This window comes from Lactuca saligna, chromosome 8 (assembly GCF_052625555.1).
Source record: "Lactuca saligna cultivar CGN05327 chromosome 8, ASM5262555v1, whole genome shotgun sequence".
NCBI lineage: Eukaryota > Viridiplantae > Streptophyta > Magnoliopsida > Asterales > Asteraceae > Lactuca > Lactuca saligna.
In genome coordinates, this window is record NC_136424.1 from 183,048,763 (window position 1) to 183,162,773 (window position 114,011).

The window sequence follows — 114,011 nt, forward strand, 5'->3', positions numbered from 1 at the left end:
TTGTAATGCTTGGTCAGGGTATGAATTAATTCTAAATTTCTTTTAAATATAGAAAGGTGATGAGATTAAACTTTCTTTTAATCTATGAAGATCGATTAGATCTTGAACAAGTATGAAAATAATGACGATATGAACACAATAAAAGAACAGAACAAGATTGAATCAAACGTGTCGAATGATTAAAACAAAATCCTCAGAAGAGCTCGATTAAGAACATCAACTGTAGAGGATTGGAAGGTTACAAGAACGATCAAAGAAACCTTTTGTCGTCTGGAAAAATCATATTTTCAGATCTCTAAAACCTTAACCTAATATGCATGCAAGCATTAGCTTATATACAAAGCATAAAAGACTCACGGTTGGACAGGCCCAAACCGGAATATAAATAAAAGCATAAACAGATGAGCCTAAAAGACGCAATCTTCAAAGCCCAACAATCTCCCCCTTTGCGTCAATTTGGGGCGAGAACTTCACTCTCTTTTCAAAGCAGATGACTTCTTAACCGTTTCAAAAATTTTCGGTATTAAAGCCAGAATATGATGCCTGAAGGAAATATACCAACGAAGCATATCTGTAAAGTTCTTTTTATCTGCTGTTGAGTTATGTTTGCATCGGTGAATGATATTGATGATGTGCTCCAGACACTCTGTAGAGAACAGATGCTTGTCTACCAAAGCAAACAGAAACTTGTGCTTGTCGCCCCTGGTGAACATAACCGTCAGATTGGAAGAATCGATCTGCCCCAACTTCATTTTGTGAACATCTCCAGTCTTGGAAGTGGGCTTGACAGTTGGTTTCTTGTTCATCACTTTTGCTATTTCCTGATCCATAGTGGCGAGCTCATGGACGTAGGAAGCCAACATTCTTTTAAGATGAGAAAGAATTGGTTCATATTCTCTCTGGTTGGAGAGAAGAATGTTGTATAGCAAGATCCAATCGTGTGGGTTCAGACTGGGAAGATCTGCCAGAGAAATAAGATGTTCGGTGTTGGCCGTTCCTCTGTTGATTATGAAATTGACGTTCACAAATCTCCCAGCCTGGGTTGGTTTCAGTACCTTGACTTTAATAATTTTCTGGGCACTCCAAGTCAAGTACTGTGGTTGACCGAATTTCAGATAGAAATCGATGAGCTCTCTGTCAACCTTCGGGTTTGGATGAGGGACATTAGCAGTGACATCAAAGCAGTGAAATGTGAAGGCTTTACACGTAATGGGCATGTCAAACTGCGAGTCTCTAGAATTTTCACACTCAAAAGATGCAATCGGTTCCAACCAGTAAATAGAAGGAAACTCAATCGCTTGAGTGATGAGTGTGTCTCTGTCCCAATCTGGGAACAGAGTCTTTTTAGCTTGAATAGCCTCCTCATCCTCCCGGATTTTCCTTTCTCTGGCCTCTGCCTCACGAGCTATTTTCAAGGTTTCATCAAGCTCTCTGTCCCTTTTCTTGCGTTGAAGAGCTTCAGTAATGGTTTCATCTGATTCTGATTCGCTCTCAACAAGGACTTGTTTACCAGAACCCGAAGCTACATTACCCTTCGGTTCTGTTTTGGACACACCTTCCTCTCCCCCTTGTCTCGGAAGAACAAGCTTCTCCGAGACACCTTTCATTTCACTTAAGATTGTAATTGCAGGAAGGAGTTTTGCCTGGAGATGCTGACGAATAGTGAGGGTTAGGAAGGGATCATGGGAGTCAAGAATGCCTGTTAACATATTTTTAACGTCACCAGCGCAACTTTGAAGAACTGCCTGCTGAGTTTGAAGCAGAGTGATTTCTTGTTGTGCCTAGGCCAGTTAAACCTTCTGTAAGTCAATAGTCGCCTGGTGTTTGATAAGTTCATCCTTCAGGGTGCTCTTGGCTGCCAGAGAGGCAAAACATGACTCCAAAGATTTGAGGAGAGAAGTGGATTCAGTTTTGAGGTCAGCACGCAGAGCCTCAAATTTCCTGGTTTCTCCCTGAAGGGTGGCTGAAAACGAGGCTACTGACGCTTGAAATTTGGAAGCATTAGAGTCAGCATGAGCCTTGAGAGAATCAAGAAAGATCTGAGTTGTATGAACAACCTCAGAAACTTCCTTAGTGGCTTTGGATCACGAGGCCGCTGAATTCTCTACGGCGTCAGTAGAACGATCCAAGGCTTCGGTGTAAGTCTGGATCGCTGACTCGATAAAGGTCTTCAGCACAGCACCCCCATAGACTTTACTGTCAGCCAGCAAACTGTCAAGTTTGGCATGAATTTCTTGAAGCTGCTGACTTGACGCAGGGGTATCTGCATCGGTGTCGGTAGGAATCCGGTAGGGGCTGTAATAGATGGAATCGAAGTCTTCATCATCACCCCCTAAGGTAGCACCGGAGTTGGAAGATGGAGAAGGGGTGGATTGAAGGTTGATGACAGGGGTTTCAACCACAGAAGTAGCCCCCGTATCAGATACGTTGACCGTTACTGGTGGTTGGGTAGTGGTGATGGTGACGGATTCGGTGATAATGGGCTTGGAGATGGAGGATGAAGGTTGAGAAACGGAGAAGGGAATAGTATGTTCGGTTGTGGTTTGGGGAATTGATGTTGGAACAGAACTTGTGACGTTCTGTTCGGGTGATAGGGTTGGGGTTGGAAATTTTGGGGAAGTAGGAGGAGAAGGTGATTTGGTAATTTGGGGAGATTTAGGTGGGGTGGGTGAGTTAGGAATATGAGGAGAGGCTGGTGAGGATGGTTGTTGTGGAGACGAAACGGGTGTAGTTTCGGGTTGAGGAGCAGCGTCTTCTGTTTCGGATGGTGCATTCGGTTCGGACTTAGAAGAGGGAGATCCTTTGGCTCTTTTAGCCATCTTCTTGATCTTTTTCGATCTGGACTGAGAAGGTGCCTCTGCCTCAGATTTGCGTTTGGAGGACCTCTTCTTTTTCTCCTTTTGGGGTGCAGTTTCTTTCTTCTCCGCCTTCTCCTTTTTGCTCACTCTCTTGCCCCGGTTAGCAGGCTGATCCAGAGCCTCAAGAGCAGCACGTTGTTCCTCAGAAAGAACCCTAGGAGGCAAGGGGGTCCTTGAGCTGTAGTCCGCCATGATCTTGCTGTGTGGCGTGACGCACCTATACATGGACTCAGGGATTAGTCCATAGTGCTGAAACTTACTTGGATCTGAGACTATTATTTTCTTGGTGTGGTAAGTGGCAATTGAAGTCGTAAGAACATCCTTCATTACTGGGATGTCGAGAGAAGTAATAGCCCTTCTGGTGATAAGGGTCCAAAACCTGGCGCAAGAAATCTCGGAGTGCCGGGCTGTAGTGTTGAGACTCTGAACTACTTGAGCCCAAATAATAGACCGATAGTCTAGATTAATGCCATTGTAAAGACCGTACAAGATTGTTAGAAATCCTTTGCTTGTGGTGTCGGAACCACCACATCTCTCCGCCAAACCCTTAATCAAAAGGGTAAGCAATCTGTTCCACTGAGATGGAAGACAGGATTTCTTGACTTTGGCAATAGATGTTAGAACATCTGTATACCCCATCTCGTACATCATCGTAAAGATCTGGGCGGTGGTGATGAAGTCCGCTGAGATGACAGAGAAGTCGACGGCAAGCCCTAGAAGAGAGCAAAACCGTGTTTTGGATACGGAAGTCTTCTTGTCGTGAATAGAAAAGAAGATGCGGTCTTTGTGCCTATCGTAGCTGGCCGTGGTGTAGACTTGGGAGAGCAGGGACATTGGGACGGCCTCCACTTGCGTAAGTGCTAATAACAATGGGGAATATTTGAGACATTCCACCACGTATAGCATGTATGAGTCATAGAGGAATGGAGACATCTCTATGATCATGTTCTGATTTGGTTTGATTGTGAGTAGAGAAGAAGATGCAGATTGATCGTGAGCGGAAGAAGAAGTCGCCATTGTTGAGTTTTGGAAGAAGATGAACAGTGGTAACTTTTTCAGAGAAGTAATGCTTTGAGAGGTAACTGCCAAAGAACACGATCACGTCTTATTTATACCGTTCTCAGGAGAGAGAAAATCGTGATGATGAGGAACCCAGAACGTCGCCTGAAAAAGCGCGATTAGAAGTTATGGTGTATCCCAGGAATACGTCAGCACACGTGTGGGTGTGAAACGAATCCTTTGCACGCGCCCAAATCGTTTTCGTACCGTTTGAAATTCCTTGTGCCCTTGTTTGGTTACAACTGAAACTTAGAACCATGTGCCAAACAGCAATTAGAATGTTGGGAAAAAAAAATTCGTGCATAAGAGTGTGAAAGACAAGGAAATAAATCAAATGTGTTTGGAAGTGGGTGTTGTCTAGATAGAAGACAGAAAGCAGAAGATTCCGGGCAAGAATCGCTTCCTTCAGAGCCAAGAGAGACCTGAAGTGTTTGTGTGGTTTCCCGAGAAATACGATCAGTTGTCTTTAGAGAAACAGTGAAAGGCATCTTTTGATGATGGCTAAAGGGTGGCTGAACTCAAACCAAACATTAAGTCTTAACATAAAACTGAGTGTTGGTAGAGTTACCTGTGAGACCGATGTGATCTGTTGAACAGGTAGGTAGGAAGTATTTCGTGATAGGAAGGATATAGACAGAAATCTCAAAAAAAAATTAAAGTAGACCTCTTTGGGAAGAAATGTCTTAGGACGAGACAGTTTCATAAAAGATCACTCATAAAGAAAAGGAGATTTCCAAGTAAAAGCTTGAGTTAATTACTCACCGTCAATTCATTTTAGGTGTTGGATTTTGGGTTTCACTCAGAACGTGGTAAACGAATCTAAGATCATAAACACAGATGTTGTGCAACCATAAGCCTCAGTGGTAAAGACCGAGAGCATCAAGGGTTACTTTGGGGAGCAAATGCAAATGAAGAAGTTGAAGAGATGGTTAAGAGACCGAACGTACCTTCTGCTACTGAAATGGGACAAAGCAGAGCAACTCGTGTTTCAGATGAGTAAAAGAAGGTAGCTCTAGACCGAGTTTGAGAATAGCCTGATTGGGAAGAAACGATAGGAATTGATCGAATCATTAAGGCATGCTCGAGGTCATAGAGGCTTGAGACAACATATAGCAGCATGCTTCTAGGGACGTTTAACTAGTCTGATAGTAATAAAATATACCTGGATGAACATTACATGAGGAGATGCTTGCATACACTCGAGCAAAAAGTACACATACTAGAAGTTTAAAATATTTTTGTAATTTTGAAATTTATTAAGAGATAAATAAATACTGCAAAACACAATATTTTTGTAATTTTGGAATTTTTTTAAAAAAAATAAAATAAAAAAATAAAAACAGAAAGAGAAAATATTTTTGTTAATTTGGACTTTTCTGAAAAAGAAATAAAAACAGATAAATAAGTTTGTACAAACAAAAGAAGCAGAGATAGACCGAACGAACAGAGTATTTCGATGAGGGTTTCATGATCAGGAAGAACCGAGCGGTCTGTTTGAATGAGCGCCTTTATGTTGCAGAGACAGAGAGGGACCGAGCGGTCTGGTTGGTTCGGTTCTTTTATTTTACCAGAGCAGAGAGTGACCGAGCAGTCTGGTTGGTTCGGTTCTTTTATTTTACTAGAGCAGAGAGTGACCGAGCGGTCTGGTTGGTTCGGTTCTTTTATTTTACCAGAGCAGAGAGTGACCGAGCGGTCTGGTTGGTTCGGTTCTTTTATTTTACCAGAGCAGAGAGTGATCGAGCGGTCTGGTTGGTTCGGTTCTTTTATTTTACCAGAGCAGAGAGTGACCGAGCGGTCTGTTAGCTTCGGTTCCGTTAAAGCGCCAGAGCAGAAAGCAACAGAGCGATCTGTTAGCTTCGGTTCCTGAATCTTAACTAGAGACTTGAGGATTTGGGACCGATTCTGCAATCATCATACCTAAGCCTTGCAATATCTGATTGAATGAAGCTTCAGGAAGAGCTTTTGTAAAGACGTCAGCCAGTTGATCAGTGGTTCTTACGAAGTGAACTTCGATGTTTCCATCCTCCACGTGATCTTTGATGAAGTGATACCTCAGTGCTATGTGTTTGGTTTTGGAGTGCTGCACTGGGTTATGACAGATCCTAATTGCACTTTCAGAGTCACAATATAGTGGGATCTTCTTCATATTGAGTCCGTAGTCTCGAAGTTGGCTTTGGATCCAAATCACTTGTGATGTGCAGGATGCAGCTGCAATATATTCCGCTTCGGCAGTAGACAGCGACACGCATGTCTGTTTCTTGGATTGCCAGCTGACTAACTTCCCGTCAAGAAATTGACATCCACCAGTTGTGCTTTTACGGTCGAGTCCACATCCTCCAAGGTCAGCATCAGAATAGGCTTGAACAAAGAAGCCTGAGTTGGATGGATACCACAGACCTAAGGAGGTGGTTCGCTTGAGATATCGTAAGATGTTCTTCACTGCAAGCATGTGAGGTTCACGTGGGTTTGCCTGAAATCGAGCACAATAACACACAGAAAACATGATATCAGGCCTGCTAGCAGTTAGATACATTAACGATCCAATCATTTGACGATAGAGCGTGATATCAACAGCTGGTTTGTCTAGAGATGGGGTAAGCTTAGTGCCAAATGCCATTGGGACTTTAACTTTTGAGTCTCCCATCATACCAAACTTTGCTAGGAGAGTCTTCGTGTAAGCTTCCTGATTAATAAAGATGCCTTCGGGTCCCTGTCTTATGTTTAAACCAAGGAAAAAGTTAATTGGACCCATTGAGCTCATTTCAAACTTAGTCTCCATCAGCTTTCTGAATTCAGCTGTTAAGCTGGGATTCGTGGAGCCAAAGATGATGTCATCGATGTAAATTTGAACTATCATAAGGTGGTTACCTTCCTTTTTACGAAAGAAGGTTGGGTCAACCGAACCTTGTTTGAATTTAGACATCTTTAAAAATTTTGTAAGCGTTTCATACCAGGCTCTCGGAGCTTGTTTAAGACCGTACACAGCTTTATCCAAAATATAGCAATGATTTGGATGCTTTTCGTTCACGAACCCAGGAGGTTGCTCCACGTACACCGTTTCTTCAAGTTCTCCATTGAGAAATGCACATTTGACGTCCATTTGGAAAACCTCAAAGTTCTTGTGGGCAGCATAAGCCAGAAATATTCTAACAGATTCTAGCCGAGCTACTGGACCGAAAGTCTCTTCATAATCTATCCCTTCCTCCTGACAATAACCCTTTACCACCAGACGAGCCTTGTTCCGTATAACATTACCTTCCTTGTCCATTTTGTTCCTAAATACCCATTTGAGACCAACAACCGAAGCATCTGGAGGAGTTGGAATTAGGCGCCAGACTTTGTTCCTTTCAAATTCATTCAGCTCGTCTTGCATTGCTTGAACCCAATCAGAGTGATCGAGAGCAGTGTTAACTGTCTTTGGTTCAACTTTTGATACGAATGAGTTGAACATGCAAAACTCAACCTTTGAAAATAAGGAAGTCTGTTTTGCCTTCAGTTGTGATCGGGTCAGAACCTTTTCAGATACATCCCCAACTACTTGAGAGACGGGATGATCTCTGATCCATTTGATAAGAGGAGGGTAATTTGGATCAAAAGTTGGGTCTAGTTCAGCATTAGTTATTTCGTCTAGCTCAGATTGGCTGTCATAACTGAGTGTCACATCATTATGTTCCACCTCAATTGATGCACTTTGAAAGACCTGAGGTTCATGTGATTCTAGTGGTCCTGAGCTTCCTGGTGTTGAGGCCTCTTCGGTTGAAGTTGTGGGATTTTGCTCCCCCTGGACTTGAGCATTTGGCTCCCCCTCAGCTTGAGCACTTGGCTCCCCTTCGACTTGAGCATTTGGCTCCCCCTCAGCTTGAGCACTTGGCTCCCCCTCGACTTGAGCATTTGGCTCCCCCTCGACTTGGGCATTTGGAAAAGGAGAGTCATTAGAGGTTGATGAATCTTCATGCATCCTTCTTGCAGCTTCTTCGACAATCTGCTTCATGTGATCAACCTTGTTGTCGGCTGCACCTGCTTCAGAGAGTGAAGCATTCTCCGGTTCGTCAAAGAGGTCCATGAATGTCTCGAAAAAGTTAGCGACCGAGACTGTAACTTGGCCATTGAGAGGAAAGATTTCCCCAGTGATATCTTCTTTAGCCTGTAGCTTCTTGACATAGTTGTCGTCAAAGGTCACATAATACGTCTCTTCAATCTTTCTCGAACGCTTGTTCAGGACCCTGTATGCCTTGGATGTGAGCGAGTAACCCAGAAATATTCCCTCGTCGGCCTTGACATCAAACTTGCTGCGGTGTTCTTTAGAATTGAAGATGAAACACCTTGAGCCAAAGACATGGAAAAATTTCACATTTGGCTTCCTGTAGTTCAGTATCTCATATGGAGTGAGCGCGAACCTTTTGTTGAGATATGACCTGTTCTGTGTAAAACAAGCAGCAGAAATAGCGTCAGCCCAAAAATAAAGGGGTAAGGAAGCGAAACTTAGCATAGTACGTGCAGCTTCACACAAGGATCGGTTTCGTCTTTCGACTATTCCATTCTGTTGTGGTGTGTAGGGAGCTGAGAAATTATGACTGATTCCCTTCTCTGCAAGAAACTCTTCAAACTCCATGTTCTTGAATTCGAGACCATTGTCGCTTCTGATGTTGCGAACAATCTTTTTGAGTTGTACTTCAATTTGCTTGATAAACATTTTCAGCTTTTGAGTCGCTTCAGATTTGAGCTTTAGAAAGAACACCCATGTAAATCGTGAAAAGTCATCAACAATAACAAGAATATACTTGCTACCACCGATGCTTTCAATAGATGAAGGACCACATAAATCAATATGAATTAATTCGAGGGGTTCAACAACTTTTGTGTTGATTATAGACGGATGACTTTGACGACTCTGCTTTCCCATTTCGCATGCAGCACACAGATGATCCCTATCAAACTTGAGCAATGGAAGGCCCCTTACATGACCTCCAGTAACAAGACGGTTGATATCTTTAAAATTAAGATGAGATAATCTTCGGTGCCACAACCAGCTTTCGTCGGATTGAGATTTTGACAACAAGCATATAGCTGGGTTTCCTTTGATGGGTTTGATGTTTAAGGGAAACATTTCACCCTTTCGCTCTGACTTGAGAATTACTTTATTTGACTTTTTCTCTATGATTTCAGAACCTTCATCATCGAATGAGACTTTGAGACCTGTACCTCCAACAAGCTGAGATACACTAATGAGGTTGTGTTGGAGTCCTTCCACATAAGCCACCTTCCTTATAGAGAAGTCCCCATTGGTTATCATCCCGTATCCCTTTATAGTGCCGAATGAATTGTTTCCAAACTTGATGTTGCCACCATTTGCAAGAGATTTGTATTCCCTAAGCTCCTCTTTCCTCCCTGTCATGTGACACGAGCAGCCACTATCGATGTACCATTTTTCGTCGAACTGCTCGTCACTAATAACCTGCAAGAATTAGATAGATTTAGGAACCCAAACTTTCTTGGGTCCACGTGAGCTTTGCATGGGAACGGGAACAATAATAGAGATATCAACAAAATAAGTTCGTTTTATAAGAGTTGCTTCATCTTTCCTTTTAATGGTATAAACCTTGATTTTGTTAAGATTAGGTGAGTTAGATTTGGACTCTGGTGTGGATTTATTGACCTTCCGCTTCCACTTTTGCTCAGCAGATGAACGAGATTTTCGAGAATAAGAAGAAGCAGATTTAGAATGAGATTGAGATAAAACAGAGGATGAGGAGGAATTAGAAGAATGAGAAGAGTTAGAGGGAGAGGAAGTCTTGGAAGGAGACTCTAGGTGACCCTTTTGTTTTTGATCATTGGAAGGACCGACCTTAGAGTTTTGTTCTCTTTTGTCTTCAGAACCGAACCTTTGCATTCGGTTGGAGCTGCCTTTGGAACTGAACCTTTGGTTCTGGTTGAAATCCTTGTCAGAACCGAGCCTCTGGTTTCGGTTAATTTCTTCTTGTGAACCGAACCTTGGCTTTCGGTTTTGGTGACTTTCACTCTTTCCTCCTGGATTGTTTTCACATTTCAGATTCTTGTTTTGATGAGTGAAATATGCATTCTGGGAATGCCAGAATTGTTTCCTTTCCGAAAGGTTCTTCCGGTATCTGTTATTTCTTTCCCTCTTCATGTTCCTCATCTGAGAAGGTTGATGATGAACATTTGCTTTCGTATTTGTTGTCTCCCTGGCAAGTACCTTTTTAACTGTAGGAGTTTTACTTTGAGCTGAGGAAGCAGAGAGAACTTTTTCTTTTGCCGAATGATCCTTTTTCTGAGGAATATCTTTTGTACCACTGGTGCTCGGCTCATTGAAGTTGTTCGGTTTATTCAAGGGCTCAGGTATGTATCTTCCTTTGCTCTTCCAGGAAGTTCTTTCAGATAATCCAATGGTTTCGTCTGCATTATCAATTGGAGCTTCCCAGAAGTACTCATCACAGCCATCGGCATTGTCTTCGTTTACAATGGCTGCAAGCTCAGCTGTTTGATGTTCAGTTACTCCTGTCACCTTGTAAACTTGATTTGGAGTGGTCCTGACCTTTTGATACACCACAGCTTTCTCGACTAATTTTGGGGACTTTTGATGGGACAACCGAGCGAACTCTACTGAATTTTCAGAAATTAGATTCTTGTGATTTTCAGGTTCGGTTTTAACAAATTCTGAGCAGTCAACCGTGTCCTCTACAGAAATTTCGCTCATGTTATCGTCCTCGTTAAGCTCAGATGCCTTTTCAACATCAATTTTGTTTTCTGAGCTCACGTTGGCGTTTAAAGAGTCAAATTTTTGCATGGTTTCGGTTCTCAGTTTAAGTTTGTCATTTTCATCCAAAAGATTTTTAAGCATGTCTTTGTGGTCTTTGGATTTAATGAAGGATTCAATTTTGTCCAGTCCATACATGTAGGTGGGATTGATATCACCATACGATATCACACTCTCACAATTATAAGCTTCAGCATCGATTTCATCTTCCTTAAACTCTAGGAAGGGAAAAATCATGCGGTGAATCCTTTGGCCTATTTCACAATCTAAGTGAAGCTAAGTAATATTAGCGTACAAACGTTTAGCAATTAAACAAAAAACATTCCGTTGTTTTAACAATTTCAAATTGTCTCTTTGCAAATAAATGTTTTCATCTTTAACTTTCACTAATTCCGACTCCTTTAACTCTATCCACATTCTCCGCTCCTCACTCTTCGATGCTGCACTGCTCAATTGATCAGTTAGGTTAGAATTTGTTACCCGAGTTTGAGTTAAGCTACTATCTAGATGAGATATTCTTGTATTGACATTTTTTAGTTCTTTCTCATAAGAGGATGATGGTACTTTGCATGAAATAAAAACAGATTGTACCTTCTTTATCAGTTCATCAAGCTCATTGAACTGCTGGCTGAGCGGTTTGGCTGTAAAGCACATGTCCTCCTTCGCTTTCTATCCATCACAGCCTCCATCGGTGTTGTATCCTCTCATTTGAGATACGTCAGAAACCATGAGGCATTTTCCACCACTGCTGTCTTTCTTAGACACGAACGCCTTTCCATGAGTAGGCTGCCTCACTTCCTCGTCTTCTGAGTCGGTGGACCAAACTTCCGTGCTACCGAACTCATCACCTAGAACAGAACCCTGCACAATAAGAGCATTAATAGGCGGGTTAGCAGCAGACTTCTTCTTTCTCAACTCATCCAATCTTTTCTGCAACACAGCTTCCTCGTCGTTCCCATCATCTTTTTCAGTCATTTTCTTGACGACACAGTCCTTAGCATAATGATTTTTCCCACCACAGTAGAAACAGCTCACTCCAGAGTCGCCGTCAACCTTCGGTTCCTTCTTGTGCTCCTCAGCTCTCGGTTCATTAACCACCTTTTCAGAGCTGTAACTCCCCTACCAGTTTCGGTTTTTGTTGCTGGGAAATTTCTTCTTTATGAACCTTTTGGGATTGGATACCATCAAGGCATAATCTTCTGATGTGAGATCATATTCTTCCAGGCTGAGGTCTTCATCCTCCATAACAGCTTTACTTTTTGACAAGAGAGCCAACGAACCGAGACCGGAAACGACATTCTTTTCTTGCACCACGTTTTTCTCTTGAGACTTGAGAATTCCCACCAGTTTCGCCAAAGAGTATGATTTAAAATGCTCATGGGCTTTAACCGTGGAAACGACTGCTCTCCATTCAGATCTCATACCATTCAGGAATGTAACCTTCTGTTCGATGAGCTTCCTTTCGATATCATGTTTGATCATCTTGCTGAGAAGATGATTGAAGCGATCGAACGTCTGGGTCACAGATTCTTCAGCCCCTTGTCTGAATTCTCCAAACGCAGATAGAAGCAGAGTTTGAATAGAATGTTCAAGATCTTCGTCTGTAGAATACAGTTCGCGAAGTCTGTCCCAAACATCCTTCGTCGTCGTGCACGAGCTAACCAATCTGAATGTATCGGACTGAAGGGCGAACCGGATCAATCTTAATGCCTTGATATTGCATTGGAACTTATCCTTTTCATCTTGTGCAATATCTTTCACGTCCTTGAGCAGATCATTGTATTCTTTTTGAGTTTTGATGATTCTGGACGTTGCAGAATGAGAAAACGGTCCGTTGGTGATGGCTTCCCAAATCAAATACCCATTTTCCTCAGATCCAATAACATAGTCTTCGAAATGATGTGCCCATACTTCATAATCGTGGGTGTATAAGATCAGAATCTTTGTCGTCGAACCAATGCTGTTGGAAATATTAATAACGTTTGATTGTGTCGCGTCCATTATGATCGAAAAAACCTGTTCAAAGATCAGACTTGTAATAAAGCAGATTAGGGCAAAGTAATAAATATCGAGATACGTCAATAAAGAGATGATGGCTCAATAAATATTAATGATTGCGGAAAAACCCTAATGGAAATCTTTTTCACAGAAAAGATGTGTATCAATTACACAGCCTCCTGCTCTGATACCAATTGATGAGATTAAACTTTCTTTTAATCTATGAAGATCGATTAGATCTTGAACAAGTATGAAAATAATGACGATATGAACACAATAAAAGAACAGAACAAGATTGAATCAAACGTGTCGAATGATTAAAACAAAATCCTCAGAAGAGCTCGATTAAGAACATCAACTGTAGAGGATTGGAAGGTTACAAGAACGATCAAAGAAACCTTTTGTCGTCTGGAAAAATCGTATTTTCAGATCTCTAAAACCTTAACCTAATATGCATGCAAGCATTAGCTTATATACAAAGCATAAAAGACTCACGGTTGGACAGGCCCAAACCGGAATATAAATAAAAGCATAAACAGATGAGCCCAAAAGACGCAATCTTCAAAGCCCAACAAAAGGAACTCAACGAGTTGGAAGGCTTCAACTCGACAAGTAGGACGCCTTCCAGTCGTGTAGATTGGAGGATCTACTCAACGAGTTGGGGAGCCCCAACTCAATGGGTAGACGCTGGAGATAAAAACCCTAATTTTTGAACATTGCACCATGTATAAAGAACATTAACTCCTAGGGTTGGCCTCCTTACCAACCCCCTTGCCCAGAGAAAACCCTAGAATTGCTTTCCTTCGTGTTCCTTGAGTTTTGTGAGTGTTTGAGTAGTTGTTGGAGATTTGTGAAGGAGGTTTTGAAGAGAGAGGTATCAAGCTTGGAGGAGTGAACTTGGATCCAGAAACTCAACATCAAAGGCTACATCTTGGAGGTATAAGGTCACAACCTTGACATGTAGCATATTAGATCTCGTCTGTTGTAGTTTAGGGATTGGTTTGGGACTTTGGCTTGGATGTCCAAAGGAAAGAGGGTTGCAGAGGCTAAAAGTGTAGACCTGGCCTCTATAATACTTTTAGAGGATTAAGTTGCAAACTTTAATAGCCTCCATGTCCCATTCATGCAATATGCTCATTTTTAATCCTAAACTGGACCTTTGAGTGTGTTTCAAGCATGTATAGGTGTAAAGTTCGAAACTTTATGTGCTTTGTCCACCGTTGGACATCAGATCTATTTTTTGGGATGATGGGATGAGAGTTTAAGGGCTTAATGGGCCAAGACCCTACTCAAAGGAACTAGGGTTGGGTCTAAAAGCTTATTAGATGATATTTGGGGGTAAAGTTGGAAACTTTACCCTTCTAGACATCTTTATGGTTAGGGATCTGAAGTTTGGACCTACTCAGCTACAGTTCGCATTTGAGGTGGGTCTCCTCACCATACCAATGGGTTGAAGGCACCAAGGCCGACCCATTCAGTTAGTTGTGTATGTGATATGTGATGGGTTTTGAGCATTCTAACACTTCCTAAGTGTACATGCAACCCTAATAACCTTGGATCTATGTTTCTCTAATTATCATGCAAAGTTGAATTCCAAGGCTATATTCCTATCTAGCATACATGGGGAACAACTTTTAACTTGAATGAAAGATAGAATAACTTACCTTGTTGTTGCTTATGTTCCTTGAAACCTTGTGAGCCTAGCACCCCAAGTGTGATGCCTCAAATGCTTCACACAACACCAAATGCTCTTGGAAATACTTTTGAGAGAATACACACTTCTTGAAATCGTCCTAGCCCTCTTGTTTCATATGTGTAGCCGATTTTGGTGGAGAATAGGATTCTTATATAGTGTTGACACATCTAGGGTTACACCATGTAAACCCTAATGTTTCATGACTCTTCATTTCCATGACCCATGGGTTTGTAACTCCCATGGAGCATCCATGGAGCATCCTATGGGTGGAACCCAACTTGATAATCCATGGAGCCTCTTAGCCCACTATACAAGATATGGATGATTTACATAATCAACCCATATATTTAATTAGTTATCTTTTGATCACTTAATTAATTCTAAATTAAATCTTGATCAAACTAATCAAATAATATTATTAATATATTAGAACTTATAATATATTAATAATCTCCAAATGTTATTTCTCTCATTTAGTCTATCCAATTGCATGGTGCCATGCAACCCAAATGGACCATGTCGGTTCAGGTCAAGTACATACCAGAAATAGTTATGGACCTAGACACTTTATCCAACAGTCTCCCACATGGATAAGTCTAATAACTATTACTGCAAGTGTGACTTCATGAACCGATCGGCAATCGTAGCTCTTTTCAAGGTTTCTCGGAATTGAGAAGATGATTGTACGCCATTTAAGATAAGTGATCATATAATCCTATGTTCTAGAAATCAGACGGAAAAATACATGGAACAAAGTCTTACTTATTGTCCAACAGTTTGTTTCCTAATTTCCGATTTGTTTGACAAAGAACTTAATTGAACACATCAACTTAGTTCTGACCGGGCCCGATACATAGGTCAAAACAAAATCATCGAGGGGCCCAGATATCAGCTTCTAATCCAAGAAGGAACAGATAAACTTTGACACATATGTTTGTTCTACCACTCATTGAATTATACACAAAAGCACTTTTTATAACATAGAGTTACCGATGCGTTTTCGTACAATCAATGCATAACCAACTTGTAAGTAACAAATCATATCTCTAGGTTTGAAGACTTATATGATATTACCATCTCACGATCACTCGAGATAGAATTCCATGAAGTGATTCCAGTGAGCGTGGGTTGTGTCCAATGATAAGAACTTATAAGCACTCATGATTGTTGTAGCCTCGTCCAACATCGTAGACCTCTGCAACCAATCATGTCAGTCTTGATTCATACCTACTTCCGACATATGACCGAGTGTGGAGGTTTGAATAATATGTTATACCAAACAAAATTATTCTGGAAGTCAAAACATGCAAAAGAAATATAGTAAACGATCGACAAGAGATAGCAACACTTTACTCATAAATAAAACACCTTTTATTCATCATCTAATGTCAATTACACTTTACAAATTTCGAGGTTATCTAACTACTAAATCTAATATCATCCTTCAACCCTATGATCCGAGCATGCTGGAGATGCTTAACCCGAGTCAGTCCCTTCGTGAGGGGATCTGCTGGGTTCTCATCCAATGATACCCTCTTTGCCACGAGGAGTCCTTCTTCTATCGATGTCTAATAAAATGGTATTTTATGTTGATGTGTCTGGATCTCCCGTGATCCCTTGGTTCCTTGGCTAAGGCAACAGCGCTTTCACTATCACAGAAAATTTCCATTGGCTCTTCAATAGCTGGTACAACTCCAAGGTCTCCGATGAAGTTCTTTAGCCATATAGCCTCCTTTGCCGCCTCGCTCGCTGCAATATACTTTGATTCACAAGTTGAATCAGCCACTGTCTCTTGCTTGGAACTCTTCCAAGAAATTGCTCCTCCGTTTAGGGTAAAGACCCATCCCGACTGAGAGCGGAAATTATCCCTATCAGTCTGGAAGCTAGCATCACTATACCCTACAACTCTCCAGTCATCACTCCCACCGAGGGTAAGGACCCAGTCCTTAGTCCTCCGTAGCTACTTGAGGATATTCTTTACCGCAGTCCAGTGTGCCTTGCCAGGGTTCCCCTGATACCTGCTAACCATGCTCAAGGCAAAGGCTACATCAGGTCGAGTACACGTCATAGCATACATGATCGATCCTACAGCCGAAGCATAAGGTATTCGACTTATTTCTGCTATCTCAGCCTCAGTGCTAGGGCTTTGTGTCTTACTCAATATGGCGTTACTCTGGATGGGTAACTCTCCTTTCTTGGAGTCCTGCATGCTGAATCTCTTCAGCGCATTATCCAAGTAAGTACTCTGACTAAGTCCAATTAGTCTTTTACTCCGATCTCTCAAGATCCTTATCCCTAGAATATAGGCAGCTTCACTAAGGTCCTTCATAGCAAAACACTTCCCAAGCCAGGACTTTACTTCCTGCAGGGTTGGGATGTCGTTTCCTATGGGTAGTACGTCATCCACATACAATACCAAAAAGCTAACTATACTCCCACTCGCCTTGACATACACACAATAATCATCTTCACTCCTAGAAAAGCCAAATTCCTTAACCATTTCATCAAAGCAAAGATTCCATCTACGAGGTGCTTGCTTTAATCCATAAATGGATTTCTCAAGCTTACACACTCTATTAGGGTACTCGTTGCTGACAAAACCTTCTGGATAACTCATGTAAACATCTTCAGTCAACATTCCATTAAGGAAAGCGGTTTTGACATCCATTTTCCAAATTTCATAGTCATGAAATGCAGCTATGGCTAACATAACCCTAATAGACTTAATCTTGGCTACTGGGGAAAAGGTCTCATCACAATCCACTCCAGGAATTTGAGAGAAGCCCTTTGCAACCAGTCGAGCCTTATAAGTGTGTACATTACCATCCATGTCGGTCTTCTCTTGAAGATCCATTTGAACCCTACAGTCTTACGACCTGGTACATTCTCAACCAAGTTCCAAACTTGATTGTCATACATGGATTGTATCTCGCTATCCATAGCCTCTTTCCATTTAGCAGACTCAGGGCCTGCTATGGCTTCCTCGTAGCTGTTAGGGTCATCCAGACCTACTAATGTCCCATCACTAATAAGTGTCTCATCTTTTGCAGTAATATGGAAACCATAGTAATGCTCAGGTGCACTCCTAACTCTCATGGAACGCCTCAAACGTACAGATTCGTCAATTGGCTCAACAGGAGTTTCCTCCTCAAGTTGAGGGCTAGTGTTTGAAGTTCCTTCACCACTTGACTCTTGAATTTCTTCAAGATCAATTTGCCTCCCACTGTCTCCTTGGCTTATAAACTCTCTTTCTCGAAAGACTCCTCTTCTTGCTACAAAGACCACATTATCACTAGGTCTGTAGAAGAGGTAACCAAAGGATTGTTGTGGGTAGCCGATGAAAATACACCTCTCGCTTCGAGATTCGAGCTTATCATGAGTTTCGCGTCTCACGAAAGCCTCGCAACCCCAAATCTTGATGTTGTCTAGTTTGGGTACTTTACCAGTCTACATCTCGTGAGGAGTTTTGGCAACTTTCTTTGTAGGGACTAGATTAAGGATATGGGCGGCAGTCTCTAAGGCATACCCCCAGAATGAGATTGGTAGCGAAGATCGACTCATCATGGAACGAACCATGTCTAACAAGGTTCGATTACGCCTCTCATCCACACCATTCAACTGCGATGTCCTGGGAGGTGTCAATTGTGAGACAATCCCACATTCCCTTAGATATTCAAGGAACTCTGAACTAAGATACTCACCACCACGATCGGATCGAAGCATCTTAATGTTCCTGCCCAATTGATTCTCGACTTCATGTTTAAATTCCTTAAACCTTTCGAAATTCTCTGGCTTATGCTTGATTAAGTAGACATATCCATATCTACTGTAATCATCAGTAAAAGTCAAATAATAACGATTAGCATCCCTTGTTGCATGTTTGAATGGTACACACACATCCGTGTGTACAAGGTCCAACAAACCTTCACCCCTCTGATATGAGCCTGTGAAGGGTGACTTTGTCATTTTTTCAAGTAAGCATGATTTGCAACTATCATCTGACTTTAGGTCAAACGAATCCAAGGCTCCATCCTTTTGGAGTTGGCCTATGCGTTTCTTGCTTATATGTCCAAGATGACAATGCCATAATGATGCTTAATCCAAGTTATTATTATTAGGAGAATCAATACACAAAACATTATTTCCTAAGTTATCTACAACAGATACAACTTCATACACACCATCACAAGGTAATGCTTTAAAATAAAGAACATTATTAAAGAAAGCATAATCGAACCAACTTCATTATCAAATGAAAAAGTGAAACCTTGTTTATACAATGCATGAAAGGAAATAATATTTCTTGCCATTTCTGGCGAATAACAACATTTTTTCAAATCTAAATTTAACCCACTACTTAGCGACAAAGTATAAACTCCAATCTTGGTGACAGGTGTAACTTTCCTATTCCCCATGATTAAGTTTATTCTTCCTTGCTCCACATTCTCACTTCTTCTTAGTCACTGCAAGTCACAACAAATGTGAATACCACAACCAGTATCAAGGACCCAAGATTTAGAATGGGGTGAGTTATTAGAAATGATAGTGTAAATACCTGCATGGTTGGGATTAACTTTCTCATCCTTCACAACTTGCTGGTATTTTGGGCAGTTCCACTTCCAATGTGATTTTTCATGGAAATAGAAGCATTCAGCCTCTTTTGGGTCAGAAGAAGGAGTGACGAAACCTTTCTTGGTTCCACTTGAAGAAGAGCCATCAAGGGTCCTAACCTTGGTACCCTTCGAAGAACTCTTTCTCTTCTTCCCTCGACTTTTCCCGATTGCCAAAACCGGAGTGGAGTTTGGAGTGGGAGTGTTAACAACCGACTTCCCCTTAAGACCTGATTCAGCAGTCTTGAGATGTCCCTGAAGTTTGCTGAGTGTGACCTCTTCCTTATTCATGTGATATGTCATGCGGAATTGATCATAGCACGATGGTAAGGAGCACAAAATTATATCTATTGCAAGCTCTTCAAGGAAGTTCACATTAAGCTTCAGCAATCGATCCACATACCTTTGCATTTTCTGCATGTGGCTCGTGACGGAAACCCCGTCCTTCATCATGGTTGTTATCATGGAGCAGATGATTTTATACCTCTCTTGTCGTGCACTTTGATGGTATCTTTCCATCAAATCTTGGTGCATTTCATAAGGGTAGAAATCCTCATAGGACTTTTGGAGTTCCGCTGTCATCGTGGCCATCATGATGCATGCCACTTTCATAGCATCCCTTTCATGTGCCTGAAAGTCAGCGATCTCCTGAGGAGTTGCAGTAGTCTCATCAATCTCCTTAAGCTCCTTGTCAATGACAAATTCTTTGTCCTCGTAGCTGGTAATCATCCTGAGGTTTCTGATCCACTCATTGAATTTGGATCCATCAAAAGTGACTTTCCCAGACAAGTTCATAAGGGTAAAGGAGCCATTTGGATTAGAGCCAGAAGCAGCAATGTTTGAAGACATCTGAAGGAAGAGGACAAGATTAGTTTAGATATTAAGAGAGTCCTTAATAAAACACCCAAATGTAATATTAAGGCTAGGATCCAATCACAATATATTATAACTTAGAAGAGGTATGCCGTAATCCAAGCTATAACATATGTGAAAGGTAGGTGAATGACGATTCACCAATTTCCACCACGAAAACCGAAATATTAAATATTAGGATTTTGATTGGTTCTTAGAAATTCCTAGATTCTTTGAGATTCAATGAACTTTTAAAAGGCATGTTTCAATCTCAAGTGTTCCCTCCAAGCTTTGTGACTGGGATACTGAGGATCACAAAATGAGGTGTGAAGTAACCATGCAAATCACTTGGTACCCTTAAAGTTTATCACTCAATCGATGTGCCGGTAAACCACACACGCTCCACCGATACTATAATAAACCTTAAGTCACCCTTTACCTACCTTGTTAAGTCCAAGTTAGTGTGCCGGTTAACCACACACGCTCCACCAACGACTTAAACAAAGTGTAAAGTGTAATTTCATGGATTAGCACCTTATTCACATTTTTCCTAAAGTAACTAAGATTGGGAATTTAATAAAACATTTAGTTACTTTATAATATTCATCATACTTTTAATGAGAATTTATAAGTCCTTGTCCTACCCGTTCGGCTAACGACCCTCCACCAGTCAAGCAAGCGGTGAGTGAGAGTGGACACCCATTAAGTTGCCATTTTATATGCAACAACCATATACCCACCTTATAGACCTGCTTCATGAATGAGGCGTACTAGCGGTAAGACCACTTTGTTCTTATACATACATACATACATACATATATATATATATATATATATATATATATATATATATATATATATATATATATATATATATATTAAATTATAATAATATAAGTATAAGGGTTGAATTTTAACTTTTAAAATTCTAAGGGTTGGAACTAAAGTTTTAACATGACTTTACTTGTTCCAAAACTTGAGGGCAAGTTTTGTAAACTTTCAAAACTTTTCATTTCTTGTAACTTATGAGTTTAATAGAGTAATAAAAATGAAGACTCTTCATTTTTCTAACTCTTGTGTTCTTTTAATGGTTTTAATTCAAGTGACTTTTGGTTTTCCATAACTTGAGGACAAGTTATGGACTCCATCAAAACACATTATGATCAAGAATTAATCTACCACATAGGTTACAAATAATTCCTATGATCATCTAAACATCATAAGAACAAGAACATGAATATGAACACTTTCATAAATCAAAATTACACTTAAAACTTTGTAATTTTGATAACTAGTTGTTGTAAATGAATTAGCAAAAGCATTACACCATATAAAACAAGTTTTCAAGTACCAAAACAGTTTAGGGTAATGTTTCTAGTCCATTTCTAGCAACTAAAGTCGAAAATCTGCACTCTGTGATTCCTACTCGCCGAGTGCATGAACCTACTCGACGAGTAGGTTGAAGATACAAGTGAACTCGACGAGTTCCCCTATGGACTCGGCGAGTTCATCAGGCAGACAGTAAGTTTTTCGACTTTTTTCAACTTTTTAGCACAAATAACAAACAAACAAGCCTAGGCTCTGATACCACTGATGGGTTTTGAGCATTCTAACACTTCCTAAGTGTACATGCAACCCTAATAACCTTGGATCTATGTTTTTCTAATTATCATGCAAAATTGAATTCCAAGGCTATATTCCTATCTAGCATACATGGGGAACAATTTTTAACTTGAATGAAAGATAGAATAACTTACCTTGTTGTTGCTTATGTTCCTTGAAACCTTGTGAGCCTAGCACCCCAAGTGTGATGCCTCAAATGCTTCACACAACACCAAATGCTCTTGGAAAGACTTTTGAGAGAATGCACACTTCTTGAAATCCGCATAGCCCTCTTGTTTCATATGTGTAGCCGATTTTAGTGGAGAATAGGATTCTTATATAGTTTTGACACATCTAGGGTTACACCATGTAAACCCTAATGTGTCATGACTCTTCATTTCCATGACCCATGAGTTTGTAACTCCCATGAAGCATCCATGGAGCATCCTATGGGTGGAACCCAACTTGATAATCCATGGAGCCTCTTAGCCCACTATAAAAGATATGGATGATTTACATAATCAACCCATATATTTAATTAGTTATCTTTTGATCACTTAATTAATTCTAAATTAAATCTTGATCAAACTAATCAAATAATATTATTAATATATTAGAGCTTATAATATATTAATAATCTCCAAATATCATTTCTCTCATTTAGTCTATCCAATTGCATGATGCCATGCAACCCAAATGGACCATGTCGAGTCAGGTCAAGTACATATTAGAAATAGTTATGGACTTAGACACCTTATCCAACAATATGTGGTATACTAGTTGTTTATGATGGGTTTTATACATAGCAAACAATCCTATGTGTGCATGCAACCCTAATTTGAGGATCTATGTTTTTCACTATTAGACATACAAGCATTGAACACAAAAAGTAGAAACCCTAGGAGGCACATTTAATTTCGAAATTAACATATAATTAGGGTTAGGATACATAACTTGATTGTTATATTGTAATAACAATCAAATCCTTGAAGATCTTAAACTTTGGTAGCAAGCACCAAAAGTGTCGCGCCTCTAATGGCGCACAAACAAACCTACAAACCAAGGATTGCTATGGAGAGAGAGAAGGGAAGTGGAAAATTCGGCTCTGATCCTCTTTTGGAGTGCCATAGAAGAAATCCAACCCTATAGGGGCTTATATAGGCGATAAGGAAGGTTTAGGATAAGGCAAGTGTATCTTAGATAACCACAATCCCTTAACTTCCTCCCTAAGGCTTCCAAGGAACCCTTAGAGCCCAGGGAAACCCTAGGACATTCTAGATTTCGTTCCCCACCTCTAAGGGAGGTTCTAGAATGCTTCAATGATCAAATTTTTAACATTGTCACCTTTAGTCCCTGCAGTTTCAATTAATTCCTTTAATCCTAAAATTAATTCCAAATTAATTTCTGATTAAATATTAATTAAACAATATGATTTCTAATCAATATATTATATCCATAATACATTAATAAATCATTTATCTTGATTTCAAATTAATTTATTAACCAAGTAATAAATTAATAAATCATTCTTCTCTCTCCAACACTTATCCTATTCCATTGCCAGGTTGAAGGCAACCTAAAAGGATATTGCTACTATCAATTCAAGTACATACCAATTATAGTTATGGGCTTAGACACCTAATCCAACAGTCTCCCACTTGGATGAGTCTAATAACTATAGTTTCAAGTATAACTTCAAAAATTGACTAGCAAATTTTAGCTACCAAAAGCCGCTGTAGAACTCTGATCATATCAGTGACGTGTCCTTTAGATAAGGGATCATATATTCCTCTATTCTAGATATCTTATGTTGGGTTTTGAGCAATCTAACACTTCCTAAGTGTGCATGGAACCCTAATAAACCTTGGATCTATGTTTGTCTAAATACATGCAAAATAATAATTTTCCAAGGTTCATAACCTATCTAACATGGCATGGGGTACTTTTAAACATAAAAGAGTTAGATGAGATTACATACCTTTTTGATGAGTTTGATTCTAAAGGAGTTTGAGGGCCAATCACCAATAGTGTGAATGCCTCAAATGGAATCACAAATCACCACAAACTCTTGGAAAACTTTGAGAGAGTGTATACACACTACAATTTTCGGCCACACACAAGCACACACACTAGTAGCTATTTCATGCAACATAAGCATGCTTATATAGTGTACATGATTAGGGTGAAACCCTAATAACCCATGACCTTTCCTTTTCCAAGGATCCATTGGTTAAAAGCTCCATGGATCATCCATGGACTTCCATACAAGCCTAGCCCATTAACAAATGGGTGTTAGCCCACACCATATAAAATCAATAGCCCACAATCTAATTAGTCTTCCTTTTAATCTCTAAATTAATTCATAATTAATTTAAGACTAAGACTAATTAAATAACATGACTTCATATTAATATATTATAACTTATAATATATTAATAATAATATGTGTATAACTCTCATAAAATTATCCATAAATAGTTTGGATGAAATGCAACCCAAATAGACCATGCCGGGTCGGTTCAAGTATATACCAAATAAGTTATGGACTTAGACACCTTATCCAACATCTTATAGACATGAGACATGGATTTTGATCATTCTCTCAGTCTATGTTCTGTTTCCTGATTTCCGATTTACGACGACCATGACTGATTGAACAAATCAAATCAGTCCTGGCTTGGCCAAGCACTTTAGAGTGTCATCACTAAATCATCAAGGGGCCCATAAATATCGCTATTATCCCACTTTGGGTAAAAGGAATGGATAAACTTCGACTCAAATGCTCACTTGACTCACTCATCGAATCACGCACACCAATAAGTTTTATAACACCAAGTTACTAGTGCGTTTACTTATCATCAATGTGCAACCTACCAACAAATAACAACTCACATGTCTCGGTTTCAAGAACATACAATATTATCATCTCACTAATCACCCGTGATAAATCCATGAAGTGATTCAAGTGAGCGTGGGTTTCATCCAATACCTTAAATCTTATTAAAGCACTCATGAACTCTGCAGCAAAATTGCGCTATGCCTAAACACTTCAGACAATCTACAGACAGATTCATGACAGTCTTCCTTCATACCTACTTCCAACGTATAACCGACCGTGGAGGTTCGAATAACCCGGTTATTCTGGAAGTCAAAATATGCAAAGAGAAGCAAAATGATAATACTTAATCCTATATGACCCCAAACTTGTGAGTATAAATAAAACACCTTTATTTAATCACCATATTGATTACTCGTTATTCATTGTTTAATGTTTCAGATAATCAACTTTATACTTGAATTATAACCACACTTGCCCCATGCTCCAAGCATGCACACTTTGGTTTCCTATGGTCCATACTTTATGAAATAGATCAATTGAAAAACTTTTCCAATGAAACTCATTTCACAATCCCCAATCCTCATCATTAGTGTAAGAATACCAAATTCTTGCCACTTTTAGAGTATGATAGATTCTAACATTTTATGCAATGATCCTTTCGTAATATCACAACACAAAGTCACCAAGACTTGGCCAATGAAATTACAAAGTACTCTATCAGAAATTGTTACAAAACAATACTTTAGATGTGATGTCTCTCACTCAAAGTACATTCCTTTGAACATCCTTTTTGCATAATATTTTCTAATCTAGACATAAATTCTTAATTTCCAACTCCCGATTATGGAAACATTTCCATATTTGCCATATGACAACTCATTCTAAATAGAATCTTATCTATAATGTCAATATGGTTCATCCAATACTATACTTCCAACTACTTACAAGCGACCAATCCTTAGCGAACTTTGGATCGTCCTTTGATAGTTGTTTAATTATTTTTGTCAAAACCGGTTCTAGTCCCTTTTCCCTCTTAATGCCCTAGGCATTTGGAAAATTTTAGAACTGTTAAATATTATAGCATATACAATCGATCCTATACCAGAAGCATGTGGGACGCGATGCATAATGTCTCTCATAAAGACATGATACTTTATCAATCTTCTGCAATAATATTTTATGTGTCACGTTCTTACAATTCGAACTATTAAGAGGGATGTCGTAATCATAATCAAAATTTGAGAACACACTATATATCCTTTGACTATATTTATTAAAATTTCTCAATCTAAGCTTTAGATTTTGAAACGAAGTATAATATTCTCTCCTTTAATTATAACAAAACAACTTTTCAACCCTTGCGACTTTGCAAAGTGAATATTTGTTTTCTATAATTAATATTCCTAACTTGCAATACTTTCCATAATAATCATACAAGCATAACGCTTATGCTCCCACTATCATGATGATTATTATCATATAATCATAACAATTATGCTCCAACTAGCTTTGACATGTATTCAGAAAACAGCTGAACTTCCAGAAAACAATGCTTATTGAATTTCAGAAGTTCATATTTCTAATATCAGATGCTTCGATAAGCCTTTATCGATGCTTTTTAAACTTATACACCTTTGCCTTAGATAGCTCATATGTGTGTATAAACAATTCATAACTTATATCAACAAGTCCCAAATGTTAGACTAATTGCCAAATCTCACAATTCGAACTATGGAAAGGGATGTCGTAACCATAATCGAATTTGAGAATACAATTTTCACAATTGCTATCTTCTTAAAATCTCTCTTAGTGAAAGAATTTCCTCACAATCATTTTCATGAAGGAGGGAATCTTATGACACTTAGATTTTATGGTGTATGAGTTCCTATCCATGTGAATTTGCCAAAACCAAAGTTTGCGACAAATCCAATCTCATATGGACTGAATTTTCTTAATCTTGATTTTTTGCCTTATGGTAACACGAGTGCCCACCATGTCTTCCAAATAGTTTAGCAACTTGTCCTTTCATATCAATGTACTTTCCATCGATCAAGGTGCTTTGTCTTTATGCATTCAAATGCGAACTCATAGAACTCACATACATAATTAATTCAATTGGAATGGCACAAAAACAAAATAATGTCAACACGATAGGTTGTAAACCTCAACTCGTGTGCTAGTGATGATCGATAAGGTTTATTCTTGATTTGTTCTTGAAACCTTTTCAAGACCATTAAAACTCCCACTAACCTCTTGACATATACAATTCGCTTGTCAAGAAACTTTCCTAGATAAAAAAAATATTCAAGAGTTAGTGTAGTTCTTATCAAGACAAAACACTTCACATAATTGGTCCTAGTTAGTCTTTGTCTTATCTATGACAGCACAACTTACCACTTTCAAATGTGCAAGAATAAGAATACTTTTTCCAATTCCACATTTGTTGAGTGTTATAAACCTACTAAAGACTTGTCACTCAATTCACAATCTTGGAGTATAACTATAAGACTTGATATTGGAATGAAGTATGATTGACTTCTTGATTTAACCATTTCCACAATTCTTGATTCCTCTTCTTAGACATACAAATGCACTACGACTCACTTAGAGGATCAATTGAGATATGGTTCTTAATCACTAAGACTTATCATAAAACACAATAAAAGGTACTCTCCCTTCTTCTTATAATGGAGAAACTTTTATCTTTCTGCCTACTTGATTCTTCTTTATTCGTTTTGCTATTAATTGAAACTCTTTCAATCAACTTAGAATTATATTTAATTTTATAAGTATAACCATGTTTACTAAACTTTAGTAAATCATGACGAATATCTTTATCACTCTCGTGGTGTACTTGATCAACGCACAACCCTAGTGTACTCGATCTCCTAGTCATTCACTCGACTCTTTGTCAATGAATTAGTCTTGAATTTCCAATTATAAAGTTTCTCATTCATCACACAACCAAGTTGTATGATTCCAAGTTTTTGTCCAATTGAAACTTGGACGATGAGAAACTCTACCTATTTGGTAAATACTTGACATTTCCACAAATAACATAATTAATAATCAAATACGTTATTGCTAATAATAGAAACCTTCAAACATCAATTTTTTCATACATGCCATTGCAAGGATAAATAAATAAGATAAAATCAAAATTTATTTTATTGCGAAAAAAATTGTCCTTACAATGCAATTCAACTGAAAAACTATGTTATTACATATTTCTTAGCAATCTATTCTAACTCCAAGTAGTAGCTCAAGAATCTAATCTTCAAGCAATGCGATAGAAATCCATTTCTTCACGATTAGATTCAGCTCACTTCTTCCCTTAAGCTTCCTCTCTTTTCTTCGATCCTACAAAACATCAAAATGTAATCTTATCAGATCATGTATTAAGAATCTAGAATAAGAACTTAAAAGAGTTAGATAATGGATTTTACCTGAAGTAGAGCCATACGTCTTGACTATCCCATCTCTTAGATCTCTCAGGTAAATAGGGAAGCTTCATCTCTAATTCCCCTTCTTTTTGTAATAAAAGAAAATGGACTCCTTTGGCTTAGCATATGGGACAATCTCAGCCTTTTTTGGACTTCCAATGTTGCCAATGTCCAATGAAGTTTGGGAGTTCAATTGACCAATCAAGTTTTCTTTACCAGTGCGCCAAATCATCGCTGATTCGGCCGCAATTAGCAAATAAGTCAAATCCATGAGGGTCACGTCGTGTTCCATCATATAGTACTCTCTTACGAACTCACTATATGAGTCAGGAAGTGATTGAAGAATCCAGTCTACATCCAACATCTCTGAGAAATCGACACCCAACATCCTCAACCTGTCAATGTGTGACTTCATCTTTAAGATGTGTATACGCACAGGTTGTCCATCTTCATGTTTCATTGCCATTAGGGCTTCATTGAGCTTGAACTTTTCAAGCCTTCGTTCATATGGGTGATGGAGAACAATATGAGGAGGTGGAGGAAGTGAAGCATGACTCTCATTTCCTTGATCGTATTGTGGAACGTCATCTTCATTTGGAAAACTTGTTCCAAGGGATTTGGGAAGACCATTGTTAGATTTAGACATCTACAAAACGGGAGAAAATTCAAGTCAGTTGATAAGAATCCTTGATGTAACACCCAAATGAAACATCAAGGCTAGGATCCAACACAATACTCTACAACCTAGAAGAGGGATGCCATAATCTAGTTGCAGAATATTTGAAGGTATGTAAATGACGATTTACCAATTTCCACCATGAAAAACGAAAAAGATATTTAAGTTTTAAATGTATTGAAAAATCCTAGATCCTTTAAGATTCATTGAACTTTTCAATGGCATGTTTAATCTAGATTATGCCCTTCAAGTTTGCAACTGGGATGCCGAGGATCACAAACAAGGTGTGAATAACCATGTGAATCAACATGGTGCACTCAATGCTACTATCACCTAATCAATGTGCCGCTTAGCCATACACGCTCCATTGATCTATGATAAATATCAAGCCACCCTTCTCTACCAATGTCAAACCCAAATTAGTGTGTCGGTTAACCACACACGCTCCACTAACGTTTGACAAGGGTACGAAGTGTAATTCCATGGATTAGCATACAATTTCACGTTTTGCCTAAAGTAACTAGAATTTAGGAATTTGTAAAAGCATTTAGTTACTTTGTACTTCATTATACTTATAATGGAAGGTTTCGTCCTATCCTACCCATTCGGCTAACGACCCTCCACTAATCAAGAGTGTGATGGGTAAAAGTGGATACCCATTCAATCGTTATTTTATAAGCAATTTCCTTAAACACCCCTTATAGACCAGCTTCGTGAATGAGGCCTATTAACGGTAAGTCTAACTTAATCTTATACATACATATATATATATATATATATATATATATATATATATATATATATAATCATTAGTCTTATAATAGTATAAGGGTGTATTTTAAACATTTCAAAATACTAGGGTTTTAATCATATTTAACTTTTTCGAAAATTAAAACTTTTTAATTTTAAACTCTTAAGTATTAAAATATTGATTTAATAATGATCCAAAATTAAACAATTAATTTAAAATTATTAAATCTTGTAGGATTATCTATTAAATTAAACAATTAATTTAATCTAATCCTATATCTCCTAAGATTAGAAAATTTATGGAATGGGATAATTCATAAGATCTTTAATTATTTATTTAAGGAATCAAAGATAATTACAAGATATGACATTATCCAAATCCCTAAAATTTGGGAATCCTATCTAGGGGACAAGGCAAATTTCGAAATTCTAGGGTTAGACAACCCTAAAATCGAAATCTTAGGGCCAAAGGAAAGGGTTTAGGAAACCCTACCAAAATTTCGAAATCTAGGGTTTAGAAATCCTATTTTTGAAAATCAAGCCTCCAGGGTTTATTAGCCATAAACCCTAATTATCATATTCATACATATGTATCAAATCTAATTGAAAACAACTTCCTAAGGCTCTGATACCACTGATGGGTTTTATAAATAGCAAACAATCCTATGTGTGCATGCAACCCTAATTTGAGGATCTATGTTTTTCACTATTAGACATACAAGCATTGAACACAAAAAGTAGAAACCCTAGGAGGCACATTTAATTTCGAAATTAACATATAATTAGGGTTAGGATACATACCTTGATTGTTATATTGTAATAACAATCAAATCCTTGAAGATCTTAAACTTTGGTAGCAAGCGCCACAAGTGTCGCGCCTCTAATGGCTCACAAACAAACCTAGCAACCAAGGATTACTATGAAGAGAGAAGGGAAATGGAAAATTCGGCTCTAATCCTCTCTTGGAGTGCCTTAGACGAAATCCAACCCTATAGGGGTTTATATAGGTGATTAGGAAGGTTTAGGATAAGGCAGATGTATCTTAGATAACCATAATCCCTTAACTTCCTCCCTAAGGTTTCCAAGGCACCCTTAGAGCCCAAGGAAACCCTGGGACACTCTAGATTTCGTTCCCCACCTCTACGGGAGGTTCTAGAATGCTTCAATGCTCAAATTTTTAACATTGTCACCTATAGTTCCTGCAGTGTCAATTAATTCATTTAATCCTAAAATTAATTTCTGATTAAATATTAATTAAACAATATGATTTCTAATCAATATATTATATCCATAATACATTAATAAATTATTTATCTTGATTTCAAATTAATTTATTAACCAAGTAATAAATTAATAAATCATTCTTCTCTCTCCAACACTTACCATATTCCATTGCCAGGTTGAAGGCAACCCAAAAGGACATTGTTACTATCAATTCAAGTACATACCAATTATAGTTATGGGCTTAGATACCTATTCCAACAGTTTATGTGGTATGTGATATGCTAGTTGTCTTTTTGATAGTTGCATGGAAGACCCCTAGGGAGCCCGTGGCACTTGGATATAACATCATGTGGGGGAGCCCATGACATGGCAGGTAAAGACCATTGGGGGGGGGGGGGGGGAGCCCATGACACTTGGATATCAGACCATGTGGGGGATCCCATATCATTCTAAGTAACACCCTGGGGGAGCCCACGATATCCTGGAGTAAGACCCTGGAGGGAGTCCACGACATCCATATATGTTGTATGCATGGCTTGTAAGGTTGATATGGTTTTATGATTATGTAGATTGTGCGGGGTATGTTATGGGGAACCCACTAATTAGTATTTTAAATGAAAAAAAATTATTTGATAATTTGGGTTGTGTTACATTTCCACCGTTTATTCAATTGATGTCAAATGCGCGATTACCGATTTACTACTATGAAATACAATACTGATTAACTTTCAACTCATCAGTGGTTAGTCGTGTTTCAATTTTGTCCAATAGGAAGAGGTGTGATTTGGATGTGAACAGTCAATTACAAAACAAATCAGTTTTGATTTATCTTGATTCAGTTTTGGTTTTAGAGTATGTTTTCTTTCAAGGAATCCCATAAAGATGACAGGTAATTTCAATTGATGAGGTTAATTCATCTCAAATTTATGAAAATTAGAAAAAAAAAAAAAAAAAAAAAAGATGTTTGTTTGTCTCAACTTAATCAGATTAATCAACGACGTTGCTTGAAAGAAGTAGTTTACTGTTGTTTCATTGGTAAATTCGTGAGTTAGGTGTGGTCAACTTGTGGATTCAAGTTGAACCTCTTGTTAGAATCCTTACATTCTTCCATGCAAAAGTGGTTTTCCATGTATCACATGTTGGAATGGTGACAGTTGGATATGGTCTTTCATATATACAATTATTTTTGTTATTTTTGTTTATAGACTTTGTAATTATCTATGCTAAGTTGGATTTTGTATGATATACGGTATATTTTGCATAAATATTCATCAATTTTATCAAATAGATACATTTTATTCGTTACAAAATAGAAAACAAGATGATAAAATGGTCACTTTCAGCGGTCAACACAAACCGGACAGATGTCCAACGGTTCCAGTCAAATAGTCAAGTCAAATAATCCAAACGCAATCACACTAACTCAGTCAAATATATAATCAAACAACATGATTTCGTGGGATGCATATGTTTTATAAAATTCGTTTTTTTTTTCTCGATTTTTACATTCATAGAAGCGAAACAAAGCCGAACCCAAACCCTAGATTTTGATTTTGTCTATTCTTTTTGATTAATCATTTTTCAAAAACTCTTCTGTGTTTTCTCAATCCTACTCCTAATTAAACATATTTTAATTTATAACAAAATTAGTTTATGGTAAAACAACAAAGGTATAACTACTCATGCATGTTTGCAACTACATATGCATAACATACCATAAATGAAAAGGCATATGGAGGTTATGCATTGTCGAGTTGTACGTGGACCCAATAGTACCAATCAACGGAAAAATTCTCGTGCCTTGAAAAATCTCAAGTCTAACGGTGTACTGAACACACACATTAATAAATTCACCGAAATTCTGCAAGTCACGTGACTCCAAAAATAAAAAAATAATCCAAAAAAAAAAAAAAGTAGACGTTAAGCAAAGGAAAATACCTGTTACCAAGGATATAATAGTATAATCCATAACAGATAAGCTTCACCTACTTGTACATTACTCTTTACAAGTTGTATATAGATATAGATTTAACTTTTCAGCTCTGAAGAAATACGTAGCATACCAGTAGAATCTTTAATTTATTAAACTATTTCACAGACAAAACCCAGATGAAAAATCGATGATCTGAGCTTCTTAGAGAGAGAGAGAGAGAGAGAGAGAGCGGTTGCTGCTAAGAAGGTAAATGCAGAACAAGGCTTCTGTGCGTTTTGTTTTTATGAAATCACGGAGATCGTGGGGGGTTATTTTGTTATTATTTATATTTTTTTCGATTTCTAGATGATATATTTTTGTTTTATTGTTGGAATTTTAAAAGAAAGTTTATCGCAAATCAGATTTTTGAGCTGTTTCCGAGTTGCAGGGTAATTCAAGCATTTAATTATCTGTTTCGATTCAAATCCCTGTTTTCTTGCTTATATTGTTAGTTTATTTATTATTTATCTGGGTTTATCGTGAAGTACAGTTTACTTCGAAGCTTCATCTCTGATTCCTTGATTATTCTCTTCAGTTACTTTGGGAAAAACTTGTCGAATCGCTTTTACATTTCTAGGTTTTGTATAAATTACAGTTTACTTTGAAGAACAGAAGCTTAATCCGCCAAAAAAGATCTCGAACGTGAGTTTTTTTATATGGATTTTTGGTGTAAACTTCACTTCGCGTTAGGGACCCACCATTGCTGAAAATTCCAAGCTTTTACCTGCTTTCTTTATTTGAATTAAAGAAAAAAAAAACCAGTTTACTTAGTTTTCAAGGATTGTAGGGTCCTCTTAAACAAACAGATCTCTGTTGTGTGGACTTCAACAAACGAGATTTTTAGTTTCTTTTCTTTTTTTCTTCTTCTTTCTTTGTTTCAAGCTTGGGAATAAAGATTAAGCAAAGTTCTTAATCACCCAACAAACCCATGATTAGTGTTTTAAAACCCCTTTTTATAGTTTGGATCTATGTGTTATTTGTTTAATAGTTATTAAACAATCCTAAAAAAACTCGCGCTTTTCTGTATGCAGATATAAGTGAAGCGATGACATGTGGGTCAAGTGTTGGTGCTTTCTCCCTTTTGAGCAAAGTAGAAACAACAACTCTGTTTTTAACATCTTAACTGTTATCGCATCATTTAGGGTTTTGAAAAATGAGAGATTTTTCTTGATTTGTGGGGTTTAGAGGGGGGGATTTTTGATAAAAATGGGGGCGATTGGAGGGGAAGAGTTGTTGAATTGGGAGAAAATGGATAATGGAAGAGAGGAGAAGATTCTTGTTTTGGTGAGATTGAGGCCTTTGAATGATAAAGAAATTTCAAGAAATGATGTTTCAGATTGGGAGTGTATCAATGATACAACGATTCTTTTTAGAAATAGTTTGCAGGAAAGATCCATGTTTCCTACTGCATATTCATTTGGTAAGTTGATTCTTTTTTTTTTTTAAAGTTAATTTATTTGTATATACTTTAAAAAGTTTGAAATTTTATAGAGTCTATTTGATATTCTATAAGTTTTTGAATCTAATTGGTTTCCGATCTTGCAAATATTGCAATTTAAAAAGGTTAGTGGATTTATAGTTGTCTTCATAAGTGGATTTTCTTGATTTTTTGGTTCATTTATTTGTATTTACTTTTATATTGTAATCTCTTTTAGGGTTCTTGGTAAGTTTTGAATCTAATTACTTTTTGATCTTGAAATTCAAATTGGTTGGTAGATTCATAATATATCATTCAAGAGTTCCCAAGTTCTGATTTTTTTTTTTTTTTTTTATTAAAAAATTTCCCATCCAAAATTTGATCCTTTTTAGGCTTCTTGGTGGAAGAAAATTGCCATTTGATATGATATAAGTTTTGAATGTAATTTTTTTGTGATCTTGATGATTAATAGTTTCATTGTTGCAAAGCCATATGATATGATATAAATTTTGGATCTACTTTGTTTTTTGATCCTTAAAATGATCCACTTTGTTGATCATTATTCATTGGTTAATCATATAAAGTTAAAGATTTACTTTTGCTTTTTCTAAACAAGTTTATATAAATACAATAACCCAATAACTAGCAACTTTCATCTATTTCATAGTAGAATCCTACTTTCATTTTTTTCTTATTAAGCTATTAAAATATACATTTTAAATATTTTAAAAACTATTGGTTCTTGTTTGGAAACAGACAGAGTATTTAGTGGTGATGCAACAACTAGGCAAGTTTATGATGAAGGAGCTAAAGGGATTGCACTTTCGGTTGTTAGTGGCATCAATTGTAAGTCCAATTATGTTTATTGGTTGAAAAGTCAAAGTCAACGACACTCTTAACTAATGAATGTTTCCATTTTTAGCAAGTATTTTTGCATATGGGCAAACGAGTAGTGGAAAGACATACACAATGATGGGGATAACAGAGTACACTGTGGCTGATATATACGACTATATGCAAAAAGTATTACAACATTCTACTTTGAAAATCTTGCTATTTATAGCAATGTCTTAATGAGAATAAAGTTGTTATATTGGATGTTTTGTTGATATAATGATTTATTTTTTGTTTGTAAAGCATGAAGAAAGGGCATTTGTTTTGAAATTTTCGGCTATAGAGATCTATAATGAAGCCATAAGAGACCTTTTAAGCACAGAAAATATTCCGCTTAGGGTGTTAGATGATCCAGAGGTAATTTCATTTTCATTTTCATGTTTTCATTAACATTTGTAGTTTATTAAAAGGTATAAAAAATATTTGTTTATTTATTTTTATTTATCTCAGAAAGGGACAATCATAGAGAGACTCACAGAAGAAACACTAAGGGATTGGAGTCATCTCAAGCAACTATTATCTATTTGTGAAGGTACCCTCCATTTTAGTTTAACATTATTTATTTGGGGGCAAAATGGTCAATATTTACTAATTAGTCAATGATGTTTTTGTAGCTCAAAGAAAAGTGGGAGAGACATCTCTCAATGAAACAAGTTCAAGATCTCACCAAATCCTTAGATTGGTATATATAAAAAAAAAACATATTTTGTGAACTTTACACACAAAAACACACACATAGTATGTGTGTTTTGTGAACTTTACACATGAGTGATTATTTGTTGTTTGCAGACGATTGAGAGTTCAGCTCGTGAGTTCATAGGGAAGGATAAGTCAACAAAACTAACAGCTAGTGTGGTATGAAAACTATACTTTTCTTTAGATCATAAAACTTATAATATTGTGAAGAGTTTTATATAAATTAAATTATTATTTTCAGAACTTTGTTGATCTTGCTGGAAGTGAAAGGGCAGCTCAGGCATTATCTGTTGGACAAAGGTTGAAAGAAGGTTGCCATATAAATCGTAGCTTATTGACACTATCCACAGTCATAAGGAAACTAAGGTTTGTTTTCTTGATGTTTTTCATGGATTACACGACAAGCATTCCAAATAATTCCAAAAACATGTTACTAAAATGAAAGAAGTTGAGTTCTATAATAGAAAGAAACGAAAATAAAATGACATCTATAATTATTCAAGAATTTTGCAATCTATAATACACAAAAAAGCATTCCAAATAATTATTCAAGAAATAGACTTGTATTTGTTCCTAAAACATGTTATTAAAATAAAAGAAGTTGAGTTCTATAATAGAAAAAAATGAAAGCACGTTGCTATAATAGAAAGAAATGAAAATAAAATGACATCTATAATTATTCAAGAATTTTGCAATGTATAATACACAAAAAGCATTCCAAATAATTATTCAAGAAATAGACTTGTATTTGTTCCTAAAACATGTTATTAAAATAAGAGTAAATTACTGAAATCGTCCTTGTGGTTTGGTCAAAATTGCACGTTTGGTCCCTAACTTTTTTTTTGCACTCGGATCGTCCCTGTGGTTTGATTTTGTTGCGTTTTTCGTCCCTGTGGTTTGATTTTGTTGCATTTTTCGTCCCTTACATACATAAACTTAGGGACCAAACATGCAATTTTTACCAAACAATAGGGACGAAAAACACAACAAAATCAAACCATAGGGATGATCCGAGTGCAAAAAAGAAGTTAGGGACTAAACGTGCAATTTTGACCAAACTACAGGGACAATTTCAGTAATTTACTCTTAAAATAAAAGAAGTTGAGCTCTATAATAGAAAAAAATGAAAGCACGTTGCTATAATAGAAAGAAATGAAAATAAAATGACGTCTATAAATAATTATTCAAGAATTTTGCAATGTATAATACACAAAAAGCATTCAAAATAATTATTCAAGAAACACTTGTATTTGTTCCAAAAACATGAAAATAAAATAGCATAGCATCTATAACAAACAAATAAACGAAAGTACGCTGCCTAAATCCGAATTTTTATTTTTATTTTTAGTAAAGGAAAACACGGGCATGTGAATTATCGGGATTCAAAGCTGACACGAATACTACAACCGTGTTTGGGTGGAAATGCAAGAACTGCAATTATTTGCACTTTAAGCCCTGCTCGTGAGAATGTTGAGCAATCTAAAAGCACTCTTCTATTTGCAAGTTGTGCAAAAGAAGTCACTACAAATGCACAAGTCAATGTTGTAATGTCTGATAAGGCTTTGGTCAAACATTTACAAAAAGAATTAGCTCGATTGGAAAACGAGCTAAGAACACCCGCACCTCCTGATTATACATCACTCTTGAGAAAAAAAGATCAACAAATCGAAAAGGTACCTTTTTATTTTTTTAGAAAAAGGGCAAAATTGTAATTTCACCTTTTATTAATGATTTTGTTTGTATTATAGTTGGAGAAAGAAGTGAGGGATCTTATCAAACAAAGAGATCTTGCCCAATCACGGATCGAGGAGTTGCTGCTAGCTGTTCGAAATGATCAAACTTCAACACAATGGGTAAAATTAATTTCTACTATAAATCCGAATTACATAAATTAAAAAAAAAAAAAAAAAAAAAAAGAGTAAATTACTGAAATCGTCCATGTGGTCTGGTCAAAATTGCACGTTTGGTCCCTAACTTTTTTTTTGCACTCGGATCGTCCCTGTGGTTTGATTTTGTTGCATCCCTTATACATAAAGTTAGGGACCAAACATGCAATTTTTATCAAACCATAGGGACGAAAAACGCAACAAAATCAAACCACAGGGACGATCCGAGTGCAAAAAAAAAGTTAAGGACCAAAAGTGCAATTTTAACCAAACCACAGGGACGATTTCAGTAATTTACTCAAAAAAAATCATTTACAATTTCATTTTCATTTAATAAAAAATTTATTTTCATTTTTTTTTCGTACTAAAACGTCAGTTTCTAATAATCTCGTATCGGAGCTCTTTCAGAATGGAAACACATATGAAAATGAATATTCGGCATCGGAATCTTCAAGTGTTAAATTATCGCGTTCAATTCCGCCGGAAGGAAACCGGAATTCACCATCGCCATCGAACGACGTGTGCAAGGAGGTCCGATGTGTGGAAACAGACGAATCCACCAACAATCAAATACCTTCGGAATCACAATCAACTCCCGTTTCCAATGAAGAAACGGAATCGGAATCAGTCTCGGGTCCCACCACAAGACCCCAATTCCGAAACCGCATCAACATCGGGGCATTGGAGCAAAACTTCCAAGATCTACAAAACACGATAAATTCTCTAGTCACACCACCGGAAGAACCCTACGAAGAACAAGAAGTACAATCACAAATATCAAATTCCACGAGTTTTAGGTTAATGAAAAGCCGGAGTTGTAGAGCGAATCTTATGACGAGTTCTTCACCACCGGAATTTGAGAACACCCCGCCTAATGATTTTGAAAAAGGGTTTCCGGGAAGACCTGAGCGGAAGCTGTGGGAACTGCCGCCACCGGAGTATGGTGGTGCCGCTAGTGGAGGGTTGTTGAGAAGTGACTCACAGTCGTCTCTTGGAAGTACTTTATTGGATGAGGCAATTGCTCGAAAGGGGAAAACATCTGGAGAAGAAGATATTCCGAGTGTAGATACATTTGTTGCAGGATTGAAGAAAATGGCAAAACTTCAGTATGACCAGGTTTGTGCATTGTAGTTTTAATTTTTTTTTTTTTAACACCAATTTGTAATTTGTATGTGGATGATTTAGGTTAATAATGAAGGAGGTGATGATTTGGGGAAGAACATGAAAAGCATAGGATTGGATTCAATTACTGGTTCACCTCCTGCTGATTGGCCTCAACAATTTGCAAGACAACAAAAATCAATACTTGAACTTTGGCAATCATGCAATGTTTCTTTAATTCATAGGACATATTTTTTCTTGCTTTTTAGAGGTGATCCCATGGATTCTATTTACATGGAGGTTGAGGCTAGAAGGCTTTCATTTCTCAAGGAAACTTTTTCAAAGGGAAATCCAGCCATTCAAGATGGACACACTCTAACATCTGCATCAAGGTAAAGAATGATGATGTTTAATTTTTTTTTTTTATTCTTGAGAGAATCACAATTTAAACTTGTTTCTGTGTGATAAAACAGCATCAAGGCTCTAAGAAGAGAGAGATCAATGTTAAGCAGACTGATGAACAAACGGTTTTCTGAAGAAGAAAAGAGGAAACTTTATGAAAAATGGGGTGTGAATCCAAACTCAAAAAGGAGGAGGCTGCAGTTGATCCACACCCTGTGGAGCAACACAGAGGATCCAAACCATGTACAAGATAGTGCTTCAATAGTTGCAAAGTTGATCAGGTTCTCAGAACAAGGTCAGGCCCTTAAGGAGATGTTTGGGCTTAGTTTCAGCCCACCAAAAATGGTCAGGAGATCATTGGGTTGGAAACACAGCATGGCATCACTCTTGTAAAAGTCAAAAGGTTTTATAAGTTGACTTGTGGTGGGTGAACAGATTGACAAAAAAGTAAGAGCATTTTAACCGATACTTGTTTAGTAGAATGAAATTGGATTTGGGTCGTTGCTGCATGGATTCGAATTTACTGATTTGGGTTTGGTATTCTTAGTGTAATACTACAAGTTTTATGTTTGACTTTTGGGTTTTGTGAACTTGGTGCTTGTTTTAGTAAGTGATAGAATGGAAGTGGGTTTGAACGGTTGTTGATTGTCAAGCATATATTAATTAGAATTGTCACTTTTGTGTTTGTTGTTGATAATATTTAGTATTTGGGATTTTCTATGTTTGACTTCTTTAATTTGACTTTTGAGGTGGAAATGGTTGTATTTGACCTGTACTTGTTTAAATAGCGGTTCTTTGTGACTTTTGAGGTGGAAATGGGTTTGACTTCTTTTAAATGTCTATGTTTGACTTCTCTAATTTATTTATTGTTCTAAATATTTCAAAATAATCAAGTAACTATTAAAATTATCTCTCATGCCTATGCTCCTAGTATGCACATTATATATTTTCTTTTTCGTTCTTTTTGTAAACGGATCGGTTGGGTTCTTCTATGATGATATTCGCTTCACAACTAGATCTTCATCATTAACTCTATCTCGAATGTAATGAACTTCCTTTTTATGTCTTGATCTTCTGTGATCTTTAGGTTTTTTAGTTAAAGCGACTGCACTTTCGTTTTATCACAGAATAATGGATCTTTATTGCTCGTAACACTCCAAGGCCATCTATGAAGTTCTTGATCCATGTAGCATCCTTGGATGCTTCACTTGCAACAATATCAGACATGTAGAGTTTGCCACAAACTTTTCCAAGTCACCACACAACCATTCAAATAGTCATCCACACCATGATTTTAAAACATCTCTATCTATCTGGATGTTTGTGTTTGTGTAACCTTGTAGAACTAGCTCTTGTTCACCCTATACACAAGCATAATTTCTTTTGTATTTCTCACATACTTAAGAATGTTCTTAACTGTCTCGGATTTTCTTAATATCGACTCAAAGCATACGATACACCAGGACGAGTACATATCAGACCGTATATTATCGGTCTTATAGTTAAGATTTAAAAGAACGGAATAGAGCATCGAGGCGTTTTCCTTTCGCCTCACAAGGCGTAAGCCTCGAGGCAAAGTGAGGCGTAAGCCCGAGGTGAAATTAAAAAATAAAAATAAAAATTATATATCTTATAAAAAATAAAATACTAAACATCAATCAAGTAAATATTTGACAATAACATATTACTATGATTATTAGTAATTAATTAAATAAGTAGTTGACAATAACATAATACTAAGCATATCAATTAAGTAAATAGTCGACAATATTGTAGAAAAACAATGACTAAGATGGAAAGATTCTATAGTAAATAATGTGAATTAAATTACAAGAACAATGATCAAAATAGTGCCAAATGCTTTGATTACAATAACTCTAGAAGAGTTCAATGAGAACTTCTCTGTTAGAGCTAAGTAGGGTGACAAAACGTTAACCCTAATTTATACATGCATGCAGTAGTTATAGTCTAACCCTAGAACGCAAAACCGAGAATGGACAGGCCAAAACCGGTAAAGAAAACTATCTAGCACATATATTTGACACAATACATTTAAACCCCCAATCTCTCCCTTTGTGTCAAATAAGAAATGAATGTCTTCACTGTTGTTTCTTCTGAACTTTGAACAGTCTCAACATCAAATTCACAAATGTATTTCTGACGACTAGGTACCACTTGATCATATCAGTGAAGCATTTCTTATCAGCAACGATGTTTGCTTTGCAAGCTTCCATTAATCCCATGATGGAGTTCAGAGCATTAGTTGAGTATAAATGTTTGTCTAGCAAGAAGAACATACTCTTCTAATCTTTTTGATCATCTTTTTGTTGATACACCACAGTCCAATTATCTTTCTGAATTTTACCCAGCTTAAGCTTGTTCAGATCCTTCGGTTCCTCTTCAGGTTTTAGAACCGGCCTTTTCTTCAGAACACATGCTATTTATACATCCATCTTCACAATCTCATGAATGTTGCAAATAAGTATCCTTTTCAAATGAGCAATGATTGGCTTGTACTTATTCATCTTTTGACAAAATCAGGAACAAAGAAATCCAATCGTATGGATTCATGCAAGGCTGATCAATAAGAGTAAATTCATCTTCGATATGACTTGCTCCTTGGAATCCTTTGAACTTGACGTTTATGAACTTTTCAGTCGGTACAGGAGCATAAACCTTTACAACACCAATCTTCTGCGAACTCCAAGTCTTGAATTGAGGCTTGGCGTATTTAAGATAGAAAGAGAAGAGCATGTGATTAACATCATAATCTGAAAGTGGTGCCTTCTCAATCTTCTCAAAGCATCTGAACAGAAAGGCCCTAGGAGTGATCGGAAAATCAAGTTGAGAATCTGACAGATCAAAAGAAACCGAATGTTCTAGCCAGTGGATGTTCGGTTCATCAACTGCTTCCCTCTAAATTCGTTTATGTTGGGTTTTGATACGAAATAAAAGTTTGTTTTTCACAAAAGTCGGCAACGGAAGACTTTAAAAATAACAAGTTTATTTTTAGTTCATAACAAAACCGAACCATCATGGATCCATTTATAGAGGTTAGAATGAAATAAAACCAACCATAAGATGTTTTAGAGATTACCTTTGAAGCCTTTAAACCCACTTGGTTTTGGGGTGTTGATGAAGATAACAAAAGATCAAAGTGTATGATCTTCTCTACAAGTATCCACCATCAAGAGTAAGACACTTGGAATGCTAGTTCCTTATTATATTTTTGAGTGTCTAAAGCCTTTGAGTTCTTAACTCAATTAAGCATTAAAGGGAACAACTCAAGAGGTCTTCTAAACCACCAAACTAACTTTAGAAGAGAGAGAGAGAGAGAGAGAGAGAGAGAGAGAGAAAGAGATGGAGGGGAAAGGAGTAGAAAACCCACGGTTTTAGAGACAAAGAAATCAAGAAGAAGAAGAGCTTCACTCTTGCAAAAATGCAAGCCGCATGCATCTCATATATAACCCATGAAAAGTAAGGTTTAACCATTAAAATAATCTAAAGTAATGGTAGCCTTTAGAAGTATGAGAGACAAAAGGTGGGAGGTTGAAAAAGCAACCTCCTACACCATCATTATTCATTTTAAAAGGTAAGATTCTTTATTTTTTATAAACTCCAAGTTTATAAAATATAAACTTTGTCTTTAGGTAACAGACAAAAGAATCCAACTAGTCCAAAATGTTGTGCATGACTTATTAATTTATATCATATGAAGTAATAACTAGTAATACTCCGTGACAACCTAAAATTTCCATTTGTACGAACATTATCTATTTAATAGAAGCTAGTCCAGTTTCAGTAATTTTCAGACTAGTCCGAAAAAGTTTGGGTACATTAGGGTTTACGTTTCTGGACATATCAGGAGAGTGGATGCTCCTGTAATTGTGAAACTTGAACATTGTAAGTTTCATAATGTTATAGTCCGACTTTCGGAATAAAAATATTTTCTGTCAAAATATTCCAGGACTATAAATAGATTTCCGAATTTAATTAATTCATTATTCACAATTCCAACTAGAGAAAAGCCAATTATCTCTGACGGATCTTCGGGTTTTCATCCCGGATTGTGAGTCTAGTTTCCTAAATGTGTTTCAATACTTGTTATATGCTTTATAACATCAATTACATGTCTAAACTGCAAGATCCGAGAGTTTACCGCCCAAGAACGTTCTTGGGGAGTAAACTCCAAAACGAGGCCTAAAGGCTTCCTAGTCCCGATTCCTTGTTAGACAACTTGTTTAGGGCTTAATGTATAAACATTTGAGACTAAAAATCAAACAAGAAACCCTAGTTATAGGAGTTTACGGCCAAGGAACTCCCTTGGGCCGTAAACCCCTTTTTAGGGGCTATAAGTGCCCTAAATCACCCCCTAAGGCCTAAGGACTTTACCCTCTAATACTTGTGCTTATTTTGGACACCAAAACACTTCAAAACCATAAGGTTTTAGGAGTTTACGACCAAGGAACTCTCTTGGGCCGTAAATCCCTTTTTCAAGTGCTAATGATGCCCTAAACACCCCTAAGGCTTTAAGACAATTACCCTTGAACACATGGGACTTGAATGGGGATCAAAAGACATCAAAATCACTCCTTAAAGGGAGTTTACGGCCAAGGAATATATCTTGGGCCGTAAACTCCAAGTGAAGGCACAAATGTGTGCCTCTTGTCCCCTTTAGCCTTAGATAAAAACATGGAAGCTATCCTACATATGCAAGGGCCTCAAATGAATTAAAACCAACACCCCATAGGAGTTTACGGCCATAAACTCTAGGGGATATGGTCCTTTGGCCGTAAACTCCCCAAAGGAGCATTCCAAGGCGTTAAACTACTTCAAAGATTATTCCAATAAGGCTAGGCTTATTCTAGGATCAAGATAACACCTCAAAACACCCAAAACCACCATGTGAGGAGTTCACAGCCGTAAACTCATGGGTTCATGGCCGTAAACTCCAATGAATGGGGTTTGTTGGGTGGTGAACTCATATACAAGGCCATTTGTGCTTTAAACCCCTTTTGCCTTGTCCCGTATCAACTTAGATGCAACCATTAGGACCTATAACACTTATATAAAATGTATACATGTTCCTAAGTGTCTTAACTTACTTTGTTAAGTTATTATTTGGCTAATTAGTTATATATATGCTTATTATATGATAACTAGGCTAGAACGTGTGAACAAGTCTCCGTTTGCCACCTAGCACGGTACCCGATACATCAATTCAATCTACTCACCACAAGTGAGTTCATACCCCTTCAATCAACCTTTGAAATACTTTTAAATGTTTTAAATACTTTATGGGGGGGGGAATACAAGTCAAATACTTATAGTTATTACATCAATCACATATGATTGCGTTAATCACATGTGATTAATAACTAGAAAAACCAATGATTTTATCACTGTTCAACTGTTTATCAAACTGTTTCACTTCAAATGTTTTACAAAATCTTTTTACTTATCAAATGCTTTTATTAAACTTTGTTTTACTTCTTATAAATTGCATGCCCATATATGTGTGTATATATATATATATATATATATATATATATATATATATATATATATAAGTAATGTTTAAAGGGCTTAGGAAGGCCATCCACCCTATTTCCTTTTCGCGCACTGAGATGTGGTCTGGTGGGATTTCGGGTGACCATCCGAGGGTCGTTTCTATATTAGTTATATATCATATATACATGTATAGACATAAAAAGTACGTCCATATTCATATTTACCAGTACATCGATAGCTAGTTACCATCGGGGTAATACAATACATATACAACTATACTAGAAACAATACATATACAATGATGCTAGAAACAATACATATACAATGATGTTAGAAACAATACATATACAATGATGCTAGAAACAATACATATACAATGATGCTAGAAACAATACATATACAATGATGCTAGAAACAATACATATACAATGATGCTAGAAACAATACATATACAACGATGCTAGAAACAATACATATACAACTATACTAGAAACAATACATATACAACTATACTAGAACGAGAAACGTTACATATACATGAATACTTTAATTATTGTGATTTAAATCGGAGCATGACTTAAATTTCATGGCTCGAGTTGTAGCCAGAATTCTCTTGGAGGGAGAGCGTGAGTTTGCGTATAGATCTATACTGGATTGACAATCCTACACCTTGCTGCTAGCTACAGCCGGACCTGCAGGTCTGCGGGTGCCAAACGTCATTCCGTTATTACGACCATTCATTATGTCGTTGTTACTAGTCGATAGTATGGTGCAATTTATCACATAATGCCTTAATATAAATCCGGTTTAAGGTAATTAGTACAACAATAGTTCTTATAATACAAGACTACAGTACTACAATGATTTACCCATTACATATTTTAGTGATAACCTCACTTAAACGTTAATGTACAAACTATATTTTGTTAAATGATAGTTACACTTGGGAAATTACACACTTTTACATCAAACGAGCATACAAAACAGTTAAGCCTTGGTAGAAGGCTACTTTAATAGAAAATATAGGTTTTTCTGAGAGATTTCAAACTTTTACAAACAATTGCAAACCTTTACATACATTTTACAAACTTATACTTGATACATGTTCAAACATTTTTGGATGACAATTACCGACACTAAAATACTTATGAACTCACCAGCTTAATGCTGATAAACTCTTTCAAAATAACTTGTATTCTCAGGTCATCAGTAGACAGGTACCGAGGCCAGCTTTTGAGAAGATGGAGCGCATTCAAGACTCATCTTATTATTTTGAGATACATTATTTTTGGTGTCTATACTGTACATAACACGCTTGTATTAAAATTATATATTTAATGCAATGGATGATGTTGTTGCTTATTTACATTTGCTGTGTTGTGATACATTACATGACGTCCTCCACCCTAGAACGTTTCCGCCGTTCTTGGTTTTGGGGTGTGACAGATTGGTATCAGAGCATTGTTTACAGTGAATCAAGTATATCAACCCATAATAGATATACTAAACTATAAGCCCAGTTAGGATTAAAACACTCTGACCAAGAGTCTATACTTAAAATACTAAAATATTTAATTAAGTATACTAGTCTACATTCATACTAAAACCAGTGTCACAACGACAAGAACAAAAGTATTACGATTGTTAAATATCACAGGTAAGCTCGGGGATATATGGTCAGTCCTGGGAATGGCATAGCCTGATCAACTATGCTGGTCCAAGGAGTGATTAGCATATGCCCTAGAATAGTTGTGATGTGTTAACAAGTCTAAAAACTTACCAACAATACTACAAGAAGATCAGTAGAACCTAAGCTTAAAATACTATATGTGTATTTTGTACTACCAACTACATGTATACTATATCTTTATACCTCTCTTCTCGCGTAGATTTAAATGGCTGGATTCCATCACGGCGACCCGTACTTTCCAAATGAAGGCAACGCAGGATGGCTCGAAGCAGAGTCTGACGATGAACACCCAATCCCGTTGGATGATCATCAAGTTGAAGGCTTCTCGGATGGATCAGACTCTAAGCCCGAAGTCAACAACCTACCTCCAGTAGGTCAAGCCCCGAACAACAACCCTCGACCAGCTTTTCTAGGTCCCACTCCCTGTGGGTAGATAACTTGAATCGCTGGAGTGACGAACAGGGTCAACCCTTACCATACTTTGGGGACCGAACTTTTTACAACGTCAGCGATGGTGGCTCTGCTGACCGAGCTCTACCTGTCATTATCCGCAGAATAGCTCGTAATGTCGAACAAGGTCGAGCAGCCATCGACCGGGTCGTGGAGATTGATGTCAACTCTGGTGTCAACACAGTCCGCATTCACCGTCTCGAAGAAGACATGGAACGGACCCGGAGAACCAATGAAACCCTACAACAACGTCTGGTTGCCTCTCAAGCAGAAGTCATGGAACTTCGAGCTCGTCAAAGGGCTCATGAGCAACACCTTCAAGAGGTGGTACATCAAATGAGAGACCTCAGGGTTCTCCCGAGGAATACTCATCGCCGTTAGATGATGTCTAGTACATCATTATCTTTTGGGTTAAGGATTAGCCTTTAACATCTGTGCTCTAAGTAGAACTTATCTGTAAAATATTCCTAACTTTCAGTACTCTAATTAGGAATCTAAGAACTGTAAAACTTTCCGTATGGTATGATGTAAGAACTACTGTTAGGTCAATTTTCATTGAACTCATTATATCAGTAATACCAGTATTATTGACGACTACCTACTCTGTGGGAAGAATCTTTACATTTGGGTTTTCCTACACATCTTTCTGGTTATGATTTCAAACACTCATTCAATTGTTGGGCGATGGTTAGTTATTCCATGTGTCATTCACACATTACTTACAAATTGATTCTTACCACCTTTCTCATCTTTATAAACTTATAGCTGAAAGATGCCTCCTCGCAAATCTACCCGGAATAACCCGACACCTACACCACCTCCGATCATCGATACAGCAGCCCTAAATGCTGTCGTAGCTGCAGCAGTGGCAACTGCCATGGCACAGTATCACTCTACTGATGCCAACAGAGGTGGAACCCCGGTTAACTCCATTCCGGTTGAAACTCCTGTGCGCTCGAGAGAGTGCTCTTACAAGGATTTCACCAACTGTAAGCCGAAACCCTTCCATGGGACCGGCGGAGTCAATGCTCTCTCACAATGGTTCAAGAAGACTGAATCAATCTTCGAAATTTGTTCTTGCCCTGCTGCGAGCAAAGTCAAATATACCGCATGCACCTTCGAAGGGAAGGCACTGACGTGGTGGAACAGCCACGTTAAATCTCTAACTCTCGTCGTGGCTAACGACATAGGCTGGGATACGATGAAAGACCTCATGATTGAGGAATATTTCCCGAGAGGCGAGATCCAGAAACTAGAACAGGAACTTTGGAGCCTGACCATGAAGGGCACCAACATTATTGCTTACACTGCCCGTTTTAGCGAACTGGTGGCCCTCTGCCCTAATATGGTTCCCACTGAAGGGAAGAAGATCGAACGGTACATATGGGGGCTAGTGCCTCCGTATCATGGGAATGTCCTATCGTCAAACCCCGCTACCTTCGACAGTGCCAAGCGACTGGCACAGTGACTCATTGACCATGGTGTCAAAACCCCTGCAACCACAACAACCCTAGCCATCTCGGAACCTTCCAAACCCGCTGACACCAAGCGGAAGTTCTGGGATGACAAGAAGAGGCAGCGAGCTGCCAAGAAGCAGCAAATTGTGGCAGTACATGCCGCGGTAACCCCTGCTGCTGCTACTGCTCCGACGAAGCAGTATGCTGGAAGTTTGCCGAAGTGCAACAAATGCAACTTCCACCACAACGGCCCCTGCCGTGAAATGCAGTGCTCTAACTGCAACAGGAAAGGACACACCGTCCGTTTCTGTAAATTCCCGGCGCAACCGATCACGCAAGTCCCTGGCTCTGGCGCGAGCCCAACTTGCTATGGATGTGGCGAAACAGGCCACTATAAAAGGGACTGCCCCAAAGCGAGAAATGTTGGAGGAGCAGGGAGGGTACTAGCTATAGGCCACGGGGAAGCAGTCGCTGACCCGACAGTGGTAACTGGTACGTTCCTCCTCGATAACTCCTATGCATGCATTCTGTTCGATAGTGGAGCGGAGCGAAGCTTCGTGAACCATAAATTTGCTCGCATGCTTAAACCACAACCATACGCACTTAAAGAACAATTCAAAGTAGAAATGGCTAACGGTAAAATAGAAAACACCAGTAGCATATACGTAGGATGTATCCTAACCCTAGATAACCATTCATTCCCAATCGACCTCATGCCGGTCTCAATAAAAAGCTTCGACGTTATTATCGGCATGGATTGGTTGAGTCTTCATCGCGCCGACATCATGTGCTTCGAGAAAGCAGTCCGACTAAATCTTCCGTCTAACGAAACTCTTATAGTCTACGGCGAAAAACCTGGTGCGAGTCTTCGCATTATATCAAGTATTAGAGCATAGAAATATCTGCGCAAAGAATACCACGCATTCCTTGCTCACGTCGTCGACACGAACCTCGAAACGAAAGAACTAAAGAACATTCCAGTAGTGAGCGACTTCCCCGACATTTTCCCAGAAGAACTACCTGGATTACCTCCGCAACGACAGGTCGAGTTCAGAATCGACTTAGTCCCAAGAGCTACCCCAGTAGCCAAGTCGCCCTACCGCTTAGCACCAGCAGAGATGCAGGAATTATCTGGTCAACTTAACGAACTGCTCAGCAAGGGCTTCATAAGACCAAGCTTCTCACCTTGGGGAGCACCGGTCTTGTTCGTTAAGAAGAAAGACGGATCATTCCGTATGTGTATCGACTACAGAGAACTCAACAAACTGACGGTCAAAAATCGTTACCCTCTGCCTCGCATAGACGATCTATTTGACCAACTGCAAGGGGCGAACTCATTTGATTATATGATAGTTTAAAAACATGCATGCCAAATTCATTTGAAGTCGGAATAGCATGCGGTTTTTCCAAAGTGTAGTACAAAGTTTTTACATGATTTTGAACTATAATTTTGTCATTTCTGGTTTCATATTCATTGATTTATAGTATCCCAAAGTTGGGATATCAAAGCTGCGATTTTTTTCAGCTTTTTTTTTGTATTCTGTGAAATTTTAAAATATACATATCTAATTCGTTTGAAGTCGAATTATCATGAGTTTTTTTTTGCAACATGTAGTTTAGAATTTGTACATGATTTTAGGCTATAATTTTGTCATTTTTGGTTTAACATTCAACTACGGTCCCCTGAATTTGGGATATCAAAGTTGAAAATTTTCAAAGTTCAACCATTAAGTAATTACCAAAAAATTCTTGTTTTCCCGGGTTTTCCAGTTCTAGACCCACTTTGATATTTTTCGGGTTTTCCGGTTCTAGACCCACTTTACCCGGAACCGAACCGGAACTGGTTCCTATATACCGGTCCGATTTCCGATCCTACAAAATCTCGTTAACCAGTTCCCGAGTTTTACGGGTCCGGGTCTATCGGTTCGGGTTTGGACCCACTCTTATCCCTACTCTATAGGATCATATATTATTAGCAATATCACTCCATAATGATTCTTGGGCATATAGATCCAACAATCTCCCACTTACACACGATTCATTATAGACTAACATAGACGGTAGCTGGCATCTAGCAACGGGCTACTGCCCCTAACAACATATGAAGGGTGCCATTTCATCAACAAACAATTCCAGGAGCTTTAAGCTACAATTTTTTACTAAAAGTGTGGTATCAATTATTCATTTGTCTCAAACATCATGTTGTAACACCCAAAGTTTTGAAGGCCAAGAAAGGAAAGAAAAGCCCTAATTTTAAGGGTAGACTCGGCGAGTTAAAGGAGGGACTCGGCGAGTCCGAGCGGGATCCGGGTCGAGGAGTAAGCGGCCGACTCGGCGAGTCGGCCAAGGTGACTCGGCGAGTCTAGTCCAAACGGGGAAGACCCTAATCCCGGGAGTTGTACCCTATTTAAAGGGTGTTATGTCCCTCCCTCAGCCCCCATATCACCCTAGAGAACCAGTGCACCCTTGATTTCGTAAGAGCTTCCATTATTTGAGAGATAAAGCTTGGAGGAAAGAACTTTGGGAAAGGAACTTGAAGATCAAGTAGGTTGCTTCAAAGGAGGAGGTGTAGATCCGAGATCTACTTCAGTGGTGTTCATCTTGGAGGTAACAAGCTGCTATTTTCCCTTCTTTGCACCTAGATCTATGTGTTTATTTGGGCATTCATGGCATTAGAGTGACCTTTCGAGCTAGGGGTTCAGATCTGAGGTTGTTACCTTAGATTCATGCTTATTTTGATCAAAAACCCCGTAATGTATCAACCCTTGAATTGATTTTGAAGCCCCTTGGCCTTAAACCCTAGTTTATGGCATATTTTGCCTAGATCTCCTTCTCTACACGTAAAGTTTACAACTTTACATGGGGAATAGGCTTGGGAAGGGTAGATCTACAGTTTGGAGTCCATGCATGACTCAAAAGTCCTCTGCATGTAAGGAGAACTGAAGGGACTCGGCGAGTCCTTTGAGTGGACTCGGAGAGTAGCATGAAGTTGTGGAGAAACTCGACGAGTGGGATGAACAACTCGTTGAGTCGTATGAAGATTTCCTTGTACTCGGCGAGTCTGTTCTTGGACTTGGCGAGTCAGGTCGCGAAACCCCAAACCCTTCGAGTTGAGACTCGAAGCAGTGAGTCGGGTGGAGACTCAGTGAGTTGGACAGGATAGGACTCAGAAATCGGTAGACTCGGCAAGTCGAGTCGCGAATGGAGGGAATCAGATCATTTTGAACTCGGCGAGTCAGTAGGGTGACTCAGCGAGTAGGGTTGACCTGGAAGGTTGAATTTGACCAGGACTTTGACCTTGGACCAGGGTTGACTTGGTTGTCTTTCGGGGGTCAGTTAGACTTAGTGTTGCATTGATATTGGTAGTTCGGGGAGCAAGGGGAGCAGGAGTTCTGTGAGTTGTCGGGCAGCAGCTAGTGAGATCATCAGCAAGTTCAGCCAGTGCAGGTGAGTTTCCCTTTGTGTGAATGGGTCTAAGGCCACAATGCCGGCCCATGTAGTTATGAGTAGAAGACCCGGGGGTTAGCCCTAGGCACAGTATGCTAGTATGATATTCAGGACGAGGTCCAGTAATAACGGGCGGGTGCCCAAGGATTCGTTTGCATGCTAGATTATACTTGTTGTCTGTGTGATACATGTATGTTCCTGGTAGGGAGGTGAGTGTGGGCGAGGTCCCGTATCTCACCAATAGCAGAGTGTGGATGGGGTTCCATATCTCATTAGTAGCAGAATATGGGCGAGGCCCAAACTAGAACAAGAGTGAGAGTGGGCTAGGCCCGTACCTCACTACCATTAGGAGCGTGGACGAGGTTCCATGACTCATCAGTAGCAGGACATGGGCGAGGCCCAGGATAGGCGAGGCCTTAGGACAGAACCAGTTGCATGTGTTTAGTTATGTGTTTTGAAATGTGTATGTGTTATTATTTGTTGGTGGGCGAGGCCCTGTGACAGGCGAGGCCTAAGTAAAACAGATCTGTATCCGAGCGGGGCTCGAAGCCAGGCGGGGCCTGGAGCGGCGGGGCCGTTGAAGCGGGCGAGGCCCAAGATAGCGGGCATGGCCCAGTATGTGCAGTATGTGGTTATGCATGGTATGTGGTAGGGTGGGGAACTCACTAAGCTTCATGCTTACGGTTTTCAGTTTTGGTTTCAGGTACTTCCGGTAGCGGAGGGAAGAGCTCGGGGTGATCGCATGGCACACACCATAGATTAGACAGCCTGGGAATGTTTACTCTGATAATAACATGTGTTTTGAAAACTTATACTCATATTATGTTTTGGAAATGATGATTTTACTTTAAGTAGTGATTTATTAAAAGAAATTTTTGGTCTAAAATTTTGGGTCATTACAAGTTGGTATTAGAGCCTTGGTTTGAGGGATTCGGACATGCTCTCGGGTGTGTCTGAACTCAAACTGGGGAATTGGTAAAGAAGTTTTCAAAATGGAAAGACAGTTTTGTAAAAAGAGTTTTGAGAAAGAAAATGGTTTTAGAAAAGTAAAAAGAATTCAGAAAGAAAAGAACTTTGAAAAGAGAAAAGAGGTGTGGTGCATGCAATCAACCGAGCTCAAGTAAGTACCCCAAAATACCCATACGAGTTTATGATTTGATTATCAGTTAATAGAACAGCATGCTAGATTAGGACTAAGGATCTAGGGAGGATGCCTTATGTGCCTGTTATATGTGCTTTTGATCTGCATGATAGTGCTAAATAGTCAGTAGTAGGATAGCCTGATTAGGTTATGCCTGAGTTTATGAGTTGTGTTTCATGCTAGTTCAGCTTCTTGCTATGTGAATATGATTTAAGTATGTTATGGTTAGATTTTCCCTTGTTTGAATGTTGCTTGCTTTGTGCATTGTGGAATTCTAAGTGATGGGAGTTAGCCATTAGGTGGATACGTCACGTAACATGTGATCAGGGTTGAATAATCTCAGAGTTTTGGATTTGGTCCTATTACGCAGCTCTTGTTTGAGTCCAACCGTTGTAGGAATGAGTCTTTTACTTGAAGGATTTTTTGAGCCTCGTCACATGTGATGGAATCCAGGTAATGGCTAACTGGCATTGTGAGGAGGCCTTCAGCAGCTAAGGACTGGTTTGAGTTGAGTCAAAGGTTTCCCTAGGGTAAGCCTAGGATGAGGTAGTGTTGGGAGCAGTAGTAGTAGAAAAGGGACCTGGTGGAGTCAAAGCAGTTCTTGAGGAAAGTACGGATAGATGTGGAAGGTAGTATGGGCCCGTACTACTGAAAGCAGAGGATCCGTACTCGATTCGGGAAAGGCCGAGACAAGACCGGGAACCTGGTAGTGAGTATGTTTGGTCTTGCAGCAGTGAGGAGTATTCTGATAATGGTTATGTTATATGTTTCAGTATGGTGACATTGCAAGAGGGACCAACGGGCGGATCAGGCGCTGGAGAGGGATTGGGCTCGGGTTTAGGGGTCGAGCAGCTCGAGGAGCGGATGAGAGAGTTGATATCAGCCGAGGTTACGCGCAGTATTCTAGCTCAAACCCCTGTGATCTTTGGCACGGTCAAGGAGGGTATATTGGAGATTTTGGATGAGAGGCTGGGAGCCTTCCGTACTGAGATAATGGCTTTGTTGGGAGCACGTACCTTGACATTTCTGGAGTTCAGGGCTAGCGGGGCACCAGATTATCATGGGGCTAGGGACCCCATCGCTAGTAGCAGATGGTTGGCTGATGTTGCCAACGCATTCCGTACGAGCCGGTGTCCTGAGGAGGACAAGGTCATACTCGCTTCCTGTCTTCTGAAGGACAGAGCGAGGGATTGGTGGGAAGAGATTGGTCATGCTTTGGGTGATGATGCCGCGTTGGACGCGCGATGACTTGGAGTGATTTCTCAGCTAGGTTCAAAGCGGAGTTTTTGCCGATTATTGAGGTGCAACAGTTAGCCCGGGAATTTCAGGATTTGACGCAGACTACTGAGACTGTGGCGAAGATCACCGCCAAGTTCAGGGAGAGAGCCTTTCTTGTTCCGCAGTATGTCATGGATGAGGAGATGAAGAAGGCACGATATCATGAGATGCTGAGGGATGACATCCGGGAGTTCGTGAGCAAGTCCGGTTGTAAGACACTGGAAGATATGATTTCTCGGTCCAGGGAGAGGGAAATTGATTTGGAGCAGATCCGGAAGAGGAAGCCGGATGAGGTTCAGGTAGCCGCGAGTTCGGTCAAAAGGCCCAAGGGATCGGATTCAAGATCGAGGGATCATCATGACCGCAGTCGATGCGGAAAGTGTGGTAGGACACACGGGGGCGCGTGCAAGAGTGCTAGTGGTGGTGAGTCTGGCTGCTTCAGGTGCGGTCGGACTGGTCATTTTAGCAGAGATTGTACTGTTACCATCACCTAGGGATCAGACTTGATATGTTTTCACTGAAATAAGCGGGGCCACAAGAAGGCCTAGTGCCCCAGTTTGCTTTCAGCAGGATGGGTGATGGTACCTGCCCCTGCAACTTTGAGGATCACAGACGGTCGTCAGGGCCGTGCGGAGGCGCCTGCGGTAGGAGGCAAGGCTTTTCAGATGGCTACTTTGGAGACGCGAGCAGTGCCGGACGTTGCAGGTATGCGACTTTCGTTTTCGGTTCTTTTATTTTGTGCATGATTATATTGTTATGGTTCTGCATCATTATCTGTATGAGCATTTCATTTGAGCGGTTTGATTGTGATTGAGTTATATGCCATTTGCATACCTTAGATATTTGGTTAGTAGTTAAGGGATGGGTTGTATCGAAGAAGGTTACTTAGGGTGCAGTATCTGTAGCATGCCTTGGAGGGACTCGGTATGTCTCGCTATTTTGGAGCCGTATAAGTTTTAGAATGGTCAGGTTAGATCCTTAGTTATGGTAAGCTTGGGATTCCTCAGCGGATTGATTATGGTAGAAAGGATTGGGATTTCTCTTCATTGAGCATCGAGGCGTAAGCAGGATCGAATTGGGGGAGAATCCTCCGACTGTATAAGGGTAAGAGCACGCAATTCCAGATCGAGTATATGATTTCTGAGAAGGAAAGGAGGTAGTTCAGCGTTGACGGATTGAGTAGTTCAGGGTTGGGAGTTTGAGAAACTTCCCATCAGTCCATGCGTGTAAAGGGTAATGGTGAGTATGTGGTTGATAATGTACCGGGTCGTAAGACAGTTGGGTGCAAGTGGATCTTCAAGAAGAAGACAGACATGGATGGGAAAGTGCACACTTATAAATCGTGGTTGGTTGCGAAGGGCTTTACTCAAACTCCTAGAGTTGACTATGATGAGACCTTCTCACTAGTTGCGAAGATAAAGTCTATTAGGGTAATGCTTGCAATAACTGCATTTCATGATTATGAAATATGGCAAATGGATGTGAAAACCGCTTTCCTAAATGGAAAGTTGGTTGAGGATGTATACATGAATCAGCTAGAGGGTTTTGTCGATGCGAAGCATCCAAATAGAGTGTGAAAGCTTGAGAAACCCATTTATGGATTGAAACAAGCGTCTCGCAGATGGAGTCTTTGTTTTGACGAGAAAGTTAAAGAGTTTGGCTTTCTACGAAGCGAAGATGAATCTTGTGTATATGTCAAAGCCAGTGGGAGTATAGTGAGCTTCCTCGTATTGTATGTTGATGACATACTACTCATAGGAAACGATGTCCTAACCTTGCAGGAGGTCAAGTCCTGGCTTGGGAAATGTTTCGCTATGAAGGACCTCGGAGAGGCTACTTATATTCTGGGAATAAGGATAGTGAGAAATAGGGAAAAGAGACTGATAAGACTCAGTCAGGATACATACTTGGATAAGGTACTAAATCGTTTTAGTATGGAAAATTAAAAGAAAGGGGAGTTGCCAATCCAAAGTAATACCAAGCTGAGTAAGACTCAGAGTGCGAGTACAGAGGCAGAGATAGCTGATGTGAGCCGAGTACCTTACGCTTCTGCAGTAGGTTCTATCATGTACGCTATGACTCGTACTCACCAAGATGTGGCCTTTGCTTTGAGCATGGTCAGCAAATATCAAGGGAATCCTGGTAGAGCTTATTGGATTGTCGTTAAGAATATTCTTAAGTACCTACGAAGGACCAAGGAATGGTTTCTAGTCCTTGGTGGGAGTGATGACTTAAGGGTACCAGGGTACAGTGACACTAGTTTTTAGATGGACCGGGATAGGTACCGATCGCAGTCGGGCTGGGTCTTTACCCTTAACGGAGGAGCAGTAACTTGCAAAAGTTCCAAGCAGGAGACTGTAGCTGATTCAACGTGTGAATCAGAGTACATTGCGGCAAGTGAAACGTCAAAGGAGGCTATATGGTTAAAGAACTTCATTGGAGACCTTGGAGTTGTGCCATCCATAAAGGAGTCGATGGAAATTTTCTGTGATAATGAAGGAGTGGTTGCCTTAACCAAGGAACCGAGGGATCATGGCATATCTCGACATATCGACAAAAAATACCACTTTATCAGACATCGGGTAGAAGAGGGTTGTAAAGAGAGTATCGTCAAAAGAAAACCCAGCAGATCCCCTTACGAAGGGACTGAGTAGGGTCAAGCACTCGCAACACGCTATGATCATTGGGCTGAAGGATGATATGAGTTTAGATTAGATAGATATGAAACGTGTAATAGATAATTTGTACTTGACATTTGATGAATAAATAAAGTTGTGTTATTTATGAGTAAAGCTAATATCTTGTGTTGGTTATTTATCTATTGTTTCAATTTTGCATGTTTTGACTTCCTTAATAATAAGATTATTTGAACAATCCACAGTCGTTCATATTTTGGAAGTAGATGTGAATGAAGACTGTCATGAATTGTTTGTAGATTGTCTAAAAGGGTTTTGAACATAGCAAAGGTTTGCTGCAAAGTTCATGAGTGCTTATGAATATGATTTGAGCATTGGAATAACCCCGCGTTTGCTGGTATCACTTCTTGGTGTTTTACCTAAAGTGATCGCAAAGCGATAATATCATATAGTCTTAAAGCTTAGAGATATGGTTATTATTTACTGATTGGTTATGCGTTGATGATGTGTAAATGCATTAGTAACTTGATGTTATAAAACACATTGTTGTGCATGATTTAATTGGTAAAAAATAGATGCATATGAGTCGAAGTTAATCTGTTCCTTTTATTGTATGAGAATAAAGGTGATATCTTGGCCACTTGATGATTTGGTTTGACTTATGTGCCGTGCCCGGTCAGAATGGAGTTGATGTGTTCAAATAAATTCTATGTCGAAAAAATCGAAGATTGAGAAACAAGTGTTGGACAATAAGTATTGTCAGTGTGATATCTAGAACAGAGGATTATACGATCCCTTATCTGAAGGATGAGTTACTGATTAGAGTTGACAACGACATGTAAGAGCTACGATTGCTAATCGGATCCTAAAGTCATATGTGAGGTATAGTACTAGACTTATCCAAGTGGGAGACTCTTGGATTAGTGTCTAAGTCCGTAACTATATTTGGTATGTACTTGACCCGGTTATGCATGGTCCTTTTGGGTTGCCTTCACCAAAGCAACTTGACAAGGTTATTTAAGAAAGTGAGAGGATATTATGGTTTATTAATATATTATAAGAATAATATATTAAAAGAGAAATCATTTTTATTTAATTAGTATTGATCATAAATTAATTAGGAATTAATTTGGTGACTAGAAGAGAATAATTAAATAAAGGGGCATAAACTGTCAAATATATGATAGTTGAGTTTTGGGCTAGGAAACCTAATGGACCAAGGGGGAACGAAATTATGATGGGGATCCATCATATTTTCATCCAAAGGCCCTAATATAGAAGGTTGCATGGGCTGCTTGGTGACTAAGTTGTCCATTAGGGTTTAGACTGAAACCCTAGCAGCATACACTATAAATAGAGACCCTTGGATGCAATTTTCGGATGCTTGACTCCAAAAAGAAACCCTAGGGCCGATTTTTAGTGTTCTTCCTCCTCTCTCTTAATAGCCTTCTTGCTTGTGGGGTTTGTGAACCATTAGAGGAGTTACAATTGTGACTCTAAGCTCAAGATCAAGAAGATTTAAAGGATTCCAAGCAATTTTAAAGAGGTAAACACTTAGATCTGTTCTTATAATGTTAATTTCGAATTATACATGTTAGATATAGGGTTGCAAGTCTTGGATTCATTGCATGTACTATAGAGAAACCTAGATCCAAGCATTAGGGTTTGTATGAGCACATATGATTGTTCTTATGCATAAAACCCATCATTTATACCATTACATAAACCTCGATACATAAGCTTAACAATTAAGACAAGAACCAATAGAAAACCATTACTGGAAACATAAGATTCAGTTCTTTCACTTTTTTCCTAACAATTGCCACGTTCTCTACAACCTCTAAAAGCATATATATATATATATATATATATATATATATATATATATATATATATATATATATATATATATATATATATATATATATTCTACATTAGGCTTCATATTCACAGGTTCTTCATCAATCCATTCCCAAAATTTTCACTTTTTCTTGGTTTCTTTAGTAATAAAAACGAAAAACAAGAAGATAAGAAGGTGAAATTGAATACCAAAATGATGTATTTTGACAAATAAAATCAAAATCGGTAATTACCAATGGGTTAGGGCACATCTAAATTTCTTTCCAGGGTTATCTTTGATCTTGGAGGTACAAATTCGTATAGGGAGTAAACAATCATAAAGGATTTCATTATCTACTCTGTAGTTGCTTGAACCATTCGAAATCCATGAGCCGGTCGACATCCTCCTTCTTCTAGGCCAAAATTGATTCATCTTGATTTCTTGTGTAAATATTCGTTTATAAGCATTAACTAGGCCACATAAGATGCCATTTAATTGTCATTTATGCCACATAGTTTCCACATCAACAAAACATGTAGAATCGGTCTGAAGGACTATGTATGAAAAGATAAAGTATAAAGACTTATTTAACACACACACCATGAATGACTAAACATATACAAAATGATAACTATCTTACCAATATATATATATATATATATATATATATATATATATATATATATATATATATATATATATTTCATTTTCCCATTTTTAAATGTATGTAAGCATGCGTGAATGGTACGTCTGAAACAAACAACTAATTACTATACCCGTTGAAAAAATAGATTTTTTTAACCGACAAATAAAGATATATATTAAAGCCAAAAAACTACCCCTAACAACGTGCTAGGAGAGAAATTACAACACAAGGAAAACAATAAATGCAAACAAAGCGAAACAAATTACAAGTTATAGAAAGGAAGGGTGTTCTATTCAGCCTAATTCAGATTTCCGTTTTTGCCCATGTGTTTGAACCAAAGGAAAGTCATTGACTTGATTATATCTGCCACTTTTGTAGTACACACCATCTTATTGTTAAAAAGTCTTTCGTTCTCACCTTTTAAATGCTCCAAATGATACCATGATAGATAACTACTAGTCTTTTCATTTTCTTTGGGTAGTTTCCCTAACTCGAGGCATAATCAAGCACATCACATCCAACACTGTGCTGAAGTTGATTTGCGGCACGTTGCACCTAGGGTTGCAAACGAGCCGAGTCGAGCCCGAGCCTGGCCAGACTCGGCTCGAGCTCGTTTAAGTTCTAAGAGGCTCGAGATCGAGCTTGACTCGATTTGAGCTTCTTGTACTGAGCTCGACTCGAGCTCGTAAATAATTATACAAGCTCGACTCGGGCTCGGGCTTGGCTCGTTTTTTGTTTGACTTGCCTAAATAAGCTTAATTTCGGTTCGAGCTCGTTAAGAAGCTCGTTTACTAATACCATAAATTCCTAATCCACAAATATGTTTTTATTTTAATATGTAAAAAAAATAAGAAATTATATTATATAAAGGCTCGTTTAGGCTCGCAAGCCTAATCGAGCTTAGTGACATAGGCTCGCGCTCGAGCTCGTTTAATAAATGAGCTTAATATTAAGCTCGAGCCGCTCGTCTAAAATCGGTTTCGAGTCGAGCTTTTAGCGATCCAATCCCAAGTAGCTCACGAGTAGCTTGGCTCGTTTGCACTCCTAGTTGCACCATTTGAAAATGCATTTCATGATGGTTTTTGCAAAGGGGTATTGTACCAGTATGTCATCTCGTCTGACGATCATTATTGATGTGTATCATATGAGTACTTGATGTTTTTTTTTCTTCTTAATTTGAAATTTATGATTCTTGGATGATACAAAAATTACCAAAATATAATTTAATGAATCTCTTATTATTAACAAATAGGTCGACACTACCTTGATTTTGCTAAATTAAGTATACAAATTAAACAAGTGAACAAGTGTGGGTACCACAATAAGATATGAAGAAATGCAATTAAAATGTGGCTCGAATGCAAACACGATGACCAATCCACCATTGTTGCCCACCGTGACCACCAGCTCCAGCAGCACAAAAAACCCTGCATCTTCCCACTCGACACCACAAAATTCTCACACACGTTACTCTGCTGAAATCAATGGAGCTCTGTGGAGCTTCTGCTCTGACTTGGAGAACCTCAATTTCTCCTTCTCTTCACTCTTCTCCTCAACCGACTTCGGTATCATCTCCCTCTATCTGGATTTGTATTTTACGTTGTCGAAATTGATGTGTTAGGGTTAGTTTTCTTTTTCTGTTTCAGGTGAGTGAATTCAGAAGAGTTAGGGTTTGGTGTGTTAAAACCGACGTCAATGACTCGTCTCAGTCGGTTAAGGTGAATGAGTTTTCTGCATTTACTAATCCATCATCGACACATTGATTGTAAATTCTATGAAGAGAATCGAAGGAGATGATTATTCAGTTGAAGTAGTTGTATGAATTTTTAAATCACTTCATCGTTTGAACAATTAAGAAAATATCATTCGGATATATGGAAGTTGGAGCTACATTTTGGCCTTAAACTAGCGTTTACAAGTCTACTTACTTTGAATTCTTAACTTCATAACTTTCCAGCCATAGAAATCGAACAATTCCTCAAGTCATATATACTATGCAAATTGTAATGCTTCACTTTTTGGCGAAAATTCCAAGCTAAATTATTCGCCATAACAATCTATTTCAAGATGAGAAAAAGTCAAAGCTTAGCTCTTTTCTTTTCAAAAGAAAAAGGAATATCAAACTCTTCCATAATCCATTGTTGTTGGTGAAAAGCTGATCTCCTCTTGGGTTTGTTGCAGGGTAACCAGATGACAGTATCAATAACAGGAGCTACAGGCTTTATAGGGAGTAAATTGGTGCAAAGGCTCTATGAAGGTATTAATATTCCATGATTCCTTCTATCTGTTTCAAAGGCTCTTGGATTTACATTCTGGATTTTTATGATTGCTCTTATAACCATGTATCAACTTTGATATGTTGTTTACAACTTCAGAGTATTGATGTGGCATGGCATGTTTCAGATATAACTTTTTTGTTTACTTTATATCATAATAGAAATGTAACTGAATCTTAATCAACTCTGGAATGCAGATAACCATAGTATCTGTGTCTTGACTCGATCTAGATCTAAAGCTCAGTCCATTTTTCCGGGTAAGAAGGTAATAGTTACTGTTAAAAAAAATCCATAATATCTGATTCATTCTGGAAATTTCAACTTTCTGTGAAAATGAATCTTCAATTATAAGTTTATAACAATGTCAATTACTATAAACCCCTCTTAAAAGTCTTTGCTTTCATCTTAAATTCTAAATTCTAAATACTCCTTTATTGGTTGTAGTGAAGGATTTCCCAGGCATTGTAATTGCAGAAGAGTCTCAATGGAAAGATTGCATTCAAAAGTCAACTGGAGTTGTAAATTTGGCTGGATTGCCAATTAGTACAAGATGGTCTTCTGAGGTAAATAAACCATCTATAGTGTTAAACCATTATACTTTTTCTACTGTTTATAGAAATCATTGTGTCATAAATAATATGATTTTTTATTTTTTCAACTGTAGATCAAGAAAGAGATCAAACAAAGCAGGATTGGAGTCACCTCAAAGGTTATTAATTGTAAATTAGAAGACCAACAAAACAATTATAAAATGTATTTAAAAAAAAAAAAAACAGCCTTTTTTTCAGTGAAAGTAAGATTTGACCACTTGCCCTTCTCGTTTTACGGGTCCCACAGAAGGAGAAATGAAGGTGGGACCCACAAAATCGAGAATGAAGGGAAATGGTATAAAAGAACGAGCACTTTGTTTTGATGGGCTTGTTTGACTTTTTATAAAGGTTGTTGACTCGATAAATAGCTCCACAAGTGATGCAAGACCAAAAGTTTTGGTTAGTGCAACAGCAGTTGGCTATTATGGTATGGGACAAAATTGTAATTTCACAAGTTGATTTATATTATGTTATGTTACCTAATCATGTGACGTGAGTATGTGACACATGTTATTTATTTCTTTATTTATTTTGAGTCAGGTACTAGTGAAACACAAGTGTTTGATGAACAAAGCCCTTCTGGAAATGATTATCTATCCGAGGTAAATAATTATAAAAAATAAATATTCTAACAAAAAAGTAATGAGATTTTTATTTTTGTAATTTTGTTTATATATATATATATATATATATATATATATATATATATATATATATTTTATATGATTAGGTTTGTAGAGAATGGGAAGGAAAAGCTCTTGCAGTTGATAAGGATGTTAGACTTGCGCTTATTCGTATTGGGGTGGTGCTTGGAAAAGATGGTGGTGCTTTAGGTATTTTTTTATTTTTTTAATTTTTTTTAATATAAAGTGTTATTACTATTTCTTGCATTTTGATGAGTTGTTACTGATGTGAGTTTGCAGCTAAAATGGTTCCTATCTTCATGATGTTTGCTGGAGGCCCATTGGGCTCTGGGAAACAATGGTACTTACTCTTGTTATGATTAACTGATTTAAATTAAACTTATAACTTTAAGTTGTTGCAAATTGTTATTATTAATTAATTAATTAATTATAAAACCACATATATTATTATCTAAAATTTATATAAGACTAAAGTTTAGAAACGTGTTAGGTTTTCCTGGATTCATATAGATGACCTGGTGAATCTGTTATGTGAAGCCTTATCAAATCCATCTTATAAAGGTGACAATTCATGTGTTTATCAATACATAACATAAAAGTTATAAAATATTATTTTTATATATTAGTATTATTATTGGATTTCAGGAGTGATCAATGGAACCGCGCCGAACCCTGTCCGTCTAGCGGAAATGTGCCAACATTTGGGAGCGGTGATGGGGCGGCCGTCATGGCTACCGGTGCCTGACCTTGCTCTCAAAGCGGTCCTTGGAGAAGGAGCGATAGTGGTAAGCATAAAGCCCTTTATGTACTACTGTGTTTGGACTGGACTGGACTGGACTGGGATTGCAATTAATGTGAATGGGAGAAAATTTGCGTTATTATTAAAGTAAAATAAGCGAAAATATTTTTTTTTATTATCAAGTTATTTATTGGTTAAATAATAAATTAGTATATATAGTAGTTAATGTTTCAATGATTATTATAAATTGTAAATGATTAAGACATGTAATGTAAACTAGCGGACAAAATCGGCCGTTTTTTGTGTTTTTTATGAAAAAATGTAAAAGTTTTGACTGTAAAGATCAAAAGTATCAAAATGGCTAAAGAATTAAATGAGTTTGAATTAACAAGTTTTTAGAAAATGGACCAAAATTGTCGATTCCTTAAAGTTTTGTAGCCAAAATTTGAATATTAAAAGGTTCCTAAAAAATGTAAATTTTTTATTCTAATGACCAAAAGTGTCAAAATCAAAAGTATCAAAATGGCTAAAAAATTAAAGGGGTTTGAATTAGCAAGTTTTTAGAAAATGGATCAAAGTCGTCAATTTCTTAAAGTTTTGTGGCCAAACTTTGAATATTAAAAGGTTTCTAAAAAATGAAATTTTTTTGATTCCAATGACCAAAAGTGTCAAAATGGATAAAAAAAAGAAGGGGCAAAGTTGAAAAAAGGCAAGTTTACTATAAGGGTTGTAATTAGCAAGTTTTTTAAAAAAAAACCAAAGTTGTCAATTCCTTAAAGCTCTGTGATCAAACTTTAAATATTAAAAGATTCCTAAAAATAATCAAAAATATCAAAATAGATAAAAAAGGATTAATTATGTCAAACCCTTAAGAACATTACTACTCCTAAGGGAACATAATATATATATATATATATATATATATATATATATATATATATATATATATATATATATATATATATTCCTAAAAATGTTTTATTTGGCAGGTTTTGGAAGGACAAAGGGTGTTGCCTGTTAGAGCGAAAGAATTAGGGTTTTCGTATAAGTATCCGTACATCAAAGAAGCATTGAAAGCCATTTTAGCTCAAAAGGTTGTAGTCTGACTGACAGCGATAGATCCATCACATTTTTTATTATTTTTGTGTCAAAAAAAGCAAAACCAAAAGAAGTTGGATACAAAATAATATTGAAAAATATCATCGTGCGTTAGTATTTGTATGGATTGTGTAACCAAAAACATAAAGATGCTGCATATGATGATTTGCTTTCTTGACCCGAAACTTTTATCTATGTTGTTTTAACTTTTTTATTTTGAAAAAAGTTTAAAAAAAAAAGTTAAATTTACCACGTTATGACTTTTACTCTTTATAAGTTTGTTTTTTTTTTATTGTGACTGATATTTAAAAGGTTTTATAGGTTTTAAACAGAAATCTGAATATACGAAATACTTGTCATGTTTCGAACTAATAAGTTAAAATTATGTTTTTTGTGTGATCTTGTAAACCCAAAAATGATCATACATAGAACCCCTATTTAAGGTTGAATCCTTTAAAAAAAAATCAACGCAACACAGCAAAACCTCAATGTTTTAAATGGTAAATTTGACTAATCTTTAAGTTTTCGTTTAAAGTTAAGTTACTTTACAAGTTAAAAGTCATCAAAGACTTGAGGGAAATTAATAAACATAGTTATGGTTCTCTTGACTCTTGATAGTTAACCCTTTAGCGAATATTTTCTTCCAGTAAAAGCTTGAAACTTGGCTTCTTCCTTTGTGGGTTCTTCCACTTTCTTCTCTTTAGCAGCTTCCTACACATCACAAAAAAAAATGGCGTTATGACCAAAATACTTACATTTATTTACCAAAAATAAAAATATAAATACTAATATTACCATATTGGTAACAAAATACAACTACATTCTTATCATTGCTAAACATTTAACAAAAAAAAAAAAAACACCTTTCGCTTTTGAGGGGCAGCAGCATTAGAATTAGAACCAAACACGAGTTTTCCCTGAGTCTGGCGGGAGCTAGAAGCGGCGGTAGGTCTTCCGCCGGAAACCGCCGGTTGTTTCCCTTTGGAGGTGGTGGAAACAGGCGGCGGTTGGTATGTCAAAGCCTTCCCATCCAACCTTCTCCCCGATCCTGTAAACGGGTTGAACTTTGGTTCCTCTGGTAGACTTTCTTCATCTGCAAGGATAAATAAATAAATAAATAAAAATTATTTACTATATTAATAAATAAATAAATAAAAGTAAAGTACATTGCTATTTTCTGCAATTTATCCTATGAAAGTTGTACCTTGGGTGGATGATGATGATAAAGGGAGCCTTTGTGGTTCCTTGTAATCAAGGGGAGGAGCAAAGTCAACCTCACAATCAGTTTCAATAATGGTGATTGCACTAGAAGGCTTTGATTCAATAATATCAATGTAGTATTTCTTATTGTTATATGCCACCATAATGCTATCTCCTGTTGTTAAACACGAGAAGTTCCTAAGCGTCGTCTCTAATCTGTGCATCGAAAACAAAAAAAAAAAACAAATTAAGGGCATTTTCGTAATTTTGAGGAATGGAAATCGGAATTGGAATCTGTCTTGAATAAATTGTGCGGTTGACTTACATTGCTTTTGGGTTGGAAATGTTGAGAAAGTCGGATGTGTGCGGTTGCAATTTTACATATGTACCCTTTGGAAGGGTCATATTCTTTACTCTCACAAGGTCCCCTTCTTGTAAAAGCAAATTTTCCATCATCTACATGAAGAAAAGACTTTAAGGTATGTTCTAATTGTTGAAAAAAAACAAAAAAAAAGAATGGATTTAAGAAATTCATACCCAATGAGGCATATATATCAAGCCTTCTTCAGCAATGAATTCCAAAACACCACAATGTAACACTCTCTCAGCAGCAACATTGTGTAGCTCAAACAGCATTGGATAATCAATGTGAAGGGAAGCTGTAAAATGTAAAGATTAAAAGCCATCAATATTTTATTAAAGCAAATTTGATATAATTATATAAAGAAAAATCTAATATTTATAAACTAACCAAGGCGATCAAGAGCTGAAGGAGGCATAATAACTGGAAAAGAAACAATAAAAATATTAGTATGTTCACTAATTAGTAAAAGATCAGGTTTAGAAACCTGGGATCTCTCCAAATGCTATGGAAATGAAAATTTAGAATGACAAGTGTCGTGTTAAGGTAGCCTGCCGCAGCAACTGCATTGCAAATTTGGAGACATATAGAAGTTTGGAGGTGGCAAAACTCATTAAAATTTGTAACATCCAGATTTTGAGGTACTTGGCAATTATATTTTTTTTATGCTTAGGTTTGCCACGACGTGGTGAAGGACCACATCACGTGGCGAATCAGGTTGAGATCGCATGTTTCATTAGGCCACCACAACGTGGCAGCATGTTACCACGAGGTGGTGGTGGTCTGGTGGCAAAACCCTAACTTTCAGGTATTTAAAGGAAAGTGGGGAGACTAGGGTTGCCCACCTTCAGCCTCCGTCACTCTTAAACCCAACAACTCTAACCCTAAACCTCTTTGGTGCTCTTGTCCTCATGTTTGGTAGTCTTGGAAGCTCTTGAAGGAAGAAGAAGGAAAGTTTGAGCTAGGATCCATATCGGTGAGCTTAACAAATAATTTATCCAGACAACACTTAATGGAAAAAAAAAAAAAAGACATGCCTTAATGGGTTCATAAATTTCTGGATTTTTCTGATTGCTCTTATAACCATGTATCAACTTTGATATGTTGTTTACAACTTCAGAGTATTGATGTGAGAATCTTTAGAGTTATGTGCTTTAAATTATAACTTTTTTGTCTATGTTTTATTATAACAGAAATTTAACTAATCTTAATTAACTCTGGACTGCAGATAACCATAATATCTGTTTTGACTTGATCTAGACTAAAGTTCAGTCCATTTTTCCGTGTAAGAAGGAATAGTTACTGTTAAAAGAAAATCATAGTATCCGATTCATTCTGGAAAATTCAACTTTGCATGGAAATGAATTTTCAATTAAAACAATGTCAATTAATATAAAGCAACTTTCAATGCTATTATAGGTAAAATTTCCAAAGTATAATATCTCGACACATGACACACAAATATATGAATGTACATTGCTATTTCTTACATTCCAATTTCCATATCTATTTATTTATTACATTATTTTAATATTATTGACATGTACTTAGTTTATGATTATAAATTATAAATGATTTAAGATATGTTATTATAAATTATAAAAGGGTTTTTGTTTGACATGTGTTGCCTGTTAGAGCGAAAGAATTAGGGTTTTCGTATAAGTATCCGTACATCAAAGAAGCATTGAAAGCCATTTTAGCTCAAAAGGTTGTAGTCTGACTGACAGCGATAGATCCATCACATTTTTTATTATTTTTGTGTCAAAAAAAGCAAAACCAAAAGAAGTTGGATACAAAATAATATTGAAAAATATGGTGAGTTCATATGTGTGTATTTATTTGTATTGGATTCTCTCAGTTGGAAACCATTGAGTTAATTTTTGAGTTTTACTTGTGTTGCATACTATTTATATCATTTTAAACGACTCGATCCTAAATAGGGTAATTATTAATAGCCGCTAGAAGCTGTTACTTTTTTTTGTCTGTTTTATGTTGCAATCTTTGTAACGTTTGGTGAGAATAAGTTATTTATCCTTACTTTTACTTTTGCTTTCATTACAGCCTTTTGTTCAGGGTCTGATTTACTTCCTTTGGACTAGTTGTAACGATTGCAACATAAATATTTCATCGGGTGAGAATTAGGCCAAGTGGTTCAAAGTTCAAATGGATTAATGACACCAAAATTTCTGAAAAAAACTAGGCCTCATAGGATTTGGATACTCCGATGATCTTATACCATTTTGGAAGGAATAGATTGCAGCAAAATGCCGAACTATCTTGTAATAACGTTGAACAAAACGATTAAAATGACCTTAAGATCAAAATCAATAAGACTTTTAAAGATGAAATGTAGTAGGCATCTGTATCTTTTCGACTATATAAAATACAAATTCAAATGATTTTTGTAGAATTAATTATTATTTTTAGAAACGATGAAAATGACCTTAAGATCAAAATCAATAAGACTTCGGTTGACATCCATATATTTTCAACTATATAAAATACAAATTCAAATATCTTTTAGAATTAATTATTATTTTTAGAAGTTCGTGATAAATTAGGGTTTTAAGCATTAAAGGTTATTAAGTCACTTTTTACCCTTTCTTTAAGCTCTTATAAATTAATGAACTAGCTTTAACTTTGCAACTTTCAATGGATAAAAATTCATTTGGAGTACCTCAAGATGGATTACAACCCATTATCTTAACTGGTTTGCACTTTGCAAGCCCCTCAACCACAACCACCCTTGCATGGTGGCATGTGGTGGTTCTGGTTCAGGAAGGAACATGAACACCGATGGTAGGGGCTTCCAGTGGTGGCAGCATGGTGGTTAGAAATGGTAATGACAATTTCCAAACCAAAAACACACACATAGTCTAAACTCTCTTCGATCAATAGTGCAGTGAACAGGTGCACCACAACCACCATTAGATGGTAGTAATGTGGTGGTTTCATAGTGGCTAACCGATTGAAAGAGGCTACATTGGTGGTGTACGGCAGCAATGCAAAAAAAGAAGAGAGAAAATGAAAATGGTGACGACGGTGGTTACTTTAAACACAAGCCCCAAATAGCCTCTCATTCTCGCACTCTCCTATGGGATTTCTGTAGCAAAGCTCAACAATTCAACGGTCTCCTCCTCTCTCTCTCTCTCTCTCTCTCTCTCTCTCTGATTCTCTCGATTTTGTTTCTTTCTTAAGCGGCGTGTGTGCGTGAGTTTGTATTTTTACGTTTTACACATTGTTCCCCGAGATCAACTCAACAAGGGAAATGAAAAAAAATAAATGAAAGTAAGAAGAAAGTAAAAAATTGGTGTTCCCAAGTTTCATTAATGGAAATAAATGGAAGGAAAACTTTCTCTCCTAACTTTCCTTCCAATTTGAAAGGATTTGGAAAGAATGAAACAAAATGTTTGATTTTATTTCCACTTCTCTTTAACTTGGGAACACAAATACAAATTTCTTTTCCTTTATTTTCCTTTTTTCTTTCATTTGCTAAAATTTAAAAACTAGGTGTTAGGGTTAACAAGGCTACTTATATGGATACAAAAGGCTTCAGCAACAAGGGAAAGTTCATGTAACCTTATTCCTGTCAAATTCATGGGCTTCATGTTACATCCTGAGGCGGACGTACAAGATATTGTCCACTTTTGGCTAATTAGCACAAGGACTTCCTAGGGACCTGGTGATGTTACATTAAGCCCATGAATTTGACGGGAATAAGATTATGTGAACTTCCCTTGTTGCTCGGTACAAGGACTTCCCAGGGGCCACCCATCACAGTACTACTCTCCTCCGAGCACGTTTAATTGTAGAGTTCTTATGGGATCTACCACCCTTATGACTTTAAAACGTGTCCTGTAAGGAAGGTTTCCACACCCCCTTATAAGGAGTGTTTCATTCTCATTTACAGCTTTAAAACATGTCCTGTAAGGAAGGTTTCTACACCCCATTATAAGGAGTGTTCCATTCTCTTTCCCTGCTGATATGAGATGGTGTCACACCACTTCTCTTTCTTTCTTTCTTTATTTCTTTCTTTCTTTCTCTCTCTCTCTCTCTCTCTCTCTCTCTCTCTCTCTCTCCCCTATAAGGGGTAGATGCCCAAGTCGAATGTCGAACACAGTCGTGTCTTGGATTTGATACAATTTGTAATATCCCTAGGTGCACGTATATCCACTTTGGGCCACTCAGCACAAGGACTTCCCAGGGGGTCACCCATCTGGATACTACTCTTGCCTGATTATGCTTAATTACAGAGTTCTCATGGGATCTACTACCCTCATGACTTTAAAATGCATCATATAAGGAAGGTTCCCACACCCCCTTATAAGAAGTATTTCATTCTCCTTCCTAGCTGATGTCGCACCACTTCACTGTAACACCCATATTTCTAAAACAAATTTAAAGCTATGGTTTAATCCAAAAACAAGGTTTAACAAAAACCATTTAAGAAAATATCAGAGTTTGAACAGTAGTTTCAAAATAGTCTCATGGGTGTTACCAACATTGTATCAAATAAACCATAACAAGCAAAACAAGATTTACAAAACATAATTATACGTAACTTATGCTCCACTAAGTCTCCTATGGACTCCATTACTTCTAGAACACTTAATACATTTGAGCTAAGATACATGGCATAAAAAATACGTAAGACAAAACTTCTTGTGAGTTACATGAGTTTTAGACCATAAAACATTTCCATGTATTATCAAAGGATTTCATTTCATGCATAACATAAAGTATTATGTATTATCATATAATTAGATTCCTTTCTCATTTTAGATGCCAAGGTGGAAAGAAAAAAATTCAATCCACTAAAGTATCATTTTTCTAAGGCCAAGGTGAAAAGAACAAAATCACTTCAAGGTTCTGGCAGTCGCTACAAAGTTCCCTAGGAACTAGGTTGGACATGAGTACAGCCTACCATCCACATACCGACGGACAAAGCGAGAGAACTATCCAAACCTTAGAAGATATGTTGCGAGCATGTGTGATTGACTTTAGGAAAGCTTGGGATACTCATTTACCCCTTGTCGAATTTTCCTACAACAACAGTTATCACACGACCATAAAGGCAGCTCCTTTCGAAGCCCTCTATGGCCGAAAGTGTAGATCCCCTCTGTGCTGGGCTGAGGTGGGTGATACCCAGTTAGCTAAGGGACGAGTTCCCGAAAGAACTCTCACAGGTCCGGAGATCATTCGGGAAACGACAGAGAAGATCGTTCAAATTCGTGAACGATTGAAAGCCTCTAGAGGCCGACAGAAAAGCTACGCTGACAAGCGAAGGAAACCATTGGAATTCCAGGTGGGCGACCGCGTTCTACTGAAGGTCTCACCCTGGAAGGGCTTGATACGCTTCGGAAAGCGTGGGAAGCTTAATCCAAGATACATAGGGCCTTTCGAGATTCTTTCCTAAATCGGCCCCGTAGCTTACAAACTCAATCTACCGCACGAACTCAGTAACGTACATTCTACCTTCCACGTCTCGAACTTGAAAAAGTGTATGTCCGACGAGACTCTTGTTATCCCACTCGATGAGATCGATATCAATGAGAGCCTCAACTTCGTGGAAGAACCAGTAGAGATCATGGACCGAGAGGTCAAGCAAACGAAACAAAGCCGTATCTCGATAGTGAAGGTTCGCTGGAACGCCAAGCGAGGAACTGAATTCACTTGGGAACGAGAGGATCAGATGAAACTGAAATATCCTCATCTTTTTAGCTTAGTTATTTGTAACTACTTATTTGCTTAAATTCTAATTTAGGGACGAAATTCCTTCTAATGGGGGGATGATGTGACAACCCGAAATTTCCTTTCTGTACAACATATCAAGTCAATAGAAGTCAGAACAGTTACTGTTAATTTTCAGACTATTTGGAATAAGTTTGAGTATCCTATGATTAACACTTTAGGAGATACCAGGAGAGAGGATACCCTAGGGTTTATTGTGCAACAATAACATTCCATAACTCCAAGAAATTGGAGTTTACAACCCAAACATGGAGTTTGCGATCGTAAACCCCATGGGGTATATATATGGCCCTTAGCCATTTATAGTCATTTGTTCCATTTTCAACTAGAGAAAAACCCGATTCTCTCCCAAGGATCTTCAATATTTCATCCCAAATTGTAAGTGCTTCTATCTTAGAGTATCATAGAGCTTATTATACGTCTATACATAAAAAAAATCACAAGGAAACACCAAGATCAAAGAGTTTACGGCCCAAGAACACCTTGGACCATAAACCCTTCTTTAAGAGCCAAAAGTGTGCCCTAGTCCCTTCCTTTCCTTGTGAAACTAGTCTAGACTCATACCTTAATGTGTATAGGACTTGAAAACACAAAAATACCATGGTACATAAGGGTTTACGGTCGTAAACCCAAAGGGAAATGGTCTTAGGGCCGTAAACCTCTCAAATGAGGGAAATGGTGCCCTAACTTCTTCCTTAGGCTCATGCATCAAGTGGAAACACTTCTAAGGACTTATAAGGCTTCAAAACCATCAAATGATCAAAAGATTAAGAGATTACGACCGTAAACTCAAGGGTTTACGATCGTAAAATCAATGGGTTATGGTCCTTAGGGAGTAAACTCAAGAAATGGGTTCTATTGAACCCTAAACCCAATAGCCTTGTCCTACAACAACTTAGATGCAATCCTTGGGACTTATAACACTTGTATAAGGTGTTTAGCATGTCCTAGGATGTCTTAACATTGTCAATTAGTAGTTTAAAGACTAATTGGATACATATATGTGTGATTATATGTTAACTAGGATCTTTGAGTGTGTACAAGTCTTCACTTGACACCTAACAATCCTACATCATTCAGTTCATCCAAACCACCATCTAAAGCTGAGTTCATACCCCTTAATCAATGTTTTAAATGATTTTAAATGCTTTAATGGGGGGAGGGGGGGGGGGATACAACTAGAAAACAACATGTTATAGATTCAATCACATGTGATTTATAACTTTGTTTTCAACCAACTGATTTCACATACTTCAAAATGTGATACATGAAAAGGTTTTCTGACTTAAAATATTTTGTTATCAAATGAATTACTTTTGAAATGTTTTATAAAATGACATCAAGTCATTGCTATTTATTATTCAAAACTCTTAAATGTTTTTTACAAAACCTCTTTCATCTTCTTGATCAAAACTATATATATACACTTATGTTCATATATATATATATATATATATATATATATATATATATATATATATATATATATATATATATATATATATATAGAGTCAAGATCAAATAAGAAGGAAATTTTTGGTAGGAAGGTAAGAATTTTTTTTCTACATATTTTTTTCGCGAACAAACAAAATGAATCATTAGATGATTCATTTGTAAGATGATTCACAAGAAAAAATGCTCAAAAAAACATCTCGATGATTCATTTATAAAATGATTTTGTTGTTATTCACTAAAATTATCATAAAAATGAATTTTTTCTTAATTTACTTAAAAATGAATCATAAAGATGTTTTTTTGAGAATATTTTCTTGTGAATCATCTTACAAATGAATCATCTAGTGATTCATTTATTTTGTTCGTCAAAAAAATATGTAGAAAAAAAACTTCTTACCTTTCTACCAAAAAAAATTTCTTACCGGATCTATATCCTATATATATATATATATATATATATATATATATATATATATATATATATATATATATATATATATATATATATATATATATATATATATATATATATATATATATGTATTGATATGATAGCTTTCATCCTTCATTCAGTTCGCACACTCTTGAGTAGCAAGGGTGTATAAACCTTCTTGGACATCAAACACATTCCAGTAAGCTATTATAGGGATAGTTTAGGGGATACAAAACATTATTCCTATTACAAGGATTTACACCAGAGTCAGTTCATTCATGAGTCTATACTAAATGCTATATGAAGAGATACACTTACATGGATACACTTACGTGGATACTTGTACCTAGATACTATATGATGAGATACTATTACATATTATACATGTAGATTACTTCTGTCTATCCTAGTACAAAAGGATATCATACGGGACTAACCATTCCGGCACCCAACTATTAGCAACAGAGGTAATGAACATCTATGGATGCCTACGATTAATACTTATACTAGGGTACCTTTATGGGACTAACCATTCCTACGCCCTGCTGTTAGCTACAGAGGAAAATGAACATCTACGAATGTTCAAGGTTAATACTATTCGGCAGTCGCGATGTCGGGTTTATCCTAATACAAAAGGATAATACTTACATGGATATATTTTCCTTATTACTTTTATTTTGTGATACATTCACATAAATGATGAGGTAGACTATATTTATTGTTAATAATAGTCAAGGGAAAACCATCTTTGTTACTTTCAAAACATTCAAGTCTTGGTAGAAGACTACTTTTATACTAGTAGGAAATATGGGATTTTCTAGGGTTTTTATACTTATATCAAATGTTTCATTCAAAGATTTACATGGCATTCATAACAACTTTCCAAAACAGAGTAATGACACTTAAATACTTATGAATTCACCAGCTTTATGATGATCTACTCTCTTTCAAAATAACTTGTATTCTCAGGTCACCAGTAGACAGGTACGATGATCAGGTTTTGAGAAGACGGAGCACAGAAAAGACTCGTATTTTATTTTAATTACATATTTTGGTGTCTCATTAATATTAAAGAACACACTTGTATTAAAACTTTACTTATAATGCAATAGATGATGTTGTTGCTTGTTTACTACTTTGCACTGTTATGATACTTCACATGACGTCCTCCACCCCTGAACGTTTCCTCCGTTCGTGGTTTTGGGGTGTGACAAAATATAAGGTTATAATTAAAGGGGAGATTTATGAAAAGTTCTAAAACTGTTGGCATTAAAGTGTAACATTTAAATGGTCAGAAAGTAATAATAGGAATTGCAACTTTACCTCTTTCTTACAATTTCTCACACTCTCTCCTATTTCCTTTCATCCTCTCGTATCTGTATTTCCCCCTCTCTTGGGTTTCTAATGTCGCTTCCTTCATAGAACCTCCTTCTCACATTTCGAAATCGTCGGCTCAACTCGTCCTATACACACCTCCGAAGACCGGTTCCCTTGTTCGCTACTTCATTGGTGATCTCCATTGTTTTTTCTTCACCGACGCAACCTCGCCTCCACTTCGGTGCAGCAAAGCAGCGACAACTTAGGTGTTCGGTTCCCTTGTTCGCTACTTTATCGGTGATTTCATTGAATTCTACTCACCGGCGCAACCTCGCCTCCACTATGGCGCAATAAGGCAGTGGCGACTCAGGTAAATTTTGATTCCTTGCCATTATCGGGTGGTCATAAGTGATTGCAAAGGAATAGAGAAAGCACCACCAATATGTTTATGTTTGAACATTATTTGCTTTGTGGAGTATGACCATTTGACAAGCCGAACCAAACCAAGTATCTTTTTTTCCAACCCTTTTTCTCATTATTGCATCTTTACTTGGTTGTGTTATCAACCTTGTGAAAATCTTAGTTGCAAGTGGAGAACCTAATCATGATTTATAAATATTTGATTGTTGGTTGTATTTTGTTATGGAAATTTAAAGTTATTGATATGATCAATTGGATTCATTATTGATTGTATATATTCCATTACTATTTATAACATGATTCATTTCTGAATAGAGTTTTTTTATTGATTGTATACCTTCCATTACCGCTTGTAACATGATTCATTCTGAATAGAGTTTTTTTTTTTTTTTTTTTTTTTTTTTTTTTTTTTTTTTTGTGATTTTGTAATATAAATTTGTTTTTATTATTATTATTATTATTATTATTATTTTTTTTTTTTGTAATTCAAGAAAATGGTGTGGCAAGTTCATCAAAGGTGTTTTGGATAGTGAAGGACTTTTAGGAAACATTCAAGATTAATTAGAAGATTCTCAAGTGAATGTCAAAATTGATAAATCGATTTTATAAATAAGTTGTTTGAGTTTAATCATTAATGAATAGAACTATATTATAACTGCATGCGTTTATACCTTAATGATTGATATTTTGAACAGGTGTAATCTAAGAGCTTGATATTTTGAATAAGGATAACTCTAAGTTGGGAAATCGACAACATGATCAAGGGTGCATCTCTCTTTTTCTATGTGTATGTTAGCAACAATAAAATTTGAAGAAAGATAATGACGTATGAATTCATTTATGATTAGTGGTATAGTTTATCAATGAATATAACCATTGAAAATGTAGAAATTTAGAAATCTTTTGTATTTTGTTAAAATAAACTTGTATTCGTTTATGATTATGATTAGAGATTTATTCTTTTGTAATGAAATGAGTTTGTTTTGATTTGTATTCATTTATAATTATGATTAGTGGTTTATTCTTTTTGAATGAAATGATAAATTTTTAATCATTCTTTGTTTTCAATTCATGGGAAAAAAAAACGAGTTTAATCATGAGATCTTCACTTATGAATGGCAATACTTGATAGAACTAAAGTGAGTCGTTTATGTATTCAGGATAAATTAGTTTGATATTTTTTCATTTATGAGCATGAATTAGGTAAAGCAAGATAAAATATTTTGATTTTTAAATTTAGACAGAAAATTGATAAAAAGGCTTTTTTATCTTTAAATAATAATATAAAAAATGAACAATTCTCTTTTTTAGTAACGATAATTTGAATCCCTAAAATTTAGTAACATATCATTTTAATTTATTTTTTGTAATTTAATTAAAATACACTTTTACCCATATATCCTTGTATATTGATTGGTCCAGAACTGTCTTGCGTTCTCAATATTTTAGGTGTTCTCATTTGATATTCTATATATATATATATATATATATATATATATATATATATATATATATATATATATATATATATATAGGGTTGGGATTAAATGTAAATCATAAGTATTGTGTGAATGTGTGACCAAATTCTGACTATTAGATTAAAAGAATAAAACGTTGTGATCTTAAGGTATATGTTATTAACATAGACTAGCATCTATTGTATAATTATACTTATTAGAATTACATATATTTTAGGCAACTAAACAAAACTAATTAATAACAATTTAACCAAATATAATATTTTATTCAACACATTTAAAATAAATCGGACTTTTTAAGAATACAAATTCATTCAACAAATATGAACACGTATTTTGATTCTTACATCATGAAAGAATACGATTTTATTTAATTGTTTTTTGATTCTTTCATTCTTAAAGAATACAATTTGTTGACATGTAACATTATTAAAGAATACATCATATATATTAGACAATAACACATCATTTTTTAAGAAAAATATATTACACTATAATCAAGAATGTATACTAACAAACTAACAACCATTTTATAACAGAAAACGATAATATATACAACATTTATAAAGAATATACACAATCTTCTATACTACATTTTTTAAGATTTTATAATATTTTCGAAGAATAGAAAAAAAAATATAATAAATAATGTATTCTTGAAGAATTTGCCATCATTCTTGAAGAATATGTTTTTGTATTTATGGGTTTCCTGTGGACACATCAAATATCAATGCTAATGCTACATAAATACCTGAAAAACAAACAAGCAAATTAGTTAAAAAACATATCACTGGTTATTAAAAAATCATAATGAAAACATATAATTTTTCTTTATTTCATCCACTGTCTATATGGTTAATTTAAATAGTTTTGGTATTTACATTAATACCTTCAAAGTATTAGTCTCTACATATGGCTAAGAAAGTAATTCAACCAACAAAAAAAAAAACTGACACTTTATTCTGTGTAGATGTGAAAGAAAATTTGCTCATTACACATGCCTATCTGTTCCTTCGATATATCTTCTAAAAAAACAAATGAATTAAACCCCCCTATCCAATTTTTCATCAAATCCATGGAAAAACCATATAAATAAACAAGAGTACTCAAAAGAATTCTTTTACCAACATAATCGTATTAGTCTTGAAAAATTACATAAATCAAAATCATAATAGAAAAATTTACCTGATGTTTTGTTTTTAGCGATTCAAATACAAAAAATCAACAATAAAAATCAGAAAACACAAACTCAACAACTCAATTTTTTTATAAAGCAACAAATCGAAATGTTTTTTGGAAATCGGATAAAGAAATTACCAAATCGAAATGAGAAATCTGCAACTACATTTAAAAACTATCTTCCAGTGAGAACACTTCAAGAATGAAAAAGCTAAACATTTACTATAAATCTTTTTCAGGTAAATTTTCAGTAAGTTTGAAGTCAAGTGAATCATCTAAGCGCAAGCCGAACAGGAAAATGCCCTAAACTTCATAAGATGTGGTTATTTTTGTAATGCCCTAATCTTAAAAAAAAAAGATGAAGAGGAAGATGCCTGGTGAATATGGGTTTTATGAGCGAGAATGGCATAGCCCTAATTTCGTATTGATGAGTAATTACCTTAAAAAATCAGTTCCAATTGGTAGAAATTAGAAGTGTATGTGGCTGCCTAAGTGAGAAGAACATCATCATCTTCACTTCCGACCACCACCACCATCGTCAGCGGCAACTTTAATGCACCAGAACCACTGCAAATAAAATACATTCGTTGGTGCCTTCATTTCTTGCTACTGTCTTCCCTTTTTATCGTTCATCTTCTTTAATTTCTACTCACGAACGAACACCACACAAAAAGTGTGTGTATGTGTGTGGTTTTCCCTTGATCAGACTACCCATTGCATTCACCTATATGATTTGGTGAGGAATGTTGTGTAGGGTTCTAAATGAATGAACGATATACTAGTCCTACTTCTATAATTATTGGCAGTTAATTAATGTTATTTATTTAATTGATTACTAATTTACCGTTTTTGAAACGAGTGGTTTACAATTAGTCATACAATCACATAATATTTATACATTATACATGAACCTAACTCTCTCCCTCTCTCTCTCTCTCTCTCTCTATATATATATATATATATATATATATATATATATATATATATATATATATATATATATATATATAGGGGAGAGTTCAATTGAGAAAAAAAAAGATTGAGAATGGAGGAATCATTCTCAGGCAATAATTTATTTTTGCCGCAAAAGCGTCCAACGTACCGGCGGAAATAGGAAAGGAATGCACATGTGTTTTCCAATAAAACATATTTCTTTAAACTATACTAATCATTACCTTAATATATACAAAAACATAATTTTTTTCGTTTTTGTTTTTGTTTTTTTTATTTTTAGAAGCTATTTTTATCAAAAAATGATTTTAAATTTACCAAAATTCATGATTTTTTATTCTCTACAAATAGACATCCATATTGATATAGTTTTAAGATAAAATAAATTTTTTTTTTTTTTTTTTTATATTTTCAGCTATCATTATTCATAATTGAATAAAAATGCATCATGTTTTATTACAGTACGTTCGTTATTCACTTATGAATAAAAAGTATGATTTTTTTTTTCTACAATTTAAGTATCATTCATATATGAATATATTATATAATAAACATAATATATTCATATTTTAATATTGGACAATGCATTCACTTGTGAATATTAACATATTATATTCACTTGTTAATATTAGGTGATATATTCACTTATGAGTATTAAATAATATTTCATATGTGAATATTACATAGTATTATATGGTATATCAAATGTGAATATTACATACGATATTCACTTGTGAATATTAGACGATATATTCACTTATGAATATTACATAGTATATTCACATATGAATATTACAAGGTATATTCACTTGTGAATATATTCACTTATGAATATTTGAAGGTATTTTGACAAATATATATAATTTTTATATGTTATTCACATATGAATAACATACAGACTTGCATATTTGTTTTGTGTTTTTAATAATCATATACTGATTCAGGTGAGAAAACATATTCATATGTGAATATAACGTAGTAATTTAGTTTATGCATTTCATCAAACAGTTGGAGTGCATACAAGTTAACTATTTTAAAAATGTTAAAAACATCAAGTTATCAATTCCAGATCATCATATACTTCCGATTTCGACATCCTATGTCTGATCGATTTCTTATTTTGATTTTGATTTTCGAAAATCCGATTGGTAACCTGTGAGTACCGATTTTGACTCCTTCAATGTCGACTGTGACTGCGAGTCCAGAACACCGATTCCAATTTCATGAACAGCGAAGAAATTCCAGTTTAGTTGAAGAAATCTGGATGCTTATTGAAGGTTGGAGGAAATTTTTTTGATGATGAACGAACTATTATCGATATGTATTTGAGATTGAATGTTATTAATATATTTACAAGTTTGCCACCATGTCTTTTTTTTGCTTAAATTAAATGAATGACTTAGAATGATTCCCCCATTCTCAACCTTTTTTATTTTCTCAATTGAACCCACCTATATATATATATATATATATATATATATATATATATATATATATATATATATATATATATATATATATATATATATATATATATATATATATAGGATGGTTCAATTGAGAAAAAAAAAGTTGAGAATGGGAGAATCATTCTCAGCCACTCATTTATTTTTGTCGCAAAAGTCTCCGACATACCAGCAGAAATGGGAAAGAAATAGACATGTGTTTTCCAACAAAACATGTTTCCTTAAACTATGCTAATCATTACCTTAATATATACAAAAACATAGTTTTTTCGTTTTTTTTTATTTTTAAAAAGCTATTTTTATCCAAAAATGATTTTAAGTATACCAAAATTCATGATTTTTTTATTCTCTACAAATAGACATCCATATTGATATAGTTTTAAGATAAAATAATTTTTTTTTATATATTTTCAGCTATCGTTATTCATAAGTGAATAAAAATAAATCAGGTTTTTACTAATGTACATTCGTTATTCAGTTATGAATAAAAACTATGATTAATTTTTTTTTTTTTTACAATTTAAGTATCATTCATATATGAATATAGCATATAATAAACATAGTATATTCATATTTAAATATTAGACGATGCATTCACTTATGAATGTTACATAATATATTCACTTGTGAATATTAGATGATATATTCACTTATGAATATTAGATAATATTTTCATATCTGAATATTACAGAGTATTACATGGTATATCACAAGTGAATATTACATAGTATATTCATTTGTGAATATTAGATGATATATTCACTTATGAATATTACACAGTATATTCACATATGAATATTACACAATATATTCACATATGAATATTACACAGTATATTCACATATGAATATTATAATGTATTTTCACAAATATATATAATTTTTATATGTTATTCACATATGAATAACATACAAACTTTCCTGTCAAATGATCCAACCAAACACACCATACATTTCTATCCAAACAAGATTAAACAATAGCAAACAAACATCCATGAAATCATTATCATCTGTTTTCTTTCCTGTCAAATGAAACAAACCAAACTCCCTTCGTTATCGTTGATTTCCAGTCAAACCCCTTTCTCCATCTGTTCATGATGAACACACCAAACCTGATCGAATCCTTTTCCCCCATCTTACTCACCCGTTGAACATCGATCAGCCAAACACCCACCTAACTGATTTACAATCAAAATAAAAGAAACGAGAAGAGGATCGTACCAATTGAATCAGTAACTGCCCCATCGAGATCCTTCAGCACTTCCCGTCGATTACCACAGCCAAAAGCCACCATCTTCTAAACTATTTATGTCGCTTAGAACCTTGGTTTCCCTTTATGCTTTGGCTCGTTGACCCACTAACACCGATGCCATCTTCCCTCGCCTCCCTCTCTCTTCATTTCTCGCTGGCAAGAAGCAAATGTGAGGCAGCGGACGTCCGACCTAATTTCCTAGCAAAACCAAACCCTAGCTTCTGGCTTCTTTCCGACCGCAATCTCCTAGCAAAACCAAACACCTCTTGGTCTAGTCAAAACCACGGAGACCATCTCGGCTTGCGAGTCGGGCGACGAACCTCCGTGCTTCTCCCCCTTAATCAGACGAAGACGAGCACCGGAGAATCTTCACCTTGGTCTCCTTTGCTGCAAATGATGAATGTGTTTGAACTAAAGATACGTATTTGATATTAAAGGTTGTTCTCATATTTACAAGTTTGTCACCGTGTCTTTTTATGCTTGAATAAAATGAGTGGCTGAGAATGATTCCCTGATTCTCAACATTTTTTATTTTCTCAATTGAACCCACATATATATATATATATATATATATATATATATATATATATATATATATATATATATATATATATATATATATATATATATATATATATATATAATTCTCATAGTATACAAAGATCCCCTTTTTTACGCATAAACATAATAATATCAGTTCGGTCAAACAAAACCCTTTTGAAAAAATACAAAGACAATGGGTGCATTTCTGAAGCTAATCGACGTGATCCTGTTCATCGTCTTCCTTGTAATCGCAATTGCAGCTCCACTTCTCGATGCTCAAACATGTCTTCCTTCCAATATCTTCCCGGACATCCTGGTAAACCTCAAGACATGGTACACCCACCAATACGGAGATTACTTGGTCTCCGAAAAACCCCATTTCTTCGTTGGCCTTATTTGGCTCGAGCTTCTCTTCGCGTGGCCTCTAGCACTCGCTTCTCTCTACGGGATCGTTGCTGGGAAATATTGGTTGCGCACCACCTGTTTGTTGTATGGCGTCTCCACTTTGACTTCTATGGTATTCTTAACTTTCCCTTTCTTCGTTTTTTCCCCATTTACAATTTCGATCTAGCATAATGTAGTACGAAACTGAGATCTAATTGCTATATACCAAATCCATAAATTTTGAGGGTCCGTATGAACTTGAGGATAATGTTTAATTGTTTATAAATGTGATGTGAATCATGTGATTGTGAAAATGTAGATGAAGACACATCCATGATTGATGTTGTGGTTGCTGCATTTGATCATAAATCTTCATGATTATTCAAGGAAATCTAATTATCACCATGACACCTTGTTGCTGTTGATGTTTGAATCAAACTTCTTCCATTTAACCTAACATGAATCATTGCTTAGTTCACATTAACAACCTCTCCCACATGAATGAACCATAAAATGTAACAAATAGTAATAGAATTATTTGGTGTTCTTTTAGGTTGCAATATTATCAGAACTTGTGGGATCTGGAAAAGCATCAGAAAAGCTGTTGAAGATGTATTCTCCGTTTATGGGTTTTGCTGTTTTAGCCATCTTGCGAGGTTTGCTTCCACATTCTCGCAAGTCAAATGCAATTGGCACAAGACCCTCTTTGGTTAGGAAGAAAAGAGCTTGAAATGGTTTACCAAAATTTCCATTCGTATTTAAAGCCTTATGGTATTGTTGTAACTTGTAAACTTATCATGGGATTAAGATTATTATTTACACATTGTTTTTGACGCATTATGAGCCAAATAGTTTGTTTTTTGTATTTTGTTTCTCGCGTATGTATCGGTTTTAGATATTATATATGTAATTGGTATTGGTTAACGGATTTTGAAATTAGGTTCAAAAATTGTTTTTCATACCTTAACCTAAAAAAACCGATTTTTATATAGCGGAGAATCTTGTTTTCATCCATTATTTTTTCAAATTGTTATTGATACAAGGTATACGAGGTTTTTCAAAACCGGTTTTGACCCTTAAACAAATCCGGAATGACCCGAACAACACCTTATATCAAGTTATCACAAAGTAATGTTTTTTGATTATTGGGCCATTTCTTATCAACCATAAAAATCTCCTAAGTTTTGATAACCAAATCAAGTTTGGCAAATAAAGGTGAAAACTAAGAATTTTCAAATTGGTTTTTCTTAATTTCGTCTCAAACTGGTGTTGTTTTTGTTGAGAAAAAACCAAATCGAGCAACGAAGGGCAACGGAGATATTGTTTACAAATAGGGCAACCAAGACATGCCAAAAAGGGGGATAAAAATGACAAAGAAGACTTAATCTAGATTAAGAGCCTTTGATATACTCGATCCAGACCCATTCTTTGGAGTTCTATATTTCCTAAAATTAACTTTCACCACCCACTTTGACTTCCTATTTTCATCTTTGGATTTGATGCTTGTGGATTAGGTTGCGTTTAATAAGAACTTCCTTTTTTCCTTTTCTTTGTATCAAAGACCTATGCTTCTTCCTGCAAAGTAACATTTACTTAATTGGATAACAATAATTAGCTACTAGATGGATAAAATACATGTATATAAGAGATCATTCACTGTTAATATTCTAATTTAGAAAGGTTACTACAACATCGCTAATATCTCCTTAGATTTCTAACCTTCATCTCTAACAAACCTCCTAGATGTTAAATGAGATAAACAAAAACCATAATTAATAAGAGTCGTTGATTAAAATGGAGAAAATGTAAACACTTTCAACAAATTTACCATGAATGTGACTGTAGAATGATTAATTGGATTGCATCGTGTGTTAGCTTCTTCGGTAAGAACCTTAGTTTACCAATAAAGGAGCATGTAAATAGTTTTTCTGTTTACGTAAGAAAATGTTAAGAAGATGTTTGATTGTTCATCTAAAATAACTTTTTAACTTATTAACTTCTTGAAAAGTCAATAAGTTAAAAAAAAATTGTTTGGATACCTACTAAGGATTTTTAAAATAATTTTTTCTTTAGCTTTGAAATTGAGTTTTCAAGAAGTAACAATTTGTAACATCCGATTTTTAGGTATTTTCATTTTAGATCTTGGCCTATTTTAATTTTGCCCTATTGGTCCCTTGCTGCTAAAAGAAATGCACTTCAGCTCGTATGCTCGGAGTACATGAAGTACACACAACATACTTAGGGGGTGTTTGACTTAGCTTTTTAGAAGTCAAAAGTTCTTTTTGATAAAGTTGCAAAAAGTCAGTTTTTCTGACTTTTCCAAAAAGTCAGGTTTTCCTGACTTTTCCAAAAACTCCATTTTCCTTATATCAAAAATCCAAAAGTAGCTTTTAAAAGTGTTTTTACCAAACATCTTTTACCTTTTTTTTTTTTTTTTTTTTTCCTAAAAGGACTTTTGACCTCTTAAAAGCTAAACCAAACACCCCCTTATAAGAGACATGGATCGCGAAAGCCATGCTAGTACGTTGGGCGTACATGTGGTACACGGGGCGTACTAGCTCAGCCTTCAAACCCTAATATTAGGGGTTTGCTTTCTATTTAATCCACCTTATGCCTCCCTTGGACATTTCTTATCAGCATCCCTTCCCTCATAACCCTAATATCGAGTCTAAGCCTTGTGTGTGTGAAAAGTTTGAAGCTTATTAGTGATTTTGGTGCTCTTTTGTTGAAGAAGAGGGCTATTGAAGAAGGTGGTGTTGCTTGCAAGCATGTAGATCCAGAAACTACTCACTTTGTGTATCTTTTGAAGGTATAAAGTTTATCCCTTGATATGCTTATTTCTAGATCTCCATAGATGAGTTTTATACACTTTTGTCCCAAAGCTTGGACATTTGTGAGTATGGAGTACTCTAGAGCATATTAGTTGTCCTTTCATGTGTTTTAGATCTTTAAGATTCATAAAAATGGTCGCTTGATCATTTCCCTTGGCCCATGTATGAGTTAAGTGACTTAGAGTGTGATGGAAGTTAGAGTTTTGTGTATTGAGCCCTTTCTAGTCGTGAAAAGGCTTAAAGTCGGTGACTTTATGGGTTAAGACATTCTATAATGGCCATATCTGAAGTTGAGATAGGTGTCTTAACGGATTAAGACATAAAAGTTGTTAAGTATTGACCAGACATAGTACGTCGGGTGTACTCCTGGCTATGCCCTGCGTAGCCAGGCATGTTACCATTGGACACCGATTTGAGTTGTACGCCCCGCATAAGAAGAGGTCCGCCCAACATACGCGCCGAGCAGTTGACTTTTGCTGGCTTTTGATTTTTGGTCAAAATTTAGGGATTTGGACCATTGAAGGGGAAAAATGGTCTTTTTGCCCTTAAGGGGCTTTTTTTATGTAATTTGGACTTTTATGAGTTGAGTTGAGCACCTTAATTATCAATTAGGGTTAATTGTTTTGTTATTAGGCAGCGTCTAATTCCGGCAGTTTGGGTGTGAGATTTATCTGTCATCGGTATCAGCTGAGTCTCCTCACTTATTCTTACATGTGTGGTAGAATAGTTGTATTTGTGATGACCAGTTTGGTCTAACTATTATTATTGTGTTATGTTGTTTATGTGTGACTGAGACTGCAGATAGTCTCCAGGGTTGCTGATAACCCACCGGATGTGTTGTTTGCCTACTGGGACTGCTGATAGTCCCTAAGGTGCTGATAGCATATATTTGTTTATTGGGAGAATTTCATATATGCCCCTCTTAAACCTCAAAATATCATATTTGCTCAGCTTAATTTCTTAATATCATATTTACCCTTCATAAACCTTCAAAATATCATATTTGCCCAAATCTTTTTTTATAATGTTTTTAATATTGTATAATCATTTTTTATAACTTAAAATTACTATAATAATTAAAAAATTTAACGATATTATCCTTAGTTCTATGATAATGGAATGTGAACTTCTAAATTGTTGGAATGTCCTCTTCTTGACAAACAAAATATTCATCTTCAACCCTCTATATGGAATGTATATTTTGATTGTTTAGTTTTTTTTGTTGATTATGTTGTAGATGAAGGATATTTTAGATATTACCATTGATATTTTAATATTTAAAAAGTGCATATACGATATTTTGAGATTTAAGAAGGGCATATATGATATTATGATGTTTAAAAAGGACATATATGACATTTTGAAATTTTATGAATGGTAAATATGATGTTTAAAAATTTTATGAAGGGTAAATATGATATTTAGAAATTAAGTTGGGTAAATATGATATTTTGATGTTTAAGAAGGGCATATATGAAATTCTCCTTTGTTTATTTATGTTGTGTTTTATATGGTATATTGGAGAACTCACTAAGCTTCGTGTTTCGAGTTGTTGATATATGTGTTTCAGGTTTTTGAGGATCGTAGAAAAATGAATGTCTGGTTGTACACACTCGCTGAGAGATTTCTTACTGAGATATTTTGTGATACTCTGATATTCTGTGATAATGATTTGTATTTGACACTTATGTTTTGATGACTTGGTTTATGATCAATATTTTGGTAATTTATAAATGAAAAAATTGGTTTAAAATTTGAGGTATTATACGATTTATAACTTTTTTAAATAACTTATAACTTATTAGGATTAAAAAACAAACAAAAACAATTTTAAATCAAATATTTTTAAACTTATTAACTTTTGTCACTTAAAACTAATCCAAATACTTTTAAAAAAAACTCATTTTCTCATATCTTACATTTGGGAAAAATACTCTTTAAACGTGACTTCAGCTAGGTAAGAATGTTCACCAACAGGAACAAAAGGGAACAAAAAACAGGAACAAAAGGGATGTAATTGAAAAAAAAAATGATAAAAAAAAAAATATTAAATTATTCGCTTTTGTGAATTTACTGATTTACCCCTTTACACAAGGATGATGTTAAGTTGAAGGACAAGTTGACTCGATCGAATCACCCATCACTTTCAAAGATCCCTCTTTTACACTCACATCAGAACTCACAAGAAATCAGTCAACAAAATCTCTCAAAAGAGACAATGGGGGCATTTCTGAAGCTAATCGACGTCATCCTATTCATCGTCTTCCTTGTAATCGCAATCGGAGCTCCACTTCTCGATGCTCAAACCTGTCTTCCTTCTACTCTCTTCCCCGACATCCTCATAAATCTCAATACATGGTACACCCACCAATTTGGAGATTACTTGGTCTCTGAAAAACCCCATTTCTTCGTTGGCCTTATTTGGCTCGAGCTTCTCTTCGCGTGGCCCCTAGCAGTTGCCTCTCTCTATGGGATCGTTGCTGGGAAATCGTGGTTACGCATCACCTGTCTGTTGTATGGCGTCTCCACTTTGACTTCTATGGTATTCTAAACTTCCCTTTCTTCGTTTTTTCCACTTCAAATCCATGAAAGAAAATGGAAATTTACAATCTGGATCTAGCATCATTAGTAAGAACATGATCTGATACGAACAAATCCATAATGGTGAGGTATGGAGTTAGTGATGATGTTAATAAGTGTGATCCCATCACAATGTTTGTCATTTTATCAATGTCGATAATGATTTGATCCTTTCTTTTTTTCTTTCAGGTTGCAATATTATCAGAACTTATTGGATCAGGGAAAGCATCAGAAAAGCTATTGAAATTGTACTTCCCCTTCATGGGTTTTGCTGTTTTAGCCATCTTGCGAGGTTTTCTACCACCTTCTCCCAAGACAAATGCAATAAGCACAAAATCCGCATCAGCCAGAAAAAAGAGAGCTTGAATGGTTTAGTAACATGTTTGTGGCTTTTGTATCACTTAATTCGTTAAGAACCATTGCCTTTTAGTAACCTAGTTTGAGTTAATCTTTACAAGCCAGTGCTTATGATGTTGTAACAAGGGATTAAAATTATTATTTTCACATTGTTTTTTGTTGAATTATGGAGCTGTATTTGGATGGGTATAATTTTCACATTATTTTGTGCTTTGTACTTGATGACATTACTATAATTGGTTATAATTTTTATAGTCCAATGTTGTAATTGGAAGAAATAATATTAGAATGTTATAGTAAGCGAATCAAGGAAAGTATGTTGTTCTTTCTTAATTTTAACAATGATTCAAGAAACAAATTCACATACCCGAGGAAATTTTAGCGGTTGGATGTTCCAAATTGCCTTAAAAGAATAGATATCAGAAAACTCACGATTAGTGGACTATTTTCCTTGAATAACAGACCTATCAAAACTTAATTAATTCCCCCTTCAAGAACACATCTATCAACAAAAAATATATGCTACTTTTTTTCTCAGAGAAGAGGGGATCAAATGGTAGTGAGATAACATTGAGCGGGAAGAAGATACCAACACATCTTCATCATTCATGATAAAATGTTATAAAACTTTCATAAGACTGCACGGAGTAGAGTGGGAAAGGTGCTCGGGAAGAGTTCCCGCACCTCGAAACACAATATCGAGGGTGCGGGAAGTGAGTGAGGGGAGGCTTCCCCGCCTCCTCTCTCTTGTTGTGATTGGTTGATTTATTTTTTTTTCGTTATCTTATTCAAACAGTCAAATATAGGAAAATACATTTTTTTTCTTATTATTTTTTTTAATCTCTTTATCACCCTATAAATACCAAACAAACCCAACTTAAACTTTACACCCTTTTTTACATATTCTCTCAATAAAACCACTAAAACACAATGTCGTCATCTTCGTCCTTTGCTTCGACGGCTGACATTATTTGTTGGTTCCGTTATGGAAAAAACTGTGGTGTATTTCCAAAACCGACAAGGTCAAAGTTCACGTTCACGGCCTAAAACAAGAAAGCCGCAATTGCAGAGAAATCGCGAAGCCGGAAACAATCGTCTTATAGAAGATTATTTTACAGATGACATTGTATATGCCGAAAAGTTTCAACGGCGGTTTTGGATGAGGAACGAGTTATTTTTACGTCTTGTTGGTGATTTGGAAGGTCATTTTCCATATTTCCAATGGAAGCAGGATGCGAGAAACAGGAAAGGTCTACCTCCAATTAAAAAATGCACAACCAAATTCGTCTGTTAGCATATGACATGGGCATAGACAATTACGATGAGTATTTGAGGATGTCCAAGCGTACCATACGGGAAAGTGTGTACAAGTTTGCAAAAGCTATTACTTTGGTTTACGGGCGACAATATGTACACAAACCAACCATGAACAATGTCCACTAATTGTACAAGGTGCCCGAAAATAAGCATGGTGTAACAGCCCGGAATTTCCGGGCATTTATTATTGATGTATTTTTGGAGAATTGTGAGTGGACTCGGCGAGTTGGAGCTCAAACTCGCTGAGTAGGATCGCGATTTTGGACGCGGGTTCGCTGTGTAATGAAACCCTAATTCCCAGGGTTTGAGACCTATTTAAAGGGGCTTGTGGCCATCATTTGCGGCCACCAACCCCTAGAGAGAAACCCTAAAGAGATTTGAGCGTTTTGGGAGAGAAAAGAGGCCATTATTGATCTTTGGAGCTTGGTTTGGCAAGGCAAAGGAGATTCTAGCTAAGAGAAGGCAAGGGAAGTGGACATTCTGCGATTTTGGAGCTCAGAGCATCATCTTGGAGGTATATCTTGGCTTTCTTTTTCGTTTTTATGATGAACATGGGGGTTTAGGGTTTCTTGACCCCTTTGTTGGTTAGATTTGATGTCCATTTCGTCCCTATTCATGATAAGGCTTGAGATGAGATCCATAGAGGTCCAAAAGAGCTGTATTCCTTAAGCTTTATGAGGGTTCATGAGAGTATTTGCCTAGAGTTATGAGATATGGGGCCTAAACATCATTTATGAGCAAATAGTTGTTGTTTGAGCCCCAAGGTGTGGACTTTACGTGATTATCATGCTTGGGGAGGCCAGATCTATGAATGTATGGAACAGATCCGACCTTAGGAGTGAGTTTGAGTTGTTGCATGGCATCGACTCGCCGAGTCCGAAGAACAGACTCGGTGAGTAGCATGAAGATTGCCCAGCACCACTCAGCGAGTGGTCTTGCCGAGTTAAGGGATTGACTCAGTGAGTCAGGAAGAGTCAGAGTGGGTTGACAGGTGGACTGAGTCAAGCTGGGACTCGCCGAGTTATTCTTGAGACTCGGCGAGTTGAGTCGTGGAGGCCCCACAACTCATGCCAGGTGGAACTCGTCGAGCTAGGAGAATACTCGTCGTGTCAAGTGAGGATCCCAGGGAAATCAGTGTATGCGCATAGACTCGCCGAGTCGCTATAGTGCACTCGCCGAGTCCGGTAAGAGTTGACCGTTGACGATTGACCAGTGTTGACCTATGTTGACTTGTTAAGGGATAGTCAACCTTAGTTGTGAAGTGTTATTTAGAGATGTATTATATTATAGGAGGACTATAGATCGGGAGATCGATCGCGAGTGATTTCAGGGACTTGCGAGTTACCGAGATTGTGAGGTGGGTCTTCTCACTATACATACCTTGAGTAAGTAACTAGAGTTATGTGATACAGTGCTTGTATGCTATATTTGTGTTATGTGTTGCGCTGCATTATTCTTTGTGATTTATGTTGTGCATGTTTACGGAGTTAGAACCTGAGGGTTCACAGAGTTTGGGTGCACGGACCCACAGAGTTATAGCCTCGAGTGGCTAATATGTGTTATATGTGGTATTTTGGGGAACTCACTAAGCTTTGTGCTTACAGTGTTTGGTGTTATTTGTTTCAGGTACTAGTGACGACCGTGGGAAGGCGCCGGCTTGATCAGTACACACACATGGGATTTATGATTTTGAGATCTTGGGATTTTTGTATTACTTGGATTGAATTTCAAATATGGTTGTTTTAGGAATACTAAGTGAATTATGTTTTATAAAATTTGAAAATTTTGTTTTGAATTTTACGGTGTTACACATGGGTTCCTGGGAATGCTAGGTAGTATCAATTGCATGCATTGGGCTTGGGTAATATGCCCAACCACATGGTGTGGTCAGTACATGCGAGGTGACCATAGAGAGCCGACGATTGTCTTAGAAGCAATCACATCACATGATCTTTGGATATGGTATGCATTCTTTGGTCCAATTAGTGCAAACAACGACATCAATGTTCTAGACCAGTCACTAATATTCAAATACATTTACCTTGCAAAGTCGCATGATGTACATTTTCAAGCAAATTGGGTAGCATATAAGTGCGGATACTAACGGGATATATATCATACCTTATTTGCTTTTGCGAAATTGTTCATATATCTGAACAACGAAACAATAAAAAATTTTAAACAGACACAAGAGTCAGTTAAGAAGGACGTGGAGCGAGCATTTGGTGTACCCAAGAGGCGTTGGCAAGTACTAACAGTCGGGGGCACGATCATTTGATTTGAAAAGGTTGCAACACATAATGTACTTGTGTATCATATTACATAATATGATTCTTGAAGATGAAGGAAGAGCGATATGCCGATACAATGTAAACGAAGTTTTGCCAAATGTCGAAGGTGTAGCCATCGGTACACAAGAGTATATGGCAAATAGAAAAGAATTACATGATCATGACATTCATCACGCCCTTCTTGTGAATTTGGTAGAACACGTTTATAGAGCTCATATACAATCCCAGACAGAGTATCAACACGATATTTGTTTGACGAATCAGATATGTTCGTCAAGGACTTGGGAGAGGATTCAGTTGACAATGACGAGGACGACAATTATGAGTGATATATTTTATTTTTCAAATTCGGATATTATGTAATTCTTAATTATATTTTATAGGCTGTTTTTTAAAATCTAGGTTGTGTGTGTGTGTGTGTGTTTTTTTAATATTAGTTGTTTTCTAGGTTTATTTTTAATCATGAATGTTTTTATTTGCTTTTTATTTTAAGTAATGAAGTATTTTAAGTTTAATTAATTTTTGTGTTTATGTAACACTTGGATTCTTGAGATATGCTGAATTGTGAGTTTTGGGGGTTGTCATGACTTGGTGGAGGAACCACCTCGACATGGAGAGGGCAAATTGGTCGCATACTTCATTTAAGCCACCACGACGTGACAGCCATCTGGAGGTCTAAACCCTAAATTTCTGGTCTTGCAACCTATTTAAAGGTAGTAGTAGTTAGGGTTTCACCTCTTATCAGCCTCTAACACCCATAAACCTAAACCCTAGCCCTCTTTGAAGCTCTTGACTCATTTGGTGTGTTTTTGTGGCCTTGGAAGGAAGAAGAATGAGCTTTTGTGCATAGATCAAGCAAGGTACTCATCTCTACTCCTTGTGTGCATCTTTTGTATCATTTGTGAGTTCTCAAGTTTTCATCTTGATGATGTTTACCTTATAGATCTGAGTTATTTGGTATGTTTTGGTTTATAGTTAAGCTTTGGATGGTTAGAAGAGATAAAGTTTGCAATTTTATAGCTCACTTTGGTCCATTGGTCATCATATATTAAGGATCTATGAATTGGTAAGGTCTTGTTTCCATGCTTAAGATGTTGACCTCTTTTTCACCTTCTTGACCTAACTTAAGCCTAAGACTTGCATAGGACATGCATGTCTAAAAAGGAATGATTTTTAGGATGTTTTAAAAGTATGAATGGCTTCTAGAAAGTTTGGATAAGTGGGTCAATCGATTAAGGACTTATTGATTAAGCTGTCTTAAAGACAGTGGTCACGACGTTGCAAGATGATGCCACAACGTAACAAATGTGTTATCCACAATCTCTCTGTCTGGTGCACACCACAGTGTAGAGGAAATTTGAAGCTTAGATTGGGGTTTTGTTTGTTAGCCACGATGTGACCATGCGCTGGCCACAACATGGAGATGAGCTGATGATGGATTTGACTGATGACCTTGAGGGTTGAATTTTGACTTGGTTATCTTTTGGCAAATTATTAGTTTTAGAAGGTAGACTAATGATTTACCTTATATGGAATGATAGGAGATGTTAGCACCATTCGTCGGTTGTGGGTGCTGTTAGATGTGGTTTCATCTGCAAGGTGAGTTCTGTCACTGTACTCATGGGTTGAAAGCACCAATGAGCCCATTGGATTATGTTTGCAACATGATTGTTGTCTTTGTGACACTTACTATTATGCATGTATTTGCTTGTTGTCTTTGTGACTCTTGCTCATATGATTATATGCTTAGATGTAGGGTGAATTAGACCCGATACCGGTTGAAATAGATCAAAAGGGGTGAAATAGACCCAATACTGATAGAAAGAGACCAAAGGGGGTGAAATAGATCCAATACTAGTTGAAAGATATTGAAGGGGGTGAAATAGACCCAATACCGGTTGAAAGAGACCGAAAGAGGTGAAATAGACCTACTTATATTTTGATTGTTATGTATGTATGTTATGGGGTATTTTAGGGAACTCACTAAGCTTTGTGCTTACAATTTATGTTTAAAATGTTTTCTGGTACTTCTTGTTTCAAAAGGAAGGGCCAAACTTTATCGCACTGCACCCCCTGTAGATTTATTCCGCATTGACTATTTTTTATTGTACTATTATGTTTTGAGAATACTTTTATTATGGTTGCCTTTTTGGGATAATGTATGAAGGATTTTGACTTATCTGAAATGAAAATTTTACATGGAAATTTTGGGACGTTACAAGTTGGTATCAGAGCATTGGTTTAAGGGATTCGGGCACACTCTCGGGTGAGTCCAAAATCAAACTGAGGATTTCTAAAATCTTTTAAAAGAAAATGATTTGATAAAGAGGGTTTTAAGAAAAATGGGTGTGATGGATGCAATCAGCCGAGCTCAAGTAAGTTTTCCCAAAGTACCCATACATGTGATATGCTTATTGTTTTGGTATGAGAATGTGAGAATTGCATGCTAGATCAGGCTATGGATTTGCTCAGGATTTGCATGATAGAATGCTAGGAGAGATGCCTTTATATGCCTATTGATTGAGCTTTTGGAAATATATGCTAGTATAGATGTTAGATTGTTTGATAGAATAGCCTCTTTTAAGTGAGGCATTGGTTTAGATTACTCGATGCTTGAATTCTGCCTTCTTTGTGATTTTAAAGACCTACAATATTGGCTAACGATTAAGCGAATACGTTAGGTTACATGTTGCAGGGATTAGATAATTTTAGAAGGTTAGTTTTAACTCTATTGCACAGCTTTTGTTTGAGTCCAACTGTTGTAGTGTGAGACCTTGCACTCTAAGAATTTCTAGTACTTGTGGTATGCAATTGTATTCGTGAGGTAGTTATAAGGTATTACAGGGAGTCTCTTTTGTAGCTGATGGCGGAGAATGGTGTGAAGGGACCATGATTCATTGTAATGTGTTTCTGTCTTATTTTGTTTATCAATTATGTTTGTTCATGATAAGGAAGGGCGTGATGAATTGCTTGGGCCTTTGTGGCCATGTTAGTTTGGTTTTGAATGATGCAGAACTAGATGATACCGTTGATTTTAAGGTCTCGAGACGCCTTCCTCGGGGTAGTGTCAGTTGAGTCGCGAGACTCAAGAAGGAAGTGATTGTGATGATCGGCTTGAGGATTTCGGCAGGAGGCTATGTGATTGGTACATGGATTAGGATGTCACAATGTACGATAGAGATTATGTTCTTCTAACTTTTCGTGTTCGGAGGAAAGAGAGAGATTATGTTCTTCCAGATTTTCGTGGTTTTTGGTGGCAAGTATAACAATATGGGAATGTAGAAGGGGATTCTTGTGGTATGGTTGCCTTGAGATTAAATCAAGGGTTTGCTTTCTTTGGATTTAGTTAGGTTAGGTGCTAGTAGATTGTTTCAGTTAATGAATGAGGTGAAATAGGAATGGCAAATTATGTTATCACTAATGTATACTGACTAAGAGAATGATGCTTCATATATTTATGAGTAATGCCCGTAATGAATTGTTTGCTAGGGATTTATAAGCGAGGTGTATGGTATTCCATTTGTTAGAGGCGGTTATGATTGGGAGATTTTTGAGGTCTCCATCCGAGATTCTAAATATTTTTGAGTGTTATTGGTCTTTATCAGGAAGATCATATTCCATTGTGTTATACATTCCAAGAGTTACGGATGGTATGTATATGTTGAGTCAGTTTAAGTATTGGGTTGCTGCAATGTCATCGAGTGGTAGTTCAAATCCCAAGTGAGGGAGAACTAAGTATTCTGATTGGGGGATCATCGATCGGTTAAAGTACATGGTTTCAGAAGGATGGGTCATAAGGATCTACGGTTTGGGTATGGGAGACTTTGGCTCAAGATATGGTCAAGTCGGGGATGCAAAGTATGTTGTTGTCAAATGTATGTGCTTAGGAATGCATGAGTTGTCTTTGGGGCAGGAATTTGTTGGAAAAAGAGCTCGTTGTAGCCATGGCTTACTTCCAGGGTGTTGAGAAATAGATCAAGAGGTGTTTAGGACGCTCGGTTTGGGTATTGGTTGTTGAGGGATTCGTCAACTTGTTGTAAAGGTTGTTATCTATAGTCTGGGTTGGGTAGTTATTGATCGGTAAATAATATTCAGAGTTGGGTGTGCTGAGTTCAGCATGGATTTTGGTTCAGTGGTGTAATTGATGATTGGATCCGTTGTTAATATATTCTCGATCGTTGGTCATTTCGTTCATTATCAACGGTTGGGGGGTTCTTTGAAGGTTTCGAGTTGTATCGATGGAAGTTTAATGGATGCGTCAACCTATTGTCAATCCTGTACGTTGTATATTTGTTTTCTGGGTATGGGTACCCTCAATTGTTGGTTATGGAAGTATTTTTCATAATGGGCTCGGGCTCAACAACTGTCTTTGGTTATTTGGAGTTCGGATGTTAGGGTAGTGTTGTTAGTTTTTCAGGTGTAACTCTACATCAACATAGAATCCAATTTTGGGGCATTTCAAGTTTAGTATTTGGATTGATCCGACCCGGTTTTTACTACAATCTTGATAATTTTGGAAGTTTTATCGAGCTAGTTACATATAAGTGGGATCTGTTCAGTTTCAATCAAGGTGTGGGATCTTGTAGCGGTTGTTCATGAGTTGGGAGGTGCCGAGGTAACCCTCTGAGATCAGGAGTTTTCTAGGGTTGGTCGGTTATTATCAGAGATTTATCAGGGATTTCTTTAAGCTCGCAGTGCCACTCACTAGGTTGACTCAGAAGGGTGTCACTTTTTCATGGGGCCCCGAGCAGCAGGCCTCCTTTGAGACACTTCGCCAAAGGTTATGCGAGGCCCTGGTGTTAGCCCTCCCGGAGGGAATGGAGTACTTTGTTGTATAATGTGATGCATCGATCTTGGGGTTGGGAGCGCTGCTGATGCAGAGACGGCATGTGATAGCATATGCATCAAGGCAGTTGAAGCCTCATGAGACGAGGTATCCCACCCATGACCTAGAGTTGGGGGCAGTGGTGTTCGCCCTCAAGATTTGGCACCACTATTTGGATGGGGTTCGGTGTACGATATACACGGACCATAAGAGTCTGAAGTATTTAATGGATCAGCCCAACCTAAATATGCGGCAGAGGAGGTGGTTGGATGTGGTTAAGGATTACGATTGTGAGATCCTGTACCATCCGGGCAAGGCTAATGTGGTAGCCGACGCCCTGAGTCGCAGGGTGGAGAGTGCCCCGTTGCGAGATGTATGTTTGCGATTGACCGTGATGACTCCGGTGTTGGACACCATTCGAGGAGCACAGGCTGAGGTAGTGAGGTCGGAAAACCAGAAGAGAGAGCGAGTTTTTGGGTTGGTATTGGAGTTCGTTACCGATGGTCGGGGGCTTATGACTTTTCAGGGGTGTATTTGGGTACCGTTTGTGGGAGGAACGCGTACCTTTTTGATGGAAGAGGCTCATCGGTCGAAATTCTCGATCCATCCTTGGGCCACTAAGATGTATTTGGATTTGAGGAGGGAGTATTGGTGGCCCTGTATGAAGAGGGATGTTGCGTGGTTTGTTGAGAGGTGCTTAACCTGCCGTAGGGTTAAGGCCGAACACCAGAGACCGCACAGCCGTTGGAGGTTCCTGAATGGAAGTGGGAACAGATCACCATGGATTTCATCACCAAATTGCCAAGGACTGATAGGGGAGTTGATGCGATTTGGGTGATTGTGGACAGGTTGACGAAGAGCGCTCACTTCCTTGCTATCAGCGAGAGTTCTTCCGCAGAGAAGTTAGCAGAGATGTATGTGAGGGAAGTGGTATATCGACATGGGGTGCCGATCTCGATTGTCTCGGACCGGGATGTACGTTTCACTTCCAGATTCTGGAAGAAGTTTCATGAGGAGCTGGGTACTAGGCTGCATTTTAGTACCGCATATCACCCCCAGACAGACGGACAGAGTGAGCGGACGATTCAGACACTCGAGGACATGCTCCGAGCATGTGTATTGGATTTCGGGGGAAGTTGGGATACGTATTTTCCCTTGGCCGAGTTTTCTTACAACAACAGCCATCATTCGAGCATCGGTATGCCACCCTTTTAGCTGTTGTATGGGAGGAGGTGTTGGACCCCCATTTGCTGGGGAGAAGTCGGATAACGCGTTATGGGCAACACTGAGATCGTACTTCAGATGGCAGAGCAGATCCAGCAGGTCAGACAGAGGTTACTGACTGCTCAGAGTCGACAGAAGAGTTATGCGGACAGGCGCCGGTCCGAACTTGAGTTCCAGGTCGGCGACTTTGTGCTCCTGAAGGTCTCTCCTTGGAAAGGAGTGATTCGATTCAGGAAGAGGGGCAAGTTGGGGCCCTGATATATCGGACCATTTCGGGTAGTCGCGAGGGTAGGCAGGGTAGCCTATCGTTTGGATTTGCCAGCAGAGTTGGGGCAGATTCACGACACTTTCCATGTGTCGCAATTGCGGAAGTGTATAGCCGATGAGTCGGCAGTGGTTCCATTAGAGGATATTCAGGTGGATGTGAGCCTGAATTATGCTGAGAGACCAGTGGCAATCAGAGATCGGAAAATCAAAGTTCTGAGGAACAATGAGGTACCTTTGGTTTTGGTTCAGTGGCAGCCTCGGAAGGGGTCCGAGATTACTTGGGAACCGGAGCGTGAGATGCGCGAGCAGCATCCGGAGGTATTTGAAGAGCGAGACTTCGAGGGCGAAGTCGAGTTCTAGTGGGGGAGAATTGTAACAGCCCAGAATTTCCAGGTATTTATTATTGATGTATTTTTGGAGAATTGTGAGTGGACTCGGCGAGTTGCAGCTCAAACTCACCGAGTAGGATCGCGATTTTGGACGCGGGTTCGCGTCTGGACTCGGCGAGAACAAGAGTGGACTCGGCGATTCCACGCTGTGAAATGAAACCCAAATTCCCAGGGTTTGAGACCTATTTAAAGGGGCTTATGGCCATCATTTGCGGCCACCAACCCCTAGAGAGAAACCCTAAAGAGATTTGAGCGTTTTGGGAGAGAAAAGAGGCCATTATTGATCTTTGGAGCTTGGTTTGGCAAGGCAAAGGAGATTCTAGCTAAGAGAAGGCAAGGGAAGTGGACATTCTGTGATTTTGGAGCTCAGAGCATCATCTTGGAGGTATATCTTGGCTTTCTTTTTCGTTTTTATGATGAACATGGGGGTTTAGGGTTTCTTGACCCCTTTGTTGGTTAGATTTGATGTCCATTTCGTCCCTATTCATGATAAGGCTTGAGATGAGATCCATAGAGGTCCAGAAGAGTTGTATTCCTTAAGCTTTATGAGGGTTCATGAGAGTATTTGCCTAGAGTTATGAGATATGGGGCTAAAACATCATTTATGAGCAAATAGTTGTTGTTTGAGCCCCAACGTTTGGACTTTACGTGATTATCATGCTTGGGGAGGCCAGATCTATGAATTTATGGAACATATCTGACCTTAGGAGTGAGTTTGAGTTGTTGCATGGCATGGACTCGCCGAGTTCGAAGAACAGACTCGGCGAGTAGCATGAAGATTGCCCAGCACCACTCAGCGAGTGGTCTTGCCGAGTTAAGGGATTGACTCAGTGAGTCAGGAAGAGTCAGAGTGGGTTGACAGGTGGATTGAGTCAAGCTGGGACTCGCCGAGTTGTTCTTGAGACTCGGCGAGTTGAGTCGTGGAGGCCCCACAACTCATGCCAGGTGGAACTCGTCGAGCTAGGAGATACTCGTCGTGTCAAGTGAGGATCCCAGGGAAATTAGTGTATGCGCATAGACTCGCCGAGTCGCTATAGTGCACTCGCCGAGTCCGGTAAGAGTTGACCGTTGACGATTGACCAATGTTGACCTATGTTGACTTGTTAAGGGATAGTCAAACTTAGTTGTGAAGTGTTATTTAGAGATGTATTGTATTATACGAGGACTATAGATCGGGAGATCGATCGCGAGTGATTTCAGGGACTTGCGAGTTACCGAGATTGTGAGGTGGGTCTTCTCACTATACATACCTTGAGTAGGTAACTAGAGTTATGTGATACAGTGTTTGTATGCTATATTTGTGTTATGTGTTGCGCTGCATTATTCTTTGTGATTTATGCTGTGCATGTTTACAGAGTTAGAACCTGAGGGTTCACAGAGTTTGGGTGCACGGACCCACAGAGTTATAGCCTCGAGTGGCTAATATATGTTATATGTTGTATTTTGGGGAACTCACTAAGCTTTGTGCTTACAGTGTTTGGTGTTATTTGTTTCAGGTACTAGTGACGACCGTGGGAAGGCGCCGGCTTGATCAGTACACACCCATGGGATTTATGATTTTGAGATCTTGGGATTTTTGTATTACTTGGATTGAATTTCAAATATGGTTGTTTTATGAATACTAAGTGAATTATGTTTTATAATTTTTTTTTTTTTGAATTTTACGGTGTTACAAGTTGGTATCAGAGCCTTGGTTTGAGGGATTCGGGTACACCTTCGGGAGTATTTGAACTCAAACTGATGATTTGGAAAATATTTTCAAAAAGAAAACCAAATTTTCTAAAAGTAGAAGATTTCTAGAGAAATTCAGAGGAGAAACGTGTGTACGATCAGTCAGCGCCCGAACGGTGATTTCCCAAAATACCCTTATATTATATGTTTATGAGATTGTTATGATGTATTCTCTTGCTAAAGTAGGCTAGGTATTCCAATTAGGACTAGAGTGCCCTGATTTGTGATGCCTTAGCCTAGGGAGAGGTGAGCTGCTATGAGATGCTTGAGAGAGAATAGGTAGCAGCGAGGAGCTTATGAGAGATCTGTTAGAAAGTGATAGAGTACATGGAAATTGGGATTCGAAGTGGAAGATTTGGGGTATATATTGAAACGGTGTGGACAGTAGTATTGGGCCCGTACTACTGAAAGCACCGGGGCGGTGTACGGTCCAAGTAAGAATCTTCGGAATACCAAGGATCAAGGAGGGATGAGTGTCGAGTGTGAGTATACTCGAATGGATTCTAATTTATCGTATGTTGTATTTCAGAGGTTGATCATGGTGAGGACACATCATATGCCGGAGGGCGTTGGGGCTAGTGATGAGGAGATCCGTCAGATCATCCACGAGGAGGTGGCTGCGTCCATCAGGGTAGAGATACCAGAGATGTTCGGGTCTATTAAGACCATGCTGATTGAGACTTTCGACGAGCATTATGCTGCTCTTTCTGAGGCTTCTGTTGCGGCGGCCACCGCAGCTGTTGCTGCTGCGAGGCCGCAGGGTGGTGATGCGTTGCTGTTCCGGGAATTCAGCAACACGAAACCACCAGAGTTTGATGGGACACAGGACCCGGTGGCGGCTATGAGATGGATTTCTGACATGGAGGGGTGTTTATTCACTTGCTCATCTCCTGAGCATCTAAGAGTACGGTTCGTGCTGAACCAGCTTCGCTTGGGAGCGAAGGACTGGTGGAAGTTTGTGACAGTGCACTTTTCGCCTGCTGAGCTTGCGGCGGTGACCTGGGAGAGGTTCACTGTCATGTTCCGAGATGAGTACGTTCCTCAGGTGGAGAGGGAGCGTTTGGCCCAGGAGTTTCTGACCCTCAAGCAGGGCACTGAGTCTGTTACGGTGATTACCAGGATGTTCCACGAGTGGGCGATGTTTTGCCCTGAGCACGTGTCCACTGAGCAGGCACGTATGAGTCGGTATTTGAGTATCTTGAGGCGAGACATTCGGGAGATCATGGCGAACTCCTTGTATCGGACATTTGTTGAGCTTCAGGAAAATGCCCGGAAGAGGGAGATCGAGTTGGAGACTCAAGCTAGAGAGGAGGCTGAGTCTTAGGGGAGGGATCGGCGACCGGCACAATTCCAGCCGACAGCTAAGCGGGCCAAGCCCGCTGATCCCAAAGCAAGGAGCCAGAAGGGTCGCACTTGTGCAAAGTGCGGCAAGGGTCATGACGGAGTATGTAGAGTTGGATCTTGCTACAAATGTGGCAAGGAGGGGCATATGGCCAAGAACTGCCCCAAGGGGTTTGCAGTATGTTTTCACTGCAACCAGACCAGACACCGGAAGGCGAAATGTCCGTAGTTGCAGGGATCAGCGCAGGGAGCACCTTAGGGATCTTCCCCTGCCACCATTATAGCTACCGAGAGTCGGCCAGTGAAGGCCGAGGCACCGAGGGCACGCGGGAGAGCCTTTCAGTTGATCGCGGAGGAGGTCCGCATAGCGCCCGATGTCGTGGCTAGTATGTATTCTTTCGTGTATTTATTGTATTGTTGAGATATTATGCTTATATTATGTTATGCGTAGGTACTTTTCTTGTGAATTATGTACCTGCCTTGGTATTATTTGACTCGGGTGCGAGTCGGTCTTTTGTATCTTTGGCTTTTAGTCAGCACATCAGTGTTAGTCGCGAGGCGCTAAGTCGGCCTCTGAGAGTTTCCATAGCTGACGAGAAGGTGATATATGCCACGGAGGTGATCCGTGGGTGCGTACTCGAGATTTTCGGTGTTGAGTTCCCGATTGATTTGGTTCCTATTGCCATGGGGGATGTCTGTATCATTGTGGGCATGGACTGGTTGAGCAGGTTCGGTGCGTTTATTAACTGCGAGCGATAGCTAGTGACCATACGAGACCCTAGTGGGGGAGTTCTTACAGTGTACGGAGAGGGTACCCGTTCTGGATCAGCATTTTGTTCGGCCGCTAGGGTGAGGCAGTGTCTACAGCAGGGCTGTAAGGGTTTTGTGGCGTACGTGTCGGATACGTGGGTTGATTCCAAGAGGCCAAGGTCGGTGGAGGAGGTTCCTATAGTGCGTGAGTTCCCGGATGTCTTTCCAGAGGAGTTACCGGGTGTGCCTCCCGTGAGGCAAGTAGAGTTCGATATCGATTTGGTCCCGGGGGCCGCGCCTATCGCTAAGGTGCTTTATCGTCTTGCACCTCCAAAGATGCAAGAGTTATCCTCGCAGCTTCAGGAGCTGCTGGGGAAAGGGTTTATTCGGCCTAGAAGCTCGCCGTGGGGAGCGCCTATTCTGCTTGTCAAGAAGAAGGATGGTTCACACCGGATGTGCATTGATTAGCGGGAGTTGAACAAGCTGACGGTCAAGAACCGTTACCCGTTACCGAGGATCGACGATTTGTTCGACCAGTTGCAGGGAGCATCTTGATTCTCCAAGATCGATTTGAGGTCTGGCTACCATCAGGTGAGGGTGCGAGATGAGGACATCCAGAAGACAGCGTTTAGGACGCGTTATGGGCATTATGAGTTTGTGGTGATGCCTTTCGAACTCACCAATGCCCCGCTCGTGTTCATGGATCTCATGAACCGGGTGTGCAGGCCGATGTTGGATCGGTCGGTGATTGTATTCATTGATGACATTTTGGTATATTCGAGATCTAGAGAGCCGCATGAGGAGCATTTGAGGGAGATCCTCGGAGTTCTGAGATCGGATAGGCTTTATGCCAAAATATCCAAGTGTGATTTCTGGTTGCGAGAGGTCCAGTTCCTTGGACATCTTGTTAACCGGGGAGGGATATTGGTCGACCCGGCCAAAGTTGAGGCGGTGATGAGTTGGGAGGTACCGAGGTCACCCTCCGAGATCACGAGCTTTCTAGGGTTGGCCTGTTATTATCAGAGATTTATCAGGGATTTCTCTAAGATCGCAGTGCCACTCACTAGGTTGACTCGGAAGGGTGTCACTTTTTCATGGGGCCCCGAGCAGCAGGCCTCCTTTGAGACACTTCGCCAAAGGTTATGCGAGGCCCTGGTGTTAGCCCTCCCGGAGGGAATGGAGGACTTTGTTGTATACTGTCATGCATCGATCTTGGGGTTGGGAGCGCTGCTGATGCAGAGACAGCATGTGATAGCATATGCATCAAGGCAGTTGAAGCCTCATGAGATGAGGTATCCCACCCATGACCTAGAGTTGGGGGCAGTGGTGTTCGCCCCCAAGATTTGGCGCCACTATTTGTATGGGGTTCGGTGTACGATATACACGGACCATAAGAGTCTGATGTATTTAATGGATCAGCCCAACCTAAATATGCGGCAGAGGAGGTGGTTGGATGTGGTTAAAGATTACGATTGTGAGATCCTGTACCATCCGGGCAAGGCTAATGTGGTAGCCGACGCCCTGAGTCGCACGGTGGAGAGTGCCCCGTTGCGAGATGTATGTTTGCGATTGACTGTGATGACTCCGATGTTGGACACCATTCGAGGAGCACACGCTGAGGTAGTGAGGTTGGAAAACCAGAAGAGAGAGAAAGTTTTTGGGTTGGTATCGGAGTTCGTTACCGATGGTCGGGGGCTTATGACTTTTCAGGGGCGTATTTGGGTACCGTTTGTGGGAGGAACGCGTACCATTTTGATGGAAGAGGCTCATCGGTCGAAATTCTCGATCCATCCTGGGGCCACTAAAATGTATTTGGATTTGAGGAGGGAGTATTGGTGGCCCTGTATGAAGAGGGATGTTGCGTGGTTTGTTGAGAGGTGCTTAACCTGCCGTAGGGTTAAAGCCGAACACCAGAGACCGCGCAGCCGTTGGAGGTTCCTGAATGGAAGTGGGAACAGATCACCATGGATTTCATCACCAAATTGCCAAGGACTGATCGGGGAGTTGATGCGATTTGGGTGATTGTGGACAGGTTGATGAAGAGCGCTCACTTCCTTGCTATCAGCGAGAGTTCTTCTGCAGAGAAGTTAGCAGAGATGTATGTGAGGGAAGTGGTATCTCAGCATGGGGTGCCGATCTTGATTGTCTCAGACCGGGATGTACGTTTCACTTCCAGATTCTGGAAGAAGTTTCATGACGAGTTGGGTACTAGGCTGCATTTTAGTACCGCATATCACCCCCAGACAGACGGACAGAGTGAGCGGACGATACAGACACTCGAGGACATGCTCCGAGCATGTGTATTGGATTTCGGGGGAAGTTGGGATACGTATTTGCCCTTGGCCGAGTTTTCTTACAACAACAGCCATCATTCGAGCATCGGTGTGCCACCCTTTGAGCTGTTTTATGGGAGGAGGTGTTGGACCCCCATTTGCTGGGGAGAAGTCGGACAGCGCGTTATGGGCAACACTGAGATCGTACTTCAGACGACAGAGCAGATCCAGCAGGTCAGACAGAGGTTATTGACTGCTCAGAGTCGACAGAAGAGTTATGCGGACAGGCGCCGGTCCGAACTTGAGTTCCAGGTCGGCGACGTTGTGCTCCTGAAGGTCTCTCCTTGGAAAGGAGTGATTCGATTCAGGAAGAGGGGCAAGTTGGGGCCCTGAAATATCGGACCATTTCGGGTAGTCGCGAGGGTAGGCAGGGTAGCCTATCGTTTGGATTTGCTAGTAGAGTTGGGGCAGATTCGCGACACTTTCCATGTGTCGCAATTGCGGAAGTGTATAGCCGATGAGTCGGCAGTGGTTCCATTAGAGGATATTCAGGTGGATGCGAGCCTGAATTATGCTGAGAGACTAGTGGCAATCAAAGATCGGAAAATCAAAGTTCTGAAAAACAAGGAGGTGCCTTTGGTTTTGGTTCAGTGGCAGCATCGGAAGGGGTCCGAGATTACTTGGGAACCGGAGTGTGAGATGCGCGAGCAGGATCCGGAGTTATTTGAAGAGCGAGACTTCGAGGGCGAAGTCGAGTTCTAGTGGGGGAGAATTGTAACAGCCCAGAGTTTCTAGGTATTTATTATTGATGTATTTTTGGAGAATTGTGAGTGGACTCGGCGTGTTGGAGCTCAAACTCACCGAGTAGGATCGCGATTTTGGACGCGGGTTCACGTCTAGACTCGGCGAGTCCCAGAGTGGACTCGGCGAGTCCACGCTGTGTAACGAAACCCTAATTCCCAGGGTTTGAGACCTATTTAAAGGGGCTTATGGCCATCATTTGCGGCCACCAACCCCTAGAGAGAAACCCTAAAGAGATTTGAGCGTTTTGGGAGAGAAAAGAGGCCATTATTGATCTTTGGAGCTTGGTTTGGCAAGGTAAAGGAGATTCTAGCTAAGAGAAGGCAAGGGAAGTGGACATTCTGCGATTTTTGAGCTCAGAGCATCATCTTGGAGGTATATCTTGGCTTTCTTTTTCGTTTTTATGATGAACATGGGGGTTTAGGGTTTCTTGACCCCTTTGTTGGTTAGATTTGATGTCCATTTCATCCTTATTCATGATAAGGCTTGAGATGAGATCCATAGAGGTCCAGAAGAGCTGTATTCCTTAAGCTTTATGAGGTTCATGAGAGTATTTGCCTAGATTTATGAGATATGGGGCTAAAACATCATTTATGAGCAAATAGTTGTTGTTTGAGCCCCAAGGTTTGAACTTTACGTGATTATCATGCATGGGGAGGCCAGATCTATGAATGTATGGAACAGATCTGACCTTAGGAGTGAGTTTGAGTTGTTGCATGGCATGGACTCACCGAGTCCGAAGAACAGACTCGGCGAGTAGCATGAAGATTGCCCAGCACCACTCAACGAGTGGTCTTGCCGAGTTAAGGGATTGACTCAGTGAGTCAGGAAGAGTCAGAGTGGGTTGACAGGTGGACTGAGTCAAGCTGGGAATCGCCGAGTTGTTCTTGAGACTCGGCGAGTTGAGTCGTGGAGGCCCCACAACTCATGCCAGGTGGAACTCGTCGAGCTAGGAGAATACTCGTCGTGTCAAGTGAGGATCCCAGGGAAATCAGTGTATGCGCATAGACTCGCCGAGTCGCTATAGTGCATCTCCGGTCAGAGTTGACCGTTGATTATTGACCAGTGTTGACCTATGCTGACTTGTTAAGGGATAGTCAACCTTAGTTGTGAAGTGTTATTTAGAGATGTATTGTATTATAGGAGGACTATAGATCGGGAGATCGATCACGAGTGATTTCAGGGACTTGCGAGTTACCGAGATTGTGAGGTGGGTCTTCTCACTATACATACCTTGAGTAGGTAACTAGAGTTATGTGATACAGTGCTTGTATGCTATATTTGTGTTATGTGTTGCGCTGCATTATTCTTTGTGATTTATGCTGTGGATGTTTACGGAGTTAGAACCTGAGGGTTCACAGAGTTTGGGTGCACGGACCCACAGAGTTATAGCCTCGAGTGGCTAATATGTGTTATATGTGGTATTTTGGGGAACTCACTAAGCTTTGTGCTTACAGTGTTTGGTGTTATTTGTTTCAGGTACTAGTGACGACCGTGGGAAGGCGCCGGCTTGATCAGTACACACACATGGGATTTATGATTTTGAGATCTTGGGATTTTTGTATTACTTGGATTGAATTTCAAATATGGTTGTTTTATGAATACTATGTGAATTATGTTTTATAAAATTTGAAAATTTTGTTTTGAATTTTACGGTGTTACACAGGGGTTCCCGGGAATGCTAGGTAGTATCAATTGCATGCATTGGGCTTGAGTAATATGCCCAAACACATGGCGTGGTCAGTACATGCGAGGTGACCATAGAGAGCCGACGATTGTCTTAGAAGCAATCACATCACATGATCTTTGATATGGTATGCATTCTTTGGTCCAACTAGTGCAAACAACGACATCAATGTTCTAGACCAGTCACTAATATTCAAATACATTTACCTTGGAAAGTCGCATGATGTACATTTTCAAGCAAATTGGCTAGCATATAAGTGCGGATACTAACGGGATATATATCATACCTTATTTTCTTTGGCGAAATTGTTCATATATCCGAACGACGAAACAATAATTTTTTTTAAACAGACACAAGAGTCAGTTAAGAAGGACGTGGAGCGAACATTTGGTGTACCCAAGAGGCGTTGGCAAGTACTAACAGTCGGGGGCACGATCATTTGATTTAAAAAGGTTGCAACACATAATGTACTTGTGTATCATATTACATAATATGATTCTTGAAGATGAAGGAAGAGCGATATGCCGATACAATGTAAACGAAGTTTTGCCAAATGTCGAAGGTGTAGCCATCGGTACACAAGAGTATATGGCAAATAGAAAAGAATTACATGATCATGACATTCATCATGCCCTTCTTGTGAATTTGGTAGAACACGTTTATAGAGCTCATATACAGTCCCAGACAGAGTATCAACACAATATTTGTTTGACGAATCAGATGAAGATTCAGATATGTTCGTCAAGGACTTGGGAGAGGATTCAGTTGACAATGACGAGGACGACGATTATGAGTGATATATTTTATTTTTCAAATTCGGATATTATGTAATTCTTAATTATATTTTATAGGCTGTTTTTTAAAATCTAGGTTGTGTGTGTGTGTGTGTTTTTTTTTAATATTAGTTGTTTTCTAGGTTTATTTTTAATCGTGAATGTTTTTATTTACTTTTTATTTTAAGTAATGAAGTATTTTAAGTTTAATTAATTTTTGTGTTTATGTAACACTTGGATTCTTGAGATATGCTAAATTGTGAGTTTTGGGGGTTGTCATGACGTGGTGGAGGAACCACCTTGACGTGGCGAGGGCAAATTGGTCGCATACTTCATTTAAGCCACCATGGCGTGGCAGCCGTCTGGAGGTCTAAACCCTAAATTTCTGGTCTTGCAGCCTATTTAAAGGTAGTAGTAGTTAGGGTTTCACCTCTTATCAGCCTCTAACACCCATAAACCTAAACCCTAGCCCTCTTTGAAGCTCTTGACTCATTTGGTGTGTTTTTGTGGCCTTGGAAGGAAGACGAATGAGCTTTTTGATGGGTTTTAGCCATAAGAACTTTCCTATGTGCGCATGCAAAACCCTAATGCTTGGATCTAAGCTTTCTAATTAAACATGCTTTGAATCCAAGACTTCTAATGGCTAATTAGGTTAAATAACAACATTGAAACAGATCTAGAACCATACCTTTGAATTCCTTGTTGATCTTGTTGTCTTGGAGCTTCTAGAGTCACAAATGTCACTCCTCTAATGGCTTACAAACACCAATAGCAAGAAAGATGATTTAGGAGAGAGGAGAAGGGAGGAATTCGGCCAGAGTATCTCTACTTTAGATGATGTATAGAATTCCCTCACCCCTAGGGTCTATTTATACTTGTAGATTCCTTAAGGATTACAGCTTTAACCCTAATTGGATAACTTAGACTTTAAGTTAATCCATATCCATTCCTTGATAACCCTATGGATGATTTTGGCTTATCCAAGCCCTAGAAATCGTCCAACCTATTTTGGATAAGGATTTATAGTCTAAAGTGTAACTATCAAACAATTGACAGTTTATACCCTCTTATTTAATTAATCTCTTTAAGTCACCAAATTAATTCCAATTAGTCTATAACTTATATTAATCAAATAACCATATATTATTCCTTATAATATTTACTCTCTCTTAACAAATCATCCATCAAGTTGCTATGGTGAAGGCAACCCAAAAGGACCATGCACAACCGAGTCAAATACTTGCCTAATATAGTTGCAGCCTTAGACACTATTCCAACAGTCTCCCACTTGGATAAGTCTAGTAACTATACAAGTACAATTCGGTTTGCAATCGTAGCTCTCAAAGACGCTATCAAACTCTGATCTAATCAATCTTGTCCTTTAGATAAGGGATCGTACAGTCCTCTGTAAGATATCATGCTGACAATCCTATGGAATGGTTAGTCTAGCATTTGATTTCTCGATCTCCGATTTATTCGACATAGAACTTAATCAAACACATCAATTCAGTTCTGACCGGGCCCGGCACATAAGTCAAATCAAATCATCGAGTGGCCAAGATATCTCTTCTACCCTCTTAGGATAAAATTTACAGATAAACTTCGACTTATATGCATTTACTTATTCATTAACCAACTATACACAACAATGCATTTTATAACACCAAGTTACTGATGCGTTTTCGCATTATCAATGTACAATCAATTAACAAATAATAAACCATATATCTAGGTTTTAAGACTATATGATATTATCGTCTTGCGATCACCTTTTATATCGTATTCCATAAAGTGATTCCAGCAAGCGCGGGTTTGTTCCAATGCTCATGAACGTTGCAGCAACCCTTTGCTATGTCTAACACCATTTAGACAATCTACACACCAATTCATGACAATCTTCATTCATATCTACTTCCAACATATGAACGATTGTGGACAATTTGAATAATTCGATTATTCCTAATAAACTCAATTATTCTGGAAGTCAAAACATGCAAAGTGAAACAATAGTTAAACAATTAACATATGACAGTAACTTTACTTATAAATAAAACTCCTTTATTTAATCATCAAATGTTAATTACATTTATCTATTATACGTTTCTAATACTATCTAATCTATACTAATATCATCCTTCAGCCCAATACTCCTAGCATGCTGCAAGTGTTTAACCCTACTCAGTCCCTTCGTAAGCGGATCTGATGGGTTATCTTCTGATGATATCCTCTTAACTATGAGTTGTCCTTGTTCTACACGATGTCTAATGAAGTGATATTTTCTGTCGATATGTCTTGATCTACCATGGTCCCTCGGTTCCTTGGTCAAGGCAACCGCACCTTCGTTATCACAGAAAATCTCCATGGGCTCCTTTATGGCAGGCACAACTCCAAGATTACCAATGAAGTTCTTTAGCCATATCGCCGCCTTCGATGCTTCGCTCGCTGCGATGTACTCTGATTTGCACGTTGAATCAGCTACGGTTTCTTGCTTGGAACTTTTCCAAGTTACTGCTCCTCCATTTAGGGTAAAGACCCAACCCGACTGCGAACGGTAGTTATCCCTATCGGTCTGAAAACTGGCATCACTATACCCTCGCACCTTCAAGTCATCACTCCCTCCAAGGACTAAGAACCATTCTTTCGTCCTCCGAAGGTACTTAAGGATGTTCTTCATCACAATCCAATGTGCTTTGCCAGGGTTCCCTTGATATCTGCTAACCATGCTCAAAGTGAAGGCTACATCAGGGCGAGTACAAGTCATAGCGTACATGATTGAGCCAACTGCGGAAGCGTACGGTACTCGGCTCATTTCTGCTATTTCAGCTTCAGTACTCGGACTTTGAGTCTTACTTAACTTGGCATTTCCTTGTATCGATAGTTCTCCCTTCTTTGAGTTTTCCATACTAAAATGTTTTAGTACCTTCTCTAAGTAAGTATTCTGACTAAGTCCAATTAGTCTCTTACTTCTTTCTCTTACTATGCTTATTCCCAAAATGTAAGAAGCCTCTCCGAGGTCCTTCATAGCGAAACACTTCCCGAGCCAGGACTTGACTTCCTGCAGAGTCGGGATGTCGTTTCCTATGAGTAATATGTCATCGACATATAGAACAAGGAAGCTTACTATACTCCCACTGGCTTTGACATATACACAAGATTCGTCTTCGCTTCGTACAAATCCAAACTCTTTGACTTTCTTATCGAAGCAAAGATTCCATCTGCGAGACGCTTGCTTGAGTCCATAAATGGACTTCTCAAGCTTACACACTCTATTTGGGTGCTTCGGATTCACAAACCCCTCTGGCTGAGCCATGTAAACATCCTCAGCCAACTTTCCGTTAAGGAAGGCGGTCTTGACATCCATTTGCCAAATTTCATAATCATGAAATGCGGCAATTGCTAGCATCACTCTAATAGATTTAATCTTCGCAACTGGTGAGAAGGTCTCATCATAGTCAACTCCTGGAGTTTGAGTAAAGCCCTTCGCAACCAATCGCGCTTTATACGTGTGTATGTTCCCATCCACGTCGGTCTTCTTCTTGAAGATCCACTTTCACCCAACGGTCTTACGTCCGAGCACATAATCAACCAAATTCCAAACTTGGTTATCGTACATGGATTGGATCTCGCTATCCATTGCCTCTTTCCATTTCGCAGACTCTGGGCCTACCATGGCTTCCTTATAGCTATTAGGTTCATCAAGATTTACTAGTGTACCATCATTAATATACGTGTCCCCTTCGGTAGTAATATGAAAACCATAAAATTGGGGATGAACTCTAACTCTATCGGAACGTCTAAGAGGTAAGGACTCGTCAATCGGTTCAACCGGAGTTTCCTCCTCGGGTTGAATGCCAGCGGTAGAGGTTCCTTCATCTATCAACTCTTGAATCTCTTCAAGTTCGATTTGCCTCCCACTGTCTCCTTGGCTTATGAGTTCTCGCTCTCGGAAAACTCCTCTCCTCGCAACAAAGACAACATTGTCCTTTGGTCTATAGAAGAGATATCCAAAGGATGTCTGCGGGTAGCCGATGAAAATACATCGCTCACTTCGAGGTTCAAGCTTGTCGTGAGTATCTCGTCTTACGAAAGCCTCGCAACCCTAAACTTTGATGTGTGCCAACAAGGGAGCTTTCCCCGTCCACATCTCGTGAGGTGTTTTGGCAACCTTCTTAGTAGGGACTCGGTTAAGGATATGGGCGGCAATCTCTAAGGCATACCCCCAAAAGAAGATAAGTAGTGAAGCACGACTCATCATAGAGCGAACCATATCCAATAAGGTTCGATTACGCCTTTCTGCCGCACCATTCAACTGCGGTGTCCTAGGAGGCGTCAATTGCGAAACTATTCCACACTCCTTGAGATAATCATGGAATTCAAGACTTAGGTACTCTCCTCCTCGATCGGATCGAAGCATCTTGATTTTCCTGCCCAATTGATTCTCCACTTCATTCTTGAACTCTTTGAACTTTTCAAAGGTTTCCGACTTTTGCTTGATTAAATAGATATACCCATATCTACTATAATCATCGGTAAAAGTCACATAGAAGCGGTTCCCATCCTTCGTAGTTGATCTAAAGGGTCCACATACATCGGTATGTATTAGGTCCAATAGCCCCTCACCCCTTTCACAAGTATTCGTGAAGGGTGACTTAGTCATCTTTCCAAGTAAACAAGACTCGCATGTGTCATCTTCCCTAAGGTCGAATGACTCCAACACTCCATCCTTTTGGAGTTGGGCTATGCGTTTCTTGCTGACATGTCCAAGACGGCAATGCCACAAGGATGCTTTATCCGTACTAGTGGAAGAATCAATATTCAAAACATCATTTCCTAAGTTATCAACAATCATAACAGTTTCATATATTCCATTACATGGTATAGCTTCAAAGTAAAAGACACTATTTAGATAAGCCATAATAGAACCATTCTCATTATTAAAAGAAAATCTAAATCCTTGTCTATATAAACCATGAAATGAAATGATGTTTCTAGCCATTTCTGGCGAATAGCAACAAGTGTACAAATCTAAACATAAATTATTCCTAAGCACTAAAGAATACACTCCAATCTTGGTAACAGGCGACGATCTTCTGTTCCCCATGATTAGATTGATCCTTCCTTGCTCCACATCCCTACTTCTTCTTAGTCCCTGCACATTTGAACAAATGTGATAACCACACCCGGTGTCAAGAACCCAAGAAATAGCATGATTAGAATCGTTAGATTTAATTGTGTATATACCTGCGAAAGATGGCTTGATCTTTCCTTCTTTGATCGCTTGCAGGTATTCTGGGCAGCTTCTCTTCCAATGTCCTATCTTGTGGCAGTGGTGGCACTCTGCCTCCTTCGGGTTAGGATAGGGCTTAGAGGGATCAACTTTGGTCCCACTAGAAGAGGCACCATCTCGGGCTTTAACCTTGCGATAGTTCTTTGATGAAGCCTTCCTCTTCTTTCCCTTTCCTTGACCAATTGCCAAGACAGGAGCAGCAGACGGATTGGGAGTAGGTGCAACAGACTTGTCTTTGAAGTTGCTCTCAGCGACTCTCAAAAGACCTTGGAGTTTGCTTAGGGTGACCTCCTCTTTGTTCATGTGGTAGGTCATCCTAAATTGGTTGTCCATCGGAGGCAAAGAGTGAAGCACCATGTCAATCGCCAAATCTTCCCCAAAGTCAACATTTAACTTGCGAAGGCGATCGACATACCTTTGCATCTTTTGCAGGTGCACGGTAAGAGATTCTCCATGACCCATCTTAGCGGAGATCATCTTAGTGAAAATCTCATAATGCTCTTGTCTCGCGTTTTGGTGGTATCTCTCCAATAAGTCTTGATGCATCTCGTATGGATACATGTCCTCGTAGGACTTATGGAATTCGGAGTTCATGGTGGCAATCATGATGTAATGTACCTTCGTTGCATCTCGCTCATGAGTCTCAAAAGCGGTGATTTCGGCCGGAGTAGCGATTTCGGGGTTGATTTTCTCAAGCTTTTCATCGAGGACATACTCCTTATCCTCATAGCGAGCAATGGTGCGAATGTATCTTATCCATTCGCTAAAGTTCGTTCCATCGAAGGTGACCTTTTGGCAAAGGCTCATCAACGTGAAAGAACTCGCAGCAGCGTTGTTTGCGTTCGACATCTATAGAAAGGACAAAGATAGATTAGAATAAGAATCCCTAATTATCACCCAATAAG

General features: G+C 38.0%; 5 protein-coding genes across 7 annotated transcripts; 4 read left to right on the plus strand and 1 right to left on the minus strand.

Annotated features, from left to right (window-relative positions):
• Window positions 1-32,436: 32,436 nt before the first annotated feature.
• Window positions 32,437-39,470, plus strand: LOC145013117 (kinesin-like protein KIN-7E). 2 transcript variants are annotated; one of them, XM_078971926.1, is made up of 14 exons: window positions 32,437-32,561; window positions 33,386-33,774; window positions 34,528-34,617; window positions 34,694-34,794; window positions 34,909-35,022; window positions 35,116-35,197; window positions 35,280-35,347; window positions 35,455-35,520; window positions 35,603-35,727; window positions 36,710-37,034; window positions 37,110-37,214; window positions 37,656-38,363; window positions 38,433-38,740; window positions 38,822-39,470. In XM_078971926.1, exons 2-14 carry the CDS (start codon window positions 33,561-33,563, stop codon window positions 39,141-39,143), a joined length of 2,628 nt encoding a protein of 875 aa, XP_078828052.1. In that variant the 5' UTR covers window positions 32,437-32,561; window positions 33,386-33,560; the 3' UTR covers window positions 39,144-39,470. The 2 variants fall into 2 exon arrangements, with proteins under 2 accessions (XP_078828052.1, XP_078828051.1); XM_078971925.1 differs by lacking the exon at window positions 32,437-32,561 and having other exon boundaries at window positions 33,158-33,774.
• Window positions 39,471-60,204: 20,734 nt separating this feature from the next.
• On the plus strand, window positions 60,205-64,378 carry SULA (NAD(P)-binding Rossmann-fold superfamily protein). 2 transcript variants are annotated; one of them, XM_078970813.1, is made up of 13 exons: window positions 60,205-60,411; window positions 60,493-60,564; window positions 61,028-61,103; window positions 61,320-61,387; window positions 61,572-61,685; window positions 61,787-61,831; window positions 62,061-62,139; window positions 62,253-62,314; window positions 62,443-62,545; window positions 62,636-62,696; window positions 62,847-62,917; window positions 63,002-63,141; window positions 64,085-64,378. In XM_078970813.1, exons 1-13 carry the CDS (start codon window positions 60,331-60,333, stop codon window positions 64,199-64,201), a joined length of 1,089 nt encoding a protein of 362 aa, XP_078826939.1. In that variant the 5' UTR covers window positions 60,205-60,330; the 3' UTR covers window positions 64,202-64,378. The 2 variants fall into 2 exon arrangements, with proteins under 2 accessions (XP_078826939.1, XP_078826941.1); XM_078970815.1 differs by having other exon boundaries at window positions 61,320-61,379; window positions 61,567-61,685.
• Window positions 64,379-64,682: 304 nt separating this feature from the next.
• Window positions 64,683-66,172, minus strand: LOC145011086 (ubiquitin fusion degradation protein 1 B-like). The gene is made up of 6 exons (XM_078969713.1): window positions 66,145-66,172; window positions 65,931-66,052; window positions 65,719-65,849; window positions 65,398-65,609; window positions 65,057-65,286; window positions 64,683-64,904 (listed from the first exon to the last, which is right to left on the minus strand). Exons 1-6 carry the CDS (start codon window positions 66,170-66,172, stop codon window positions 64,812-64,814), a joined length of 816 nt encoding a protein of 271 aa, XP_078825839.1. The 3' UTR covers window positions 64,683-64,811.
• Window positions 66,173-82,119: 15,947 nt separating this feature from the next.
• On the plus strand, window positions 82,120-83,247 carry LOC145011428 (uncharacterized). Its single transcript, XM_078970147.1, has 2 exons — window positions 82,120-82,515; window positions 82,936-83,247. The coding sequence occupies exons 1-2, from the start codon at window positions 82,192-82,194 to the stop codon at window positions 83,110-83,112; spliced, it is 501 nt and encodes a 166-aa protein (XP_078826273.1). The 5' UTR covers window positions 82,120-82,191; the 3' UTR covers window positions 83,113-83,247.
• Window positions 83,248-87,357: 4,110 nt separating this feature from the next.
• On the plus strand, window positions 87,358-88,353 carry LOC145012094 (uncharacterized). Its single transcript, XM_078970871.1, has 2 exons — window positions 87,358-87,755; window positions 87,983-88,353. The coding sequence occupies exons 1-2, from the start codon at window positions 87,432-87,434 to the stop codon at window positions 88,157-88,159; spliced, it is 501 nt and encodes a 166-aa protein (XP_078826997.1). The 5' UTR covers window positions 87,358-87,431; the 3' UTR covers window positions 88,160-88,353.
• The last annotated feature ends 25,658 nt before the right edge of the window (window positions 88,354-114,011 follow it).

Excerpts from the sequence above, each read along its gene's own strand:
- LOC145013117 (XM_078971926.1), top strand. The coding sequence starts at position 33,561 with ATGGGGGCGATTGGAGGGGAAGAGTTGTTGAATTGGGAGAAAATGGAT. Across the intron at positions 35,198-35,279 it reads ACTATTATCTATTTGTGAAG|CTCAAAGAAAAGTGGGAGAG; the intron begins GTACCCTCCATT and ends ATGTTTTTGTAG. Across the intron at positions 37,215-37,655 it reads ATCAAACTTCAACACAATGG|AATGGAAACACATATGAAAA; the intron begins GTAAAATTAATT and ends GAGCTCTTTCAG.
- SULA (XM_078970813.1), top strand. The coding sequence starts at position 60,331 with ATGGAGCTCTGTGGAGCTTCTGCTCTGACTTGGAGAACCTCAATTTCT. Across the intron at positions 61,388-61,571 it reads CCATTTTTCCGGGTAAGAAG|GATTTCCCAGGCATTGTAAT; the intron begins GTAATAGTTACT and ends GTTGTAGTGAAG. Across the intron at positions 62,918-63,001 it reads ATCAAATCCATCTTATAAAG|GAGTGATCAATGGAACCGCG; the intron begins GTGACAATTCAT and ends ATTGGATTTCAG.
- LOC145011086 (XM_078969713.1), bottom strand. The coding sequence starts at position 66,172 with ATGCCTCCTTCAGCTCTTGATCGCCTTG. Across the intron at positions 65,850-65,930 it reads TGATATATATGCCTCATTGG|ATGATGGAAAATTTGCTTTT; the intron begins GTATGAATTTCT and ends TTCTTCATGTAG. Across the intron at positions 65,287-65,397 it reads ATCATCATCATCCACCCAAG|ATGAAGAAAGTCTACCAGAG; the intron begins GTACAACTTTCA and ends TTATCCTTGCAG.
- LOC145011428 (XM_078970147.1), top strand. The coding sequence starts at position 82,192 with ATGGGTGCATTTCTGAAGCTAATCGACGTGATCCTGTTCATCGTCTTC. Across the intron at positions 82,516-82,935 it reads TCTCCACTTTGACTTCTATG|GTTGCAATATTATCAGAACT; the intron begins GTATTCTTAACT and ends GTGTTCTTTTAG.
- LOC145012094 (XM_078970871.1), top strand. The coding sequence starts at position 87,432 with ATGGGGGCATTTCTGAAGCTAATCGACGTCATCCTATTCATCGTCTTC. Across the intron at positions 87,756-87,982 it reads TCTCCACTTTGACTTCTATG|GTTGCAATATTATCAGAACT; the intron begins GTATTCTAAACT and ends TTTTTCTTTCAG.